The sequence below is a fragment of the Vulpes vulpes genome, chromosome 6, assembly GCF_048418805.1.
Source record: "Vulpes vulpes isolate BD-2025 chromosome 6, VulVul3, whole genome shotgun sequence".
Taxonomy (NCBI): domain Eukaryota; kingdom Metazoa; phylum Chordata; class Mammalia; order Carnivora; family Canidae; genus Vulpes; species Vulpes vulpes.
This window is the reverse complement of record NC_132785.1, coordinates 7,929,472-8,073,650: the sequence shown is the minus strand read 5'-3', so window position 1 is coordinate 8,073,650 and position 144,179 is coordinate 7,929,472. Positions and strand designations below refer to the sequence as shown.

The window sequence follows — 144,179 nt, the reverse complement described above, 5'->3', positions numbered from 1 at the left end:
GTGCCATTTGGTGATTTCACTTTTGACAGCAGATGTGTCTGGTAATCTACGAGACACATATGTCGTGAGCTGAGTTCTTACTCTGGTTAGATCAGAGGATGCGCAGAGGTAACCTATCTCACTTTCCCAATCTTATCTAGACACAATATGTGCCAGACTCTGTGGTGCCCAGATGCCTCTTCAAGGGAGGATTTGCTGCCCAGGTATGGGATGTCTACATGTCTACATGTCAGCTCCTTCGGGTCTGCTCAACTACAGAGTGGCCCCATCAAAGGTCATGTATCTTCCAGGACAGTCTACACCTGGTGACTGAGTAGGAAGTAGGTGTGAAAACCCATCTACTCGACCCACTGCAGGACACCTCTGATGAGCCACCATTGTTCCAGAACTCCCAGCCAGGTTAGCCAAGGCTTTGTCAAGCCTACATCACAGGTGACTATCTTTCTTTGCCCAATCCTGCTCTTCCCCCTTTCTTTCCTCTTGATTCCCCCCCCCCCCAAAAGAATCACAGATCCCAAGCTTCCTCTCAGCATATTCTTCTGGATAATTCAACCTGCAGCACAACATAACACCTCCCTTTCCAGGACAGCTTGTGAGGGGCTCACTTAACAAAGAAAGTACCAGAACACGAGCAGCTGAGAAGAGCTCTCATCCATCTGGGATAATGCTGAGAGAAGATTTGGTGCTGCTGCCTCTGCTGGCCTCTTGGTATACCAGTTGTGGGGTAACCCTTGTCTAAATTTGAGAGATGCCTGAAGTCGGCAGGCCACCATTCAGTGCAGTCAGTGGAAAACCAGGGAAATTTTAGTCTAGATGTACATGAAATATGCATAACAGACACGGAGCAGTCCCATCACTTAGAGGATGGAAACAAATCTAAATGCTCTTGCTGACCTGGTTTTTAACATTAATGGTATCCCATATGCATCTACAACTATTAAACTGTGTTATTATTGGTAACCCTTTAAAAAATGGAGACAAATATTTTGGCATTAATGTGCTCAAAAGATGAAAGGGACTGTTTGATGGAAAATAAAATACTCCATTCGTGAGAAAGTCGATGACAAACCTATAAATTCCAAAATATTGATCGATGCTGACCATCTACTCTGGGGGCCATATATCACTGATCCCACAAAAACCAGAAGATGCAAATCTGCTAAAACATCTGTATTAGCTCCCGAGACTGTGCCACAACACAATGACTTTATACCCTACAGCTGTAGGAAATACATAGGAAAGCAAGATTTTCATTTAGATCAAATAACTGCTGGTCTAAATTAACTTTATTCTATTAATTATTATCATCAATGTATTTATTTCTATTTAGTAATCAACTTAATGAATTAATTTCATTCTATTTTTCTTACGCACATACAAAAAGTGGAGACAGCTATTAAGGTTTTCTGCTCCACTAGCAGAAAAACGTTTCAAGTAATTAAATGATGCCACTTTTATATAAATGTAATCAGATGCTACAAACCGAATAACAGTTATTTTCAATAATGATTCCTTTTTTCAAAATTTTAATTCATGGCACCAAAGTAAAGCATTTGGGATTGCATTCTGTTAAGGGTGAACTAAAGTGAGATGCCATTATAAACTCAGTTAAATGAATTGCAGCTGCTGTAAATTCAGTTCTTAGTCCAAACTAATAAAGTTATCCTTGCATAATAATGTAGTACAAATTTTATTTTTAAGAGAAAGAGTGCATGCATGCATGTGTCAGAGCAGGAGTAGAAGGAGAGGGAGGGAGAGAATCCACCAGCAGACTCCCTGCCAAACACGGAGCCCATCAAGGGGCTTGATCGCACAGCCCATGAGATCATGACCTGAGCTGAAACCAAGAGCCAGATGCTTAAATGACTGAACCACCCAGATACTCCAAGTACAAATTTTGATGGAGCACAGTACCACCGTAAAACCACATTTTCTCAGGATACTTGGGTGGCTCAGTGGTTGAGCATCTGCCTTCAGCCCAGGACATGATCCTGGAGTCCCAGGATCAAGTCCCAAATCGGGCTCCCTGCATGGAGCCTGCTTCTCCCTCTGCCTGTGTCTCTGCCTCTCTGTGTGTGTCTCTCATGAATAAATAAAATAGATTAAAAAAAAAACTTTCTCTAAAAAAAACTTAAGGAATAGAAATCTGCCCAGGATTAGATGTGGTGTAACATAATTTACACTGGCACTCAAGTCAAAATAGTAGCAGTTGCTATAAGAATCTATAAATATTATATATATATATATATATATATATACACACACACACACATATATATATATTTAGAATAACTGAACTATAGTTTTTTTGTGAAAAGTCTGATTTTGAATACAAAGTGGTATGTATTTTCTCTTTTTGACCACCATAAGTAGGATTTTAGAAATATTTGAGTCTTTGAAAAAATAATTTGTAAATCAATCTAAGTGTCCAATGATGGTGTTGAACTCTTTATAAACTAGCCTTCTGATTTTGGGCCACATTTCTCCAAATCAGCTTTGGAAAATTCGTTATCAACATTTTCAGTGAGTGAAAGATCAAACCTCAGTTTCCCAAAATTTCAGCAAATTGGGATTATTGGTAACAAGATTTAAAAACAGCAACTGTGCTTCTCCCTCTGCCTGTGTCTCTGCCTCTCTCTCTCTCTCTGTGTGACTATCATAAATAAATAAAAATTTAAAAAAAAATTTAAAAAAAAGGGATCCCTGGGTGGCGCAGCGGTTTGGTGCCTGCCTTTGGCCCAGGGCGCGATCCTGGAGACCCGGATCCCACGTCGGGCTTCCGGTGCATGGAGCCTGCTTCTCCCTCTGCCTGTGTCTCTGCCTCTCTCTCTCTCTCTGTGTGACTATCATAAATAAATAAAAATTAAAAAAAAAATTAAAAACAGCAACTGAGGCCCCTGGGTGGCTCAATGGTTGAGTGTCTGCCTTTGGCTTAGGTCGTGATGCCAAGGTCCTAGGATCAAGTCCCACATCGGGCTCCCCCGGGGAGCCTGCTTCTCCCTCTACCTCTCTCTCTGTGTCTCTCATGAATAAATAAAGTAAAAAATAATAATAATAAATAAATAAAGTCTTTTTAAAAATAAATAAAATAATAAAATAAAAACAGCAAGACACTAAAATTTGTTCCCACAAAAGACTTGAACAAATAATGACAGTCCAAATGATGTGTAAGATTTAATTATTAAATTCTAGAATTGCATTTGGAATAAAGATCTCAATTTATAGGAAGAAATTTTTTTATAGAGTTCCTATTTTTCATTATACCAGACTAGGATACAACCAAGAATTAAATTTCTGCAAAATATAAACTTCGCCAAACAGAGATAGCTGACAAGTTTTGCCTTGTAAAAATACTTTTTGAAGCAAGGTACTCTGCTTCAAAAGTACCCTTGAAACTACATTAGAATTGAGAATATCACCCACTTAGAATTTATTCTGATCCTATTAAGTACGTTAGAGAAAGTATAGTCTCCAACATAATATGGTCTGCAGAAAGGTTAATTGAAGGTTCACCTCAAATTTGTTGGCCACAAAATGCAACTTTGAAGAAAAATTCAGGTAACTTTTTTTTCGTAGTTTAACATAACAAGATCATATGGGGGAAAAAAGCCCACATCTTCAGAAAACTACACTGCCATGGTGTGCGAGATCAATGTGTTTTAAGGAACTGATTAAAGGGGTGAATAATGATTCAGATATTTTTAATGTTTACTTTTCAATATAAAGTAGTTTTAAAGTTTATTCTAATATAAGAGATATCATTACACATTTTAGGAAAAATTATTTTTAAGTAGTTCTTGAATATAATTTTTATGGGTCCATCAACACAATGAAACTACTTTATCAGTCATTAAATAAACATTTCAATAATATATTTTTATTTTTAGTGCTTCCTTGCACTCTCAAAAGTGTTCTGGTTTGAATGGTAAGTTCTATGGTCACACTAATTACAGAGTCATCAGGCTCTTTGTACTTTAAAGAAGATGAGTGTTCTCTGGCTCCCCTTTCTAGGGTCTTCTTCTAGGGTCGAAGGCTTCCAAAATGCGAAGGGCTCTCAAGGAAAAGATGACTAACTCTCTTCCCTAATTTCCAGTGTACTTAGAGATTTCTTTGGGAAACTATTATAATGCAGATGTCTGGCCTCTGTTCACAAAGTCCAGGATGGGGCCCTGGAGTCAGTATTTTGCCCAAGACCTCCCCATCTCTCCATGATCCAAACCACACTTTGAGAAATGTACCTGGCTAGTCCTCAAATCAACTTCTAGAAGCTTTTCTTGGCATGGAAGTGAAATCTACATCCCTGAAGTCCCATCCACTAGTAAGAATAGTCACAAAGAAGGAAAATGGAGCTCTCTTCTCCGTGATGGACCTCCGAATATGGGGAGACAACTGTCATCCATTTCTGAAGTTTTCTCTTCTCCAGCCTAACTTTAGTTACTTCAACTCTTCTTTGAAACATAAAACCCACACAACATAAATCCACAGAAGGTTATTGAGAATACAAAATATTCCCACAAGTAGAGTAGGGTGGTATGGCTCAGAAATAACGTGAGTGGAAATCTTAATAATTTTAGCTAATCATAAACTCAATAGGAACAAACAGTAGCCATCATTACAAGAAGAAAGAGCAGGAGGATAAATAGGGAGGAGGAGGAAGGAGAAGGAAAAAAAAGGAAAAGGGAAAAAAAATCCCTACCTCTAGCTGTTGGTATCAAATGAAATGATGCTGATTACTCAGACATGACCTAACACATTCCACTATTTTCATTTACACTTCTTTGATCAAATATCTCTTACTTCTTGGAATACCAGCTGCACTCCTCCCTGGAAGCAACCAGCTATTTTCAAAACCATTCATCTTTTAAGATTCAGCTCATAGATCAGGTCTTCAAGTGTCTGAGGAGAATTTACTCCTTCCTCTGTGCACTCACTGTCCCCAAAGAGCCTTACACATCACCATACCCCTCTGTTGACGCATCTCTTATGGCATGTAAACCTTCGAGTATACTATACAATTTAGACGTTATGTTTATTGCTAGTCATCTATCTGTCCTCTAATAAAAGCTTCATGAGGGCAGGGCTTTGGTTTTATTTAAAACCCTATCTCCAGTACCTGACAAAGTGCTCAGCACACACTGGGCCACTTATTATTTGTTGAATAAACAAAATTCCTATTTTTTCCCCTCTAACTATAAAAACTATAGGGCAAGAACTATGTCATCTCTATCTCCCTAGACAATATGATACAGTGCGCACTCAACAAATGTTTGTGGAAAGAGAAAGAAAGGGAGAAAGGAATGAATTCTTATAATGCTAAGGAAGGGGATCACATACTAGACCGATAAGCTGGGCCTATCAAAGGTGTCCTTGAACATCCATAAAACACCTACTCGTACATGTAATAATGCATCAGATACAGATTAAACTAAACATCTAGGCCCTTTCCAAATCTGGATTCTATAGTTTCCAGGTTGTGGAATTTACCTATCTTCAGCCAGCCTGCTTTTCTCCCTTCCTCCACCCTCAAAGCTCCCCCTGCTTAGGTGGACAAACTCACTGGCACATTTTCTCAGAGCCCTGCACTCTAACTCATTCCGAGCCAGAACCTTGGGCTCATTTACAGCCAATGCATGCTTTCACAGAATCTCTTCCCCCATCTTGGGTTTCAATTCTTAACAATGTTCATTCTACCCTGTTTAGCCCAAAGACAGCTCTCCTTAGCAGAGAAGACAGGAGAAACGGGAGGAAACGAGTTCTGCTTTCTTCACATGATCCATCAACATCACACCATTGGCCTGAAGCCACAGGCCTCTTCCTTCTTGTTCTTGCTCTGAAGTTAAAAGCCCTCCATTATCGGCCCTTAACTGTTTTGTCCTCAAAAGCCTCAGCACACTCTGGCCTTTGCTCCTTCTATTCACTCTTACTGGCCCTTGTCTCTCTTTCACATAATCTTTGGAAACAAGCTCCTCTTTCCCCTTTCTGCACATGCTCTTTTTAAAAGTGAGTTTCTCAGAAAAGAGTCCTGCCATGTTGCTGTAGATGTCTTCTCTTTTCATCATCAACACGAACACCAAGCATAATTGCAAAGATAGACTACAATTTTGAAAGCTCTGCCCATCCCTTTGAATCCCCCCTTAAGTAGTAGAATTATAACCATCATTTCTTGAATTCATGGAAATCTGCCTTCTCTAAGAGTTGAGTACTCGTCTTGGCATTTCAGGCCTTCTTTCTGCTTGGCTAGCAGAGAACCTAAAACAACAGTTACTTTCTCATAAGATTCCCATCACTTCCATGAAATCATGGGAGTGGGGTGCAGGGGGCCAGAGAACCAGGTCCTTCTGTCCAACAATGGTCTCTTACAACATACCAAGGGACCAAATAAAATGGATGGCAATAGGGCAACCCGGGTGGCTCAGTGGTTTAGTGCCTGCCTTCAGCTCAGGACATGATCCTGGAGTTCCAGGATCGAGTCCCACATCAGGCTCCCTGCATGGAGCCTGCTTCTCCCTCTGCCTGTGTCTCTGCCTCTCTCTCTCTCTCTCTCTCTCCCCCTCTGTGTGTGTGTGTGTGTGTTTCTCATGAATAAATAGATAAAATCTTTTTTAAAAATGGATGGCAATAAATTGAAAGAAAGGGGACAATTGCTAAGACTGTGGAGGTTTGACAAGCCCTGCCAATAAGTCATGTATGGATGAGCAAAAGGAAGACTACTGAGTCCTGCAAGAGTTGATGGTGTTCTACACTCAGGGGTGTTCTATAAAATGGTGATAAAGCAGGAGAAGGAAGAGCCAACATTTCAAAGAAAGAAGAACAAGAGCATCACAACTGTTCCTCTTCAAAGAGGAAGAGCAAGAAAGCACCTCAACTGTTTTAGTGGATGGCAGAGCTATCCTCTCACATCTCCCAGCAACCCAGTGGTTCTCCCTTCTTTTCCAAGATGCAACAGCTGAAGGCATTGTTAGTGATCATCAGGCATTAAAGGTCAGGCATTGACAACATCCTTTCTGCCAGCCCTTTGGTTTGTGCCAGCAGCGAGTTCACCTGGTCTACCCTGACTGCTCTATTCCCTGGGGACAGAAACCGTACCACTTATCTTTGTGCCTCCACAGCCTGGAATATAAATACTGTATTTAAATCATTTTCTGATTTTTCCTAACTCATAACCTTCAAATTCAAATATTCCCCTCTTATCTGTTTCTGCTGTCTCAGGACTAACACCCAATGTCTGCTCCATGTTGGCACCATTATGGTTTCTAAACTATAAAAAATTGCAATGGCTAGTTAGTTCATTAAACAATGTGGGTCACTCGTGTAGTATTTTGTAGAGAATGAGACAACTTCCCTGTGATGACTAACTGAACAATTCCTACAGGTTGGCCATAACAGTGCTCTTCAGGGAACCAGAGAAGGGAGGCCCCAAGCACATGCAGCAGCTCTGAATGGCAAAGCAAAGGGGTTGTAGTAAGCAGCTTGTTAGGGATGTGAGTGTTGCAGCACCAGTCTCCCTGTATCCCCTGCTCCAGAAGATGGCACGATGGCAATAAGTGTAATGAAAATGTTCTTTTGTTTGCCCTTATAGGCCTTTAAAGACCCTCACTTTTGGGCAGCCCAGGTGGCTTAGCGGTTTAGCACCGCCTTCAGCCCAGGGCCTGATCCTGGAATCCTGGGATCGAGTCCCATGTCGGGATCCCTGCATGGAGCCTGCTTCTCCCTCTGCCTGTGTCTCTGCCTCTCTCCCTCTCTCTCTCTTTCTCATGAATAAATAAAATCTTAAAAAAAAATACAGCATCCTTTCATAAATAAATAAATAAATACACCCTCACTTTTGAGCAAATAGTTCTGTAAGGAAAAAAATATCTATGATCCCTTCTAAGCTCCACTGTTAAACAGCAGACTATTCAAAAAGAAAAGGATTCCAACACGTACACAGCTTCCTCCTGAAAGAAATGCCTACCATGTACTTATTCTCCCTGTAATCCTTGTGGTAACTCAAAAGCCATAATTTTTCTTCTTTGTACAACCCAATTTTATTTCATGCACGTGGCACAGAGGTAGCTATGATATGCACTAAACCACAGGGTTAAAAACAAGAAATCCACAGCCTCTTTATGATTTCCTTCTACCTGTAATGGTTCCGACACAATGCCTGCTACCTCCTCTGGCAGCCGCACCCCCAAACACCTCTTCTGTAGGTCCAGCTAGTCATCTGCTTAACTTCCCGGAAGTTAAAATTAAGCCTGTCGGTGCTGTCACTATGATTATGGGTTTAATAAAAGTCAATTACAAACTTTCAGTTATCAAAACTTTGAATTTTTAAAGTCTTCATTTTACAGACGCCAAGAATTTTATTTTGGAAGGATATATGTCCACATTTACTATACGTACAGTATAACTTCCAAAGATATTTTCTCCAGATCTGCAAGTTAAAAATAAGCTTACCGAATTTTTATAACATCTAACAAAATCAATCTGAAGAAAAAAAAATCTAAGTTTTTTTTTAACTTAAAGTGTTCAGGGAACACAGGAAATTTTTCTCTAGTGTAAAAATATGCAAACGAATGTGGGTGCTCAGCTCTATGCTAGGAAAGGAACGAGATCACCTGTCCCATATTGTCCATAACCATTCTCAACAGTTTTTCGTTTTCTTATGATGAGTCACTGGTTGGGTTGCTGCTTTGCACATTTTATTTAAAGATTTTATTTATTTGAGAGAGAGAGAGTATGAGCAGAGGGGGTTGGAGGTAGAGGGAAACGGAGAAGCAGGCTCCCTACCTACCTCCCCAGGACCCTGGAAGGTCATGACCTGAGCTGAAGGCAGGTGGCTTAACCAACTGAACCACCCAGGTGCCCCTGCTTTGCGTATTTTAAAATCTATCCACACAGAAGGTACTGGTAGGTTCTGGTCCAGAGGGCAGCTAGGAAGACTCTGAACCCACCTGCTCCATGGAACACACCAAATTACACCTATTAGCAGAACAGTTGGGCCTGAGGGCCGACTGCACAGCTATGAACAACCACGGAGAGAAGAGCAACAGAGATGGAGACACGGAAAGGAAGGGCACCCCATCCGCGCTGCCGCCAAGATCAGCAGGGCTGGGGACAGCCCTGAGGGATGGAGGACAGATCCCTCTGTCCTGGGGTGCAGCAAAAAAGCTGGGGTTTAAAAGAGAAGCTAGCAGAGAAAAGAGACAAAGCTAGATCTCTACGCTGCGGCAGAGGAGGCCGGGCAAAGCCCTCCAGGTGGGAAGGGCCGGAGGAGGACACGGTTTGCACTCCCACCCTACCTTACCATCCCAGACTGGAGCACGGTTGGGGACACCATCGCCACCGGCAGGCCTTCTCAGGGAGCTTGTGGCTTCCCCCAGCAGGAGTCAGGGTCAGAACCCTGGTCACACTGGGGCCCAGGACAAGAAGGTGGGGTTTGAAGGGGCTCGGATGGGGGCCTGGATGGCTCAGTTGGTTCATTGGTTAAGCCTGTGCCTTGGGCTCAGGTCTTGATCCTGGGGTCCTGGGATGGAGGCCCACCTCGGCCTCCCTGCTCAGTGAGGAGCCTGCTTCTCCCTCTGTCCCTCCCCATGTTCATGCTCTCTCTCTCTCTCTCTCTCTCATAAATAAATAAATAATATTTAAAATAAAATAAAGGGGCTGAGGAGCTTGTTGGAACACTCTGTCCCCCTCATCTTAAAAGCCCAGCATCTGGATGCCTTAAAGGGTGGGCTCTGATGCCATATTAAGTCCTGACACCATAATTGGTGGGTCAGATCTCACAAAAAGCTTGCAGCCTTCAGCAAGTTCAAGGTTTGCAGGCCCACTCTAGCCTGTGTTGCTCTGGGGCACAGAAAAAGGCCAATGTTTAAAAGGGCCAAGGAAGGGATCCCTGGGTGGCGCAGTGGTTTGGCGCCTGCCTTTGGCCCAGGGCGCGATCCTGGAGACCCGGGATCGAATCCCACATCAGGCTCCCGGTGCATGGAGCCTGCTTCTCCCTCCGCCTGTGTCTCTGCCTCTCTCTCTCTCTCTGTGACTATCATAAATAAAAATAAAAAAAAAAAATTTAAAAAAATAAAATAAAATAAAAGGGCCAAGGAAGCACAGCACTGCTTCCTGCCCCCCTTAAAAGCCCCTACTGGAGACGAGTGTGGAGACAGGTGTGGCCACCATAAGGGGCCGGTTCATACTCTGTCATTAGAAGGTCTAGTAATCACAGGGAACTTGGCAACCTCAGCAAGCATGGGGTCTTCCAGCCTATAGTAGTCCCACTTGCCCTGAAACTCAGGAAAAAAAAAAAAGCCACAGTTTAAAAGAGCTGAAGAACTGCGAGAATATTTTCTCCTCTCCTGCCTGAAAGGCCCAGACCAGAGCAGGGTCCCACTCATAGTGAGCTTGGGACCTCAGTGCACCCAGAGACACAAACCCACACCAGCCACCCTAGGATGCCAGGGCACAAAAAACAAGCAGCAATTTTGTGGGATTTTAATTTTTTATTTTACTTTTTAAAATTGTCTTTTATTGTTTGGGTGGGTTTTGTTGTTTTGTTCTTGTTCTCTTTTTTCTTCTGTTATTATTTTTTTTCTTTATTCTTTCAGTAAAAAGCTACCATTTAAAGGAGTAAGTAGCATATACAGCCACAGCTCCAGCTAGCCAGCAAAAGTCACAAAGCACACGCCGCCTGCACAGGGTACCTCATACACAACACCACTCCTTCACCCTTAGGAGAAGAAGTAGTTATTTTGCCTAAACCATAGAACCAAACACAGAAAGTGGAGCAAAGTGAGTAGGCAGGAGATTATACTCCAAAGGAAAGAATGAGGGGGGGAAAAACCTCAGAAAATGAACTAAGTGAAACAGAAATAAACAATTTATTTTTTTAAAGATTTTATTTATTTATTCATGAGAGACAGAGAGGGAGGGAGGGAGAGAGAGAGAGAGAGAGAGAGAGAGAGAGAGAGAGAGAGGCAGAGACACATGCAGGGAGCCTGACGTGGTGGTACTCGATCCTGGGTCTCCAGGATCAGGCCCTGGCCTGAAGGCGGCACTAAACCACTGAGCCACCCGGGCTGCCCTGGATAAATAATTTAAAGGAATAATCATAAAGACACTCACTGAACTGGAGAAAAGAGTGGAAGAACTCAGTGAGAACTTCAATAAAGAGATAGAAAGTATTTAAAAGAGCCAATCAGAATTGAATACAATAATGGAAATAAACACACTAGAAAGAACCAACAGTAAATTAGAGGATGCAGGATGTATCAGTGATCTGGAAGACAGGGAACTGGAAAGCACACCATCCGAACAGCAAAAAGAGTTAAGGGGAAAAAGAACACTAAAACTTGAGAACAGACTAAGAGATCTCTTGGACAACATCAAGTGAACTAACATTCACATTACAGAGGTCCCAGAAAAGGAAGAGAGAAAGGTGTAGGAAACTTATTTGAAGAAATGATAGCTAAAAACTTCCCCAACCTAGGAAAGGAAATAGACCTCCAAGTCCAAAAATCAGAGTTCCAAACAAGATGAAGCCAAGGAGGCCCACACCATGGCACATAATAATTAAGACGTGAAAGGTTAAAAATAAAAAGAGAATCTTGAAAGCACCAAGAGAGAAAGAAAAGGTTACCTACAAGAAAAACTATAATAAGACTATCCACTATTCTTTCAACAGAAACTTTGCAATCCAGAAAAAAGTGGTGTGATATATTCAAAGTGCTGAAAGGAAAAAACCTACAACCAAGAATACTTGGCAAGATTATCATCAGATTTGAAGGAGAGAAGAGTTTCCCAGACAAAAGACAGTGAGTTTGTCACCACTAAACCAACCTTACAAGAAATGTTAAAAGGAGTTCTTTAAGTGGAAAAGAAATGGCCATAATTATACATAAGAAAAATATGGAAAAAGGATGTAAAATCTGACAACATATACATAAAATGTGGAGAACGGGGTTAAAAGGGGAAAAAAGGAGGAAAAGAAAAAAATATTTTTTTATTTTTTGAATGTGTTTGGATTTATTTTTTAAAGATTTATTTATTCATAAGAGACACAGAGAAAGAGGCAGAGACACAAGCAGACTCTGCACAGGGAGCCTGATATGGAACTCAATCCTGGAACTCCAGGATCACACTCAGAGCTGAAGGCAGACTCTCAACGCTGAGCCACCCAGGCATCCCAAATGTGTTTGAATTTAAATGACCATTAAGTTAATATGGACAGCTGTTTACTTAGGATGTAATATATAAACATCATGGTAACCACAAACCCAATACCTGTGATAGATACACACACACACACACACACACACAAAACAAAGCCAAACAAAACACTATAGATACTCATCTATCACAAAGAAATACAGAAAGAGAATAAGAAAGGAACAAAGGATTATTAAAAAAAATCAGAAAACTCTTAAAATGGCAATAAGTACATACCTATCAATAGTTACTTTAAATTTTTTATGCAAAAGGAAGGAAATAAATTAAATATCTATAAGGAAAAAAAGAACTAGCACTTGATGATTTTCAAGATTTTCAGCCTATACAGATTGCAAAGGATGCTAAAATTAAGAAATTCACTATTGGGAAAGCATCCTCTGGAAAGCAGGCCAAGGATGCTGCTGGACAACCTTCTGCTAAAGAGAGTTTTTGTGTGACTCATAGATCCACTCAATCATCTCAGCAGAAGCCAAGAATAGGGATGGGATTGTGTAAGAAATACCTGTGGACCTTTTGTCTAAAGGTATAGACTCTTCTAAATGCTCCAATCAAAAGACTAGAATGGCAGAATGGATTTAAAAAAAAAGGGGGGGGGGATCCCTGGGTGGTGCAGCGGTTTGGCGCCTGCCTTTGGCCCAGGGCGCGATCCTGGAGACCCGGGATCGAATCCCACATCGGGCTCCCGGGGCATGGAGCCTGCTTCTCCCTCTGCCTATGTCTCTGCCTCTCTCTCTCTCTCTGTGACTATCATAAATAAAAAAATAATAATAATAATAAAAAATTAAAAAAAAATAAAAAAAAAGACCCATCCATATGGCATCTACAAGAGATGTACCTCACACCTAAAGATGCATATAGATGGAAAGTGAAGGGATAGAAAAACATTCACCATGCAACTGGATATGAGAAAAAAGCCAGGGTAGCAATACTTATATTACACAAAATAGACTTTAAAACAAAGACTGTAGTAAGAGTCAAAGAAAGGCATTACATAATGATAAAGAGACCAATCCAACAAGAAATTATAACAATTGTGAATATCTATGCACCCAACACTGGAGGACCTAAATACAAAACACACAAAAAAATATTAACAGACATAAGGAGAGAAATTGATGACAATACAATAATAGTAGGAAACTTTAACACTCCTTTTACATAATGGATAAGATCATCCAGACAGAAAATCAGTAAGGAAACAATGTCTTTGATTGACATAATGGCCCAGATGGACATAACAAATATACAGAACATTCCACCCAAAGACAAACAAATATAGATTCTTTTCAAATGCACATGAGATATTTTCCATGGGGCACCTGGGTGGCTCAGTTGGTTAAGCATCTGCCTTTAGCTCAGATCATGATCTCAGGGTCCTGGGATTGAGCCCCATGTGGGACTCTCTGCTCATTGAGGAGCCTGCTTCTTTCTCTCCCTCTGCCTGACACTCGCTCCCCTTGTGCGCGTTCTCTCTCTCGCTCTCTCTGTCAAATAAATAAATAAAATCTTTTTTAAAAAAGGAATATTTTCCAGAACAGATCACATATTATGCCATAAAATATACCTCAATAAATTTAAGAAGATTGAGATCATACCATGCATCTTTTCCAACCACAGCAGTATAAAACTAGAAATAAATTACGAGGAAAAAACTAGGAAAAACACAAACATGTGGAAACCAAACAACATGATACGAAAGAACCAGTGGGTCAATGAAACAATCAAAGAAGAAGAAAAAATACATGGAGACAAAGAGAATGAAAATGCAGTGGTTCAAAATCTCTGGGACTGAGCAAAAACTATTCTAAGAGGGAAGTATATAGCAATACAGGCCTACCTCAAGAAACAAGAAAAACTTAAATAATCTGACCTTACTCCTAAAGGAAATTGGAAAAGAAGAACAAATCTCAAGGTGAGTAGAAGAAAGGAAATAATAAAAATCAGAGCAGAAATAAAAGATGTAGAGACTAAAAACACAATAGAAAAAAATCAATGAAACCAAGAGCTGGTTCTTTGAAAAAATAAAATGGGCAAACTCTTAGCCAGACTAATCAGGAAAAAAAGAAAAAGGATCCAAATAAATCCAAAATGAGAGAGGAGAAGTAACAACTGATATCACAGAAATACAAAGATTATGAGAATACTATGAAAAATTATATGTCAACAAACTGGATAACCTAGAAGAAATGGATAAATTCCTAGAAACATACAATCTTCCAAAACTGAACCAGGAAGGGGCACCTGGGTGGCTCGGTTGGTTGAGCCCTCAGCTCGGGTCATGATCCCAGCATTGTAGGATTGAGCCCTGCATTGGGCACCCCGCTCAGCTCAGCTGGGAGTTTGCTTCTCCCTCTCCCTCTATCCTTCCTCCTGCTTGTGTTTGCTTGCTCTCTCTCTCTCTCTCTCTCTCTCAAATACATAAATATTTCCCAAAAAAACTGAACCAGAAAGAAATATAATATCTGAACAGACTGATTACAAGTAATGAAACTAAACTAGTAATAAAAAAATACCAAAAAATAAAAGTCCAGGACCAGATGGATTCGCAAGTGAATTCTATCAGTCATTTAAAGAAAAACTAATAACTATTCTTCTCAAACTATTCTAGAAAGTAGAAGAGGGAAAGTTTCCAAATACATTCTATGATACCAGCTTTGCCCTAATACCAAAACCAGACAAAGGTAACACACACACACACACACACACACACCACTACCTGCCAGTATCCCTGATGAACATTGATGCAGAAGTCACCAATAAAATATTAGCAAACCACATACAACAATATATTAAAAATATCATTCACCATGATCAGGTGAGATTTATTCCTAGGGTGCAAGGATGGTTCCATATTCTCATATCACATGACCAATGATTAAAATTATATGATCATCTCAATAGATGCAGAAAAAGCATTAGACAAGATTCAATATCCATTCATGATAAAAACTGACAGCAAAATGGGGTTAGAGGGAACATACATCAATGTAATGAGGGCCATATATGAAAAACTACAGCTAATACAATCCTCAATGATGAAAAACTGAGAGCTTTCCCTCTATGGTCAGCAACAAGGCAAAGATGTCCACTCTTGCCACTTTTATTCAACATAGTACTAGAAGTCTTAGCCACAGCAATCAGACAAGAAAAAGAAGAGGCACCCATATTGGTAAAAAAGTTCAAACTGTCCCTATTCGCAGACATGAAACTATTCATAGAAAATTCTAAAGATTCTACAAAAAAAAAAAAAACTACTAGAGTAATAAATTCAGTAGAATGGCAGGATATAAAATTAATACTCAGAATTTATAGCATGTCTATATATTAACAAGGTTGCAGAAAGAGAATCTCTTTAAAAAGCTATTTACAATTACACCAAAAAGAATAAAATACTTTTTTTTCTCAAAAAATTAAAAATAGAAATACCATAGGATCCAATAATTCCATTATTGGGTATTTACCCAGGGAAAATGAAAACACTAACTTGGAAAGATATATGTATCTCCGTGTTTATTGCAGCATTATTTATAATAGCCAAGATATGGGAGCAAACTAAGTGTCCATCAATAGGCAAGTGGATAAGGGACATGTGGTTTATGTGTATATCCCCCATATACTAGGGGATAGCCATACTATATATGTATACATACATATACATACTATGTGTATACACACACACACACACATATACTATGGGATATTACACAGCTTTAAAAAAGGATGAGATCATGCCATTTGAGATAACAAGGATGGACCTAGAGGGTATTATGCTAAGTGAAATAAGACTGAGAAAGACAAATACCATATGATTCTACTCATTAATGGAATCTTAAAAAAAAAAAAAAGTGAATATGGGTGCCTAGGTGGAATATTTGGTTGGGCATCCAATTCTTGATTTCAATCATGTCATGATCTCAGGGTCGTGGGATTAAACCCCATGTCTGGCTTCATGCTCAGTGGGAGTCTGCTTCTCTCCCTCTGCCCCTCTCCCCTGCTGCTTGCTTACTCTCTTTTGCTCATAAATAAATAAATTAATTAATTAATATGCTTTAAAAAGTGAATAAACAAAAAGCAGCATCATAACTATAAATATAGAGAACAAACTGATGGTTGCCAAAGGGTAGGGGTGTGGAGTTGGGCAAATAGGCAAAGGGGAGAAGGAGATATAAGCCTCCAGTTATAAAAGAGTAAGTCATAGGAATAAAAAGCAAAACAAAAGGAATATAGCCAATGAGACTGCAATAGCATTGTAATGAGACAGATGGTAGCTATACTTGTGGTGAACATAGCATAATATATAAACTTATCAAATCCCTAAGCTGTACACTTGAAACTAATTAACATTGTGTGTCAACTATACTTAAATTAAGTTACGTTTTTAAAAATAAATAACCTATCGACTTAATACCAAGAAGAAACCACAAAGGACAAAGACTGATAAATCCAGATACATGAATATTTAAAATGCAATACTAAGTTAAATAATACTGTATTAAAAACATATAAAAATTAGAATATTTACAATAAACTCCAAAAAATAAATACAAAAGAATATTTACAATATAATGGATTTACATGGATCTTTTACAAATCAACTGTGTCTCATAAAGAATGACCAGCAAATCTATGCTAAAAAGAAAAGTTAAGCTCTCAAATAACGTTTTTTTTTCCCCCTGGGTTCATTTTTAATTTATAAAGTAAGGAGAATCCTCATAGTGGGAATACTTCCAGGGCCCCTTTTTATTTTTTACACCCCAGGCTGCAGGTGGCGCCAAACCGCTGCGCCACCAGAGCTGCCCTCGAATAACGTTTTTCACTCCGTATATAAGCAATGATTTACAAACCACAAACATTATTAGGTATAGGGCATGCTTCTGGTGGTAATAAATATTTGTGTCACCTTTTGGGAAAGTAATTTGACGACATATTTGAAAACCTCTATAAATTCTAATTCAAGGTGTTTGTCCTTATCCAGTCATTAGACAAGTAACTATAAGGATTTTTATTGCAGGGATTTTGATATACATATAGATAGAAAAATGTCTGGAGGGGTGCATACCAAAATAACAACTGTAGTTGTCCGTAAATAACACCTTAAAAACCACTGGATTTTTTCCTTTTTATTACTTATCTGTATGTCTAAAGTTCTATAACATAAAACTATTTTGTAAGTTTGTCTCATTTTTATTCTCTTTTTTCAGAAGAAGAAAGCACTTCAAAAGCATAGAAATTGTGATGGAGGCTTTGAGATTCCAATCCAAAGTCATCCACAAGTCAAAATTCGATTCCAATTGATTCAACAGGGCAGATTATAAGTGAAAAGCAAACAGTGGGCTCCCTTATGCACCAATCCTTGCTTCTCTTCTGCTTCCTTCCACCTACATAGAGAATTGTCCAAGAAAGATGTCCACAGCCCCGCATATATTCTAGATCATTTTGGCCCTGAAGTCACAATTTTCCATACCTGCACATTGATTTTTTTCTTTTTTTTAATGAGACCAGATACCTGAACAAAATCTTTGTTTTGAGGATGCAGGATACAGCAGGTAGTGGAAAGGAAATTAATGACAACTGTCCTGAGATCCACTAATACAAAAAGGCATCTCTTTCCCCTATATATCAGTTCCTGATTATACACTGGGAAATAGCAGCAAGTGAGGAATGCTGAGCCCAGACACAGAAACCCGAACATCATTATGCACTCTGAGGTAGCCAGGCTGGCAGGTGTAAGGCTGAAATGGCTGGGTGCCACAGCAGTAAAATGTCTGCAACATTCCCACATTTACAATCATTTTGGTGATGTTTCCAATCCAGGCTAAGGGATTTAGTTTTCCCCATATTAGGCAACAACAAAGATTTCAAATGGACCAAACATTTTATATTAGCGTCAACAGCACTGACGCAGCTTCTGCTGGCAGAAGAGAAGAAAACCAAGCGTATCGGCATTGTTTACTCCGGAGAAGCCAGCTGAGTGCCATCTGTTCTCAGCCACCCACCTCCACCCAATGTGGCCCTATGTATATTATACCTTTGTCCTGCCTCTGTGAGCTCCCTCAGTCTTGCCCCAAGAACCTGAAGTCCCAGTGCTTCCCTGATTACATATTTGGAAAGTTCATTGCAACAGAATGGTAAAAATAGAAGATGCCTCGATGCTACAAAATATTATCAGTTTGGGGAGATTTCCACAAGATGATTGCATAGGAAGATCCTGAACTCACTTCTTCCCAAGGACACACCAAACCAACAGCTACATATGAATAGTTTTTCTCTGAAAAAGATCTGAGAACTAGATGAACTGCTTCTCCACAACCAGGGATTAAAAGGCCACTATTGAGAAAGGTGGGAGAAGTAGAGGCACCATCTCACCAAAAACCCCACCCCCAGCCTGGGACATACAACCAGGGATCTCACCAGTCTGGCACTTCTGCTGGAGAGAGGAGTTGGTGCCCCCTATCTCCAGAGTAATGAGCGCCACCACCCCCCAAACATCTGACTTAGAGAGTCAACATAGTTGACATCCAAGGGACCCGAAGTGCCTTCCTATAAGAAACTGAGATTCTCCTTTCAGAGGACTTGAGACAGTCTAATTTGTCCCAAGGCCCAGCGGAAAAGTAGCAGTTTGATAAGCATCTATACTTTATGTGAAGGAGATTCATTTACCAATCTAAAAGCATCTGCTAGTGGGGTAGGGGACAGCTAAAATTTCCACCAGAGATGGAGCTATGGGCATATGCCACTTTTGGACACTCTATCTATCCTGCTAGCATAGGTGGGTGAGCCTGGACACAGAGCCCTCCCACCACTTTGCTAAGACAGTCAGGAGCCAGCAGTAGCAGCACTATGTTGCTGTCTTGCTGAAGCCAGCAGCACAGGTGGCTGCAGCATTCCCCTAATTCCTGGCTGGGGCAGGCAAACGAACAGTAGTAGCATTCTCCTGCTCCCTAGCTAAAGTCCATGAAGTATGAAAGGCTACAACATTCCTGCACCATTCCCCAGCTGGGGCTAGCAAGTCTAGTGGCCATGGCATTCTCCTCCTCCCATCATAAAGCTGGTACACTCTGCCATTGGATTTCTGAAGCCCCTGGGTACATTCAGTCAAGACATTTTCCTGCTGGGTTTCTGAAGCCAGAGAGTGTGTCCCACTCCCTATACTTTCTGAGTAGCTAAAGCCAATGCGGGCACATGGGAATGCCCCTTAATTACCTAGCCCCGTGGCCAAGGGCATTAGCATTTGTGAGCTCCACAGGAATGTAACAATCAGAAAGACAGTTCTTGGAAGGCCACAAACCCCAGGGCACTGTATAGACAGAAGACTAAAACATATCTACAGTCTTCTTGTGAAAAGGCTTATTTACTTAACCTGGAGCTTCAGCTAGAGAGACAGGTTTCCAAAAACACTGGAGAGAATGCTTCCAAACTCATTTTATGAGGCCAATTATTACTCTGATACCCAAACCAGCCAAGGACACCATAAAAAAACAAAATTACAGGCCAACATCCCTAATTAACACTGATATAAAAAGTACCAACAAAATATTAGCAAATTGAATCCAACAATACATTAAAAGGATTATACACCACAATTAAGTGGGATTTATTACAGTGTGCAAGGATGGCTCAACACCCACAAATCAATTGCAATATTCCACATTAATAAAACATAAGGTAAAAAATATGATCATTGCAGTAGATGCAGAAAAAGCATTTGATGCAATTCAGCATCCATTCATGATAAAAACTCAATAAAGTGAGGACAGAGGGAACATACATAACCCACAGCTAGTATCATATTCAATAATGAAAAGCTTAAAGCTCTTTTCTTCTAGGATCCAGAACAAGAAAACGATGCTCACTCTCCCCACTTTTATTCAACATAGTATTTAAGTCCTAGCCAAAGCAACTAGGCAAGAAAAAAGAAATAAAAGGCATCCAAATTGCAAAGGAAAAAGTTAAACTGTTACTATTTGCAAATGATTTGATACTGTATGTGGAAAACCCTAAAGACTTCACCAAAAAAAACCTATTAGAATAAATGAATTTAGTAAGGTTGCAGGATACAAAATTAATATCTACAAATCTGCTGCATTTCTATACACTAATAATGAACTATAAGAAAGAGAAATCAAAAAAAAAAAAGCAATCCTGCTTACAATCACATGAAAAAGAATAAAATACCTAGGAATAAATTTAACCAAGGAGATGAAAGACCTGTACACTGAAAACTATAAGATACTGATGAAAGAAAGTGAAGGCAATACAAATAATTGAAAAGATATTCTGTGCTCATAGGTTAGAAGAATTAATAATGTTAAAATGTCACACTATCCAAAGCAATCTACAGATTCAATGCAATCCTTATAAAAATTCCAATGGCATTTTTCACAGAAAACAAATAATTATAAAATTTATATGGAACCACAAAATATTCCAAATAGTCAAAACAATCTTGAGAAAGAACAATCCAGGAGTATCATGCTCCCTGATTTAAAACTATATTACAAAGCTATAGTAATCAAAATGGTATGGTACCAGCATAAAAACAGACACATCAATCAATGGAACAGAATAGAGAGCCCAGACATAAACCCATGCATATGTGACCAATTAATTCATGATACAGGAAGCAAGAATGCACAAAGTGTAAAGGACTATTTCTTCAGTAAATGGTGCTGGGAAAACTGGAGACCTACATGCAAAAAAATGAAACTAGACCACTATCTTACACTATACACAAAAATTAACCCCAAATCAATTAAAGGCTTGAATATAAAACCTGAAACAAAACTCCTAGAGGAAACTTCTTTACAGTAATCTCCTTGACATCAGTCTTAGAGATTTTTTTTTTTATCTGACTCCAAAGGCAAGGGAAAAGAAAGCAAAAATAAACAGATGGGACTACATCACACTAAAAAGCTTCTGAACAATGAAGAAAACCAAGAGAATGAAAAGGCAACCTAATGAATAGAGGAAGAGATTTGCAAATCATGTATCCAATAAGGGGTGAATACCAAAATACATAAAGAACTACAACTGAATAACAAAACAAACAGTCAAGTTAAGAAATGGGCAAAAGATCTGAACACTTTTTTAAGATTTTATTTATTTATTCAGGAGAGACACAGAGAGAGAGAGAGAGGTGGAGACATAGGCAGAGGGAGAAGCAGGCTCCCTGCAGGGAGCCTGATGTGGGACTCGATCCCAGGACCCCAGGATCACAACCTGAGCCAAAGGCAGATGCTCAACCGCTGAGCCACCCAAGTGTCCTTGAAGAGATTTTTTTTTTTTTCAGTGAAGACATAGAGATAGCTGACAGGCACATTAAAAGATGCTCAACATCATTAATCATAACAGGAGATAGCACTTTACACCTGTCAAAATGGCTATTACCAAAAGACAAGACATTAGTGTTGGCAAGAATGTGAGAAAAAGGGAACCTTTGTGCATTGGTGGTGGTGATGTAAATTAGCTCATCCACTATGGAAAACAATATGGAGCTTCCTCAAAAATTTAAAAATGAAACCACCATATGAGAAAAAAAAAAAAAGGAAAGAAAGAAAACCACCTTATGATCCAGAAATTCCACTACGGGGTATCTACCTGAAGAAAAAAACCATTAATTTGAAAAGATATAGGTACCCTATGTTCATTACAGCATTATTCACAGTTGTCAAGATGTGAAAACAATGCCTAAATGCCCATCAATGAATGGATAAAGGCAATGTGGCAAATAAATATATATACATATATATTTGTATATATACATATATATTCCATATATGTATCCAATCATTATATATATATTATGTATATATATAATGTGTGTTACATACACACATACATTATATATATATGTAATGTGTGTGTGTGTGTGTGTGTGTGTATATATATACACACACACACACACACACACAGGGCAGCCCCAATGGCGCAGCGGTTTAGTGCCGCCTGCAGCCGGGGGTGTGATCCTAGAGAACCGGGATCGAATCCCAACATCGGGCTTCCTGCATGGAGCCTGCTTCTCCCTCTGCCTGTGTCTCTACCTCTCTCTCTGTGTGTCTCTCATGAATAAATAAATAATATCTTAAAAAATAAAAAATATTAAAAAAAAAATACACACACACACACAATGGAATACTACTCAACCGGTAAAAAGAATGAAATCTTGCCATTTGTGACATGAATGGACCTTGAGGGTAGTATTCTGAGTGAAATAAGTATGATAGAGAATGACAAATACTGCATGGTTTCACTGATATGTGCAATCTAAAAACAAAACAAACAAACAGCACTGAGGCGGACACTTGACGGGATGAGCACTGGGTGTTTCTCTGTATGTTGGTAAATTGAACACCAATAAAAATTAATTTAAAACAAACAAACAAACAAACAAAACTCAAATACACAGATAACAGACTAGTAGTTGCCAGAGAAGTTTTAGGAAAGTAGGGGAGTGGGTGAAGGGGATCAAGAAACACAAACTTCCAGATATAAAATAAGTAAGTTATGGGAATATAATGTACGGCATGGGGAATAATATACCAAGTAATATTGTGCCAACTTTGCAAGGTGGTAGATGGTAACCAGTGGTGATCAGTTTGCAATGTATACAAATGTTGAATCACTATATTATACACCTGAAACTAACATAACATTGTATGCCAATTACATATCATTAAAAAAAATTGTCTTACTTGCCCAGCTGTAAAAATTTGCTCTTCCAACCTTCATTCTAAGACTAAATGCAATGCTCTCCTCTATACCATAGAGTTCGGCCTAGAGCATAAAGCATGGAAAACCAATATTTTTGTACTCTAAGGTCTATAACTTGGTTAAAGGGCATAAAAGTAGAATAGGAAAGCCTACTGAATTATCTATAGGAAATAGGTTGCATAGAGAAAAGACAAGTTTCCAAACCATACATGGTAACTACATTTGTATCTAGTTGATTTTTAGGTAAACAATGGCCTTTCAGGGAATTAACTGCCTGCTCTGAAAAACCAGAGGCATAGTATTAGTAAGTAAATCAATATCAAAAGCAGATCCAATAGTGATTGCATTCCTACATTTGATGCATATGGACTATAAAGAAGAAAATAAAAATGAGACCCATCAAAAGAGAAAAACTCAAGAGCTTTTCATTAAAAATAAAAACAAAGCATTTATATAGAAGTATTTCAAAATTTATTTGTAAATGTAGTTAAAAGACTATATAAAAGATTTATCATTTTCTTTTGCCCAAGTTTGTACCCCGGATTATGTAGAGCTTAAAATCTAAAAAATGCCAAAGCTTCCCCAAACCTGATCTGAGAATTACATAAGAATTAGCTGCTTAAAGAGACAAGCATGTAGCATCCAAAGCTCTTGCAAGCGTGAGACTATCAAATGATTCCCTCCTTTTTCATCAGACTAACGTTGCTGTAATTATGCTTCCAATAACATGTGAAACCAATGAGGAAAATAGTGTAAAATTCCACTGGTAGTAGAAATTTAATATGAGCTTAGCAAGCAGCTCCTGCGAACACCCATAAATAATGACGGAAAAACTGGTCATCCTCAATTGTTCAGCTGAGTAGGTGGGCAATTTGAAGTCAAGGTAAAACAGCAAGGGTAAACAAAGTAGCATCAAGGAAAAGCATCAAGTGAGGTCCTTCAAGGTCAGTTGACAAAGGACAGATGTAAGTAAATATTTCTCACACATCCTGGAAGAAAAAGAAAACAAAAATTAGTATAAGCAGCAAAACAAAATTCAGAGCCTTTGTTAAGTACAAAATGAAGTTCCTTCAAAGAATGCTCTTTACTCTCTTGGGCTTAAATGCCCATTTTTTAATGATTTGTCCCAGTGACACGTTTTAATTTTCAAGTCCCATTGCATTGGATTCACAAAATAGTCTCTGTCAACAAAGTAATGGCTTGTTGAGTGACAGCTCATCAGCTGTGTTCTTGGAGATAGGTTAACATGGGTCAGGAATAAGAGTGTTCACAAATACTGTCACCCACCTCCATGGTTACAGCAAGGACAGGACAAACACTGTGAAGCAGAACAATTTAAATGGAAATGTATGGATTAGAATGGACTTGTATTATGCAGCAGAAAGGTGACTTCTAAGGGGTACCTCGAGGAAGGGAGATAGACCAGAGGGAGATAGACTAAATGAGTCCCCTCCACCCCTCACCCTGTGCAAAGGGTCAAGAAGCCTCCATCAAGCCTCCCAGAATGCTGGGCAATGTTACACTTGGGATTCAGACTATTGCTGTTCTAACATTCTGGGAAATTTAAATCTCAGGTTGCCTCACAGATTCATGGCAAATGCACAACCGCCCTTGAAAACACCAGATTTAGGGTTCCCACAGCATTTCAAAGGGTCTCACCTACTGGTATCAGAGAAAAGAGAAATTGAAGTGATTCTTTCAAAGTGTTACCCGAGTTACATCATGAAAAGTAGTAGAGGAGACTAGAAAACCAAAAGTTTTTTTTTTTTTTTAAGATTTTATTTATTTATTCATGAGAGATACAGAGAGAGAGAGAAGCAGAGACACAGGCAGAGGGAGAAGCAGGCTCCATGAAGGGAGCCTGATGTGGGACTCGATCCCGGGACTCCAGGATCACGCCCTGGGCCGAAGGCAGGCGCCACACCGATGAGCCACCCAAGGATCCTCACCAAAAGTTTTTTAATGTAAAGATAATTTTAAATTATCAAAGAATATATAAATGTATTTATATATTTATACATATTTTTATATATGCATTTATATATTTATATATGTATACACACACAGAGATTAAGGAATATGAGACAAATGTGATTTAAATTTTAAAAGACTGAAAGATAAATATCAATCTAATTTGTCTACCTAAAATACACTTATCAAAGGCCTACTCCTTAAGTGTTTATATGATGTCCCAAGAAACAAGTTTTTCTCTCTTTGGCTTTCATCATTGTTTTGTTGTATTTTCTGTCTTCCTCCTTTTCTTCTTCTTCAGCTTTGTACAGATTCCAGTAGTTCCTCCAAGCCCCATCTGTGAATTCTCGTTCATTCCTAGGGGAGCTCCGGTGTCATTTATCAACTTCCAAATAAATGACACAGCCTAAATATATTATGCATACTAAACTTTTGTCCACTTGTTATTTACAAAACATGTTCAGGATAAAATCTTCATATATGGCTTCTCTTCTTTGTTCTGGATGGTGTCCTTTGATGAACAGATGTTTCATTTTAATGTATATTTATTGTTTCTTTTTGGTTTATACTTTGGGTCTTACAAAATCCACCCTAGTTCACGGTTATAAATAGTCTATTTTCTTCTAAAATTTGAAAAGTCCTCTTTTCTATTTACAAGCCTTAATCCACCTCCTGTTGATTGGTTATGATTTCATGCAGGTACTCAGCTGTCCCAATAGCATTTGTTGAAGAGGACACTTTCCTCCAATGATGTGCTTTGCCTTCTGTCATATGTCAGAATTCCAGAAATGGTTGGCTGGGTCTGCCTATGCCTATTCCAGACTGTATTAAATGTTCAAGTCCCCACACTTACTTCTTTATTTTTAGTAGTGAATTGGTTATTCCCGGTTCTTTGCTTTGATTAGAATTTAATTAAATCTATAGATTATGACAGGTCATTCCGATCCTTATCCATTAACAAAGTATAACTTCATACATTTATTCCTTAAGGTATTTCTTTAAAAATTGAGGGGGATCCCTGGGTGGCTCAGCGGTTTAGCACCTGCCTTCGGCTCAGGGCATGATCGTGGAGTTCCGGGATCGAGTCCTGCATCGGGCTCCCTGCATGGAGCCTGCTTCTCCCTCTGTCTGTGTCTCTGCCTCTCTCTCTCCCTCTCTCTTTCTCTCTCTCTGCGTCTCTCATGAATAAATAAATAAAATCTTTTTAAAAATGTACAGATTTTTTAAAGGTTGCATTGCCTTCTTGGTTTTATCTTTTTATTAATTTTCTGTTTATTTGCAATGTATAGACATGACGTTTTTATATATTGATCCCATATCTACCAACATTGTTGTCCTCTTATTCTAATAACATAAAATCAATTCTTTTGGATTTTTCTGAGTAGATAATTGTATCATCTGTGATTTATAAATGTTTCTTTTCCTTTCAACCCTTGCATATGATTTAAAGGAAAAGCTTTTGATGTATTTCTATTACAGATTTTTTGCTCCCTTTATTAGCTAAAGAAATATCCTTTCCATTTCTCCTTTCCTAGCAGCTTTTACCACAAATGAGTATTGAAATTTATCAAATGTTTTCTCTGTATCTACTGAGATGATCATATGGTGTTTCTCCTATAATTTATGAGGTAAATCATCTCAGTTTGCTTTGTTTTGTTTACTCATTTGTGATAAATCAAGCTTGCATCAGGGATAAGTCCAATTTGATAAGGATATATTATGCTTTTTAAAGAAATTCATTATTGAATCTGTCAAAATTTTGTGATTTTTTTGAATCTGTTTATGAGTGAGCCTATATCCATATTTCTTCGTATAGTCTTTGTGTGAACTTGATTCAAGTTATATTCACTTGCTTAATCCTTTGGGAGAATATCTTCTTTTTTCATTTATCTGGAAAAATTTCTAGACATTTAGAATTATCTGGTTTTTTTTTAATATTTAGTAGAGCTTTTCTGCAATATGTCTCAGCCTAGTTTATATTTTAAGAAAAGACAGTGACAAATTAATTTAGATAGCGTTTGTATCATTTTGAATTCCCACCAACGACGTGTGAACAGCCCTCCCCACAGTCTTGCCAACAGAGCATATTGCCAATCTTTTGTTCTTTTGCCAAAATAATAGATGGAAATGGTATTTTGATTTAGTTCTTAATTTGTGTACCTTTTATTGTGATGAATTCATTGAGTGCTTTAATTCCAAAGATTATGTTTCTTTATTCCTTGAAGTTCTATTTTGTTCTTTTTCAAATCTTCTTGGTCGTCTTTGTCTCTTGTTTTTGCTCATTGTTTAAAATCCAATATTTATTCCATCAAATGTCTTATATATAGCTATTTTAAATTCAGTATATCAAATCATTTGGTTCTAAATCTTTGTTGTTTCACCAACCCTCAATCACAGCCACCTGTTTCCTTGTGCTTGTGCTAAGTTCCAATCACTGTCTTATGTTTGGGGTATATCAGTGAACAAAACAATCAAGGGCCCTAACTGATGCAACATGGAACACACATTACCACAGGAAGAGACTAAGAGTAAACAGTAAATAATAGATAAAAGCAAATAATGTTAGAAAGGTATGTTAGAAGTTGCATAGTGCCATAGGAAAAAGAAATAGAGCCCAGAAAAAGGATGACTAGACCCCAGGGATGAAGGCACAAATAGCAGCATTAAATATGGCAAAGGAAACTTCACTGAGGTGGAATCCAAGAAAATGCTTAGAGAATAAACCATATAGAGATGAGTATAGAGGGAGCAGCTGGGCAAGGGCTATAAGGTTAAAGTAGTCAGTTCTTTAAGTTTTCAAAAAGCAGCAAGAAAGCTAGTGTGGCTGGCAGGAATAAAGAAGAAGGGCAGTGCTAGGAGAGCTCCAGAAGGATAAAGTGGGCTCTAGGTCAGGAAACACGTGGTAGGCTACTGTACAGATTTCAGCTTTTAATCCATGTGATTTAGAGAGTGATGGGGGCCACTAGAAGATTTTAAGCAGGGAGGTAACAGGATCTGGCTTCTGTGTCAAAGCGATCACTCTCATATTGAGAATAGGTTGTAGGTGGTTAAGTGTAGAAGCAAGGAAACCATCTAGGAGACTATTTCAAGAATCTAGACGGGCACTAATAGAAGTTGGAAGCAGGATAGTAGTGGTGGAGGTAGTGAGAAGATGCTGCTTTGTACCTATTTGGAGAAGTCAAGAAGATTTGCTGACGGGTCAAATGTGAGAGATGTGAGATGGGTTATATCAATATATGAAAGGAAAAAGCACAGATGGAGCACTCCAGATAGAAGGGATCCAAGGTTAACTTTTAGACATGGTAAGGTTGAAATGTCCATTAGACATGCAAGTAGAGATACTGAGTGGATAAATGGATATGCAAGTCTGGAGTCAAAGAAGAGGTCAAGGCTGGAATTAGAAATGTGGGTGTTTTAAGCATATAAGTGGTATTTAAATTCATGAGAATGAATGAGGTCCCAAGGTGTTAAATGAACATAAAGTTCAGAAGGTGATCCTACGTGGATCTCTGAGGTGCTCCAATGTGGAGAAGACAGCAAGATGCAGGGGATTCAAAAGGAGAATGGAAAGGAGTAACCACTGAGATTGGTGGAAACCCAGGAGAGTATAATGCCCCAAAGCCAAGTAAACAGTTTCAGAGAGGAGGGAGTGAATCATTGTGACAAGTGATACTTTTGATAGGTCAAAAGATGAAGACTGAAAATAACCACTGGACTATGTAATATGGACATTATTGTTAGCGACCGTGACAAGCGCATTATGGTTAGACTGCTAAAGTCTAAATCAGGATTTAAATGAGCCTATGAGAAACAGAAGAAAGAAATTACAGACAGCTAAAGGACAGATATCTCTTGAAGTTTTGCTTGAAAGGGGAACAGAGAAACAGGACAATAGCAATAGGAAGAGGAATATCAATACAATTTATATTTTTACCATATGCTGATGGGAATTTTCTAGCTCAGATGAACATTTGACGGTTCACGACAGAGGGGAGTAGGGTTAGAACAAAGTCTGCAAAGACTTTGTTAGAACAAAGAGGTAAAGATGTCTGAAGGGAGGTGCAGGTGGGGGCCTGAGGAAGCTCTCACCTTTCTGTCACTGCTTCTTTCAGTAAGGGAAGAGCTGATAACCACTCTGGACTTGGACAAGACTGTCCTACTAAGGAAACTTTAATATCCCTCACTCATATCATGGGAAAATGATGTTCCTTTCTTTTTATCCATGAAGAATCTAAGCAGAGATTTACAGCCCATTTCCATAAGGCCTCTACATCTCACTTCCCTAAGACCTACCAATAGTCAGTGGTGAACCAGATTTCCAAATCCTCATTCCCTTAACAGCAGTCCATGTGATGTTCACTTACTCTCTCCCACATCTTCCCCTCAATCCCAGAAAATTTTCTAAGTACTTTCTAACTTTCAAGAGTTGGTAAGTAGAGGAGAAAATGTGCAGAGTTTCCAAGTCCCGTCCAAAATCCAAGTTTCAATCATGTCTCACAACTTATAAATTCCATGAACTTGAGTAATGTCTTCAAGTCACAATGCCCCATTTTCCACATGACTCCAAAACACATATTCTTATGAAGAAGTCAGTAATTTGTAAAATGTAACTCATGATGCAAAGATACTGTGTTTTGATTCTTTTCTCTCTCTTGCATGTTGTCCCTATTCTGAATGTATTCTGAATGCCATAGTGATACACATGAGTATATATCGTGGATACACATCCAGTATGATTCCTTGCAAATATGCCTACATTAATTATATATATATACATATTTTTGTGAAATCTATTCAATTTTAACTGCTAAACCCCTTTTAAGAAAACATGCATAAGACTTCCAACAGATTGTCTTCTCAAAAATTATCTTTTGTCCATCAAGTATTTATTAAAGGGTGATCTCTAGAATTTCCAGCAAGCACTTGGTTGTTTTGTTGTATTTTACCAGTTTAAAGACTTCTATCTGCTCCATTTTTTAGTAGGTACGTAGGCACTTGGGCTTCAATTAGATTATAAAACCCACTATAGTTAGTTTTGATTCTATACACATTGCAAAACCTGCAATCATATACATTCCAAAGATTCAGTGCTGGTTCAATGATATATTGTGCACGCAAAACACATTAAGCACATATTATAACACAAGTTGCAAGATTTTCTTCACAGAAATCCATAAGGACATTTCATTTCCAAAAAGGGCCTTTTGCTGTAGGGTTTTTTAAAAATCATTTTGTAGTGAAAAATTAAATACCGGTTTCTTTGATGTGCTAGTTTCACTGGAGGAATATATTGCTAGAGAATGCTTACTATTTTTATAACCATATTACACTTAAAATCTTCTTGAAAAAAAAATTTCATTTGTTTTTGTTGTAGGTCTGGGCAAGGGGTGATAAAAAAAAAAATCTTTATAGGCCAGGCAATCACACTGAGAACAAAGGGCAGGTGTCATTTTTTATTGTGATTGGCCAGCACTGAAACCAGGACTTTCTCCCTCTCTCTAGAAACTATTGTGGAATTTACAGTAATCACCCTGGCTGACCGCCCATCACACAGCTGAACAGCACACCAAAAAAATAATACCCTGGGAGAAGGCCACAGCATATTTTTTAAATTCTCATTGTTTTTACTCTTCAACTTTGAAAGATTTTTTTTTAAGAGAAAAGAAAAAACTCACCCAGCTGTTACCACTATTCATATTCCAGTGGCCTCCAAAGTGCTCCAAGCCACCTGGTTGACTTTTGCCTTGGAGCCGGTCCAGAAAAACATTATTTACCCTTTAAACAATGAAAAATGTGTATAAGTGGAAAGCTTGCTACAGGGCTGAGAGATTTTTTGAGAACCTAACATGCTGCATGAACTAACTCTGGGGATTGCTTTCCCCCCTCAGCTTAGAAGTAATCTATAGAAACTTCTTTTCACATTAACCAGATGACATGCTGTTCACAGCCCTTTGCTGGAACTGGTGCCAGTTGTGACTCCTACCAAAGGGGGCACAATTCTGAACTTCAGAGCTTCATTCCTTCATCTTCTACTAGTTTGGCAATAGCCTTGTTCCCCAGCAACCACCCCCCCACCCCTGCCCCAAGCCTTGCCATGTGTGAACTCCAGAGGCTGAGGAGAGGGAAGCTTCAGCAAGACCTAAAACATAAAGAGGAACCCAAAATAGCTCTGTGGCAAGTCATTACGATGGAGATGTCCCTCCCATGTGCCCTGTCCCCCACTGCCAGTCTTGCTAAAATCCCGTAAGTGAAAAGTAGAGGGAAATGGGAAGAGAGTATAAGAAATGGGAAACATCCAAAGAGGGAAACTCAAACTTTCAAAAGGAAGAATAATAAATAGATCTTTCCCTGATGTTTGGTCATACCTGCAGCAACCAATTTCAGAAATTAAGGTTAACACGTGTAAGGTAAAACCTTAAGGAGAGGCAAGAAAATGATTATAGTAAAGGTCAGAATAAGAGTTAACTGTAGGGTAGTGGTTATATTCTATTTCTGGAGCTGGCTACGTGGGTGTTCACTCTGTAATTAATCATTCTAAATATCTGTTTCGTGGACATTCCTGTGGGTTATATACTACAGCTTTTAAATTTTAAAAAGTAAATTAAAGGCAACACCATGCCCCAAGTTGCCTATGTGTGGTTAAATGGAGTCAGGGACGTGGAAGCTGGAGACTCAGCACTGTGATCTGTACCCTATGATGTCAACGGATTACTGAGGAACAGTGTCATTAAGACCATAAGCTTCTTGGCAGAAACACGGTGCCTCGTGCATAACAACAGCTCAGTATATGTTTATGGAAGGAAGGGGAGGCAGGACCCAGTCCCAGCCTCCTTTTTGATCGTGAAGATTGGCAGAAAGTGGCCGCAGTGGGTGGCTATAAGTCAGTGACTGAGAGATTTGGGAACTTTGAAGAAAAGGACTGCCGGGTGGCAAAGTCAGAGGCTGGGTTTGTTTTGTGCCTGTCTGTGCTTGTTCAGTGCCAGCTAAAATGCCAAGTGCATGTTGACCCAGATTGATCTCTGGCTTATTGGATTATTGTTTTCTCAATAACTTCTAGTCCCATAGACAGTAGTCACATCTGAGTGATTAGAAAGTTTCTTTCTCCCTTCATCATAAAATATACCTGAGTGCCATATTCTAGTCAGCCAGGTTTGCTGCAGAGTGTGATGTTTATGTCATCTTTTCTAGACCTCTCAGCATGCAGATAGAACAGTTTCTTACTCAGCCAGAGGCCTGAATATTAAGAAAAAAGCTGACCCTTAAAAACACAGTTACCCTACAATCCAGTAACTGCCCTCCTGGGTATTTACCCAAAGAATACAAAAAATGCTAATTCAAACATGCACCTCTATGTTTTTTTGTAGCATTTTTACAATAGTCAAACTATGGAAGCAGCCCAAGTATCCATCAATAGATAAATGGATAAATAAAAGGTGGAATGTGTGTGTGTATGTGTGTGCATGGAGTATCACCCAACCATAAAAAAGAATGAATCTTGCCATTTGCAGCAATGTGGATGGAGCCAAAGAGTAGAACACTAAGCGAAACAAGTCAGTCAGAGAAAGACAAATACCAGATGATTTCACTCATATGTAGAATTTAAGAAACAAAACAAATGAGCAGGGCGGGGGAAAGAGAGAGGTAAACTGAGAAACACAGTCTTACCTATAAAGAACAAACTGATGGTTGCCAGTGGGGAGGTAGGTGGAGGGATGGATGAAATAGGTGACGGGGATTAAAGACTACACTTATCATGAGGAAAAAGACAGAAAGCTGACCCGGATTCTCCTTAACCACACAACCAATGGTATTCTGGATTGCCCATAAACCTGGGATTGTTTTCATCCAGTCTTTTTGTCAGTTAGCAGAGATGGGCTTTCCTTCAACAGTGCTCATCCACCCCACATCCAAACCACTACAAGTCTAGAGTTGACTCTATCCACTAAGCACATCCTAAATTCTTTCCCCAATTCTTTTCATGGCCACCATTCTCGTCCAAATCACTATCTTCTCTCATCTTTTTACTTCCACATTAATATATAATTATAAAAGGGATCGTGCCTTGCTTCTACTTAAAACCCTATGATTTTCCATTAGTCTTTTAAATGCTTTATTTAAATTCAATTTAATTAACATATAATGTATTAATAATTTCAAAGGTAGAGTTCAGCCATTCATCAGTTTCATATAACACCAAGTGCTCATTACATCACATGTTCTCCTTAATGTCCATCACCCAGTTACCCCATCTCCCCCACTCCCCTCTAGCAACCCTCAGTTTTTTCCTAGAGTTAAGAGTCTCTTATGATTTCCCATTAGTCTTAGAATAAAATCACTGGCTTACAAAATCTTGTTATTTTCTGGCTCCCACTAACCTCATTTCATCTTACTCTCTTCCTTACCATCTATAATCCAATCACTTGAGACTCAGAAAATCCAACTCATTTCCACTTTAGGACCTTTGCATTTTTTCCTATAGTTTAATAATAAGGGACATCTAAGTTTATGTTTTGGACCTCAGTCTCTATGTGACTGTCTCTTGTCCTTTGATGTTACCTCTTCATGGAGAAACTATCACCTCCAATCTCTCCCCTCACAATACATATCATTGTCTGAAATACTCTTGTTGTTGACTTGTTGACTTCTGTTTTTTTCCAAATTGAAATTTCCATGGAGTCAGGGATATTCTCTGCCATTTTATGCCTATTCCCAGTGCCTAGAACAAAACCTTTATGGAGTGTGTCCTGATATGTAAAAAGTGAATAAATGATTCATCCAGGTGCATGGTCCCCACATCTGCCTGCTTCTGTGCCTGCAGCTACATCATGAAACCACCAATGGTGGTGAGTATAGGCTGGAAAACAGCCCAATGTCCACTGCTGTCAGTTTGTTCCCACGCTGTGAAGACAGATGGCTTGTCATGTACGCAGGTGGTATTATTCACTTTTGAGCGTCAGTTACTTAGAGGACAGCAGAGTGGGTTCAACCAGAGATCGTAGGTAGTAAAGAGTTTGAATTTTCAATAGGAATTGAGAAAAACAAAGAAAAGAGAAAGCACCAGCTCATGCTTTTGTTTACTAGTGTTAGAAAGTACATATATTTTATTACTGTCAAACCACTGCTCTGGATTTTCTTCTAAGGGTTAATATGGATAAAAACTATTATTTAAGAATAGGTCAAGTTTCTATAAATCAACTCAGTCAACTCGTTTTCAGCTCATAGTCCAGATCTTTTCAAACCCTTGACCTACATGCTTTGTCTTTTCTCTCTGAGGTTTCAACTTTCTTCTCTTACTCAGAAAGTTACCATGGGTCAGGTTCAGGTGCAGACAGGCTCAATCAGTACAGGATGCATTGAAAAGCTTGTGAGGAATTCCACAAGCTTTTATTATAAAAGTCAGAGCTGATTTTTCTGCTATGTCAACTTTTAAATAGTAGAAAGCATGCTGTCTTTTTAATTCTAATAAAATTATGTCCCTGATGATAATCTAATTTATGGCCCCTACACACACACACACACACACACACACACACACACAACTAGTGTTGCTGCCCTCAGCAGGAATGGTCACAGCTATTTTATTCATTAAAAGACTACTGAATATTTTCATATAACATGCAAAAACTCACTGTAAACGCTGAAGAACAATATAAACATACACTCTCCTCAAAAACTGAGAACATAAAATGTGTTTAAAAATTTGATCAGTTGTCTCAAAACTGGTTACTCAGGTTATTACCCAGAGAGATTTCCTCTTAGAATAAATTTGCATCTAAATTTAACTAGAGTCAATCAAAAGAAAAAATAAGGTGTAGAAAATAAATAGCCCCACCAATATTTAGGTATCCAAAATTATGAAAATAAACTTAAATAATGAGGCTCAAGTTTCCTACAACAAGAAATTAATCCTTTCCACCTCTAATCAAATAATTTGCATTTTCATTGGATGCCCATTGAAGATGAATTTCTTAGCAATAGGGCCTATTAATGTAACACACCGCACTATCTTTAAGATGCTTAAAGTTTTACAATCTAATCAATCCTCAGAAATCCAGAGAAATAACTGGCTACTACTAAAAACCAATGTTAAAGAAATGCATGATCAGGTTTTTTAGTAGGAAGAATTTTTAAAAAGAAAATGAGAAAAATCAATAAAAGAATAAACTATTTTATAACCTACTTTATTTTTTTAAAATAGGGAGCAGTAACTGTTATCAAAAAAAATAGCTTAACTAGTGTATCAGAGTTTTTGGTGTTTTCTTTTAATTGGAGAAAACCACATAAATTCACACTTGATATTTTAAAACTATTTTGGCTGGACTATGGAAGCAGAATAATCCAATCGAAAAAATATGAGTACCTATCTATAGTTCACAGCTCCAGCAGAATTTGGAGCTTCTTAGCACTCTGTAAAGTCTCAATTGCAAAATGAAATCACCACAACTAAAAAATACACATTAGCAACAGTAGGAAGGTTAAATGTATAAGCGAAGCCACTCAATTTCAAAAGAATTTGCTCTTTTAGATCATGAAAGCCTTTACATTAAACTCTTCTCCTGAGATCCTCACGATCACTGCAATAAACTCAGATAACCCTAGTGCCCCCAGGAAAATCCTGGAATAATAATACATATGGCAGGTTATTTGCACTGGCCCAACATCAATATATTTTATCAGGTCTCTTAATGTCTGTTATTTGGAATAAGAGAGTACCTATAATGTTAAAACTTGCTTAATGGTTCTATTTTAAGATATTTTTCCTAATACATTAATCAATATAAAATAGTTCTTGTCTGACCTTCCGTATTCAAGTATGAGTATCTCACCATCTATATGATTTCAATTATTCTAAAGTTGTCTACAAATAGTAAAAGATCATCTCAAAGTATTAAGATACTTTGTCCCATGGGGGGCAAATTAAGTATAACCTAAATAAACAAATAGTTTGACAGCAAGATTACATTTTCTAGTGTGAATTTATGCCACCTATCCAGAAAAACTGGATATTGTATGTGTATGTATGTAGCAGTTGGCATCCTCCCATCCGTACCATACCCCAATCACATAAAGATTAAAAAGGTAATATATATTCCAAAACCATACTTAATATATGACTATAGTGTTTTCTTAAAACATTCCAAAAACTTTATAGGTAATTGTTTTCATCAAGGATGCTTATTTTATTATTAGCTATTTATACCTCCTGTGTTCAGCTTGGTGGATTTTGGTTCTTGCTTCCTCCTGTTGCTGTTGGTTATATTCCAGTAATTCACTCTAAGAACAATAAGAGTTTTAAAATATGGCTTTCAATTAACATGGTTGTATAGAAGATACTCAAATCAATTACATATTTAACCTCAGCTGGTATAATATTTCATTTTTGAAACTTTTACTTAAGTACCATTTCCATGTGAAATTATTGCCTTACATAATTAGGTAGCAAAAATAATCGTGCCTTGGCCAAACAATAGCTCTGAGAGTATGAAATTGTAAGATTAAAAAGCCCATGTGCATACTCAAGATATTAGGCTTCATAGGTACAACATACACAGAGACAAAGACAATGTGAGTTAAACTCACCTGTGTCTTACAAAGGAAAATCAAATCAGTTCTTCAAGAAATGTCACATCATACTATTTCCTGGTATTTTCTTTAGCATTTCTTTCCCAACAAATTGATAGCAGCTTACAAATAAATGTTGGACTCGATTCTGCAGTGCAATTCCATTAGTAAAACATCCTCAATCCTGGGGAATAATCGACTTACCTATTATTGACTAGTTACTTCTAATACCAGCAGAACTTTGGACTCCCTAGAGGGGATACTTTGCTTCAGGTAGGAGATCATGTTACTACAGCCAAATCTCTGCTTCTGACATTTTGATTATTTTCCTAGAAGAGGCAACTTCCAAACTTAGTTACTCTGTTTATGGTATTAAGCCAAAGAACTAGGTGCCAGGATTGCTCTAGTATTCAACTGCCTTCCTTGAGGCAGGCTGATTTTCAACCTCTTTTCAAAGACAAAAAAAAAAAAAGGCAGAAAGAGAAGAATTATCATGACTGTGTCATAAGTTAGTGCCTGAGTCAGAGGATTTTCTGGTAGGGAAAATATTGAGACATCTTGATAAACACATGTCAACACTATAACTTTTTAACCACAAAATGTCCTTGATGAAAACTATAAAATGAATTCAAAATTCAGATTGACTTTTCTTAAGTTTTTTTTTAAAGATTTTTTTTATTTATTTATGAGAGACACAGAGAGAGAGGCAGAGACACAGGCAGAAGGAGAAGCAGGCCCTGCAGGGAGCCTGATACAGGACTGGATCCCAGGACCCCGGGATCATGACCTGAGCCAAAGGCAGACGCTCAACCACTGAGCCACCCACATGCCCTAGATTGACTTTCTTTCTTTTTTTTTTTTTTTTTTTTTAACTACAAGGGCCTTCCAACATTGCATAACCCCCATAACAAAGAGACTGGTTTCATATACTGTGACATTCAAAATATATTACTCCTCAGTCCCTAAAGCACGTTATTTAATTCCAATTGCTATCTGGTACCACCACTAAGGGAAGAAGTCAGTGTTTCCTAAATAATTGAATAATATTCACTCAACCATTCTACAGGCATTTATGCACTAGATGCCAAGCCTTATGCTAGAGGTTGACTTTCCTACAATGGCATAAAGTCATTTATTTCATTTTAGTCACTATAGTATACGAACATAGTTTTAAACGTCTAGCAAGTAATAGAGCTACTTATTAGTACTACCAAGGCCTATACTAAAAGAAAAGAAGCTCCTGTCCTCCCCATCAACCCTAGAATCACTTTCAATTTCTCTGTGTGGTTTCATCTGTCGATTACCTCCTTAAGAGTATGCATATCCTGCTATTTCTTAACTTTGAAAAAACATATTATCTTTTGCCTTCCTACCATGGAGGATTTAGGTCTCTATTACTATCCCCATCCCAATCCCAACCTCCCCTCTCACCATCCTCAGCCCTCATCCTTACAATGCTTTCCAAAGTTTAGTGTGGCAGGGGAGGGACTCTGGGTGTCCTACTCTCTTTAGACTTCCAAGTCATCCTCATCTTTCCAACGCCAGCCCTGGAGGTACCAGGTGCCTCCAGTTCCTGAACTGCATCAGGACTACAGGACTACTTCGACTTGCACCTTACTAGTTCTTGCAAAAGAGTTCTAGCTTTTCCCACTCTACATTTCAGCTTCCAAAATTCTGCTGATTCCTTTTCTTTACTGCAGTCTCCAATCTATTCTTTTGTTCTTACTGGCTTATGGCTTTAAATAAAAAATTTCTGTGGGGGACACCTGGGTGGTGCCATCTGCTAACTGTCCAACTCTTGATTTCAGCTCAGGTCATGAGATGGAGCCCCATGTGGGGCTCCACACTCAGTATAGAGTCTACTTGAGATTCTTTCCCCCTCTCCTGCTCGTGCTCCCTCTCTCCCTAAAATAAATAAATCTTTAAAACAATTTTCCGGGATCCCTGGGTGGCTCAGCGGTTTAGTGCCTGCCTTCAGCCCAGGGCCTGATCCTGGAGACCCAGGATTGTGTCCCACGTCTGGCTCCCTGCATGGAGCCTGCTTCTCCCTCTGCCTGTGTCTCTGCCTCTCTCTCCTTCTGTGTCTCTCATGAATAAGTAAATAAAATCTTTAAAAAATAAAAAATAAAATAAATAAATAAATTTTTCCTTCAATAGAGGGGAAGGGAGAAGAAATGGGCAGGAAATATCAGAAAGGGAGACAGAACATGGAAGACTCCTAACTCTGGGAAACGAACTAGGGGTGGTGGAAGGGGAGGAGGGCGGGGGGTGGGGGTGACTGTGTGGCGGGCACTGAGGTGGGCACTTGACAGGATGAGCACTGGGTGTTATTCTGTATGTTGGCAAATTGAACACCAATAAAAATAAATTTATTATTTAAAAAAATTTTCCTTCATCATCTTTTTGATAGACTTTAAGAAGAGAGGGACTGGAGATAAGTAAATGAAATATTTTGAAGGTTCAATGTTTAACCAGAACTTAACATTTTCCAACAAAAATTCTACCAGAATTCTGTTATTTGACCTTACAATAATTCCTAAAGATGGGCAGGTAAATAAAGATTATTATTTGATGAGTTAATGAATAAGTAGAGATTATGCTTATTTTATAGATGAGAGAACAAGATCAGAAACTCAGTTTAGATAACTTATCAAGAGCTAAATGGCTCATTATTAGCAAAATAAAGACTAAAGCTTAGACTTTGTATCTAATCTCCTTTAAGATGTATCCAAAATAGGCAGTTAAGATTAACTTGTCAGTAGTTCATCATACTCAAGTATAAATGCCAGAAATACAGCACCCATTTACACTCAAAAGTTCTAGCAGAACATATCTAGCCAAAATTAAACTCTTTTCTCAAAGGATGCTAATTCTTCTCACATGCATTACCCTACTTCTCCAAGGAGTAATTTATGATATCCAGTCTATCCTAAGCTTAATAACATGAACTCTGAACAAATTAAGTTCTCAGAAGACAAAGATAAAAACTATAAAAGGCATATATTCTGGGTATATATGACTATTATTACATATTTCTTTAAAATATTTTTTTCAGTCTTGGCAAAAAGGACCCCGTAATTCATCTGGAAAAAATTAATATGCAATCATAGCCATGAAAAAAAAAGAGAAGAAATTAGGGAGAATCAGCTTCTCCAAATATTAAAACCTATCATGAAATTTTAGCAATTGAAACAATTTAATTGCATTCAGGAATCCCTGGAAATGTAGTTTACCTCCAAGTTGTATGCCAAATGCATGCATAAGAGACAATTCAATGAATGAAGAACTAGCTAACTATTGTGAGAAAATTAAAACTGGATTTTTTTAAACATAAAAATAAATTTTATAGAGATCTAAGATTTAAGCTTAAAAGATGGAACCATAGGAGTTTTCAAAGGAGGCATGGGTACATTTATTTATAAATACAGAGCAAGGAAGGTTCAGAAATAATAAAGGAAAAGGACTGATAAATTTGGCTGCATAAAAATTCGAAGCTTCCATTGGGAAAAATATCATAAACAGAATAGAAAACAAACTTAATTTTTTTATAAACATATAGACTAATTCATTCATTCATTCATTCATTCATTCATTCATTCATTCAGCATCTGAGTGCTTATTATGAGCCAGGCTTGGATCTATGTGACAGGGATACAATAATGAATAATATAGAGGAGGTCCTTACTCCTTAAGAATTTCTACTTTCAAAAAAAGGAAACCCATAAACAAGTGACACAATCAAATAAAAATCAGAAGAATGAGATAAAAATTTTTCTATCATACTGGAAAAAAAGTAGAAAAGACAACAGAAAATCAAGTGCAGTCAAGCACTTTGGTGGCATATCTAAATTAGTGAAAACAGATTCCGTTTTTGGAGGATAATTCAGCAGAACCATCAACATATAAAATGTACACATCCTTTGCAGAACTGTTTACTTTTCTTAAAGATTTTATTTATTTATTCATGAGAGACACAGAGAGAGAGGCAGAGACACAGGCAGAGGGAGAAGCAGGCTCCTTGTAGGGAGCCTGCTGCAGGACTCAATCCCAGGAACTCAGGATCACGACTTGAGCCAAAGGCAGACGCTCAACCGCTGAGCCACCCCAGCGTCCTTGCCAAACTGTTTAAAGATATACATATAAGGGATGGTCACAGTTGTATTACTGAAAAGTAAAAGTTCCAGAGAAAGTCTTAGTGCCCATTAATAAGGACCTGGATGAAGAAGTTAAAGCATTTATACAATGGAATACTATGCAGGAGAAACAAAGAATAAGGTAGATGAGAGAGAAGGGGAGGCACCTATAGAGGGATCTCTAAGATACTTTAAGTAATAAAAGATAGGTTCAGAGAACAAACTGATGGTTTCCAGAGGGGAGAGGGGCGAAGGCTTGGGCAAAATGAGTGAAAGCTTCCAGGAATGGAACGAACAGGTCACAGGACTAGAAGACAGAGCTTAAGGAGTACAGTTAATGATGTTGTGATAGTAAGTGATGTATTGGGACAGATGGTAGCCACACTCGTGGTGAACCTAGCATAGGTATAAACTTGGTACTTCCCTAAGTTGTACACCTTAATGTAACATCGTGTGCCAAATACTCAAAAAAAAAAAAATTTCCCATGGGACAAATAAATTAAATAGAGGGAAAAAATAAAGGTAGGTCCAGAGCAGTTTTCTTGGGACTATCCCATGTGAAAAGATGGATGCACATACATCTCAACTTTAATGTACGGATGTGTATTATACTTAAAATAATTTTCTAAAAAAAACATACGCCAAAATGTTGACTGTAATTATCAGTGGGGAGAGAAGAAGCATGGAGGGAGAATAGGCAGGGGAAGAGGCACATCATACATGATTTTTGCTTTCTAACTTTTGACCCAGGTGCGTATTTCCCTCCCTCATGCCATCAGCTGAGGTTTACCTGCGTGGGAGACCACTTCTGGTGTTTTATATTCCCCTCTATTTGCACATCCTAATGAATACATGGTTTTGAATATGTAAAGACGTTACAAAGCAGAATGCTACATTATGAGGCCAAGAACCGCAGGGAGGAAGAGAAGAGGATGGGAAGAGAGGACCACGCATCATCCTATGACAGAGCAAGGACAGGGAGAGGAGGAAACACAGAGCAGGAGGGAAGAACCCGGGGCAGCGCTGATGAGGCATCGCCATGCAAGGACATCACTCCAGATGGCAGAGGGGAGGCCCTGGCATCGCTGCACTCAGGATGATTATTCTATATCTAGCAAAGCGTATTTACGAGGGAGAGGCTGGTTTTCCTTTGGTACCATGAAGGATAATTTCAACTAATTAATTTGTTCTGCTGAATTGACAGCCTTTGCAGATGCGCCCGCATGCCTTATGAGCACATCCTTGCTTCATTTACTGGTTTCTCATACAGAAGTGCAATATCCAGTTGGACAGATATGAGAAAGTTGTTCTTGTCCCAAGGACTGAGATTTGGACGTTAAGGAGATCAAAACACTTTAAGTGGGAGGAATAAGACCCACAGCACCTGAGAAACTATCGAGCCCGTCCCACTCAGCATGCATTTGGTAAGCACCGACTGTTTCCCGGACAGCTGGATGCATGCTGCAGGGACCGACGCAAATAGATACAGCTCCACCCTGAAGGAAACTGTAGTGTAACAAGGGGAAAAAGCACTGCAAGACAAAGCACAAAGAAATAGACTGATGAACACCAATTCAAGCAACAGGACACGGGCATACAAAGGAAGGGGTGCAGGCAAACAAGGAGCATGTGTTGCTGGGTGTTGTTCAACAATATACGTAGGCCAGGAAGTCTCCCAGAGGAAAGAGAGCTCGTCTTTCACTGCTTTCCATGTCTCCCTACATTCAGACAAAGCTCCACACAAAGAGGGCACTGAATAATAAGATAAATAAAATCTCACCTTGGAGATGCAAAGAGCAGAACCTGCAGTAAACATTGGCCAACGTGGGGTAGGTAAGTGTGGACAACTCAGCAAGCTGTGCCTCTGCCTTTGCTCACCCCTCCGGGAGGGTTGCTCTTGCCAGGGGACAGGCTGGGGAGCTGCAAGTAGTGCCAAAGATCCGTGCTGGGGGGATCCCTGGGTGGCGCAGCGGTTTGGCGCCTGCCTTTGGCCCAGGGCGCGATCCTGGAGACCCGGGATCGAATCCCACATCAGGCTCCCGGTGCATGGAGCCTGCTTCTCCCTCCGCCTGTGTCTCTGCCTCTCTCTCTCTCTCTGTGACTATCATAAATAAATAAAAAATTAAAAAAAAAAAAAAAAAAAAAAAAAGATCCGTGCTGGGGCCCAAGCTAACAGTGAGAAGTAGAGGACTCACCATTCCTGCTAGAAGCTGTAGAAGTTGCTTCTGTGTGGTCCAATGGGCCAAAGGGTCAACCACACAGCAGCCAGGTGTGTGCAAGAGCGACACTGGGGAAACCCGCTGTGGCCAGAATGAAAGGGATGCCCCAGAGCAAGGCTGTGTGCAGTAACTGAAGAGTAAAATAGGGTCATTTTGAAGTCATGTCTGAATCCCAGGGAGGCGTGTTCTGGACATGGTTCAGCTTGACCACTTTATGTCAACATTTAAGTGCTGTCACCTGGCCAGGACAAACTTCCCCCAGGAGAGGATGTTGTCTCCACTCAAGGGGAAAAAGACAGTGGAAGCTGGAGAGCTGATGCCACGGATGTTAAAGAACCGCTTCTATTGAATGTTTTTAAATACAAGAGAGGAGCTTTATGGGGAGGGGATGGTTGAGAGAAGTCTTGGTTTGGGGGCTCCTCACCACAATGCCTTTGTCCAGAAGGACAGAGATGGCCTTCAATAAGGAGAAAAGTGGAAACCACGTCAACAAATTAAGAGGAGACAACCAAATCAAATGAAGTAAATATTAATGGGTAAAGCAGGGGAGTCAAAAAATAGCATTAATCCTGTGTATTCTCCTTGTACTAATTAGTGTTTTAGTTGTACCATTTTAATATAAAGAGAAATGGACTTCCAGCTATAAAAAACCATGGAATCACATAGCTCTCTGTCTCCCAGCCCAGAAATATTTCCTAATCAACTTTCTTTTTTTGAAAAAATATTTCTCATAAAACGTACTTATTCATCATGGAAAGTGCAGAAAGTACAGAAACAATAAAGGAAGACACAGGAGTGCCTGGGGTGGCTCGGTCAGTTAAGCATCTGCCTTCCGCTCAGGTCATGATCTCAGGATCAAGCCCCACGTCTTCTCCCTGCTCAGCCCAGAGTCTGCTTCTCCCTCTCCCTCTGCTCCTCCCCCAACTCATGCTCGCTCGCTCTCTCCCTCTCTCTCAAATAAATAAAATATTTTCTTAAAAAAATAAAATAAAATAAAATAAAGGAGGACATAATGATCACCCATAAAATCTCTCTACCCAGGGATAACATGTCCGTATATTTTCCTTCATTTCTTGATTTATGCAAGATTATAACCTCTTATCAGCACCTCAGGTCACATTTGTAGGCTTACCAGGTGCCAGGCATTAAGATAAACTGTCCACAAGCTTTCTCCCATTTGATCCTAGAAACAGTATCACAAGGCAAACAACTACCATACATAGTAAAGCTTAGAGGGATGAAGTAATCTGCACAAAGTACAATGAGAAGAGGCAGGTTTCAAAACTTGCCCGGAGTCTATTTTACAAAATGTATTTATTTTTCATTTTTATATAGATGATCGTATCACCATCTCTTTAAAACACAGTAGCAACTGCTACATGGTATTCCAAACTTCAAACTTCTCAAATCCTCTATCACTAAACAAGTGATTTCAAACCTTCCAGTAATATTTAAAAAAAAAAAAAAAACAATGCTTAGGTATACACCCTGTGAACATCTCTCTGATCTCTGATGATTTCCGCAGAATAAACTTATACTTTTACATCTAATTCTTATACATTTAGGAAATTCTAATTTGAAGTCGTCAAAGAGCCCTTCTGTTCACCTCTTATGAGCAGCAGAACAAGGGAGTTTGAGGTATTTTTTAATAGCTAATTCTGTAGGCTCTCCTTGCCCCAGCAAACACACAAATTATTGTCTATATTTCTGTAAAGCTTCTTATTTAATCTTGTGATTATTCTCACGGTTGAAATGTAGAAATAGTTTTTCAAACCACCTCATTCCACTGAAAATTTTATTGGAATTGCACACACCTCACAAATTAATTTGGATAGAACTACAGTCATCACAATATTGAATTTTACCATCTCCACATTAATTCAAACTGACACGGATCATAGGAAAGTTTGGATGTTTTTTGGCTTATTTACTTTTTTTAATTGAGCAATGTCTTTACATAGCTGTTTTTTGATAAGGTCTTTTTATTCCATTATATTTTCTAATTGATGTTTGCTAATATTCGAGAAAGGTGTTGAGATTCCTGCATCTATTTTATAACCAATTCTTTTATTTAATTCCATTTGTTCTAATCTTTTTTCAGTTGATTCTCTTAGGTTGTACAGGCAAATTGCTCCCATCCAAAAATAATAACTTTACTTATTTTCAATAATTATAAAGCCTCCTTTTTTATTTTTGCTTCATCAAGTGGGCTAAAATAATTCCCAAACCTTGTTCCATGCTATATTAATAGTTTTCAATTAAAAAAGAAAGTTTTCCATCAAATAACTTTATGAAGCACTAGGTTAGAATTTCCAGGTCCAAATACTCGTTGGTAGTAGGGGTTGCAGATACCCCGATATTGTTCACTGCTCTAATATTTCACCTCTGAGTTAGTATTGGTTATTGGTTTGGTAGACTATATGTATGTTAAGACAATCTTTTAAATTTCTAGTTCACCTTAGTTGTTGTTATTGTTGCTTTTAAATTAGTAGTAGAGATTACAATTTATCAGTCCTTTTTATTGTAGCTAAAGAGGGGGGTCCAGTGGATTTTCTTTCATGACCTATCCTTCTGTAGGGAAAAGATATAAAAAGTTATAATATATATTCAGTTACCTTGCTCTTCCTAGAATAAACCTTACTTTGCCTTGGTAAATTAGTTAAGAGAAAATATACCATTAACTAGAATTTTCTTTCAAAGTTAGCCTCTACAAGCTTCTATGTGTGTGTATTTTCTTTATCAGGCTGTGCCATCATGAGGACTACAGTTCAGTATTAATTCTAAATTACTTTTTCTTTTTCCTTGCTCTGAAACAACTTGTAAAGTTCTTCGTAAAGCATAAGAGAAAAAATTTGTTCCTTGAAAATTCCAATGAACTTGCCTGTGAAATTTCCCAAGGTTAGCTTGCTAGGGGAGAATAATTCTTAGAAAACTTTAGAAATCACTTGCATTTTCATTTGTCTTTGTGTGTTTTAACTCTGAATCATTTTAGAGTTTTATATTTCCCTGTAAAATCATTCACTTAATCCACATATCAATTATTAGCATAGCATTATCTATAGTAATATAAGCTTAATCTTTTCCAAATCTATGGTTCTGACTCCTCATTTCTAATGTTGTGTATTTGCATTTTTACTAATCTCTTCTTGATTAGACTTGCCATAGATTTGTTCATTTTGTTGACCTTATCAAAAAACAAGCTGTTAGATTTTTATAACAGCTGCTTCTTCAAGTTGTTATTAATTTCCATTCTTATCTTAATTACTGCCTTCAGTATCCTTTATTGTTCTTGTTCTAAATTCTTAGACTGGATGCTTAATTCGTTTCTTTTTTAGTACTGATTGGATTTAAAAGTTATAATTTTTTCTTTTCTGAGCACAACATCTCAGAATACAACTTTGCATGCATTCCCTATAAAATGCTATCATAATTTTTTATATATTCTATAATCCTTTTCTCTGTCACCCAATTATTTCAGTATTCTCTCTCTCTCCCTCTCTCTCTCTCTCTCTCTCTCTCTCTCTCTCTCTTGGCTTGTTTTTACTTTCCACATGACTATAAATTAATAAACATGCAAAATTGGGATCCCTGGGTGGTGCAGCAGTTTAGCGCCTGCCTTTGGCCCAGGGCGTGATCCTGGAGACCCAGGATCGAATCCCACGTTGGGCTCCCGGTGCATGGAGCCTGCTTCTCCCTCTGCCTATGTCTCTGCCTCTCTCTCTCTCTCTCTCTCTGTGTGACTATCATAAATAAATAAAAATTTAAAAAAATAATAATAAATAAACATGCAAAATCAGTAAGTGCAACTAGCCTGTTGGAAATCTGTTCCCGAGTGGTAGAAAAGAGACCGGATAAGTTACACAGGGAAGCAAATGTGCAGGGTAAACTGAGCTGAGTTATCTGTGCTTCTGAAAGAGCTCCAAAAGGGGATACTGAGGTAGTCATTAAGAGGATGAGTTGAAGGAGTGCACTGAAAGCCCTTTCCCCTCCCAGACTTGACTACATGGCAGACAGCACTGATATGGGCCACTGTGTACCCAGCGGATGGAAGAGGGGTATCCAGCTCAGAGAAGCAAGACAAGGTCCCAGGTACTACTGACTATAGGAGAAAAAGAGGCTACTACTCCCCGAAGACAAGCTCCTAAATACTTCACTTGGCAGCATGCCCAAAGAAACAAAATGCCCAAGATGCCCAAGAATTATACACTTGAGAAAGAAAACAGTAGAGATTACAATTTATCAACCCCCCCCCCTTTTTTTTGTAGCTAAAGACATGGTCCAGTGGATTTTCTTTCATGACCTATCCCACTGTAGTGAAAAGACATAAAAAGTTATATAAAAACTTAAATGGAAAGGAAAAAATACAGTTAAAATAGTAGACAGAAAGCTTGAATGTCTGTATTATTCCCATCAACAAAGAGTTCAGAAAGAATATGGCGCTTACACAGCACAATGTTGGCAATCTTGGTAAATAAGTTCAATACGTGTGCCAGATAAGCAGAGTGGAAACTTATGAAATAAATCAGTGAGCAGGAAGATCTAATTAAAGATTTCTCCCAGAACGCAACGAAAAAGGCCAAACAAAAAGTATAAGGAAAACAATTAAGAAGTATAAGGAACAGATCTCAGATTCCCAAAATCCATTTGCTACATATCCCAGAAATAAAGAACAAAGACAACATAGGAGGAGAAACATAAAAGAATTAGAAATTTCCCTAAAGTCAAACATATGTTTTGAGATTCAACAGACCAAAGGTCATATAAGATTAAAAACAAAAACACTGAGGGTATCCCTGGGTGGCTCAGTGGTTTAATGTCTGCCTTTGGCCCAGGGCGTGATCCTGGAGTCCTGGGATCGACTCCTACATCAGGCTTCCTGCATGGAGCCTGCTCCTCCCTCTGCCTATGTATCTGCACCTCTCTCTCTCTGTCTCTCTCTCTCATGAATAAATAAATAAAATCTTAAAAAAAAAACCTGAAATTTCTGACCACCAGGGAGGGGAGGGGAGAGGGTAAGAGAGGAGAGGAGAGAAAAGAGGAAAGGCAAATACATGGAACAGAAAAAATTCAGAAAGTAAAAAAAATAGAGAAAATAAGAAAATATAGCTAAAAAAGCAAATCATATAACAAGAAGATGTGCAAATGCACTAGTAATCACAATAAATGAGAATATATTAAATCAAAACTGATCATGATACTGGGTTAAAGAAAAAACAGCCCCTTTTGTCACTAGAAATATAATTTAAAACCAAATGATACAGTGGAGTTAAAATTAAGTGATGGGGAGAAATTGCCATATAAATTCTAACAAAAAAGCCAAGAGAGAAAATACTAGAATCATACAAAATAAAAAGGCAAAAAAAAAAAAAATCAAGCTGAAAATCATTAAATGAGAAGACTAGAATATTTCATACTGATAAAACTCTGTACTAAAGACAGGGTTCCCTTAAGACTCACTGGTTGGAATGATTTCCATGTCCATAGCTGAACCAACCACAGCTGATGAGAATGGAACTCCCAAGAGCAGTTAGATCCTTTGGGATCAGATCCCTGGGACTTAGATGTGCCTGCCTTCTCTGAAACATGGGCTATGACAGGGAGAATGTATATCTGAAGAAAAAAATCAGGGTTTTAGAAGACAGGTAGGCAATGGACAGTATTCAATACACCACCCTGAAATTATCACCACACACAATTTCCTTTCTTTGCAGCATTAATTACTACAAAGTGATTGATCACCATAAATTAAAAATGCAGTGTTTTATTTCTTTGTCTCCTTTTAGTTGTCTATCTCCTCCATTAAGAAGCAAACTTTGGGAGGTCAGGAACCTTGTCTATCCCATTCTTAATTGAAGCTCTAACATCTTGCAAAAGGCTCCAAATATAATAGGAGCTCAATATATGTTTGTCGATAGGATGGATGGATGGATGGATGGATGGATGGATGGATGGATGGATACCAAGATAGATTACTTGGAGAGAGATCCACCAGGGGAGTAAAAGGGGCAGGGGGTGGCTAGAAAGGGAAAACTTCGAAGAGATATTACACACTGTTACAGGGAGACAGGGATTGCAAAATGACCACTGAATTGAATGGTCAGAAGGAATTTTACCTTTGGAGAGGTTTTGGTACAAGCATTTCTAAATCTAAATCAGAACATAAGGAACAAAGGGCAAAACAGATAATAAAGTTGTGATTACGTTATGATTACCTTTGTCTTTCCTCCCCCCTCCTCAATATAAGCAAAAAAGATGGTATCTCTAAGAATAGCAGAATTAAGGAAGGGGTTATTTTATAAAGGCAAGAATGTATTTGTTCATTAAAAAAAATGTAGTCAAATGAGAATATACTGAGCATATAGGAGAAAAAAGGGGATTATAAAGAAATTTCTGTGAGAGGAGGGAACTGAATTAAATGTAAAATATTGAAAGGTTAACATTAAGGAAGAACCTACTATGTCCAGAGACCAGAGTAATGAAAGAATGTGAAAGAGACACACAGAGCAAAATAAATGTGCAATCACCTTACCTTAACCTAGATTATCTGCTCATGAATCACTTCATAGTGAATTTTCACTAAATACTTGTTGAATGAATGAAATTAACAAACACATGAATAAATGTGATATTATATGTCTGGTTTCCTTTATCTTCTTGCCATAAACATGATCCGTATTTTCTTAAGCTAAATCATCCAAGTGATATGGAATGAGAGGCTCTACCAATGCCTTCGTGGTCATGTAAACAACAGATTGAACAAAAAAGAAGAAAAATAAAAATAAGGTAAATAGCCTTCTCTATTCTACTGTTATTGAAAAACTCTTAATGATGGGATTATGTATATGCCAAAGGTAATCATTTTACTCAAAACTACAGTAAGTAAAGGGAAATAATTTATGCAAAAGAAAAATATGCTCAATCAATAACCAGAAAATATGTATATATCAATATTTGTCTAACTCTAGAAGAAAAACAAGATTAAGAAATAAAAAGCTTAATTTTCACTGTTTAAAATAACTGCTCAACCCGAAAATTAAATCCCAGATCTGATTTTCTAATCTGTTGAGCATTCTCTTTGTGAAATGTTCTACTTTTAATGGTTTTCACGTTCAAATATTCCACCAAACTTTATAAAGTACTATTTAAAATTCACTAGAAGTTATTTTTTACATAAATCACATCTTACGCTGACTTCACAACATTCTCCTCAGTATATAAGCACCTCAGGACTTGATATTAAGTTAAAAGGTCACAGAAACAGACTGACATTTACATGTCAATTGATAGGCATTATTGAAAGTACAACATGAGAATATACCAGACCTCACTTCTACATGTTAATTACTACAGAATCTTACTATAATATTAATTATTTCATTGTGAATTTCAATATGAGGCCTTTGTCAAAAAAAAAATATTTGTTCAATAAAAAAACACCATGAAATAAAAATGTTTCTTAGGTTCTTCATTGTTTATATAGTGGCTTAATAACTAAATGTACAACTTATGTTATTTCTTTCAGTGATTTAATTATTTCCTTCTATGCACAAAGCAGTTCAATGACACAGTCATTTATACCATATGCTATTGGGAACGACAAAGGAGTAAGGATTTGACAATTGTTGGAAGGAGGATAGCACTCAAAAGGGTCAAATTATAGCAATGATGATTAGTACATACAGTCTATTTCATAAAGTGATTTTACACACAAGGGCTGTAATAAATTGTGTTGTACAGCAAAGATACAAGGAAATAATTTAAACCAAATCAAGGAAATCAAATAGGAGTTAGAATTCAAGTTAATTATATAATTGAAGATATGGATTGGAGAGAGATTCTGGAAGAAATGTCAGGATTTATCAACCACCAAAATGGCAAGGGGAGAAGTTGGAAAGTGAAAATGATGGGGAAGATAATGGTGTCCAACTAGCTAAATAATTTATCTTGCTTCTTCTCAAAGATCTGGAATGTAAAATCTTAAAAATAAAAAAAGGAGGGTGGGATGGGGGAGTGCCTGGGTGGCTTAGTCAGTTGAGCATCTGCCTTCAGCTCAGCTTATGATCTCAGGGGCCTGGGATCGAGCCCCATATTGGGCTCCCTGCTCAGTGGGGAGCCTGCTTCTCCCTCTGCCTCTGCCACTCCTCCTGCTTGTGATCTTTCTCTCTCTCTCAACCACATTCTCTCTTAAATAAACAAAATCTTTAAAACACACAACACACACACACACACACACACACAAAGATTTGGAATGAGGTGGCAGCTTGGAGCTAACCACTGGTCTTCATTCTCATCCCATGCTGAGGAGCTTCTGGCCCCATCTGAACATATGTATAAAACACAGGTATAACCATAAAGTTACAACATTGAACATTTTCAGTTATCATACCAGAAATTTTATATTCTAATGAGAATTACCCTTTAAGCGCTGTTCTTAGGAGGCTCTGCATTCATTTCATTGATTTGTATCTTCAAAACATTTGGAATACCTCACATATTTTAAAGATCTTTATTATATGTGTGTTTTAAGTGAATAAGCCAGTTTCATAAATTTTTATGGCTATTTGTTATGCATTATAGTATTCCCTGGACACTACGTATAATTTCAATTATCTTTAGTTTGAAAAATGGCAGTGACATGGATTTATTTTGTAGATCAGAAGTTCACAAGTGTTGTCATCTTCTCCATGAACTATTGGCCCACTGATAGCGATACACTATAGCCCTCCTATGAGCCGAAGTACCATGAAAGTTTTGACCAGGACTTTTGACCACACCCCACCATCCTCTTAACTCATTTTTTTTAATTTTTAATGTTTTCTCATGATTTTCATGTATGTAAATCCTTCTGTTCAGAAAATCTTCAAAATTATCTAGTACTACAAGGAAATAATTAGCGGCGACCAGCAAGGTCTTATGCGTACCTTCTGATGCTGTTCCTCCTTCATCTTTTGCAATTTTTTATTTTCTTCCTCCTTTAGAGAATCCTTATAAGCCCGGCTTCTGGCCTATAAATATATAGGGGGAAAAATCATAGGATAAAGCATCACCACAATATACTAGTCTGCCTACCATGGGACTGGTTCTAATAACTCAATCTCTGTACCAAGCATCCAGTAAGCTCTCCATACACACTTGCTTATTGAGTGATTAATGCATATGTCTGCAGATCTCCCTGGGGATATATAAAAACAAAGCTGGTATCAGCATAATCATCCAGCACATTTTAAAGGATGATCTAAACGTTTGTTTAATTAAGCTTAAAAAAATATCCCCTCAGAGATCATCAACATAGTTTATTTTTCTAGTGATAAGGATTTGAAAAACATATTTACTTTTCCTCTATTTCAAGTATATTCCCACTAACTAGCAGCAATTCTAACTAGACTCTGGTAAGGAAAGAGCATGGAGATGAAACTGGACTAAGAATGAGGCCAGCAGGGAGAAGGAAAATCTACAGTTTTTACCTCATTTACAAGAGTGCCAATACATTCAATTGCCAGGCATTTATTTCTACTACTTTATTAAACCCTTAAATTCCTTTTTTCATGTAAATTTATTTTTTTAACTTTTTTTTCTTTTTTTAGATTTTGTTTATTTATTCATGAGAGACACAGAGAGAGAAAGGCAGAGATATAGGCAGAGGGAGAAGCAGGCTTCATGCAGGGAGCCCGATGTGGGACTTGATCCTGGGACTCCAGGATCATGCCCTGGGCCAAAGGCAGATGCTCAACCGCTGAGCCACCCAGGCATCCCAAACCCTTGAATTCTATGAAGTAGATATCATCCTCCTTTTGTGAACAAGGAGATGGCCTTGGATATGTAAAATAACTTGAACTGGACCACGGGGCCAAAATGGATTTAAAAATTCAGGTTTAACAGATTCTGAAGCCCTGAGTCTGCCACTCTGCTCTCTGCCTGCAACGTGCCTCCCTTCAGCCCCTCCTAACTCCTTTGCTGCTCAGCTGAAATGCTATCATATTCAACATATAGGGAGCTCAACTAATGCCTTACACATGTAGATTCGGGAAAGCGGGCCTTGCCTAGGAAAGATATTGCTCTCAAACCAAGCTATATTTCTCTGTAAATTAATTAATTAGTTAATTAATTAATTAAAATAAAATAAATAAAATAAAATAAAAATAAAAATAAACCATATATACCCCAAGTCGCTGATCAGTTAATACCAGAGACAAGCAATGGAGACAGTGACTTTAGAAACATAGACATGCCTACTGCTCATTAATGGCATCCTATTAAATAACTTGTCAACTGGTGATGGATACCATAGAATTCCAGAGATGGATTTCTTTCTAAGTCTTTGCATCCCTAATCGGTACCTAAAGCTCATATTTATTTCTCAGAAGAAAAAGGCTGTTCAGGAGCTCAAGAGTCATTACCTCTGGCTGAATTAGAGCCTCAAGGGGCAGCCTTAGGAGAACCAGCACACACAGCAGGATGCCCTTCAGTCCCACTGACCCGCAGGGACTGCATTTCACACACCGGCATAGTGACCATGCATTCTGGAATTTATGAGATTCCACGTATTTGTCTGTTCATTTGTCATACACTTTCTCTGCTCACAGTGATTTGTGGCCCACCCTCTGTAAGGCAGAGAGGGCAACCTGATAAGCTAATACGTAGGAAATGCCATTGTTCTCATAAAACTACCAGCAGCATCATGGCAGCTCACTACATATTTCAGGCCTAGTTCTTTGGACTAATAACCCATAAAGCTTATGAAGGCTGGTTCCCCCACACACACACGCCTTTTTCCTTACTATAATTTTTCTCAAGCACTTCTTAATTCATTCCCCCATTTCTGTCACTATAAAAACCCACATTCCATCAAATAATAAGCACTTGCCAGGAAAGGAGAAAGGCTTTCGGAATGATATCATCTACAGCACCACTAATTAGAATAATGGAACTCCAGATGTGTTCAGAAAGCCCTCACATATTCAAACCCTGCTTCATTAAACAGGCAAAAATATCCTAGGATTTTTCTCTTATCTAAATCCTAAACACAAGAGGACTGTGACAAGACATCGAAGGTGGAGAGTGGTTCTCTAATGACCCCTTCTTTTTACATTAGAGAAGGCTAGTCCTTATCACAACTATCCCATATAAGACCTGAAAGATGGAAATGGACCAGGGGCACACATCTTCTACTCAGGAGGTTAAAAGGAGTAATAAAATATTTAGTTAAAGCAGATAAGATGATTGAGTGAGAAACCTAAATTCTATTTGTATAACTTCCTTTTAAACTTAACCACTTTATTGGTCTTTTATCAGAATATGGGTCCTAGTTTTTGACTCAGAAAAAAAAATACAGTGATTAGACTGTAACGTAAGTAGAATTTAAAAGGCTACAGAGACTGGGAAGTCGCGTGGCTCCTCAACTATGAAGAATTTGGAGTTGCTTGTCATCCTAATGCTTGCTTACCCAGCTGTGATTCCCAGGGAGCACAGGAAGTTTCTGTTCAAAAATAATAGGGGAAAAACTTTTGGTCACTATTTCTCTTAGTTCTAAACCCCAGCAATTTCTGTCGATTGTATTCACATGATTTTTCGATCACTAAATATTAATTTAATATAGCACTACTAAATTTTTGTTATTCAACTAAAATATATATTTTTACTCACCCTGCCCCAAAAGGTATGCTTATAATATATTTGTTCAATAAATAATATTTAAGCCTCTATGCGCAAGCACTCTATATGACATGATCTCAGACCTCAAGTGCCTCGTAGCCTAGTGTGGAAGTCAGACAAGAAGACTGATGACTACAGTATTATGGGCATTATGATGGGTATTATGACAGAAGAAGCTAAAAGAGGACACTTTATTAAACTGGATAAAAAACACCTGCTCAAAATGGGTTGACATTAAGTTGTGTTCTAAAGGTGAGTATGGGGATCCCTGGGTGGCGCAGCGGTTTGGCGCCTGCCTTTGGCCCAGGGCGCGATCCTGGAGACCCGAGATCAAATCCCACATCAGGTTCCCGGTGCATGGAGCCTGCTTCTCCCTCCGCCTGTGTCTCTGCCTCTCTCTCTCTCTGTGACTATCATAAATAAATAAAAATTTTAAAAAAATTAAAAAAAAATAAATAAATAAAGGTGAGTATGTGTCAGCCTTAGCAGGAGGAAGGGCACTGTGTGAACAATTAAAAAACAGCATTCATTAGTTAGGGCTGCCATAACAAAGTGTCACAGTCTGGGTGGCTTAAACACAGAAATGTATTGTCTCAGAGTGCTAGAGACTAGAAGTTCAAAAATCAAGGTATCTGTAATGTTGGTTCCTTCCGAGATCTGTGAGGGAAGGATCTAGGCCTCTCTCCTGAGCTTCTAGATGGCCATCTTCTCCCTGTCTCCTCACATCATCTTCTTTGTACACATGCCTGTCTCTGTGCCCAGATTTCCCCTTTTTATAAGGACACGTCTCCTGTTAGATTACAGCCATCTCTAATGCCCTCATTTTATCTTGATTATCTCTATAAAGACCTAATCACAAGTACAGTCACATTCTGAGGTACAGAGGGTTGGGACTCCAACAAATGAACTCTGGGGTGGGCGGGGAGACCACAGTTCATCCTTCTCTCAAAAATTACCCTAAACAGAAGAGAAAATGAATTGAAAAATGAATTGAACTCTACATTCAGAAACCAAGATACATCTGTATTCCCAGACAAAAATCTAGAAAGACGAAGTAGATGAAGAATCAGAGCCAAACAAAAGACATGCTGGCAGGGATGGAGGATACCCACAAGACGCCGATTTTCTGCAGAGAGCAACACCAGGACCCAAGAAATAGATGCAACAGCTGCTGAGGAAGACAGATGAAAGATAGGAAAGTGCCTATGCCTGTTCCCATCCTGTAAATTCAGGCACTAACTCTCCCAACCCTGACAGTAAGTCAGAAATGTATTCTCTGGATAAATGAAACCAGGCACACCTAGCACAGAAGGTTATGGTGGTCAAACCCTGGGTTGAGAATGAAAGGATTGTGTAAAATCCTGCATGCTGAGTAGGGAGCCTCTGGGCCCCCTTCTTTGAAGTTTTCCTCTGCTCCCTGCACCGGGTCCTCTGAGAGCTAGAAGGTGATATTTTATCCATGAAACAAGAATAGGCCGCTGTTTTTAAAAAGCAACAGAGAAGAAAGAAGCTCTGGGAAAATAAAAATATCTTCCCTCCCCTCACAAAAAGGCAGCCAGTAAAATATTTAGAAGATAGATAAGAAAATCTGTTGAGATAATAGAAAAAAAACCCATGTGTACACACACATACACACATACACACACACACACACACACACACACGTCTCTGCCCTGGTTCCTGGCATAGACCTCATAAAACTTTTGTGATTTCCTAAGTGATAAGAGCATTAGGAGCACCTCTTGGTTTGATATTTGCCTTGACCCCATCCCTTGCACACAAGGCTCCTAAAACCATATAAATTCCTAAGTGGTGAGAGCATTAGGAGCATCTTTTGTTCTAATGAGGCCTACTGGATGGGCTCCTGGATGGGAACTGGTCACCAGAAAGACCAAACTATAATTAGAATTTGGAATTTCCAGACCCAACCCTCCAATCCTCCAAAGAGGGGAGAGGAGCTGGATATGGAGTTAATTATTAGATAAGCCTATGTGAGGAAGGAATTCCAGGTGGGTGAACACATCCACACTGGGAGGGTGACCATAGCCCAACTCACAGGGACAGAAGCACCTGCACTCAGGACACTCCCAGACCTCACTCTATATATCTCTTCATCTGGCTGTTCATCTGTATCCTTTATCGTATCTTTTAATAAATTGGTAAACATAAGTACGTGTTTCCCTGAGTTCTGTGAACCATTCTAGCAAATTAAGGGAACCCAGGAAGGGGGTCATGGGAATACCCAATTTTTACCCATGTTGAGCAGAAGTTGTGGTAACCTAGGGGCCTACTTTTCGCAATTTGGCGTCTGAAGGGGAGGGCAGTTTGGGGGAACTGAGTCCTTAACCTGTGAGAACCTCCAGGTAGATGGTGTCCAAACCGAGTTAAACTATAGGAACCCCAGCTGATGTCACAGAAACACTTGATGTGAGGGAAGTGCCCACACATCTGTCGTCAGAAGTGTGCGTGTGGCAGTAACATGACAGCAAGGGAGACACTCAGGAGGGAGGGGAAGGACTGAGGATTTGTCTAACCCAATATGCCAAGAAGTAGGGAAAAAAAATGTCAAAGATAAATTAAAGGAGAAAAATATTTTTTTCAAAAAGAAGATAAATCCAGGAGGCCTAGGATTTCAATAATAAGAATTCCTTAGAGAAAATGAAGGGAAATAAATCAAAGAAATAACACAAGAAAATCACCTAGAACTAGAAACGAATTTCCAGACTGAAAATGAATATAAATGACCCGCCTACAAGGGCACATCATTATGAATTTAGAGAATACCAGAAAAAAAGGGGGGGGGAGATATTAAATTTCCCAGTGAAGCAGGGTAAAACCCTTATACATAAGGACTGAAATTCAAATGGCCTTGGCTTTCTCAGGAACTAATACTCAAAGTAGAATAGCACTGCCCTCAGAATTCTGAAGGAAAATTATTTCCAATTTGGACTACTTACCAGAAAATTACAAGCTAAGTGTGAGGGCCGAATAAGGATAGTTTCAGACATGCAATGACCTGAGCATGCATCTTCTCTTGGGAAGCCACCAAATAATATGCTCCATCAAAACAAGGAAATAAAACAAGAGAATAGAAGATATGAGACCCAGAAATCAGGGGACCCAACATAGGAAAGCAAATAAGAGCAATTCCCCCGATGACTTTAAAACACTGATTCTCATCCTAAGCTGCACATTAGAATTACTCGGGGAGCTTTAAAAGCCCTGAAGCCCAGGCAACAATACAGCAGGATCTCTGGGTGGGGGTGACCCAAGCCACCCTCTCCTACCCCCAACCCCCACCCCCACCCCCATAGATGAGGTTGAGAGCCGTTCTATGAAAGGAAGGTCCCACAACCAGCCCAGGTTAAGGCAGAAGGCTGATAGAGGGCTGTTGCCAGGAGGGAAAGAAACCCCAAATGGGGTTTCTATAAGTTATCTGACAGGCACAAAATGGAAAACTGTGTGGAAATTTGCATCAGAGGCACTTGGTAAACCAGTCACAAAATCTGAAGGAAGGCAGTGGAAGGTTCAGAAGAAACTACGCAAGTGTTCAAAACAAAATATTGGAGAAGTTGTAAGGGAAAGCCAATGTAAAGTATACTAACTGGCATGGCAGTGAGAAAAAGAAATTTGTGTCATCATAGGAAGAGAATGCCTGGAATACTGAATAGTTACATTAGGGGGATGGAAAGGAAGGAATAAATTAACAAAACTCTAAACTTGATTAGTCAAGCAGTAGCAATATACACATTAAGAGATAAGACGAATCCAAATAACAAAGAAACAGCTAGGGGAGTGCGGTGGGGTGAATAAAATGGCCCTCCAAAGACATCTAGGTCCCCAAGCCTGCAAACTGTGAAGGTCACCTTATATGGCAAGAGGGACTTTGCAGAAATTGAGGATTCTGAGATAGAAGAGGATCCTGGATGATCCGAGTAAGTGCAATGTAATCACAAGGATCCTTATGGGCAGAAGGCAAGAAAGTCAAAGGGAAATGATGTGGGGAAGAAAGCAGAGGTTGGAGGCAGCCACATGCTGAGGAGCCAGAGTGCTGACAGCTGAAGGGAAGCTAGAAGAGGCGAGGAAAGGATTCCCCCCAGGGCCTCCAGGAGAAGCCAGCCTTGCTGACGCCCTGATTGTAGCCCCTTCATACTCATTGCTGACTTCTGACCTCCAGATCTGTAAAGGAATGAACCCATGCTGTCTTCAGCCACTAAGTTTGCAGTGATTTGTTACAGCAGCAATGGAATTTTTTTTTTTTTTTTTTTTTTTTTACACATTGAGGCATAAGTGACAGAACATAATATTCCTTTCAGGTGTAGAGCATAATGGTTCAATGTTTGTACGTTGTACAAAATGATCACAATAAATCTGGTTAATATCTGTCACCATACCTAGCTGCAAAATATTTTCCTTGTGATGAGAACTTTTAAGACCTACTTTCTTAAAAAAAAAAATTTTTTTTTAATTTAAACAACAAAAAAAAGACCTACTTTCTTAGCAACTTTTAAATGCACAGTCCAGTGTTGTCAACTAGTCACATGCTGCGCATTACATCTCCAGGGCTTATTTTATAAACAATGGGAAATTAATACAAGGAATTTAAAATATTGGGAGTAGAAATGAGATTGAAAGGGTACAAAGGACACATGTCTCTAAGTGCTGGCTTTTTAAAAAACGTGTGTCACATGGATAGAAATTAAATCAAACTGTGCTAGGAGCCCTGAGCAGCGGAAGTGAGAAGAAATGGCTGGAAAGGTACGAGCTATAGAGCAGTGCCCTCCAAACATTAATATGTATACAAGTCACCACAGACTGTGTTAAAATGCAGCTTCCTGTTCAGGTCTGGAGCGGGGCCTGAGATTCGTCTACACCTCTACAGGCTCCCAGATGATGTCCATCCTACTGGTCCATGGACCATACTTGGAATAGCAAAGACCTAGATTCTCTGTAGAGAAACGTATTATGTCAAGAGGGAGGGAGGGAGGGAGGAAGGAAGGCAGAGGGCAGAAAGGGTTTGTGCTTAAGCTAAAGCATTTTGACTTTATCTTCGAAGATACCAGGAGCCACTGGGCAGTGGAACAACAGTGAGAGATTTTTTAAATTATTGAGATTTTTTAAATTATTATTCTCTCTGGAAGAGGAGGCAAGGGACAACAAAGTGGACTGGAAATCATTTAGTGTATAACCAGAAATATTCAATGATAATGACTAGGGAAGACATGAGGATGCTGGCACTTCTGATACACACACACACAAACACACACACACACACACACACAGTACAGAGAACTGTATCAACCCATGTGTAAGTAAACACTATCTTTTGTCCAAAGTTCTCTTGTGTATCACTTAAAGGAATTTTCTTGTAGTCTAGATGGAATTATTTAGCATTTATTAGATTCCCATCTGCCCATGGAAGATCCACATTTAGTAAGTGTGATAAGAGCAATTTTCTCAGAAAAGTTGTATTATGTTAAAATTGTTAAAAAAAAAACAACCTCGAAACCCTGCAGCTCATCATACCCCACATAAATGGGCACCACAAGGAGTTCACATTCTATACACTGACCATAGCTAAGGCAAACTGTAGGTGTCTTCTTCCTACATCACAAAAGTGCCCTGTGTATGTGGGACGTCCCTAGAGCATTAGAAATGGTTCTGCAGAGCATTCTCAGAGGAATTCTATGCATATATGGATTAGACGGAATGAGAAGAGTACAATATGGGTAAAAAAAAAAAAAAAAAAGTCACTTAAATATATCAAACACCAGGACGCCTGGGGGGCTCAGAGGTTGAGATCTGCTTTTGGCTCAGGGCATGATCCCGAAGTCCTGGGATCGAGTCCCACATCGGGCTCCCTGCACGGAGCCTGCTTCTCCCTCTGCCTGTGTCTCTGCCTCTCTCTCTGTGTCTCTCATGAATAAACAAATAAAATCTAAAATATATATATATTGAACACCAACAAATTATTAATAGTTTGGTGTTGAAAGGGGAGCAGCTAGTGAACACAGCTCATACAGAACCATCCCGGGTCCAGTGCTCCCCCATATTTTCTATGAATAGCTTGAGGGTCGTGTGACTAATGCACTAATCAATCCACGGAAAACACAGCTCTGGAAGAGATGACTCATGTTTTGGATCACAATATTAAAATTCAGGATGATCTTGTTAAATTGAAGAAATGAGCCAAAAATCAATTGAGCAAGCGCACACAGTCCTGCCATGTGTTTCAAACCACAGGCTTCAGGAAGCCCTCAAACGGAATCAAGACCATCCTGGCAGCCAAGCACACAGTTGATAAAGCTATCCGATTCCTATTTCCCCGCCCTGTCGCTCACAGCCACAGGTATCTGGACAGATGTCAATGACTGTCCATACTCAGGATTTAGCTCCACTACCTATGGCTTCTCAAATCTTTTCTCTAGTGTCCTGCAGTGAGGAAACAGACGGCAGATGTGACAGGACCTGTGGCTAACCTAGATTTCGGAACATCACATTAGCATTGGACAAAAAAATAAGGAACATTTAAGAGCATAATGACCTTTTTCCTAAGGAGTGTCAGGACGTCTCCCTACATTTTACAACACGGTCGCTGCTGGGTGATGGGCATTAAGGAGGGCACACGATGTGATGAGTACTGGGTGCTATGCTATGTTGACAAAGTGAATTTAAATATAAATAAATAAACAGAAAAATAATAAAAAATAAAACGTGATCGCTAAGGAGAAAGGGGGGAGGGGTGGAAGAGATAAAGGTCAGGTTTCTCTACCATCTTATTCACCTGCCCAAACCCTGGAAAAGTGAACCCTCTTGAAAACTTAAGTCCAGGACACCTAGATGCTCAGTGGTTGAGCATCTGCCTTTGGCTCAGGTCATGACCCTGGGCTACTGGATTCGAGTCCCGCATCGGGCTCCCTGCAGGGAGTCTGCTTCTCCCTCTGCCTGGGTCTCTGCCTCTCTGTGTGTGTGTCTCGTTAATAAATAAATTAAATCTTTAAAAAAAGAACCCAAAAACTTAGACCTATCTTTTCTCTCAACTACAACCCTCTCCCAGAGGCATCCTTAATTCCACTTGCTTTCTTGTCCCCAGTTGGCCAGCCAACCACCCGGGGCCTGCCCACTTCACCTTCTAAGTGCTTCTTTGACCTGTGCTCTCAGCTCCATCCTCCCACCCACTGCCCTATCTCCATCATTCCTCACCTAGGCTAATACAGAGCCTCTGAGAGGCCTCTCTGCATCTCTGTTCCTTTAGAGCCATCCTGCACCTGGTTACCAGTGTGATCCCACTAAAATGCAAATCTGACCTTGATCCTTCCCGGGACATTTTTAGTACCATTGGTATTGACAGAATGAGGTTCAAGTTCTCCAACACAGCATACAAATTTCTTCAGTGGTATTAGGCCAAGAGTACCACAAGCTTCCCGTATCTGCCTTTAGTTCCAGCCATCTAAGCTATAAGGTCACTCTACGCCCTTGGTCTTCATTCTCTAAATACCTCTTTATAAAATACCAGAAAGGAACCCTGCATGGAAGCCCACACTTACCCAAGTTGAAGACTGTGGGTCAGGAAAAGCAACTGGACGGGTACTCCGGTCTGGCAACTCTGTGTCCAGTCTGCTCAAGAACTCAGCAGTTTTGCTAGCAGGAACACAAATAGGTGTTAGTGCCTTCACGAAAATAGAAATATTATTTATTGTACTTTTGGATACTAGCCTAGACTTCCACTGGGTGATGACTGAAAGTCTCCCAAGTAGAACAAAAGGTTAGTTTGAGAACAAGGTAGTGTAGAAAACCAAAACAAAATGCCATTGCAAGCAAGACCACAACCTTGAAGAACATTAGTCGGAAAAAAATAAAATTAGGTTTGTAGAATGAGAACCTATGATTTCATATTTTCTATTTCGTGTACTGGGACATGGAGATAAATGCTCTCTCAAGTTCCATAGCGTGGGGTCCTATTTTCCCATCTGAGCATTTAAAGCTTGACACTTAGACTTGACAATAGAGCTGGGGAATACTGGGTCCCCTAGGACTCATTCCACACTGGTTTCACATGGCCCTTCACCACTTTCTCTTCTCCTTTCCCTCGCAGCTTTGACTGCTCTCATGATACACAGACCCTCCAACACAGTAACTCTTAACCATGTATGGATCATAGACCCTCCCCGCTTTGGGAATCTGAAAGCAGCAATGGACCTTTTCTCTCAACACAGACACACACACACACACACACACACACACACACACACATGCTTACACACCTTCACATTTGATTTGTACCTTCCATAGAAAGTAAGAAGTGCTGCTGGTTCTGGTTTGCATTTCTGCCATCTCTTTTTAGCCCAGAAAAACTGGCCTAGAAATATCTTCAGTTTTAATAAGAAGTTTTTTGATTTTCCCTTAAAAACCCAAAACACGTTGGAGGTGCCTAGGTCCTCAGTCAGTTAAGTGTCCAACTCTTGGTTTTGGCTCAGGTCATGATCTCAGGGTCATGAGACTGAGCCCCGAGTAGGGCTCTGTGCTCAGCAGGGAGCCTGCTTGAGATTCTCTCTCCCTCTGCTACTCCTTCTGTGCATGCTCAATCTCTCCTTCTTTCAAAAACATGTCTTTAAAAAAAAAAGAAAGAAAGAAAAAGAGAAAGAGAAAGAAAGAAAGAACCCAAACCATCACCCTAATTTCTCCTCTCACCTATGTCAAGCACAGCACAGTAGAATTGTTTCCTAAACCTTAATCCAGTGGCTTTCCCATGCTGGCTACCATTGACCTCTATTCCTTTGTCCTTTCCCCATGTAATCTGTAGGATTTTTATCACCTTATTTCACATTCACAACCAAATTCCTCATGGAAAAAAAAAATTCCTCATGGAGGCCTAATTCATGCTGCACCAGCCCCCTTGCAGCCTGCTCTCTGCTTGCCTCCTTCCTCTTCTTCCCCCTAATATTTTAGTCCTGCTAAGCTCCAATTCATCAATACTTAAGATACAGGCATCAAAGGAAGCACAACTGGTCAGGTGAAAATAATTGGTATCCAGAGGAGGGGAAAAATCAAAACAAGGAGTTCAAAATTAAACAGAGATGCCAACATCCCTTCAAATAATTACTTAGACAGAACATGGCATTTGAACAAGGTCAGAAGCTTAAGCTAGGAAAGGAAGAGCAAAAAGTTAAGTGACGTACATAACCCTGAGTAGCGTAAGGCTTCGACAGTTGAGACAAACAGCCTCTCCATTTGTCTGGGATTGCTTATCTTGCCCAGAATAGACAAGGAGACTAATGAAGTCGCGGAGTCTGGAAGCTGCCCCACTGTCTGGGGCTTTATGAAGTCATCAGTCAAAAGTGTTAAGAGAGTTGCCAGAAGTTTGGATGAAATTTCTGAATATCCTTAACTGAGTTCAGACATAGGAAAAGCAGTGACAAAGGAACACCGTGACCAACAAGGAAGGAACTTCAGACCAGGTTGATTGGCAGCCCTGCATTGTGTATGGACAGTTGCTTCTCAGCTGCTAGTACCAAGCACAAAGCTAGCTGCCTGCCTAGCCAGCCACTAGTCATGGCCTGTCTGCCAATTATCACTGCCCCACTTATGCCACAGGATTAAATCATAATGACAGGGCCACAGGGCTGTCACAGGAATACAAGTAGGGGTATGTGCAGAATGCAGATCACTCCCAAAGATTAACTATGCAAACAAGCCAAGTCCCAAGTTACTAAACTAACTGGTATTTGTCTACTATGACTACACTACCTAGGTATATAGTCTCATTTCCATACATTGGCTAAACTGAATGAGGATCCTTGTAAGCGGTCATGGTCATATTTAATAAAAATAAAATACACAACCTCTTTGAGGGCAAAAGTCGAGAATCTCCTGGCAGGAAGTCCAATAAGACAATGAACCTCAGATTGCAGCACTGAGTCACCTTCTCCTTGGAGTTTCTTGCCGTTTGTCATCCCTGTGACTCTGTCATCTATTGAGGGGATCATCCTCTTTTGCTTTATCACTCTAACCCATGCATAGATACAGGATTCCTTCCTGTATTCTCCACAGAACTGATGAAAGGATTACCAATAACTCAGACTTGGTTTAGAAGATTTAGTTCACTCATGTCTGACTTCAAATCTTCAAGGGTCCTTCCTGCTTGTTTTTAGGGTGATTCCTATAGGTTCTCCTAAAAGGTGTCTCTAGGATAACCTCACTTCTGCACAACCCAGTTGCAGCAGAGATTGCTAAATGTCCATCAGATTCATGGTCTCCTACTGAAGTCACACAACTTGACTACATTCTCTGGCCTCCCTTGCAGTTAAGGTTGGCCACGGGGTTGAGTCTTAAGCAATAGAATGTGAAAGAAAGTGATGCATACCCCTTCCAGAACAAATTATAAACATTCCACACATGCCCCCCACACACACATTTTTCTCCTCTGGCTGGCTGGAGTAAAGATAACCAAAACTTGAAAGTTGTAGGAGACCCCATATTGGCTTGGTGCCTAAATATATGAGTAGAGGGGACCTCCACTCGACCTTGTTCACCCATGCCTTAAATGAATACAAAAAAAAAAAAAAAGTACTCAATCTATTACATATTTTAAAGTCTATTACAATATTTAGCACACTCTAATAACACAACATAAAGAAATATATACAAGAAAAGAAAAAAAGAAATATATACAAAAAGATCATTTCTCATTTTAGGTGATCAATTCCAAAAGTATAAGAGATGACCAAGAAGATTTGAGGAAGAAAAAGAAAAAAAGTTCTCAAGGATTTAGCTAGACAGCTTAGGTATTTCAGAACCTTGGTTGAGAGAGGGGAAGGTGGAAAAGGGGAAGAGCCTGTTCATCCTTGAGCTGTCTTCCTGTCAGGTCTATGAACTACTTAGGCCCAGAGCATAAAAAATATAATAACCTTCCAGATGCCAGGGAGTGTCTTGCAAAACTGGTCCCCTTAGAAATTTCTAATGGAGGAAAAAATTGATGGTACTACTTCAGAGAGTAATTTGACAATCCTTAGTAGAGTTGAGTATGTACGTTACTTCTAGGTGCCTACTCTAGAGAAAGTCTTGCATAGGTATTTAAAGGCGTATTTAAAGGTGTATTTAAAGACACCTGAACAGGGTTATTTAATCTAGTATCATTTGTAAGAGTCTCAGAGAAAGATAAAGGGAGCTGGGGGCTGAGGGGTTGGGGAGAAGGGAGATAAGAATGGAAAGGTAGAAGGGAATGAATTAGATCTCCATCAAGAATCAGTATGGTTCAATCTCAAAAAAAAAGGTATCTGATGAAGAAAAAAAATGTAAAAGTATGATGCAGGGATCAAATTATCCAAGGGACATCATAAAAAAAACAGTCTGTACCTTGTGTGGATTCATGTATACGTAATAAAATTGGAGAAGTGTACATGATGAGAAAAAGAACAGCCCAAGACATCTGGGAACTGGTCTGACATAGCTACACCTCATGATGTTATTACAAACTAACTCGAAACTCACAGCTAAACCATGTTACTCTACTGATAACATAAATGGTCCCACAGGAGCACCCACCTCACACAAGTGCACCTCACAAATGACCATATATCCTCCATCTTGCTAAATGAATGGCGACTTCCTTACCAATTACATCTTCGTATTCATCTAGGCTGCCCTCCCGAGAGGTAAGATTTACCGAGACACCCAATCATAGAATTATCGCCATATGCTGAAAACACAATCCCCTGCTTCTTTAGAACCTTCCCAAAACTACCCAACCAAAATCTAAATCCTAATCAATTCTTCCTAGCAGTCTCACTGAGATATCCCACCACTTCTTGTGATGTGAGTTTGCCTTTTCTGCAACAAGTAACAAACCCAGCATGTTCAACTACAAGGTGTATCCCTGGTGGTCTTTGGCTGAAAGGCACTGACAAATGCTACGTACCAGAACAGCTGTTACTGCTAGAAAAAATATGGAGGGATGGGGGGGGGGGGAACAGTGAAAGGGGTTCATCCATCACTTCGCCATTTAAATTTCTTTTTAAAAATGAACCTAAGCTCAATCTCAGGTATGACCTTCATGGTTGATACATACTTTCTATGATTTTTGACATGTTTCTCAAAAAGAGAAAAAGCATACACAGTGTCGTAGTGCTTATCAGGGACAAGCTTTACGCATGCCATTCTAGGTTCCTTAGAACAGTAATGTCCAAAATGCCAACTGGAACACCTGTGTGAGGGTGGCTGGCCCCGTGAGCATCATCTATGGTGCTTCTTGGAAATTACTGGACTCAAGACTTGGACTTTGTAATTCAGCATGTCTGGAGTAGGAACTGAGAATCTGTGTTTCTCAAAAGCCCCCCCACCCCCGGTGATCCCAAGAACTATTATAGTCGTACAGATGGATACTTAATATGCATAATTCTCTTAGATCCACATGATTCTGACCTATGATTAAATCATGCTATGGCATCCATTTGAAAACAAAACCTCAGTGTGGGGCAGCCCTGGTGGCTCAGCGGTTTACCGCTGCCTTCAGCCCAGGGTGTGATCCTGGAGACCCCTGGACTCCCTGCATGGAGCCTGCTTCTCCCTCTGCCTGTGTCTCTGCCTCTCTCTCTCTCTCTCTCTCTCTCTCTGTGTCTCTCATGAATAAATAAATAAAATCTTTAAAAAAAAAAAAAAAACCTCAGTGTGTCTTGGGAACCCTTCTATAGGAGGACTACCTAACAACACATTCTTCCTTGTCTTTCACAATAGCTTCACAAACCTGAACTTCCCCACCATGAGGTTTAGGTGAGCAAGTATTCACCTACATTCACATATGCATTTGTGCAGGCAGCAAATAAATATTTCTTTAGTCTCTGCTTTGTGCTTAGCAGTTTGGGTTATCGGATAAACAGATACTGTTTATCCTGTTATCTAAACAGACACTGTTTTGCCTGAGTCAGTTTCAATGTAAGTGGATGTGAACAAAAACCACTGATACACTTATAAGGACTCAGAGCTAAATCAGTGGGGTGGGGGGGAGTTAAGGATTACAGGATATTAGAATAGTCCTCAAGTATCTCCCCCAATTACAAAGAGAAAAAACAAGAACTGTACAGCAGAGACTAATGTAACCAGAGACTGAGAGTTAACATCACCAATAATGAAGGCATCAGCATAATGTACCATCTGATTCGATGCTCTGAGGACCAGCAGCCCTTCTTAGTATTCTGAAAATTAAAACCTCCACCTGCCCATAAGAAAACATCAGATAAACCCAAAATTCTACAAAGTAACTAACCAGTACTGCTTGAAAGTATCAAACATAAAGCAAGAAACATAAAGCAAAAGTGAAGCATTGTCACAGACTGGAGGAAACTAAATAGTCATGAGCACTAATTATAATTATTTTTTTAACTTTTTTTTAAAGATTTATTTATGATATACACAGAGAGAGAGAGAGGCAGAGACACAGGAGGAGAGAGAAGCAGGCTCCATGCCGGGAGCCCGACACGGGACTCGATCCCGGGATTCAAGGATCACACCCTGGGCCAAAGGCAGGCGCCAAACCGCTGAGCCACCCTGGGATCCCCATGAGCTCTAATTATATTATGGGATCCTGAGTCAGATCCTAAAATAGAAAAAGAACATTGGAGAGAAATTGGTGAAATTCTGATAAAGCCTTTAGTTTAGAGTGTTGTGTATCAATGTTAATTCCCTAGTTTGATCACTTTACCATGGTTATTCAAGGTATTAACATTAGGGGGAGCTAGGAGAAGATCTTACTGCAAGACGCTGTAGTATTTTTGTAAGCTTTCTCTAAGCTGAAAATTATTTCAAAAGAAAAAAGAAAAATCTTCCTCAGCTCTCTTCCTTACCTGAAACCAAGACTGTATCTTAAAGCCAGTGCTTTCTGCCAAATTCCCTAAATGGAGATATTTTATTTCTCATACTACATTTTCCTCAGTTCCTAGCAGTGACACAGGCATCTTCTTTGCTCCCCCTGCTACTTCCAGACCATTGCAAAAAATTCCTGTAGTGCTCCTGACATCAGTAAACCCTTCGTTCTTCCCGTTTGCTGCTGCCACTCTCCAAACCTGGTCAACCATCTCTCTCGCGCTACGACCAGCCTTCCTATCTCAACTACTGTCAGCAACGTGGAAGTCCCTGCCTTCCAGCCCCCAAGCTCTGTTTTTTTTTTATTTTCTCCTTTCCACTAGCTCTTCATTCTGCCTCAGCCACACTCCTAGAGTCCTACCCTAGACTGTATCATCATCAACAAATAGCCTCCTTCCAACATATGAAATGACAGATCTCACTCTTGGACAGAGCTTTCTATCGTTCCGTGTTCTTTGCACAAACACTCTTACTACAATAGTTTTCTAGCCTCTTTGAGCTTTCCAAAGCCTTGTTCCTCTCCCTTTCTATCAGTTTCCACCCATCTTTACTTACTGGGCAGCTTAGACCCCCCTAGTCCATATTTATGATTTTTCCTTTACAAATTCCTTTAACTCTCCCCTTCCTTTCTCAGATAAAGTCAACCATCTGCTTTTTCTGCATGTGCACCAGAGCAAGGGAATCAAACTTGGGGAAAATAATATATTAGGTGTTTGGGGATGGTAGGCATGGAGGAGGATGGAAGAGTGGCGGGGTAGGTTGGCTTGACATGAAATATACAAACACTAACATCACTCTGAACTGAGCCAACACCAACTCCTACCTGGACTCCCCCAGTGATGTCTCTAGCTTCTCCATGTCCATTCTTGCCTCCTCAAATCTATTCTTGACACAACAAAAGGTAATAATCACTTCTTAAAAAGCATTTATAAAGTTTCTGAAGATTTTCCCTCTAGAGCTTAAATAAAGCGCAGACTCTGTGCCATGCCCTGTATGATCCGCCTGGCTCCTGCCTATCTTGGCAACTGCAGGACTCTGTGCCATGCCCTGTATGATCGGCCTGGCTCCTGCCTATCTTGGCAACTGCAGGATCTCTCTTTCCCCACTTCAACCCAAATATACCAGCTTCCTTTCAGGTTATTGAATACACTATGTGCTGTTCCCTCAGCCTAGGACCTTCTTCCCTGGTTCTCAGCAGAGCTCATTGCTTCTCATCCTTCCATCTTCAGTCCAGATGTCATTTTCTCAGATTCAGGTCTTCCCAGTCATGCTAAGGAAATTCCCCGCTCCCAGTCCCAGTATTCCTGATCACTGGTTAAGATGGCTATCTTCACATTATGTTCTCTCATAGGAATCATTGTCTATTATTCTATATATTTCCAGGTTAGCTTGCTTATATTTATCTGAATTTCTGCTTTTTGGTGATGGGGCTATATTTGTTTTATTTATAATACATACCTAGAACCTAGTAACAAGGAATAGTGCTTGACACATACCAGGTGCTCATTGTTGAATAAACGACAACGCACTGCCTAATGCTAGGTGTTATCAATACCTTTATATTTTGGCCGGTGTAAAAACAAAATTTTTGTGTTTCTCTGATCATTAGGGAGGGCACAATATTTTTATTGATTCTATATTCCTTCTCTTTTAACTGCTAGTTCAAGCCATTTGCCAATTTTCCTAGAGTTGTCTTTTTCTTACTAATCTGTAGAGTTCTTTGTGAAATTAAGCCTTCTTCCATTACTCTTGAGGCAAATACTTTCTCCTAGACTCACTTGTAATGTTGCTAACTGTCTCCTATCATAAATAGTTTCTGCAGTTAAATCTGTACTTTTCCTTATGGCTTCTGAGTTATATGTGTGACTTATAATTTGAGGAGTAGAATCTTCTCCTTTCTAAAAACATTCTTCATTATATTCTAATTTTGTAGGTTCAATACATTTTGTCAAATTATCTCTTTGACACTGATTTGAAAGAATACTTTTATCAATAACTGAAGCTCTAAATACTAAATTCCCATATATTCATGGGCCTACTTGTAGATTTTCTCTTTCACTGAATAGATTTATTTATTACAATGTCAATGACACTTTATTACTACTATAGTTTTATATATATGATACCTAGTACAGTAAGTCTCTCCCAAGTCCCTTTAATTTTTCATTTTAAAATTTCTTTACCTTTTCTGTATTTTCTCTTTAAACTTGGCTTATCAAATTCCACAAAATTTCCTGTTCAGGAGAACTATTATCTTTATAATATTGATTTTTTTTTCCTTTTATACTAAATGGTCTATATTTATTTTCATCTTCTTTTAGGTATTTTATTTATGTAGGCAAATAAATAACATGTAGGTATTTATTAGACTTACACCCACTTGTTTTACAGTGCAGATGAGTATTTTAAATGGGATCTTTCTTTCAATTATATTTTGCAATGAGCTTTTGATGGTGTATAAGAAAGACAAATATTTGCATATTGGCTTTAGATCCATTCACGTTAGTTGGCCTATTTGTACCAGCTCTCTTAATTTTTTAGTTGATCCCTTTGGGATGTTTTAGAAAGACAATCAGAGACACTTATCTCTTTCTAAAGAGCCAATATTTAGGTTCTTTATTTGTTAGAATTAGAAACAGTCTCTAGGTACAGGTCAGTAATAACAAGCACTCTCATTATCCTGTTCCAGACTTCGCTGGGGAAACTGGCTTCCTTTCTAGGATTTCAAAAGAAATCTAACACTTTCTTTGAAAGTTTAGTAGAACTCACTGGAAAAAACCCAACTGGGCCTCCCATCTTTTATACGTAAAATCAAGCTACATTTTTCCTTCCATTTATAGTTTTTATTCTATTCACACTTTAAGTCTAGTGTACATTTTCCCCAGGAAATAATTTTTTTTCACTCAGATGTCCTCATTTAACAACAAGAAGTAGGACATAGTATTTTGTGCTTCCAGGAATTTGGTTATACTTCCTTTCTTGTCCTTGTAGGTTTTTCTTTTAAAATCAAACAAGTTCAAAATCTGTCTGAAATTTTATCAGAATTTTTTTTAAAAACTAGTTTTGGGGTTAATTTACAGATGATAAATTCCTTTTCTACCGAAAACATTTTTTTCCTGTATTATCCTTCCATCTCTTTTTATTTATTTTATGGTTAAAATACTATCTTAATAAAATGCTTTCCTTTTTTATTTCCATTTTTACTGAATGGTTTTAAAACTCTATGTTTGCTAAATAATTTTGTAGCCACATTCTATAGATTTTAACATGGGATACTTTAAAATTTGTATTCTTTTATCCCCAAGTAATTTGCAATTTCAGTTTTGGTTTCAATTTATATCCTAAAAAGTCATTTAGAAAAGTGATTAGAAAAATTTAAGTGAATGGATGTTAAACCTCCTTCTTGTTTAATTTCTAATTTTATAGATTTTTCTTAGGAATGGTAGCTTTTTAGGATTTGGGGAATATTTGAGGGATTTTCTGAGAAACTGAAACCTCAGCCATGGCCAATTGTAGTTACATTAATATTTGTACAGAATATGTTTTCTTTTGTTTTTAAGTAGGCTCCGTGCCCAGTGTAGAGCCCAGTGTGGGGCTTGAACTCATGACCTGAGATCAAGACCTGAGCTGAAATCAAGGATCGGATACTTAACTAACTGAGCCACTCAGGCACCCCAAGAGGCTTTTTTTTTTTTTTTTTCATAAACTAGGTATAGGGCAGCCCGGGTGGCTCAGCGGTTTAGCACCTGCCTTCAGCCCAGGGCGTGATCCTGGAGCTGCGATTGAGTCCCACGTCGGGCTGCCTGCATGGAGCCTGCTTCTCCCTCTGCCTGTGTCTCTGCCTCTCTCTCTCTCTCTTTCTCTCTCATGAATAAATAAAATCTTTTTAAAAATCAAATTAAATTTAAAAAATAATAAACGGTATAACACCTTATAACTGTCTTTACAATCATACTGAGTCATTGTTATTCAAATCTTCTATTCCTTATATTTGTTTCTTGGTTCACTTAATGTGTTCATTTCAATGGAAAATTAGCTAAATAAAAAGGAAAATTTGACAAACCCACTATCTATATTACAGACTTTAGCAGTTTGCTTTATAGGTCTCAAATTGATAAAGATTTATAATTCACATTACCTTTTGGGTTATATATTTTATCTCTATAAAAGACCCTTCATTCTGTTGAATGGTTTTCACCTTGACTTCAATTTTGTCTCCTATTAATAGTGATATTAATTAATCTGCCTACCTTTGTTAGCATTTATGGTTATATTTTCCATGACTTTATTTTCAGCTCCTTTGTTTTATGGTATCTCTTATAGTAGCATATAGCTAGAGTTTCATCTTTTTATGCAATCAAAGAACATTTCTTTTCATAAGGAGATTTGGCCTATATACCTTTTCTGTGATTGCTGACTCATTTATAGAACTTCCACCCTCTTTTCGGCCTTCTGTTGTAATGATTACATTTTCATTCATTGTATTTCACTATTGTATTGTCTGTCTCCTAATGTTTTTATGTTATAGAGCCTATATATCCCGTTATATATCCAATAATCCGTTATATGTCCTGTGTTATATCCTATATCCTATTCCATTTGTACATATAACTAAATACACATCAGTCCTCTATCAATATGTAGAATTTTCCTTTCTCAAGGAAAATTTCCTTTCGTCTCCAAGCCTTTCCTCATGCAAAGAAAAAAATACTTATGTTACTTCCTATCTCCCTCTCTTCTGTGTGCCTTTTCTAGCACTGAAATCCTCTTTGTTATTAATTTGATCATGCTGATTCTTAATTTTAAAAAAAGATAAAAATCCATCATATACTTGACAACAAATGTCACTATCTTCTTTGTTCACAATTATTCTGATATCTTCTCTCTTCTGTCTTCTTGGATTCATTACTTGTTTGACCAGAGTTCATTTTGTGGTCATTTTTTTCAGTAAGTCTCTTGGTGCTCACACAGAAGTGATAAAGTTGGCTCAGCAGGTAGCTTGTCTCCAGGATGGGGGAGGGGGCACATATTCCCCTAGGGACAGTATATTTATGAGAAGTACTTTCTGGGCCCCGCAGCCTTAGTAAAACTCACATGTCGGAAAGAAATTCTTAGGCTCTATTCTTGGGAACAAAGTCCAGAATCATCTGGTCCCTCTCTTACTTCTTCCTGTGCTTTCCTTATTTGCAGTGACTTCAGACTTTGTTTAGTTTCTCCCTCCAAGCACAATACTAGATGTCTTACATGGATTATATTGATTAATCTTTTCCATTAGCAACTTTTAGAAGTCCCACCCCATGAGAAAACAGAGGCTCAAAGAGTTAAATAATGTTCAACTCATGAACAGACAGATTATAGTTTGAGCCCAAGTTATCTGACCCCAGATCTGCCCTTGCAAGAAGGGAACACTGATAGTACCAGGTTCCAATGATAAGATAATTAAGTGAAACTAGTTTATAAATAAGACACTAGTCGACTTTCATCTTTTACTAATTATTAGTTACATATTGAGAAGGCTAGAAGCTGTCCCTGACTTCCAGGAGCTGCCCTGACACTCAGCAAGGCCTTGGTGTTCTCCTTTTGGAAGCATTTCACATAGTATCAACATCAAAAGAGGTCACTCCGTGACTATGATGAATCCTAACAAAAATAAGACCACTCATTAACATGTCTGAGCAAAGAAAGATATAAGAAACTTGTCTAAACCAAAGTGACCAATGGGACGCCTGGGTGGCTGAGTGGTTGAGCATCTGCCTTCGGCTTAGGGTGCGATCCCAGAATACTGGGATCAAGTCCCACATCGGGCTCCCTGCATGGGGCCTGCTTCTCCTCCCTCTGCCTGTGTCTCTGTCTCTCTCTGGGTCTCTAATAAATAAATAAATAAATAATCCTAAAAAATAAATAAATAATCCTAAAAAATAAAATAAACCAAAATGACCAAATACCCCAAATTCCTAGCTAATTTGTGTGACTGTCACTTCTTTATTAATTACATTACCATTACAATTAATCACTCAGGTATTTCTTCCTTTTAGGTAAGATTAAGATACCTAGTCACAATCACCCCTGCCTCTTGATAACATTCAACCCAGAACAAAACCCTGCTTCCTCAAAGCCTCCTCCAACCACCTGACACAGACTCAAATCCTAGCATGTTCTGATACCTTCTTACCAGTTCCCCTACAGTATGGCTAAGGGGTTTGGAATTCATTTAATAAGAAATGGGAAATAACTGTGGCTTTTAGAAGAGAGTAGAGACATGACTACAGTTGTGCTGCAGAAAATGAAATCTGACAAAACATGTAAGACAACGAAATAAAAAGACAGTTGGCAAAGATGGTGATGAAGCCATTCCAGCAGTCCAGGGGATGACAAGGAGACGGAAGCCATAATGCAGGTGGCATGTGATAAATACCTATATGAAGGTGGTAGCAGTGGGAATGAGAATGAGTTAACGTGCACCAGAACATATGCAGGAAGAATCAATAGTGGGTAGAAATTCTGATACAGTCTTAACCATCAGCACGATTTAACATTCAGTAGGCAGGGATTCTCTCTCACATCAGATTTCCCATAAAATATTCAGTCTTCTTCCGAACAAAATAGACAGGGGATTTTTGTATCTGTAAGTTCACTTCATTAGCATAAGATAGAAAGTTATGAATAGGATGACTTTGGATTCACCTTACTTGGATTATAAAATGAGAAGTTGGATTTAAGCCTACCATATGGATGAGGGATCGATTTAGCCCTTAAGTGTCTTTTGGAAGCTCCCATGAAGGGCATTAGAAGTTTTGTGAGCATATTAGAAGGCAAACTTGGGGCGTAAGTGTGCATATTCAGCAGACCTGCCTGGATCCTCCACTCTAGGAAACTAAAATAGATGAAGATGTGCCTCCTAGGAACTAATCATACTATTATTCAAATGGAAATAAAAGAGATACATGGTTCTGATGGTAGAAATGAAGTAAACTTCCCAACATTACAACCGACAGGCTGAGCTCAAGGTGGTGCTTGGCAGTTTAGGGACAGAAAGGTCCCGTTTTGGAATGAACTTGGTTCCAAGAGCTTTTTCAACTGGGGTTTTAAGAATTGAACCCCTTCTCCCCTAGAAACATTATAAACAATTATCTAGGAGCATCATAGAGCCCAAAGAGGTCACGAAAGCCCACAGAGCCTACAGTGAGTTTAACTGTGGTACTAACCCAGGGTTAGACCTGGAAGAGGATGGCATCACAGATGATGAAAATCAGAAGAAGGAGACATACTTCCTCAGTTTTTCTTTCACCTACTCTAGGCAAAATGTAGATCGTGTTAAGAAGAAACAGAAGTCAACCCTGCCCAACTTTTCCTCTTGGAACCAATCTACCCCATAGTCTTCTCCACAGGTCCTCTATGTCACTCCAATGCTTATCACTCCCATCTCAACCAGCAGTTCCTGACCTTTAAACTACATGCCTCTCAATTACCTATTTTCTCTAGCTCCCCCAAATCTCAAGACCAAGATTTAGCTGCATCACTTACTGTCTCTATGACTCTGGGTATTTAAATTACTTATCCCTCCATCTGTAAAAATGAGGAGGCTATATCCCTAATAGGGCTCAACTAAAAATTAAATGACAAAATGCATATAATATACCTAATGCTCCTGATACTCCATAGGTTCTCAGTAATATAGCAGCTTATTGTTTTGCTTCTTTTTTAATTATTTATTTTGCTTATCTCAAAGAGTCAAGTGCTTTATATTTTTTAAAACTATATAACTGTATAATCTATTACACTAAATGGTTATTACATATGAATTAACACTTTAAATGTTTAGAAGATACCCAATTGTTACATCTCCAGCAAATCCTTAAGTGAACCTTGTTTTTCCTAGCACTCACACATGAAATGCATCCGGCTACTCCCATCCTACATGGGCCTCCACCACCGATTAAATAGGCTCAAAATTCAGACCTATCTCTACATCTGTCCAAAAGGCATTATTAGAAAGATGACTACAACCCTCAAAATAAGCTACCATTCAAAATTTTAAATGCTGAGATTTTACTCAAGAGTTTTAAATCCCCGAAATCCCAACATCCTCCCTTTGATTTTTTTTTTAAAAAAGCACAGCCAAAGGCTTATTAACTATTACTTCAAATGCTCAAACCAACCAGAAATACTGATTAATAGAAAAGGACACCCTGAAAAGTGCCACATTTGACTTTTTATAAATAAGCAACTACAGAGAGTAAAAATAATGGTGAAAACTACACCAAGGTTAGATGCCTATTTCTACCCTCTGCTTTCATGCTCAAGAATCCTAGAACTAATTCTAAATTGTGAAATGAATCTGTCCCCAGCCAGAGTAGCAGACTTAATGCACCATTAATCTGGTCTGCTCTCAGCTGCCAATTGAAATAGTCACAGTCATTCGATTTTTAAGGAAAAGACAGTACTGCAGAAGTACATTCCAGAGGTCTTTTCATAAAAGCCATCCTGTGTGCTCCATCTGCACACGCAATCTGCTTGTGTATTTCCAGCCAGCTTGCATGGGCAGATTAATGCGTACAATTAGAAAGCAACCTCACAGGCATTCAATAAACTGCCTTCATTATTACACTCAGGAGAGTCCCTTTGGATGTCAATAAAAGCCTAGTTTTCTGCCTGTTAGCTAAATAATTGACAACACTAAAAATAATCAGAAGCAAATGAACGAAGTCAGGAATAAGGTGTTAAGAAAGAGCACATTAAGATTCTCATGGTGGTGCCCCGGGATACTATCATGAGCTTTTTCTCCAGCAGCTTGGATCTACAGTCTGCTCAAGTCCATGGACGCACTTCTGCACGTGCGCGCGCACACACACACACACACACACCATCACTACCACCACCACCACAACCACCACCACCACCACCACCACCATTTCTGGTCTGCTATTTGAACCACATATCCTAGCATGCTGAAACTAGCAAGGACATGAGGTACTGACTAATTTGAAAGAATTTCTTACTTGTGTCTCTATTTTGTGTTCCTTGGTTTAACAGCTTCAGGGGAATCTAACTTTTTTGGTGGGAGGAAAAGGACATTGGTGAATGGGGAATAGCGTGGTTGGTCTGGTGAAATCTTTGTGCTACTAGAATTCTAACAGCTCTCCTAGACAATTTTTGTACCATAAACCAATTATAAAGAGGTATGACAGGCTTGTTATACATAGGATCCATGTTTGCCAAGAAGTCCCTTTCATATCTCTAGCTATATAATGATCATTCATTTCATGAGCTATTAGCCTTTTAATTTCAAAAGTAGTGCAAAACAAAATACTCTTTAAAAAAAACTCACATATATTTTTCTGTTTCTCAATAGGCTTTAAAAATCAATTTGAGACACTTCTCATTTTTAGTCAACTCCTTTTTCCTGGTTAACTGGGACTTTCATGATAAGCAGAAGAAAGAGCAAGAGTGAAATATGCGTGTAATTGAATTCAGCTCCAATGATGGTATAGGAGGTGGTTGAGGGTAAAACTCTTTTTATTTTCTTTAGAGAGAAAAAGGTGATTGATCTGTAGTATTTAGTAAAGCATGACTCAAGAAGCTGGAGACTACGAAAGAAAGGCGATTGGGTGACATAACCTCCATGTCATTTTTTTTTTAAATTTTTATTTATTTATGACAGTCACAGAGAGAGAGAGAGAGAGGCAGAGACACATAGGCAGAGGGAGAAGCAGGCTCCATGCACCGGGAGCCCGACGTGGGATTCGATCCCGGGTCTCCAGGATCGCGCCCTGGGCCAAAGGCAGGCGCTAAACCGCTGCGCCACCCAGGGATCCCCCACCTCCATGTCCTTTAGATGCTGAGAATCTCTCATCCTTCACCTTACTATGTTTAAAACTCTCCAGAGAATGGGCTTGCAAATTCCTAGTCCTGTACCTAAGACCCCTCATTGGTAAACAGGTCTTCCCTTTTCCAGTGAAATTAGGATGACACAGGATAAATACATTTGTCTTTATTTTGTCTCTAGCATACAACTGCCCCAAGGCATTCCATTATCTCCTTCAACTCCTCTGGTTGGCCTAGAAATATGCTCATACATCCTTTACCAATGAATGGAAAGGCAATAATATATTGACACCCTTGATCTACTATCTCCCTCTTGCCATCTCCCTCTAAGACAATTTCTCTTGGTGTTTAGATTCCCACCAGCTCCCTCACCTGCATGCCAGTCTTTAGAAGAACAGCAGGGAAAGACAGGCTAGGGATTCAATGACTTAAATGAGGGCAATGCCTATTTAAACTTAAAAAAGACAACATCACTCACTGGCACTTCTATCCAACCCATTCCATCTCCCAATTTTCTGGCCTTGGTAGTAGAGGCCAAGTACCTCATTTACTAAGAGGCAAAGTAAAACATTGAGAAACTTCTTCCCCCTCCTCCCTTGGAGACTTAAAGCAAAAAGGAACTGCTTGGGATAGAGACAAGGTAAGTGCAGTGGAATGAGAAAACCAGAGGATGCTATAAGTTAGAGGAGCAACATACTCTAGATAGGGTGTCACATATGCTCATTCCAACACTAGAATGATCTTAAATTCTGAAAATGAGATACAACAATGGGAGGAGAGAACAGGAGGCAGTCAAATAACAATCCATCTGAAAGTATAGGCCAATTGCCCATTCTGGGTGGACCAGAATAGTCTCTATATAACAATCACTACAAAATAGAAGTTGTCTGATCCACACAACAAGGACCTCTGTAAGAAGTTTCATTTCTGTTTCCATATAATTCAGGTACTTTTATGCCATTTATGTAAGATATTTTATTTAATCCTTACAAATGGCCTATGGGAAAGATACAGTCATCCCTATTTAAAAAAAAAAAAAAATGAGGCTTAGTACTTTGTCCAAGGTCACAGCTAGGGAATGGAGCTGGGATTTTGAATTCATATCTGCTTGGTTTTAATTCTTTTGTAATTACCCTAGGCTAATTTCTAGGTTATATATAATATATATTCCTAAATTATAATAAAAAATATGGTTTTTGGGTTTTTCTATTCTTTGAAGCTGCTTGCAGGTACTCTAGCTACTTAGAGTTAGGACACAAGCTTATCTTTAAACCTCTATAACAGAGTAGATTACCTACATTACATAGCACATAGTAGTCACCCTATACATATTAGCTACTGATATTCACAAGTCATACTGGAAAAAGTCCCTAGGTGTATGACCGCCAATTGGGAATTTTGCCAATAATTGCTAAATTATTTCTCAATTTTTGTCTACAAAAATACAAGTGTGACTAGTCCTCAGTCTATTAGATAAACCCCTAATTAGTTTAGATTCTGCTTGGGTACTTTTCAAATATCATCTTCCTTTTATCAGTGTTTTGAAAGTGAACATTATTATTTTTTTAATATTTTATTTATTTATTCATGAGAGACACAGAGAGAGAGAGGCAGAGACACAGGCAAAGAGAGAAGCGGGCCCCATGCAGGGAGCCCGATGCGGGACCCACATCTCCAAGATCACACCCCGGGTGTGAAGGCAGGCACTAAACTGCTGAGCCACCCAGGGATCCCCCAAAAGTCAACATTATTAGAAGTACCTTGGGTCACCAAAGAATCAGCTCCAGTTATTTAGAATGGGGAATTTCTCAAATTTAGTAGTAGTATTTCAAGTCAATTGACTATTAAAGAATACTCTGGGGATGCCTGGGTGGCTCAGCAGTTGAGCATCTGCCTTCGGCTCAGGGTGTGGTCCCTGAGTCCCAGGATGGAGTCCCACCTCCAGCTGCCTCGAGGACCCTGCTTCTTCTTCTGCCTATGTTTCTGCCTGTGTCTCTCATGAATAAATACATAAAATCTTAAAAAAAAAAAAAAAAAGTACTCTGTGAACCTCAGAACCTCACTTACATAATGACAGAGTTTAATCACATAATTAATATAACAGCCAATAATCCAATACCAAAGGTCTTAAACAGTTACCATCATTTAGAATTTAAAAGCAGAATGAACAATATGCCTATAAAGGTACAAAGTTCTGAAGATACAAACTTACTATTGGTGGTGCTCTCTAAATGCTTCTCTTCTGAGGTTTTCTTGAAATCTTTTTTTCTCCTCTAGTTTATTGCTCTGAAATTGCAAATATCAAAATGCCACCTATTAGGGAAGCTTTAAGCAGAATCATGGTGTTAAAGTTACCCAAAATCCTTAGATTCAAGTGGCCCCAATAGTCCAAGACTGATACCTACCAGGGCTTCCAAGATGTGCCGTCTCAACCCATGGGAACGGTTTACTGAAAGCCAGGAGCCCCAAATTCCTTCCATGGCTCCCCTCTCCCAACTTGATTGGTATAATCACAGAATCAGCATTCATATTTTTATTCTCTAGTTCACATGATGGCAACATTTATATTTCAAGAAGTGTTTTCAAGATGGTTTACAGAAAACATGAAAGTTCCACACCAAGTACGTTAAATGAAAATTATAAGAAATGGTTAAGTAGTTCATAAAATGTATATATATATGTGTGTGTGTATATATATATATATTCACATTCCAGTAAAACATTCAGAAAAAGATTTTCAATAAACCAACTCAACTCCCTCCTGACTTAGAATCAGATACTGAAAGCTGTTGAGAGACTGAATAGCAAATGTCATAAAAAATGGAATGGAAAGAGTTCTTTTTTTAATTAGTTTTTTGGAGAATCTAGAAACAAAGGACTTCATATTTGATATTACTGTCACCAAGGCTCTGGCATATTTTAATCCAACTTAAATAACCCTCGAGCTTTTTGTTCACTATGACATGACTGTCATTTTTTTTTTTTGACTTGCCTATGAAAAACAAGTAAAGTTCCTAGAAAACAAGTTTAATGGGGAGTTGAAACAAGTTCCACAACACAGGGGAGACTTGAAGCTTTAAATGAATCCAAGGGAGACAGCAAGCAGCTGGGTTTGCTTTAATAAAAAGAATTGGATTTGCCTAGCAGGAAGACCTGTGAAAAGGAAATAATGGAAATCATCATTTCTAAATCCTGACATAAGTTTGGCTCCATCTTTCAAGGAGGAAGAAAAACTTCATGTTTTTCATGAAACTCTTCATACCCACAGAACCACTTACCACTCCCATTTTGAAAAATAAAATGGAGGACTTCAGTTTCAGAAAAAAAACAAAGGAAATTTCCTACAAATGGAGTCAATTATAATGCAAAGCAATTGGGTTACTAATGAAACAAGTTCTGGAAAGCCAACAAACAGAGAATTATGAAACCAAATCAACAAGCTCTCAACCTAGAAAAAAAAATCCTGATTCAGGAGACCAAAAGATCAATTGTGATGAGCCCCTACATCTCTGGAAAAAAGCGAGGGGCAGTAAAAGACAGCAAGCAAGAAGTAGGGATTCATTAAACCACTTTTAGGAATGCTACTTTGAAAAATAGTGAGAAAACCACACAAGCATGGGCTGGTTTTAATCTCTTCACTAATTATCATTGAATTTAACTCATGGAAACAGTTTTTCGGTAGCTAAATTCTGTCCAACAATGGTCTGTTTATCCCTCAGAAATTGATGGAGAAGTATTTGGCAAAATACCAGAGCATCTGAGAAATTATTTTCAATATTTATCAATGTAGGAGCTGTTTATTTATTTCTTTTAAGATTTTATTTATTTATTCATGAGAGACAGAGAGAGAGAGAGAGAGAGAGAGAGAGAGAGGCAGAGACACAGGCAGAGGGAGAAGCAGGCTCCATGCAGGGCGCCTGACACGGGACTCAATCCTGGGTCTCCAGGATCATGCCCTGGGCTGAAGGCGGTGCTAAACCGCTGAGCCACCTGGGCTGCCCTGGGAGCTGTTTATTATACTAATCCAAATACTTAAATTTAGTTATACTATTTATTTCTTTCCTTTTAACAGAGAGTTAAGGAGTCCTCCAACCATACTTACACATATATATGCAAATGCAAAATGTAAAATGTCTAGGGGCACTTGGATGGCTCAGTGAGTTAAGTATTCAACTCTTAGTTTTAGCTCAGGTCATGATTTCAAGGTCATGGGATTGAGCCCCGTGTGGGGCTCCTTGCTGGATGTGGGGTCTGCTTATGATTCCCTCTCTCCCTCTGCCCTTCCCCACCCCACTCACATGCATGCTCTCTCAAATTCTCTCAAGTTAACTAATAATTGATTAATTAAATAAAATGTCTAAGAACATGGGGTCTAAAAGAAAAAATGATGTATCCTGCTCCAGATCCACTATCACTAAGTAACCTTATGCAAATCATTTAATATTACTGAATCTCATTTGCTCAGACGTTTATCAAATGCCTTATACACTTAGTACTATGTTAAATGCTGAGAATACAGATATGAACAGAGCAGTGCCTCCTCTGGAAAATTTCAGAGGCTCGCTGGGAACACAAACAAGAACCCAGTGATGGCAGTATATAAAACATGCTGGGGGATAGAGGTTTGCAAATAATATGAACAGAAAAAAGCACAGAAGTAGGTAGTTGGGAAATGCTTTCAACATTTCCACAAACATTAATTTAGTGTTTTCCAAGTGGCAGATAGGGTCCTGGGCCCAGGAGCCACGCTAAGTAACATTCAGAATGTGGTTTCTAACCTCAGATTCATGAGTGAACTCTATGTCATAAATATGCCCATTTTTAGGGAGAGTGGGTTCATCCATAGCTCTCTTCAGATTCACTAAGGGGCTGATGGACCAATTCAAAAACCACAGTCTAATGAGAAGTAGAAATTCTAGACAGAGATCAATCTTAGCAAGTTTTCCAGGAGGAGATGATGGGAGCAGAGCCACTTCACTCCATTATACAGGTTGCTCACTACCCAGGGAAGGCCTGCAAAGGGGTTGGGGAGGCTAAAGAGGCTGGCATTCAGCTCTCCATGCCCTATATCCCAGCACAGGATACTTCAGCACACCTGTCTTTTTCTACGTCTCAGAAAAGTACTACCAGTCCCCCACCTGAGCACCCACAGAACTGACCTCCTGGATGAAGAATCTGCCTCTAATTTGCCCTAAGGCAATGATGGGCTGGTTGGGACCCCGGATAGGAAAAGGGACATTCTTATACCTTACAATATCCTCAGTAAATGAAGGCATGAGAGTATAAGCCAGTTTAAGGAGCCCCAAGAACTTCATGGATAAATTGAAAGGCGTTTGTAGAAACATAGGAGAAAATAAGGTTGAAACAAATGAGAAAGGGTGGTTATAAAGGAATTTATATGCCAAGTAGAGGAGTTTGGACTTCATTAAAGGCAATGCTGAGCCACCATGTTATTTTAAGCAGGACAGTAAGCAGCTCACTCTGAAATCAAAGTGGAGAATAAGCTGCACGAAGGACCACAGATATAAAAACCAATGGAGTGGTTCTCACAGTAATCCAGGCCATAAATTATGAGCCCCAAATTAAGGTAACAGGATCAGAGACGGATGGGCAAACTCTAGAAAAATGCAGGGAACAGAAATAATAGGAGAGGGGGAAAATGAAATAATAGGAGGAAGACTATTTCAACAGAGGATGAGTAAGGCAAGGGGGGATATAACAGGAGGCTGGCCATTAAGAGCAATAGAATGAACAAAAGTTTAGTTTCGAACCTACGGGCACTTGAGATCTACTTGAGGCACATCTGGAGAGAAGTATCAAGCATACAGAGGAACACACCCATCTAGGATTCAGGAATGTGGGCTAGAGATACAGATTTCAGAAATCATCAGCACAAGCAATAACTAACGCTTAAATGCTTAATGAAATATGAGGACTTTCACCTAAGACTATGGTGGCATAGGTACAGGGATGAGAGAAGACCAACAGATGGGACCTGGATAGAACATCAATAGTAAAAAAACATGTGTGTGTTGGGGGAAGGATCCAGAAATCCAGAGGGGTGGAATTTGAAGGACAGAGTACTTAAAAGTTACAATATAACAAAGAGTTTAAATGAGTTAGGAATTAAAGAGTCTCTGTTAGGTTTTTGGGTGTTTTTTTTTTTTTTTTCTACTAAGAATGCCTTTGATGCTCTTAGCCAGATCAGTACCACTGGAGCACTAGAGACAGAAGTCAAACTCTGCCCACCAAAGGAACAAGTAGAGGTGAGAACTCAAAGGCAGGTTCCTAAGCCAGCTGCACTCAGCATCACCCAAGGGACACTTTTTAAAACAAGAGATTCTTCGGTTCAGGTGATTGCTAGAAGTTGGGCCACAGACTGGCATTTGGGAATCAAATATGGTAGAGAGGCCTTCATGCCGTTGAGCCATGATGCTTGCTCGGTAGAGGGAAGTTGAAAGCAAACCAGAACAGAGAGAGACACATTGTTTTTAAGATAAGAGATTTGAATCGGATGATAGCCCAAGAGACAGGGGGTGGGGGACAGGAAAGTGACAAGAAAAAGGGGGGCTTAACTGATGGAGCAGCAAGGTTCCCAAAGAGATGGGAAGAAACATAAGACTATAAACACAGGTAGAAGAATCCATCATAGCAACGAAGAAAAGCACTTTCTTATTCATCCAGAGATGGGGTAGGGATAGAAACAGCAGAGGAACAGTGCAGAAACAGAAAAATAAGGGTCCTTATGGCCTGATGGACTTTATTTTCCAGAAGGTAAGAGAGGAGATGATGAGCTGAAAACAAAAGAGGAGGATAAGAAGGATGCGAGGGGAGGAAGATCTTGGTAATTAGAGATGTGCCAGGACTGCAAAGTGAAGTGCATTGTTAGAGACCCAGCTGAGAGGGAAGCCCACAGATTTGGTGGAGCAAAAAAAAAGAAAACCCACAAAAACATGTGTTTGCTTTCTCCAGCAACCTCGTTCATGTGGGTTTAGTAAAAATGAAATAATTGAAGCAATTCATGTGTAAAATAATTATTTGCCTTCCACGCAACAGCTTGATACAACAAAGTCAAATGAGATAGTCTTAAAGCACTTCTCTGCATCTATAATTAATTAGGTTAGGGCACCCCAGTCAGTGATTGCTGCACACTAGGCATTGTATTAAGGGCTCTGCACATATTGTATCCTTTAAGCCTTCATTCCATTATATTAATATTATGCCCATTTTACAGATAAAGAAAGTAAGGCATAGAGAAGCTAATAGCTTACTTTTCTAGTACTATCTCTATATTTCAAAGACATACATCCCAGCACTATGGGATTAATTAAGGGATCCTACTGGATTTCAACAACAGAGGCTAACTGCTTACACCAGTTCATCCACAAAGAAATGTGTAATGTGGGAACCATATTTCTGGGGAAATACTGGTGTTCCTTGAAATGTTTCAGAAATGGACACTTTTGCTACTTTATAAAAATATTGAAATAAGTACCTTAACATTTTACCCTGTAATGTCTTAAACTTAGCCCTTGCTACTTCTTGCTTCCTAGAAATAAGTAAATATGATTCCTTAAAAAACATGTGTACGTATGCATCTCCGCATCTAACACGCATACCTTATTTTCTACCGGTTAGTTCCTACTTCACTTTATAGCATTAAAAATAACTAACAATGCTTCTCGGTGTCTGTTTTAAACACAGTGACCTCCAGTGCTCCAAATAACTATCAGCTTTATGACTTCATAGTTTACTAGAAATCACAAGGAAAGTCATCAGATGCCACCCAGATCTCTGGCTGGTTTCCTGCCCATTTTTAGGTTATGAGACCCCAAGAGGTTCTGAATATTAAATGAAAGTATTTATGAACTATATACCACATGTATAATATTATTTCAAGCACAAGAAGATCAAAGGCAGAATAATACGAGGATTCCAGGAGGTAGGAAGGATCTTTAACACGGAATTGGAAGATTTTCATGTTTTAAGTGTGTGGGTTATTATGAAAGCCTGTGGGGGGGAAAATCAAATTATTACCTCATTCACCAATGTGATTTTGAGGAAAAATCCATGAGGTTGATTCTCATGGCACAAAATTCAGGCAAAAGTCTTGCTTATGAGGATTTATGAGAACCTGTCTACTTAACCTGAAAGACCCAGTGGCAAAGAAAGTACCTGTACCTAGTATGCTGCCTCTGTTTAACGACTTTCTTTCACTCTGATGTTCTCATATTTTAGAGATGTTTTCTCTGTTTTATAGATTTCCAGAAAGAGAATTTAATCCATTGTCATAAAACCACATGAGTTGCATTAGTTTCCCATTGTTGCTGTAACAAATTGCCAAAACTTTGTAGCTCCAAACAATGAAAGTTTACTCAAAAAAATCTTAGAGCTCTAGAGGTCAGAAGTCCAAGATGGTCCAAGATGGCCTCACTGGGTTAAAAATCAAGGTGTCAGCAGGACTGCTTTTCTTCTGAAGGCTGCAGGGGAGAATCTTTTTCCTTGCCTTTTCTAGCCTCTAGGGGCTGCCTACATCCCTTGGCTGATGGCCCCCTCCTCCATCTTAAAGCAGCAGAGGCAGGCCACATCTTTCTCCTGCTATCATCTCCTCAGTTCTCAATCTCCTGCCTCCCTCTCCCAATTTGATTACACTGCCACTTGGATAGTGTAGAGTTCTCCATTTGAGGGTCAATTGATTAGCAGCCTTAATTCCACCTGCAAATGTAATACCCCCCCCCCCCTTTGCCATGTAATACAACACATTCCTAGGTTCCAGGGATTTGAACGTGGAGGGGCAATGTTTATAGCAACAATGTCCATAACAGCCAAACTGTGGAAGGAGCCTCGGTGTCCATCGAAAGATGAATGGATAAAGAAGATGTGCTCTATGTATACAAGGGAATATTGCTCAGCCATTAGAAAGAACGAATACCCACCATTTGCTTTGATGTGGGTGGTGGGAGGAAGTGAGGGAGGCCCTCTTCCGCCCTGGGCTAAAGCAGCGGTGTGCTGATAAACTGAGCAACCAGCCCCAGCAAAGAGGAAGAGAGGAAGGTTGATTTGTAGCATTTACTGGTCTCTGTGGTGAAGATACTCCTGCGTGGTCGGGTTCAAGTTACCAAGAGGAAGTTCAGGAGGCTCTAGTACACCAGGGGAAGAATACAGAACATCAACATGTTCTAGTACAGGAAATAAAAGTTAGACTGGAGTATCCAAGTAAGTGCCATTTTCAAACTTCCCCTTCACCTATAGGACTAACTCTTCCTGAACCCATTGACATGACCACATGCTGGCTGCCTTTCACACCCTTGTGCTTCTTAAAAATCAAAGAACACTCACAAGTGTTGGCAGGGAATACAGTTTACTCTCCCCTCACTCACACACAGGTGGTAACCAACTAGAGACCCAGTGATCCATAGGGACCTCTCCTGGGGAAGGGAAAACTGAAGGGCAAGGGGGGTTATGATCAGAGGCTAAGCTAGGGACTCTTGGGTGGCAACAGGCTGCTTGGTTTCTCCTTGACTCAGAATTCCTGGACAGTAGCCATTTGCCTGAGGAGGAGGGTGTCGTTTTGCAGTGTGATATCCATATTGTGTTGGCCGTGCATTTTAAAGAATAAGTGCTCCATAAGCACGGCCCATTATTGCTTCCCTTGGCCATTTCCACACTGGCAATGTGAAGTATGCCATTTCTAGATGGCTAATGTCCATTTTTCTTTTATCTGACAGAAGCTACTAAATAGGCTCACATTTAGTATGAAAAGCCACAGATTTATGTAGAATAGGAAGAGCTAGGTCCTGGTGGCAGCACAGGGCAATTAACCGGAGAAATCAAGTCTGTGGAAGGACCAGTGTAACTTGCTCCTGATCGTGTTAGGTAGTTTCTGTGAATGTTCCTCACCTTTTATATGCACAAGAATCAACTGGGGAGCTTATTAAAACGCAGGCTCTGGTTCAAAAGGTGTTAGATGGGGTCTCAAGATTCTGCATTTCTAACAAGTGATGCCAATGTTGCTGGTTCAAGGAACACATTTGGAGTGGGAAGCATCAACATATCAACTTTCTCTCCCCATCTTTTACTTTTGGACAAAATGATACCAATAATCATTATACTTATCACAATTAAGATTTCTATAGTTAATGATTGTGATCCATCTAGTGTTATGGTACAACTTGGAAAGAGGAAAATGATGCTTTTCCTCAATGTGAAAGCCACTTCAGTCACTGACATTTCTGAATAGTGTACACTATCTGCCCTGGGAATAAATGAGCTATAAATAACCCACAAGCCAGCCAATTATGGGCATTAAATGACCACTAATTCATGACTTTTAGAAGAAAAAGTTACAACACAATAATTCTTCAGGATCTGCAAGCCTCTTAATTCCTAGTGATGACTGGATGATTTTCTTGGTTCCACCTGAAATGCAGACACACTATGTAAAGGGGACACCTCTCTCTACAATCACAAGACCAAAATGTGAACTTTCCTTTGAAAACAAAAAATGAGAGGAGGGAGCTGGATGAAAAGAATGGGGAGTAGAGGAGTAGAAAGACCAAAACAATATTTTAAAGGTTAAAAACAAAAACGGAAAACAGTCTGCTCACCAGCCAGGTGGACAGTACAAAGGACTCATATACTCTCATATGTTTTATAAGCCATCACCTTTTGGCTTCATTAACCTTGTAAAAATATCTATTGCTTGGTAATAGGTTTAAATTTTGACCAACACTCCATCTTTAAAAGAAAAAAAGAAAGAGAAGGAAGGAGAGAGAAAGAGATAGGCAGACAGGTAGGCAGACAGCAAGAATAGGAACTGTGTTTCCATGACTTATACTTGCAGCAGGTGCCATGCTTGGTGGTATCATGAGCCAACGTTCCCACGCCTCTAATACTTAAAAACTACCACAGCTTAGGACTTTATGGGGAATGTGAGGAGAAAGAAGAGATGGGGGTAGAACAATTCTACATTCTTCCTTCTTCTGTAGCAGAAAAGCAAAATTTTTAAGAGATTTCTTTTCACCAAGCCCCAGAAAGAGTATCAAAACCAAAAACATCATCTTCACTTTGAGGTTTAGAATAGATAATACCAGTAACACTAAAATGCAAATGCACGCTTTTTCTTTTATCGACAAGAGGTGTATGTTCACTTATCTCTCACCCCCAAAAATTCAATATTTGGATATAAACATGACAGCTCACTGACTGCTCTTATTACTAACTGCTTTGGCTTCCGGCCCGATACAGAGCCCCTACATGGATCACTTGCCTGGGAGGTAAAACAGCATGGTCACTAAGAACTCTAGCTCTGATGCCAGTCTGCCCGGATTTGAATCCCACTTCTTCTATTTACTGGCCATGAGCCCTTGGGCAAGTTATGTATCCTCTCTGCCAGTTTCCTAACTTATCAATTTAGGTAATAAGAATAATATATACTGGGATGCCTGGGTGGCTCAGTGGTTGAGCATCTGCCTTTGGCCCAGGGCGTGACCCTAGAGTCCCAGGATCAAGTCCCATATCGGGCTCCCTGCATGGAGCCTGCTTCTCCCTCTGCCTGTGTCTCTGCCTCTGTGTGTGTGTGTGTGTGTGTGTGTGTGTTTCTCATGAATAAATAAATAAAATCTTAAAAAAAAAGAATAATATATACTCGTAAGGTTATTTTGAGAATTAAATGAATTTGTATTTGGACAGAGTGGGGAAGAGAACCTGGCATACAGTAAGCCTTCTGCAAACGGTAGCTCATCATCCTTTCCACTGTCTTACCTTCTCTCTCTGAATCGCCTTCATCTTTTGGATTTGGGCTTCTTCTGCTTCCTTCTTGATTCTCACAGATTCTTCTCTTTTTAGCTAAATTGTATTGAAATTACAGGGGACAAAAAAAACAGTTACTATTTTTCAGTCTGAACCTCTGGAACACAAAATTATGATGAAAGGCAAATTACAGTATTGTTTGTGCTATACCTCACCATGATTATAGGTTGGTGCTTCCAGCTACTTAGATCACAGAGAATGGTCAGACTGCATCTCCTACCCATGAAATTAATCTCTTGTGTTTCTTCCTTGGTCTCTCTGTCTTCCCACCTCCCACCCGGGTTGGGGAGGAGAAAGAGAAGATAACATTTCCTTACTATAAAACTCATAAATTCATTGTTTTAAAAAAAAAAAAAGTCACTGACACCTTAAATCTTTTTGTACTACCTTCATGACTGATATTGGGTAAACAGATTCATGTTCTTGGAACAAAACATTTAAAACATGATAGAGAGTTGAGCTATAAAAAAAAATAATAATAAATCCCTTCATCAAGGGTCCTGCTGACCGATACACAGCATGGATAGAATTCTAGATTTTTGTCTCTTTGCTTCTCACTTCTTTCTTTGATTTTGAGAGTTTCCTTTTGCAATCAGTTTAAAGGTTTTATGCTTTTGGTAAAGCTACTGTATTATTCCATGGCTACTGAAAGTGCTGGTACTCAAATTCTTTGCCAAAATTAAAAGAGATGGATTCTGACCTTTTGCTGGTATTTAGATTGCATCAGTTGGAGTTGTTGTTTCTGCCTGACTTCAGCCTCTGATTGGCTTCCACCTACAGAAAAAAAAGTCACAAAGGTGAAACATGAATATTAAGCTGAAATGTCAGCCATCAAAGACTAATTAATACATGATAAGTCTACACTGTGAATTTCTTTAACATTTTCCTATCTCTGGAAATAAGGATACAACCAGTTTTCTTACTAAGACATTAGAGAATGGTAATTTCTTAAAAGAGAAACAGAGCTGGACAGAACATGGTGCCATTTCCTGAAAGAAAAGGACAATCCTACTAAGTCATGTAGGTATTCAGGTTTTCACTTAGACTGAGATTATACCTAAAGGTTCATGCTAAATAATAAGAAATAGTGCCTATCTTAGAAATTCTAGAACACCCCTCCTGCTTCAGTATAACCACTCCTTAACCTACTAAGGATGATGATCAGTGATGCTGTTTTTCTTCTTCTGACTCTACTGCCCCACATGCTAGTAGCAAAGTGCAGGAAATCCTCAGGGGTCTTGGCCTGACAAATATATAGTCTTTATAACCTAGTTTTTAAAACTACAATGGGAATATTTTAGTTAGCAATTGATTGTCAATCCATACTATTTATTATTCTTTCTTAGGTATTCAATTGAAAAATATGGATGTTAGATTATCTGCCTCTCTTAAACCTCAAATAATTTGGAGACAGAAATCCTTGCAGCTTGACAATCATCTAAAAATTGCTGTTTAGGGATTTCTCAGTGTTTATGCAAGCTGGGTTTGTGCATTATAAAGATCCCTTTGAAATAATTCTCCGGTGCTTTGGTCACTAAAAGTGTCAGTTCTCTGAAAGATTCATTCACACAGAAGAAGCATTAAAACAATTTGCATTCACTGTAGTTTTTGTAATTGAACTGATAAAAACACCACAGAGACATTTCTTCTGAGTCCCAAAAGATGTATAAGGCCTATTTTGCTTTGGCCCTTCAGTCTCTGTTGTGGGGGATTGGGGAATGGGAAAGAAACAGTGAGGGCTATTGGAGCTTTTATCTAATGTTACAGCCACTGTCAGCATCTCCCAGGACTATTCCAATATTCTAAGGGGTAGAAGAATAGGGCAGGAAGTGAAAATTAATAGAAATAAAGAAAGTCAGATTCCTAATAATTTGAAGGTTTTGTTCAAAACTTATCTCAAGGTTTAACACAGTCTAAATTTTTCTCTTTACCCCCAGCCTCTTCCCATACTTATAACCTTGACCATTTTAGGTATATTATTAACAGAAAACTGCAATGAGACTCCTGCTCACATTGGCTAAGGCCCTGGGATACTAGGCACCAACTGCTCCAGGTTCTAAAGTGAGGGGCCTGGCTCCCTCAGCAGGATCTGCAAAGGGGTAACTGAAAAACAGTTAGGGGAACCTTAACTAGCAACTGCCTTCAGCCCATAAAAGAGGCTGGATAGGTCACAGGAGGTTGAATCAGAGGAAAGAGGTCTTTGTGAATTCCATTTTGTCTGTGTGTATATTTGGGGAAGAAGGGATGTTACGTCAAAATGGGCAAGAGATCATGAAAATCACTTGGAGAACTCAATTTGCATCTCCAATGACTGAAGCATCTAGTGTACCTATTCCTAGAGAAGTCAGGGATGCTGGCTGCTGTTAGATGGCTACCCAGGTCATCAAGAAGAGGTGGCTGCATGGCAAATGGTCTGTACTCCCAGAGTATGGGGGAAGAAAGGATACACAAGTGTTTCCTGTGCTCCCCATTTGGGATGCATGAAAGAGAATGGCAATGTAAAGCCATCTTACAGGGGCTTGCCCATGTGGGCCACCCTACAAAGATGGTCTACCTGCTTAAGAGCCAGTGGTGAAGCCAAGTACGCCAGCAAGAAAGTATATGTAGTGTCTATGGGAGAAATCCAGGAGAGAGATAGATGGCAGGCAAGGGGGCTCTGAAGAACTCCAGGAGCGAGAATGCACAGCAGGGACTTTCAGAAACCAGGATCTGCGCAGTACAGGTCCTACCTCTCTTATCTCTCCTCTCTTCTACCCAGGAGAGGTCAGAATTTGGGAACAGAACAGTCAATAGAGAAAAATTCAGCCATGTCCCATTTCCTTTGCTGGCTTTCTACTCAGAGTAGGCCTGGCCTGGAGCAGAGAGAGCGCCTGAATCTCCATCAGTAACAGAGTTTTGACTAGTACCTAAGACTGAACATTAATGACTAAATGATACTATTTAACGCCTAGAATTAGCTGGACAACTTTTATTTGAGAAAGACCAAAAAGATCTAATTTCATCCAAAGAGCATGGGGAAAAACCAGTCCCACACAGCCAGTGGGGTGGGGGGGGGGCATTAGGAAGGACAAAGCTGTTCCTTGGTTCTGCCCCTCAAATGTGGCTTATTCAGCATAAAGGTGACACTTGAGGTTAACCGCTTTCCCCGAAATACAGTGGAATGATGGTGATAATACCATCACTTTCACCCATCAAATGATTTCCAAATTAGGTTATTTTATTTTCACCAGCCCTTTCAGTTCTCAGATGCTGCTGGAAGAGAAAAGAAAGGACGTGAATGATTCCCATTAGGTGGCATCCCTGTTGAATGATTCAAACACCAGGCAAGGGCAGCCCGCACAATTCATCACACTGGCGTGCACTCCAGAGGCCCAAAGGTCTATCTGTAGAATGAAAACACAGGTGGTGTTCTCTTTATACCCACCACCAGGTCCCCAGCTCATTCTCATTCTTAGTTTTAGAATTGAATCTCCATTCATTTATTTTCCCATTAGCATTAATCCTGGCAGGATTAATATGCTCGTGCTAGCTTTTACTCCCATCCTGACTAGTGCTACGACAAGGCATATGCAGCACCCCAGGTAAGCTTTCTTCAGAGTTGATCATCTAAGAGGATCTAAATTATTCAGCAATTAAGCCATCACTTTATTCCCACACAACTGTGGCATCATACATTTGCTTCTTGCAGAAAATCAGAAACAACAACATCCCTACACACCTAAGAGTTTCCATTTTAAATGCATTCCATTCCAAGCAGCACAGTGACCCAAAAACCTGTAACCTGTGTCCAAAGACAGGTGTAGGCAAGGTGCTAACAGGATCCCTGGGTGGCCCTGTCCTCCCGATTCAGGCACCTGGTTTGCTGGCTTACCTAACCGCCTTGGCACCAGGTTAACAGGCTTCGCTCTATGTTGCTCCTTCCACTTCTCAAGATTCTTCAGCTCTTGCTCAGCAACTAAGCCAAGTGAGAAATGTCATCAATTATTAGAATGTAAAAAGGAAACAGGTCCCTTGAAAGGAACAAACGTCAGAGGGCGATTAACTGTATGCAAGCATCCGTGGACAGAATATCCAGGAAAGGAAGAAACCCCCTCCCCCCAACCCCACCCTACCCTACCCGGCCCCACCCCACCCCCTGTAGTCACCCTGCACCCACCCCTGAGGCACTTTCTCTCCAAGAGTATGAACTGAAGGTTCAAATTTGATTTAAAAAAAAAAAAAAAAAAAAAAACCTGAACTACTAAAATAAGGGAGTTTAGTTTTTTTCTCTCATTCTGTCATTTTTAAAATCCTATATCAAATTCATTTTTTTAATTCCCTATAGACGATATGTGCAAAATGAGACTATCCATATGTCGATAAGAACTCTTCACACACAGTAAACATATCCCCAGAGAATTCTTTTTTTTTTTTAGACTTTACTTATTTATTCATGAGAGACAGAGAGAGAGAGGCAGAGACACAGGCAGAGGGAGAAGCAGGCTCCATGCAGGGAGCCCGACGTGGGACTCGATCCGGGATCTCCAGGATCAGGCCATGGGCTGAAGGCGGTGCTATACCGCTGAGCCACCCGGGCTGCCCTCCCCATAGAATTCTGATGCCCATAGTAACTGTACTTTAAATGTCCCCCAAGCTTACTGCAGCTGGGAGGAGTGAGGGCTCTTGGGTTCCTGGCGCTGGATACCACCAGGCCAAAGGCCTCATCGTGCTGGAGCGTTACTATTTCCCCAAATATGCACCCTGTGTGACAGCAGGGGGCTCCAGAGATCCTGATCCTGTCTTTCCCAAGGCACGTCTGAAATCTCCCCAGACCTGATTGTTTCAAAGGTCCCTATATGGTAGTTTTTAATTATCAGCAGAAAAAAGGGGAAAAAAATGAAACATCCCAAAATTCCAGACCACACCAAGGCTTAAATTCCTGGAAAGTATTGAAATCAAAAGCTTGTAAAATGCCAGAACCTTTAGGATTCGGGTGGTCGCCCACCGGTAGCACCCACAATCGCTCTGCATAGTTGACTGTTGTATCCGGCAGGTGTTCTGATGCAGGTGTACCACCCAGGGTGCCACCTGTGTGGTGGAGACCAAAGTCTCTAATGTAGAGGCCTGTTGTGCCTGTATGTCCATTCTTAGCCACAGTATTAAATTTCCTACCAAGATCTCATAAAGGAGAGCACAGAACATCAGGGCTAGCCCAGAGCTTGACTTGAACAAGCCTCATAACTTCTTTGTGAACTAGTTGAACTTTAGTTCTCCATCCACCTCTAAGATATAATGCTTTAACTTTAAATGACAGCATTTATTTTACTGTACAACTTCAGGCAAAAATGTTACATACCCACTAGGTACAAGGAGCACAAAAATAAGTAAGGTGTCCTTGCCCTCAAAGAGATGGTAATGCACACAAGCCAAGTACACAAATAAAAATAGCTGAGGGTAGACTCAGATACTTACACAATTATGGGAACACAGAGGCTAAAGAAAGATTCTATTAAGAAGGGATGGGACAGGACAGATCAAGAAAGGGACAAATTGGGCTCCTGGGTGGTGGCTCAGTCAGTTGGGCATCTGCCTTCAGCTCAGGTCATGATCCCAGGGTCTTGGGATCCAGTCCTGTGTCTGGCTCCCTGTTCAGGGGGGAGTCTGCTTCTCCTTCTCCCTCTTCCCTCCCTCCTGCATGTGCTCTCTCTCTCTCTCTCACACATTCACTCTTGCTCTCTCTCTCTCTCAAGTAAATAAATAAAATATTTTTTTTAAGATTTTATTTATTTATTCATGAGAGACGGGGGGGAAGGGGAGGAAGAGACACAGGCAGACAGAGAAGCAGACTCCATGCAGGGAGCCCGACATGGGACTCGATCCTGGGGCTCCAGGATCATGCCCTGGGCTGAAGGCAGATGTTCAACCACTGAGCCATCCAGGGATCCCAATAAAATCTAAAAAAAAAAAGAAAAGAAAAGAAAAGAAAAGAAAAGAAAAGAAAAGAAAAGAAAAGACAAATTATGTCATAATATATTTCATATATAATTCATCTGCCCCACAGGTGTTCATAGTTCTGTAAAAGTATCTGCGGCCAGCCCAACTTCCTGGGAACTAGATAGATTTACTGGCAATAGATGGTGAAATTGTTTGAGGGCAATGGAAATCGGAGATTTACAACCACATTACATGAGTTTCTGCTATTAACATAGAGAAACAAATTTAGAAGCATTAACAATAGAATAATTTCAGAAGGTATAATTAAAGCAGCTGAAGTTTAAAAAAGAAAAAAAAATTGGTGTAAGATCTGGTGAGTCTATACAAACGAGAAAATAAAAATACTACAACTTAAGTAAACCAATCCTCCTCTATAAGAAGAGGAGAAGCATTCTGAATGTTGAATGGATACAAATACGTACTCCTTTGTATCTGACTTCTTCGGTTTTCTTTGGGTGCTATCATGGTATATGCGCCTGGGCTAGAATGAAGATGAGAAAAACTGATTACCATGAGGAACTACTCATGCATATAAACCTCCAGTCTTTCTGCTCATATACTTATGCTCATCACCCACAAACAGATATCATGTAAGAGACCCTTCTTCTTAAGACCCAGCTCTGTACTCTAGGAGCTTCCAATCTAGTTGCCAAGATAAAACAAACGCACAGGGCCAAACGTGAAAATATAAAGCAGTTGGTGAACACTGACAAGTGACTACTTCCTTTTGGCTCTTGGTAAACTGTCTTTGTAGGGATCCATTGTTCCTCCAGGTGGCACTCGTGGGCAACTCCCTTGGAAAGGGCTCTAGATGGGCATTCTCTGCCGTGATGACCCACGTTGGGGGTACAGAAAACACTTGTGCATTCTTGTTCCCACAAACTGGAAATACAGGCCATTTGCAATGCAGCCACCTTCTCTTCATGACACATCTGAGTAACCCTCTGACCACAGTCTTGTGCTTTGGGACTTTGACTCTTCCAGGCCTGGATCTACTAGGTCCCCCATCCTCCTGGGGACACAAGTAGAACATAATCAGAGAAGGATTTTAATTCATGGGATGGGGATCTGGGAAGACTTGATTTCAGCAAAAATACACAACACTGGGCAGCCCGGGTGGCTCAGCGGTTTAGCACTGCCTTCAGCCCAGGGCCTGACCCTGGAGACCCGGGATCAAGTCCCACATCAGGCTCCCTGCATGGAGCCTGCTTCTCCCTCTGCCTGTGTCTCTGCCCCTCTCTCTCTCTCTCTCTCTCTCTCTCTCTCTGTGTCTCTCATAAATAAATAAAATCTTAAAAAAAAAAATACACAACACTGAGATACCAGGAAGTTGTTAAAATATTGTGAGCTTTTGAGGACAGAAACTTGACTGATCTATACACACCCAGCCTCTGGCACAATGCCTGGCACAAAGTAGCTGCTTGATGCATGTGGGCTGAACTAAAACGAAATGATGCCACAGAGCTAGTCTGTATATTGAAGGGGGGGGGGGGGGGGATTGAGATGATGCACGTGGTCCCACAAGAGTACAAATACTGCATAGAGCAGAAATCTAGTGCAACAGACTGCAGCATATGTGTGGGGACAGTTTTAGAGGAAATACTATGGATAAACACAGCTTATAAATGTAGGGTTTAAAAAAAAAAACCAGATACTCTTAGAATTCTTTCTCTTCAATACAGAATGTACAATTTCAAAGGACAAATTAGCAAAGATTGAACAGTAGAGGCCAAAGTGCTGATTAACAGAAGTCATTTCTTCCTTATCTCATTATTTTCCTAGCAGCAAGACTTCAGCCTGCTTCAAACTGGGCTTTAATTTTAGACTTGTAAATGGGAAGTGTACAACCACCTTTGCATGCAAATGGGGCTGCAAGATGCCCAATTACCTAATGTGTATCAGCAGACGTTGCATGTGTAGCCTCACATGCATACGACGCTATGAATATAAAATCAGGAGGCTGCTACTGGAAATTAATCCCTTGTCCATTGCATATTCTTTGTTCACCCTAAGAAAGATTTTTCAGTCCTCAATTGCCAGCACTTCATAGGAGCTTGGGAGCTGCAATTCTGGATAATAGCTGCACACTTGAATATGATGCAGTGGTGAGCCACTGTACAGAGCCTTAAAGATGAAACACAAGGTACTGGATTTAAGTACCAGCCGTGACATGACTGCACAATCCTCAATGTCCACTAACTTTAAGGTATAAAGCTTCTCACCCTACCAGGGATTTGACTCTATACAAACCAGTAGTTCTCAAACGTTAGTGTGTCTCAGAATCACCTGGAGGGCCTATTAGAGTGCAGCGTTCCTAATTCAGGAGGTTTGGGGTGGGGGTTGAGAAGCTGCATTTTTTAACAATTCCCAGGTAATGTCTATGTTCTTGATCTAGGGACCACGTTGTGAGAACCATCCCCGTAGATAATTCAAGCTAGATAGATAATTCAACATTTAAACTTAAGGGGATTTAGGGATTAAATCACTGATAAACACGTAGACTTTAAATCATCTGCCAAAGGTCATGAGGTTCATTAAGCGGTGATGCTTAGACTCGAACCCAGGACTTCTGTCTTAGACCAGCTGGGCATCTGCAGCTAACTCTTCAGCTCAATACAGAAAGCATACAGTAGGACTGTCATTTATCTCCAGCCTCTTGAGAGGCTTCCAAAGGAATCTACTTAACTGAGCACCTATTTATGGACTTGTGCTAAGGGGCTATTGAAGAGTGAGGAAAATATGAAAAAACAGGCACCAACCAGTTTAACGGAGAGTAGACTTTAGTTTGGAACAATTTACAGAACCGCAGGAGCACACCACGAGAATACCCAAACAAGTGTCAAAATAGGATAAGGAGAGATCCAAGGTGGGGGAGAGTTACAGAGACCCCGGGGGGGGGGGGGGAATCTTCAGAGAAGTTTAGCAAGCTCAAGTTTAAAAGGTAGGTTCTAAAATGGCAAAAGAAGTACTAGGACTTTACTAACAGCAAACTCATGGAGAATTTTGCAAGTTCCTTGGGTCTCCCCTACGCAAATTTTGTGAAAGATTGGGAAAGAAAACAAAATCAATCTGTTTCTAAAAAGATCTTACTCTACAATTTCTTTTCTTTCTTTTTTTTTTTTTTTTACTCTACAATTTCTAATCTGGATAAGGTTAAGTCTGATGACATCATACTAGAATCTTTTGTTTTAGGAACTGAACTGTAGTCGATCTATTGCAATCCGTGTAGCCTACGAGTACCCAGACACAGTGCAGGACCATGAAAAGAGGGAATTATCCAACCCTAAATTCAGAGCCTTTTAACTTAAAGCATTTGAACATAACCCCAGGGTCAAGGACAGAGGTCCCAGTAATAAATGTTTCATGTTAGAGAATTCCTTAGCAACCTTTTTAGTAACATTTTCTTGCCTGAACATGCCAGATCTGAAACATAATATTCAGAAGAAAGAATGGCAAGTAATTGAGCCTCTATTCTTCTTACCTGCTAGGGGAAGAGGAGCCTAGGTCTAAGGATCTGCTTTTTATCTTTTATTTTTTTATCGTGTGGCAGAGTGTAACGCCTTGTTAGATACAAATATTCATCCCTTCTCTCCTCGCTTTTTCTTGACACGAATAACAAGTATAATTTATTCATGTTTTCAGCCAATTAGTTTCCACCCACAGCAAGGGCCTCTGCTGTTTTAACCTGCATGTCTTCCCTTTCAACATTCTGACTCTCAAAGATGCTGATCTAGACAAGCCCAACGTACCTATATTTAGTATTCTGGGCATTTCCTGATTAAGCAACATTCAAGCCACTGAAATAAATGTATATCTTTGAAAATGAGTTTCCTTAATTACCTCATTGAAATTTAATGAAATATCACAATTTGTAAGATTATTTTCACTTTCAACAGCGCACATCCGTGAAACATACTAGGGTAGATCATACAAAGAACAGCACAAGACAAAGAGGAAAATGTGTTCCTGCACCGTAAAAAAAAAAAAAAAAAAAAAAAAGAAAGAAAGAAAGAAAAGAAAAGAAAAAGAAAAAGAAAAAAGAAAGAAAGAAAAAACACAAAAAAGAAAAATATATTTAAGGAATGTTTTTCTTGTGAGGTCTCTCCTGAGCTACACAACTGCTTCTCTGGTGCTCATTCTTGCACAATTTTTATAATGTCTCATCAATAAGCACTCTATGAAAAAACGTTATGCTGAAGTTATGAAAAATACCTTGGCTGACTAAAAGTATTACATAAATATATCCCCTGGTGTGTACAAACTGCAGTAGATGTAATTTAAATTTCTAATTAGGAACAACACTGGTTTGACTGAAAAAGAAACGTAGTCAGGAGCAAAAATTCAGAAAGAGGTAGACGATTAAGTAACAAACAGATCTTTCTAAGCAGAATAGTAGACATGTAGTCTACTGTCCTGTAAGAAATTAATTTGAAATTTTCATTGTTCGAGAAAATCCTAACCTGTATGAATTTGAAAAAAAAAAAAAGGATTTTTGGTTAATCAAAAGCACTGGATAGAGATTTATTTTTTAGCTACAGCTTTCCATATTGGTTTTTCTTTTATGGCCTTCTAAAGCGGCCTCTGAAGCTTACTGTTTTAGGCCAACATGAGTCAAAACTTTTGGGTATTCAGGTTTCCAAAAGTTCTTTTATAAACAGACCATATTCCCAAGAAAAAAACAAAAACAAAAAAAAGACAAGGACAGGCTGAGAGATTCATCCTTAACCACTCCACCTGTTACACCAACTCTGATCCAGCACTCCACAACCCCAGTGTAGAAGGGCTCATGAATTCTCTTTGGTCTCAGAACCTGCAGAACCCAAAACACTGTCTACACATTCAAGAGACTGATGTGAATGAAGTGGGTCAGTTCTTTAATTCACAGCCTCTGCTGGACAGTTGAATAGACACCCAGAGGGCTTGAACAGACAGACACCCAGGGAGGAAAAGATAAACAAGAGATCACAGATCATCAGCACCTTTGTTCATAGGATAACTTTACAGAAAGTCGAAAGAAGTATATACATGCACACATCCATTCATCCATCCATCCCAGCACCCCTATGTGTAGGCTCATGACTTAGTGAGGTGGGGTTAATTTATGCAAATTAGAAAAATGTGCCCCTTCTTTCAGGTGGAAGTAACCCTACACCAGGGCACATGGTTTGGTACGTATTTCAGCTCCAAATTATCACCTGAGCCAGGTAAGTTTGTGCAGTTTACCAACCTGCACAACCATAACAGGGTAGACCTGAAAGATGTCACATTTTGTCCCTTAAAACACATATACACATATAAATGATAAAAGCTATGAGAAAAACAAGAGGGATTCACTTTAAAGATACAAAGAATATATATGAAACATAATGTTATAGAGACTTACCTTTAAGAGGCCAAAAACCAATGACAGGAGTAGAGATGGGAACCAATTTTTAGGAACACTTGCAAAATGTATAAAATTCCTTCCTCAGTACAAACCATGAGAGACTCCTAACTCTGGGAAATAAGCAACGGGCTGCAGAAGAGGAGAAGGGTGGGGGGATGGAGTGACTGGGTGACAGGCATTGAGGAGGGCACTTGATGGGATGAGCACTGGATGTTATACGATATGTTGGCAAATTGAATTGAAATAAAATATAAAAAAGAAAAAATATTTCCTTCCTCAGTAAAAATAACTACAAGGAATTCCTGTTTTCAGAACATAGAGATATCAGGTCTGGGAATTGATTTGAGCCTGCTTGCAAACTAACCTTAACCTAACAAGCTAACCTTAGCCTAACGGTAAGCCTGTTACTGTTCCATAGATGCTGGCAAAAGCCATGAGACTCAAAAAAAAAAAAAAAAAAAAAAAAAAAAAAGCCATGAGACTCCTGGGTCAGAGACTAAGACTTTATTACTCATGCATTACAACACACTGCATGAGCATTAGCATATTTATGTCTGTTCTCTCCAACGCCAAGTCTGATGGGGGCAACATGACAGACACTGCACACACAGTGTGTTGGCATGACAGGTGAGGGACATGGTTGAGGAAACTACCATTTTTACAGCAGGTAGTAAGCAAGCTTGGTCTTGGTTGTAGGGAAAGCTAACCTCATCTTTCAAGGTTCCCAGCTACCTAAAGAGAGGAATAGTCTAGAGGAAAGAATGGTCTGGTGTGCGGTCTTGGCACACCCAGCAAGACACCTAAGAGTGGAAGAGGCCCACGCAGGACTGTCTTGTCCAACAAGAGAATATTCAGGATAAACATTCTCTTTAAGAATGGCTTAGTGATAAGGAAATGGGCATTTGCATTAAAGCCACTTATTTACCAAATGGTTGTACATTTTCTGTTATTATTATTATTATTATTATTATTAGACTAAGATCTGATTATGTCTACATGTCTTAAGCATTGCTCCTGAAGAATATCAAGGAGAAAACCAGAAATGCAAGCCATGAGGGACTTACATCTAAATCTCTGCATAGAACATTTATTTTTTTTTTAAGATTTTATTTATTTATTCATGAGGGACACAGAGAGAGAGGCAGAGACACAGGCAGAGAGAGAAGCTGGCTCTATGCAGGGAGTCCGATGTGGGACTTGATCCTGGGACTCCAGGATCATGCCCTGAGCTGAAGGTGCTCAACCGCTGAGCCACCTAGGCGTCCCATGCATAGAACATTTAAAAGCAAATTTTGCCTTTTATTTCTGATTTTGGAAGAAACATATGCTTATAGGAGAAAATTCACAAAGATATATGTTTTAAATATGGAAAAGTCACTCATAATCCCACCCTTCAGAGATCACAAATACTTTTCTTGGAGTAAATTTCAGTCCAATCTATATTCTGCATCTATTATTACACAGTTGCAATCATATCTGAAGTCAAATTGTATGTCTTACTTTCACTTATAAGTAGTTTTCCCAACTATTCACGTAACAAGCTTAATATTACATGGCTGATACTACTTCACAACATGGATATAGCATAATATAACCACTCACTTAACTATTTCAGTTGTTTCAATTGTTCTCTATTATAAACAATCCTGCAGGGTGTACAAAGCATAAAAATAAAGCTTTGCACAGAATATTATCCAGAAGAAGACTCTAATAGTCCTCTAAAATCAATACTCAGAACAAGAATGTGGACTACATATAAATTTTTTCTTCCTTTAGATGTCCCATTTGCATTTCCAAAAATCCCAGGAAGTTTGATTGGGTGATTACTTTCTGCCCTCAGGCTTCACTCTCCCCAGTTCTCAAACTAGGAAGATACTGGCCCTAACCAACCATTCCTTTTCACCTCCTCCTTCTAACGGTACCTTTATACTATTCAGGTTGACAACTGTACCCGGTTAAAAGATTAGAGTCCACAACCTTTTTTATAGCTATGTATGACCATCTTACCAAGTTTGGGAAATCGAAATATAAATGGAAGCCACTCAGAAGAATTTCCAGGAAAACTCCTTTAAATGGGGACAGACAGGAAAAGATTTTCAATTGCTTTCCCCTTCCTGGAAGACTGAAGTGGTAGCTGGTGCTCAAGCAGCTATCTTGGTCAATGAGGCTACTTGACTATGAAAGACACACATCAGAAATAGCAAAGCACGGGCAGCCCAGGTTGCTCAGCAGTTTAGCTCCACCTTTTAGCCCAGGGTGTGAACCTGGAGACCCTGGATGGAGTCGCACGTTGGGCTTCCTGCATGGGGCCTGCTTCTACCTCTCCCTGTGTCTCTGCCTCTCTCTCTCTCTCTCTGTGTGTGTGTGTCTCTCATGAATAAACAAATAAAAACTTTAAAAAAAAAAAGAAGAAAAAAGAAATAGCAGAGCAGAAAGACAAAAGCTATGCTGTGCCCTGTGACTATAAAACCACCTCATGAGCAGTAATCTATTGCTATGCTGCCTGACTTTAAACCTTAATTCTGTTACTTTCTAACTATAATTTTGAGCAAATTACTAAGTTTTTCTATTTTTTTCGCCCATGAAATGGGGCTAACAGCTATGTCCTTAGACCAATGCTAGAAAATAAATGTTCTATTATACTTGCTTGCTATTTGTACTACATCACCCCTAGACTAACTGCCTTCACACTTATTTCATAGGTGAGAAACAAATAAACAAAGCCATCTATGCTTAAGACACCTATTTGGAGATATCTATTATATGTAATTGTAATGTAAGAATTATGTGTGTATATATATATATATACACACACATATATATATGATACCTCTTTTATCAAATGTAATAAAACCTAGCCCTGAATCACAGTACATCTCCTTTTTCATGCTGTGACTGAATTTCTTTGCTCCAACTTCTTCCACAACGTATACGATTTAGCTTTTCTAATTGTCTTTTTACAATCTTGGTTCTGGCATTTGTCTCTAACATCTATATCCTAGTTCCTGATTCTTTCCTTTGATCTGTGTCTTAGGAGTAATAAGAACCACCGCATGAGACAAAGTGGTGTTGATAAATAGCTCATTAAAGATTAGCAAATAGTCTTCTGTAAAAGATAGCATGTTTCTGAGCCCAGGTTTTTTCCCTAAATTATTTATTGAGCTATAATATACTTAGGACAAACTGTACAAATCTTAAACATACAGCTCCATGACAAACTTCCTTTGAATTTCTCCAGATTCCAAAAGAATAAAGGAAAAAAAGAAAGAAGCACAATGAACTTTAGAATATGATCTGAAATTACTTATTCCCCATTTTTTTGTCTTAAATTTTAAGCCTACAAGCAAAGTAAAATATTGATAAAATGAAAACCTGTATACTATTTATCTATACTTACCAATTGTTCATGTTTGGCCACATTTCTTTCACTCTCATCTTTACTCTTTCTGGACTATATGAAAGTAAGCTACAGAGTCAGTAAGATAACCCCAAATACTTTAGCATGTATCTCCTAAAAACAAAGACATTCTCCTAGTTACATGTTAAAAACTTTTGCACCCAAAGGAATTAATATTAATATAGCATTTACTCTATATTCAAATTTCTAAATTGTTCCAACTTTTAAAATATTCTTCTCTATCCCCACTGCATCCTGGATCCAATCACAGATTACAGATGCCTGTTGTTTGACATGTCTCTATAGACTTCTAGGATGCAGGACCATTTCCTTGACTTTTTCCTGCTTTCATGACTAACATTTCTGAAGAGTCCAGGTGTGATGGTTAATTGTATATGTCAACTTGACATGGCAACAGGATACCCCTATACCTGGCTAAACACTATTTCTGTATATGTCTGTGAGGGTGTTTCTGAAACAGGTAAGCATTTGAATCCATGGTCTGAGTGAAAGCAAGCAGCCTTTACTATTGTGGGTGGGCATCACCAAACCCACTGAGGGCCTCAACAGAACAAGGAAAGCAGAGGAAGGTTGAAGGTTGAAATCAGTCTTGACCTGATTAGCTGAGCTGAGACATGGATCTTATGCTCTTGATGCTCCTGGTTCTCAGGCCTTCACACTTAGAGGGGAATGTACACCACGGGCTCTATTGCTTTTAGGACTTTAAACTACACACTGGCTTTCCTGAGTCTCCAGCTTGCAGATGACAGATCATGGGATTTCTCAGCCCTCATAATTATGTGAGCCAATACTTTATAGCCTTATAACAAATCTCTTTATAAATATATATATATATATATAAAATAATAATCTCTTCACATATAAATATATATAACATATAAGCATATTGTATATTTATATAATTATAAAATATTATATATTATTATAATTATACTCTATTTTATAATTTGCATATTTTATATATAATAAAATTTATATATTTATATATTAAAATTCATTTATACATTTTATATATGTGTATATATATACTATATAAAATCTATTAGTTCTGTTTGTCTGGAGAACCCTGACCAATATACCAGGTAAACTGTCTTATAGAATTTATAGAACACTTCACACTCTGGATTTGAGAAAATGATGATTAGATGTTCAAGTCAGACATTTTGGGGAAGAGTACTACATAAAAGATAATATCCAAGATTCCAGTGTGAGAACAAGGGTTGTTTCCTTGCACAACTAAATAATAACCCAATGTGAAAACAGTACCTGCCTATAGGATAGCAAGCAATCTCACTTTAAAATAAAGATTAGAAAGAGAACATATCTTCTCCTGCCTGCTGCCTTCCATTAGCAATAGAAATCAAAAGGCATAATGGCTCTGAGACTTTCTACTTGGCATAAAGAGTCAAAGAGCATAACCTCCACTTTAAAAATAAAGATGTCTTCCTATCAAACTAGTTAAAGTGTTTATCTTTAAGGATTAGAATTGCAGGGGACCAAAAAAAAAAAAAAAAAAAGAATTGCAGGGACTTTTACTTTCTATCTTATTTTTGTAATGTTTGAACTTTTATAACAAGCAGATATGACTTTACTTTTAAAATCAGGGGAAGATATTCCAAAGATTTTTTTTAGTGAGGAAATATTTAAAACAAAGACTTCAAGCAGAGGCTCAGATTTTCCTACAAGGTTAGGTAGCACAGGATTTCCACTCTCTCTGGTGCCATAGCAAAACAAACAAGGGGCCATATGAGCCCTTGAGTTTTAATGATGATAAATGTCTTTCATTTTTCTATAGGACTTTAATGGACTCCCTTTTAAGTGTTCATATTTGGGGGGGAAAATTCAAACATTACAGAACAAAAGAAGATCATCATTAGCTGATTCTCTGATATAGAACAGACCTTTCAAATGCAGTCTTCTCCCTTTGATGATTTTTTTCCTGTTAAGCTTTTGTTTCAGATTCAAATAGATTCTGAATAGATGCAATTAACCTTAACAATATGTATAACCTTACAGCACTCTACTGACTTTGAATTAAATAACCTTACTATGTAATTGAACTAAGTTTCTTTTTTCTCATTTCTGCTCTGCTTCTACTGAATATTATAGGTATTATGTGTTTTCATGCTTTCATCATCCTGTTGATTGATTGTTTCACTGTATCAGCTGTCAAAGACTTTCTGAGAAAAGCCCACTCATTTTTGATATTGTATTTGAGCAAAAATGATTGCTCCCTAAGACTTGGCAGACTGCAAATGCATTCATACTGAGGAGTGAAATCTGGTGCAGAAAAGTTAGAAATTCGTCTAAACAGAACCATAATTTCTACCCTCCTGTATAAACAGGAAGATAAATTGGATCTAAGCAAACCAAAATGGCTTTTCTTTCCATCCACTCCAGCAATCTCTTCTGCCATGCACAGAACTACATTTTTCACAGTACACAGGTAACCCACTAATGGGTCATGAAACCAATTTAATGGGTTTATTTTTAACGAATGAGTCTAGAAAGCCTCAGAGTGCATCACATACAGTAAGGGTGAGAGCTAAATTCTTTTTTCAGTTATATATAAACTCATATATGCCCATACACGTCCTTGATCATGAATGTCAAATGACATTCATGCTTGCTTACTCTAGTCTATGGTCAGAAATCTGAAAGATCACCAGGAAGCAGATGTTGTTTAGGTTGTTCATAAACAAGGATGGTGAAAGAACTGTTCTAATGCAAGCCCACCAAACTGTCATTTAAGAAAAGCAGCAGAGACCAGAGAATCCCCACAGAAACTGCATTCATGTAAACCATTTCTCCATCCAGAGAATTTTAAAGCTGTAAATGTCACATTACTGTTTCTATAGTGTCACTCCCTTTAGTCTATAGAATTCTTATTTTCTTGATGTGAAAATATGACGATTGATGGGAACTTAGGTAGCTGTACTACCCCTTCCTCCTCCAGCTGCATATCATGGTCAGGATCTAGACTTTGGTAGATAGAACCAGCAGCACTCAAACCTGAGTCTATCACTAAAAAAAAAAAAAAACAAAAACAAAACAAAACATGAGACCTTGGGAAATCACTTAATCCCTCAAGACTCGGTTCTTCAACTGTGGAGTGGCAAAGAATTTATGATGATGAGAAAAAGGAATTCTATGACGCGTAGTTCATGGTCTAGCACTTGGTTAAGAGTCCCAAGACATAAGAGTTCAAGCTATTGATTGTTATTTTAGTTTTATTCTCTTGGGGTACCCAGTTTGACTATTCATAAGGCATTTACTTTAAGCTACTACAGTATTGGAATGCTTTGCCACATTTTTCATTTCAAAAATAAGTCAAATAGAGTTCTACTGATCAGTTTGCTAGAATATAGTAATCACTGAGACACCTAACAAGCTCATTGAGCCGTATAATTATCATTAAGAGTTAAACACTATCTGTTGTTTTACAAACTTTCTGAATGCTTATGAGCCTCATCTGAAGATTGAGTTATAGCCCTCTAATGAACAGCCATCTATAGTGAGCCGTCAGGAAGATTACTCATCAAAATCAATCATAGATTTTCTCTTTCCATGTAGTATTATTTCAGAGCGCTAAAAGGAACTTCGTCATTATTCAGCTCTCCATCCCCAGGGAGGAGTAATAGCCTGATGCTTTCATGCCATTTAACATCTATAGGCAAAAGCTTATTTTCTCACACTCATGTGAGGATTCAAAAGAGAAATCTGGGGCATTGCAGTGAAGAGGAAATAGTGAAAGCAGTTCTTACAGGCTCTCATAAGTTTGTAAAAACTTGTACTTAATTTAAGACTATTTTATGTGGCTAGTTTGGATTGAAATGAGCTAAGTCAAGAATGACATAAGAAGTTTTTGATGATCTGTCTTGAACATAAAACATTATACTTCAGGATTCAGAATATATTCAACAATTATTAGATAGTGATGTTCATAAAAACTGAACATTATAACAATAATTAGTTTATCATACATTCCACTTTATATCCCACCTTCTAGTTATAAAATGTTTCATACTAATGTAGTACAGTGCTCTTTAAAGGGAAAAGAGAAAATCAGGAATTGGCCATTAATAAGAAGTCTTGCCAAGCTATCCTTTATTCACCCTTCACTGTCCCTTGAGACTTTGAGGATGAAGGGAAAGAAAACTATCAGTTACCAGAATTCTTTCTTTCCCTGGAGCACAGCAAACTAGGGGAAGTTTTGAAGTTTGAGTAAGGAAATAAATAAACCAGGGCCCCAAAGAGAGGAAGTTAGAAAAAGGAGTGGATTTCCCCAGTACAATTATATAGCACTTCAACAGACATAGTGTCTAAGCTGTTGTAACTGGGAGTATGATTTATCTAAGAGGCTGTGTCAGTTTGGGTCCTCCAAAAAGAAGACATCATGACAGGATTAGACATGGAAGAGGTTTACTGGGAAGAAGGCTTAGGAAGGATAAAAGGGGAATGAGCAGGGGTAGGCCGTGAAACCCTCAAGAACATGAGCAGATCTGAAACCTAGGAAAGCAGAGACGGGAGGGGGGATTGAGTTGGGAAAAGCCTCAGACTGATGTACAGTTCTGAGAAAATCTTGGATAGTTCAGTTGAGGAGTCTTCTGGCAAAAGCTGCCCAATTGCCCAATAGAGGAGTCCCACCTGGGCCAGGAACAGGCTGACACTAGTACCTTGGAATGTTCAGACACTGGCTGGAAGAACACAGAATAAGGTGCTCTCAGAACAGAGGGTAATGGACAAAGGGGTTGCAGCTGGGCCCTCAGTGGACTATGCTTCCCACAATAAGTTCTTTTGAACATCTGAATAGCAAGTTTCCCTGACTGCCACAGAGGCTGTATAAACTTCTAGGGTATAACAAACTATAAAAACTTACTTTGTCCCTGGTTCCTGACACAGAGCTCCAAAAAATCCTTGGGATTCCAAGTGATAAGAGTGTTGATTGTATGTTAATGAGGTGACCCCAGAATGCTTCAGGATGGGAGCTATTTGCCAGAAAATCTAACCACATGATTAGAGGGTTAGAACTTTCAGGTCTGCCCCTTGAACACCTCTGGGGAGGGGAGAGGAGCTAGAGATTGAGTTCAATGATCAACTCAGTGGCCAATGATGGAATCAGTTATGCCTGTGTAATGGAGCTGGAATAAATATTCTTGAACGAGGATTGAGGACCTTCCAGATTGGTGAGCACATCAAAGTGCCAAGAAGGTAGTCCACCGAGACAGGGTATAGAATTCTGTGCAACACTCCACCTCCATATCTTGACCTATGCATCTTTTCTATTTGGCTGGTCCTGAGCTGTACCCTTTATAATAAAACTATAATCGTAAGTACAGCAATTTCCATGATTTCTGTGAGTCGTTCTAGTGAATTATCAAACTGGGGGAAGAGGCATCATGGAAACTCCCACATTTGTAGTCAGGTAGAAGTATGGGATAGTTTGGGGACCCCATTTGTGGCTGGTGTCTGAAACAGGGGCAGTCTTGTGGCATCGGGCCCTAACCTGGGGGGTCCATGCAAACTTTCGGTAGTGTTAGAACTGAATGAAAGTTGGTTGGCGTTGGAATAATGCATTTGATGTCAGAAAAAAACCCACACAGCTCCTAACTATCCTGTAGATTGTAGCTCAACACTTGGGAACACTTCTACTCCCAAGACTGCCTCAGACCTTGGCTTATGAAGTCATTCCTGTAATTATCTAATAACTGTTCGCCCCAACAATTAGACTATAAGCTATATAGGGGGCTTATCTTCTACTAAGTAGTTATTTCCTCCTAAAATTTTAATTAAATATACAGAGCTAGAGATCCTGTTATTCTAGGGTTGTTATGAGGCCTGAAAGAGTTAATATACATAACGCACTTTGACATACTAAGCATTACATGTGTTTGCTATTATTATTGCTCTTATGGCTCTTCAGTTCTTGGTATAAAGTAGGCCGCAAATATTAATTTATATACAAATTCAGCTCACCTGATGCAAACTGTACGGCAAAATTCCACATTATAGGTTCATTTTCAGAATATCTTTTTATTTCCTTGAAATGGCATCAAGCTAAAGGACCACTTCCAAGTATGATTATAGGCTAGTATTTCAATGAAGTGAACGCTGTGTTGCTATCACAGACAAGAACCTATTGCCCAGAATTGGGTAAAGTCAGGTGAAAACCCCCCTCCAGAAAAACCCATGCTTTAATCTTGTATTTATCTAGATATTACATAAGTGAGTGTGAGATATTTGCAAAAGAGCAAAATATTGAAAGGGAAAGTGAAGGTAAAGTGTTACTTTGGATTTGAAGTAAGCTTTGGATAAGCTTTTTTTCTCTTTCAATCTGTGTAGATGGCTTATGATATTTAAGGACAAGAGAAAAACACCAACTAAAAATAATTGGGAAAGCTGATACGAATTAGCACTTATAATTACTTAAATCCAAATATAATCAAGAACACAGACTTGCCTTAGAGTCTATTAGAGGTTCTCAGAAGTAATTTAAAATTTTAAAACATTGCCTTTAAAATATCTATTTATATGTAAGAAGGTGTTTTAAATCAGTGTATTTTTACAAGTACAAACACTCCACTTCAGGGTGACAGCATACTTGATCAATAAACATTTGCTAAATGAATTCAAGGCTATCAGGACCCAATACTTACTGGATATTTCCTTTCTGCCAGGCATGATGTTTTATGCATACACACACACACACACACACAAAAATAAAGAGCCTCTCAGAGATTAGTATTATTTCATTTTAAGTAACGAGGAAACTGAGGCATAAAGTATTAAGCACCATGTTGATGTTCAGAGAGCAAGTCATGGCAGAATCAGAAGGTGGGCCCAAGTATGGCCTCAAAGCCCATGCTCCTATGCCTACACTGGTGCTTCCCTAAGGAATTAATGGAAGGATGCATACAATACAAGGTTAAATCTCAATCCTTTCTCATATAAATAAGCTCATATTGAGGGTGAACAAATGAAGCTTCTTAAGCACTTTATCCTTCCTTTTTATTTCCCAGAAAATACTGTAATTCCTCTCCAAAAATTAAAAACTGAATAAATTAAACCCCCTTCTTAGTAGCTTTTAATGTGTGTATGTGAATTTTACGAAGATGTTATTTACCAGGCAACCATTTTCCTTGGTTTTCCAGTTCCCCTAAAGGAGACAAGTGGGAATAAACAATAGATAGAAGTTAGTGAGGGAGATGTAGGAATTCAGAGTGGTGCAAACAGGATCTTAGATTTGAAACACCTAAAAGGGAATGTCTCCTATAATGCTCTACTTATTGCAACTGGTTCACAGTTTTAAAAATAAATACATAGGGGTAAACTGGGTGGCTCAGTCGGTGAATCCTCCAACTTTTGGTTTCAGCTCAGGTCAGGATCTCAGGGTTCTGGAATCAAGCCCCACGTGGGGGTCCTTGCTCCATGTGGAGTCTGCTTGAGACATTCCCTCTCCAGCCCTTTTCACCCTCTACCCCTTGCCCCCGTGTCTTAAATAAATAAATAAATAAATCTTTAATAAATGAATGAATCAGTTCTGGGAAAGCTGCTGAACTCTCCTACATACTCTCTATTGGTAAAAAATCACAAAATAGTATGCAGTGAGGTCTTCAGGTATTGAGACCAGGACAATTAATTAGAAAACATCCCATTTCTGAACAATTTGGACTGGCAAGATTCTGAGATAACTTAAAATCAAATAAAAACAGATTCAACCACTAGTATTTAGGAATTGATGTGAGCTTGCATCTAAATGATTATATCTAAGTAGCCACTCTTTAATAAACAGACACATAAAAGGTACTCATAATCAACATGAGACTGTATGCCCATGACCTCTACTACATTAAATGCTACAGCTGAGCTACAGATGACTTGAATTAATAAATGTCTATTGTAGCAAGACATCTCCCATTCTGCCAAGGAGAGAAATGAAGTAATCTCTAACTGAAATCACCCAGGTTACCCACTCCATCTAAGGGTAACCCCAAGCCAAATAATATTAAAAGCCCGAATAATATTAAAAATATTTATGAATTCTTTCAAAATTAAGGGATGAAAGAAAATCTACTGTTTATTGGCCATAAGGTTATACGCTATTCCTTAGCAACCGGCATGTCTTTCATGTGACTAGAAGTTGATGGAAAAAGGGGAACTGAAAAAGAAACCACTTGCAACAACTCCAATTCACAGAGGCAGCTCTTCAAAGGCACTGTGTACCCCATACTATTGTGTTAAAGAAGCTTCTTCCACTGAGAGGAAAGAGAGGATCACTGACAAGGCATAAGAAAATGTTTCCAAGGTACCAAATGTAGACCCTGAACCGAAGACCAAGATAAAAATTACCTATAACAGTTCTTGTGTAGAACACCTACCCACCAACGCCAGGTCGGGAAATCCTGCAGCGGCTCTGGACCTCACCAAGTCCTACTTCCTCTGGTCCTAAGAGGTGGTTTATCCAGGAACTTTGTTGAGATGCAAGCTTGCTCCCAGACACAGCATATGAATCTCCTACACCCTAACACATTCCCTCTCCGCCCCTACCCTGGCAGCGGATATGAAGATACCATTTAGGGCACTGATCTTCTAAAACAGGAAGGAAAACATTTTTTTTTTCATACCAGTTAAGAGTGTGAATTCTGGAAATACCTGGAAAGCTAGTAAGCAGCTCAGGCCCTTTCTACACAGGTCTTTTCCACCGTGTAGCTAGTCACAAGAATCAGGAAAACCATGTTCTTGAAAGGAACAGGAGCTCAGATTTGTAGTAAAGAACCGCAGACAGGGCCCACTCAATTTACAAGGTAATAATTCCTGATTGCTTTTGCGTAGGCAAATAAGCCTGCATGCTCCCAGTCAATGAAATAAAATAAAAAACTAAAAAAAATAAAAGAACATAAAACAAAATAATAAAATAATAAAATAAAACAAAATAATAAAATAAAATAATAAAATAAAATAAAATAATAAATAATAATGATAATGATAATAAATAAATAAAACAAAATCATAAAATAAAATTATAAAATAAAATCATAAAATAAAATAATTAATAAAATAATAAATAATAGATAATAAATAGTAATAAATAAATAAAACAAAATCATAAAATAAAATCATAAAATAAAACAAAATAATGAAATAAAATAAATAAAATAAAATGTAAAATAATAAAATAAAATAAAATTATAAAATCATAAAATCTGGGATCCCTGGGTGGCGCAGCGGTTTAGCGCCTGCCTTTGGCCCAGGGCGCGATCCTGGAGACCTGGGATCGAGTCCCACGTCGGGCTCCCGGGGCATGGAGCCTGCTTCTCCCTCTGCCTGTCTCTCTCTCTCTGTCTCTCTCTCTCTGTGAGTATCATAAATAAATAAATAAATAAATAAATAAATAAATAAATAAATAAATAAAATTTTTAAATCATAAAATCATAAAATAAAATAATAAAATTAAAAAATTATAAATTATAAGTTATAGGGATCCCTGGGTGGCGCAGCGGTTTGGCGCCTGCCTTTGGCCCAGGGCGCGATCCTGGAGACCCGGGATCAAATCCCACATCGGGTTCCCGGTGCATGGAGCCTGCTTCTCCCTCTGCCTGTGTTTCTGCCTCTCTCTCTCTCTCTTTGACTATCATAAATAAATAAAAAAAAATAAAAAATAAAAAAAAATAAATTATAAGTTATAAATCATAAAATAAAATAAAATTGTAAAATAGAATTATAAAATTATAAGATAAAATAATAAAACCATAAAATAAAATAAAACAAAACAAAATTATAAAATAAAATTATAAAATGAAATAAAATTATAAAATAGAATCATAAAATAAAATAATAAAATAATAAAATAATAAAACAAAATAATAAAACAAAATAAAATAAAATCATTTTTAAAATTTATAAAATTATAAAATAAAATCATAAATAAAATCATAAAATAATAAAATAAACAAAAAATAAAATAAAAAATAAATAAAATAAATAAGATAAAATAAAATAATAAAATAATAAAATAAAATAAATAAAATAAAAAATAAAATAAAATAATAAAAATTAAAAATAAAAATAAAATAAAATAAATAAATCAAATTAAATTAAATTAAAATAAATTAAATTAAATTAAATTCAAAAAAATAAGATATAACCAAAACCCTGCGTTTTTGGTCTCCAGCTCCCAGCGGCCGAGAGGCGCCTGCGCGGGCTCCAGTACTTACGGGCGGCGGGCGGCGGGCCCGGGGCTGTCCTCCGCGGGGCTCCGGGGCGCCCCCTCCACGCCGGGGCGGGGACCCTGCGGCGGGCCGGGCTCCGGGCGCGGCCCGCGGACGTGGGTGCGGGTGAACATGGCTCAGGTCGGCGGTCCCGGGCGGCCACGGCGGGAGGGACGCGGGCGGGGACGCCTGGGGAGTCTCGAGGGCGATCCCCAAGGGCTTTAACAGCTCGAGTTTCGATTTCCCGGGGCCGCGCCGCGCCGCTGGCCCGCCCCCCGCCGGCCTCCCCCCGCCGGCCTCCCCCGCCCCCCGCCGGCCTCCCCCGGCCTCCCCCGGCCTCCCGGGCCTCCCCGGCCTCCCCCGGCGGCGCCCTCTGCCCTTCGGGCGGGCGCGGGCTGGGGCCACGCGGCCTGGGGGGCTGCGGAGGGCGGGGGCGGCTCCCGGCCTCACCCACCGCCACCTGGGAGCGTGGAGGGACACCTGTCCGCCGCCGCCCACACCTTGGCGGCGAGCAGCACCAGGGGACCAGAGCCCCGGAAGATGCTTTCGGGGCGGCTTAGCAGGCCGCCCTGATCTGGGGTTACTGCTGGATATTTGAGACCGTGAGCGGTGTGTATGAACCTTCGGACGCCAGAGCTGGGATGAATAAATAAATAAAACCTTTTTTTTTTTTTTTTTTTTTTTTGAGATTTTTATTTACTCATTCATGAAAGCCAGGCTGAGAGAAGCAGACTCCTTGCAGGGACTCGATCCCGGGACTCCAGAATCACGCCCTGGGTTGAAGGCAGACGCTCCACCGCGGAGCCCCCCAGGCGTCCCAATAAAATTGCCTCTAAACAAAAGTTTTTTTTTTTTTTCTTAAAGATCTTATTTTATTTACTCATGAGAGATACAGAGTGAGAGAGAGAGGCAGAGACACAGGCAGAGGGAGAAGCAGGCTCCACGCAGGGAAACCGATGTGGGACTCGATCCCGGGTCTCCAGCATCACGCCCCGGGCTGCAGGCGGCGCTAAACTGCTGAGCCACCTGAGCTGCCCCAAAAGTTTCCCTTTTATCGATAAGGACTGCTGTTTGGCTGTTGCGCAAATACTTTCAAGGTAAAGGAAATGCAAAGTGAATTCAAACCCCTCTTCCCCCCCCCCCCAAAAAAAAGCCCAACAGTGAAGCAAACTCTTATTTCACCTGCACCTTGGTGGCATTAGCGTTTGTTTATATGTCTCCTACCATGCTGGTTGTGGGAGGCAAGACACAGCTCTCATTTTTTGTACAGCCGACATTATGACAGTCGTGATCACCCCCAAGACATCAGGATCACCAGGGAGCTTCTTAAGGGACGCCTGGGGGGCTCAGGGGTTGAGCCTGCCTTAGGCCCAGGTCGTGACCCCATCGAGTCCCACCCATATCAGGCTCCTTGCAGGGAGCCTGCTTCTCCCTCTGCCTGTGTCTCTGCCTCTCTCTGTGTGTCTTGAATGAATGAATGAATGAATGAATGAATGAATTTCTAAAAAAGAAGAATCACCAGGGAGCTTTTTAAAAATATGGATGCTGGGCAGCCCCAGTGGCTCAGCGGTTTAGCGCTGCCTGCAGCCCAGGGTGTGATCCTGGAGACTCAGGATCGAGTCCCACAACAGGCTCCCTGCATGGAGCCTGCTTCTCCCTCTGCCTGTTTCTCTGCTTCTCTCTCTCCTCTCTGTGTGTTCTCATAAATAAATAAAATCTTAAAAAAATAAAAATATGGATGCTGAGACTCACCCCCAGATCTACAGATACAGTCTTGCAAATCCATATTTGAAAAAGTCCCCGTACCATAGTTGGATGTCTTGCACAGACCAGGTGTGTAAACAATATTTCTTGAATGTCTGATGCCTTTCAGCTTGTCCAAGGATTTGCATTTCTAACAGGTGTCCCGGAGATACCAGTCTTGGGACCACCCTTTGAGAGGGCTGCTGTGGGTTCATATGGAAGGCGCAGAAGGCTTTTCAATAGGGCAGTTATGTAATAACATATTTGAGAAAGCTCTGCCAGCAATTGTGAAGGCGAAACTGAAAAATGAAGAGACTGAAATATGTGAGATAAATTAGGAGCCTGCTTGCTATAATCTAGCCAGGAAATACAGGCTTCAACGGAGGCAATACTACGTGAAATAGGAAGCAGGGAGCAGAGTCCAGACATCCCAAATGAAAGGCTAACATGGTGAGATTAAAAAACTAGATGCAGAGGTGCCTGGCTGGCTCAGTGGGAAGGGCATGCAACTCTTAATCTTGGGGTTGTGAGTTCAAGCCTCAGGTTAGGTGTAGAGATTACTTTAAGAAAATAAAATCTTTAAAAAAATACTTAAAAATAACTAGATGCAGAAGGGAACTGAGCTCCAGAGGTAGTAAAGACAGATGGGGAGACAGGTTTAACAGTACTCTGAAACCCCGTTCTGCCACACACCAGCCTCATGACCAAGGACAAGTCACTGATTTTCCCAGAGGCCCAGTTTCCTGGTCTGCACTACATGGAATGAAGTTATGATACTTAACTTGTGGGGAACTGCACGGAATAAAGAGATCATCTACGCTGGTGCTTCTCAAATGGAGTTGGGGTTGATTTTTGCCTCCAGCAGACATTTGGCAATGCCTGGAGACACTTTTTTTTTTTAAGATTTTATTTATTTATTCATGAGAGACACACAGAGAGAGAGAGAGAGAGAGAGAGACAGAGACACAAGCAGGCTCCATGCAGGGAGCCCGACGTGGGACTCGATCCGGGTCTCCAGGATCAGGCCCTGGGCTGAAGGCGGTGCTAAACCACTGGGCCACCGGGGGCTTCCCCTGGAGACACTTCTTATTCTGAAGCCTAGCAGGGGGTCAGGGTGTGTCTCCTGGCATCTAGAGGGTTCAGGCCAGGGATGCTGCTAAATATCCTGTAATGGACAGGACAGCCTCCCAGAACAGAGAATCATCCTGCCCAAAAAGTCAGTAACACTGAGGTTGAAAAATCCCAATCTACACAATTTGCCTAGTTTAGAGTCCCAGTAATTTAATGGTAACTATAAGGTTTTCACTTTGCGTGTGGGTAGAAGGCAGAACCATTCATCATTAACCAGGAAGAGGGACAGGTTTTTGGCACAGGTGAAAGACCTTGATTTGGAAACTGTTGGGTTGCAGGTGCCTGCAGGGTGAGAAAGGCAGTTCTAGAACCCACCAAAAAGTGGAATCTGGGTGGTCTTTCTGGAGGCAATCTTCAAAATGTCACCTGCTGGGAAAATACCAGCAAAGGAGAAAGCAGTTGTTGTTTGGTGATTGGATTCAATTCAAAGTTTGAATAAGGGAAAAATGGTTCCTCTGATGGAGCTAGTAATAACACGGACTTCAGCAAAAAAAACAAAAAAAAAAAAACAAAAAAAACAAAAAAACAAAAAAAAAAATCAAAACAAACAAACAAAAAAAAATAACACGGACTTCAGGAATACACTTATTTATTTTATAACCCAACCATGTAGCATACCAAGGTTTTAAATATGAGATAGAAATTGAGGTAACAGGCAAAACCTGAATTGCTTAATCTGTTCACTTCTCATTTTGCTATATTCTCAGTGTTAAAAAAAAAAGTGACTATGATTTATTGCAACAGACTCCTTTAGGATACTTGCGAGTGGTTACCTGCTTGTGCATCACATATGCTCTTACTGAATGTGTGTGTATTTGTATGAGAATATGGGCTGGCCTTTTACCAGAGTTGCTCAGAGTCGTGGGCTTCTGCAGCAATGGCTGGTGGAGAGAAGCACAGTGAGTGGAGAAAGTTCTGGATCCCCACCACTGTCTCAACCAGAGTATGTTAGCTCTTATCTCTTCCATGTACTGGATTGCTGCCTGATTCCGTTTGCACAAGAGTGGCTTTAAAAGTTCAATGAACCAGGGCAGCCCGGGTGGTTCAGTGGTTTACTGCTGCCTTCAGCCCAGGGCTTGACCCTGGAGACCTGGGATCGAGTCCTGTGTCGGGCTCCTTGCATGGAGCCTGCTTCTCCCTCTGCCTGTGCCTGTCTCTCTCTCTGTCTCTCATGAATAAATAAATAAAATCTTTGGGAAAAAAAACAAAAGCCTGACGAACTAGATAATTCTAATAAGCCTGTAACTGGATAATTGCCTGTATGTTTTAAGGGAAATGAAGGAATCCCTAAAATCTGGTGAGATTGTTAAATTGCCTGAAATTTGGCCAATTAGAGATTCCTTTAGGAAATGGTTTTCTTTCAATATGTAACAGCCTCTGGGAAATAATCATTTATTCATTCCTTTAGGTAAAGGAGTTTAAGCAAAAGATATTTTGGGGTGGGGAAGAGGGAACCTGAGAGAAAGAAAAGGAGGATTCAAAGGGATGTACGCAGGAATATGTTGTAAAACGAGATATTGATAGGGAATGGCAATTCAGGATTACAATGAGTTTTAATCTAAGATAAGATTAAAAATAAGATGAAATCAAAAAGAAACTTCACCAATTTGGGCTAATGCTAACATGTCCAAGTATGTCCTTTATCTTCCAAGGAAATAAATGAAAACATATATCTGATTTTTAAATTAGCTGCCTTCCATCACTGTTTCATTACTGTGAGTAAATACAGAGACATAGATTCTTTGCTGTTGTTTGTCATTAAGTATCTCAATGTGAATCTCAGTTTCTGAAAATTCTAAAAGTCATGCTTCCTTAAATTTGATTCTGCAGTGAAAAGTTAAATTAAGCCAACAGATTGAGGAAGCAGTTATTTTAAAGAATTTATTTCTCTCTTCCAACAAAGGAACAATGTAAAACTCACCTACTACTAGGCATCTCCTCATTTTAAGTGTGTGTGTGTGTATGTGTGTGTATTTGTATATAAGCCTATTTATGTTGTGGCAATTTTATATTCTTTAGGAATTCTTTACATTTATGCCATAAAATCATGGAATGCTACAATTATAAGTCACCTTAAGTTCATAGAATAGATGTTTATTGAATGATAAGCACAGACTCCTAATCTGTCCGACCCAGGAACTACAGGGGGGAGCAGATAGACCTTATTTTGCTAACTCCACATTTCAGGCCGTCTAGCCACCTCATTTTAGATAGTAGGAAACAGAAACTTAGAGAAGTCACGTGGCTTGTCAGTATTGTGTAATAGCTTAGTGGCGGAACCAGAACTTGAATTTAGGTCTCCTGAGCCCACGTCTAGCTTTCCACATTTTGGAAGATGATTGTGACAATATATATCTTTTGACAAAATCCAGAATTTGGAATGCTTTTCATTTCTTATAATTTTCCCCATGAGCAACTATGTATTTTTTTTTCCAAAAACAGTTATGTCAAAGTCTCTAAACCTATTAGAATCAACAGTAATAAAAACCATCGTGCTCCAGCACTCATCCCTATAATTCCATGGTCAAATAATCTTTATAGTGACAGTGCTTTATACAACTTGTCAAATTTTCATGAATAGCAAACATGCTAAATTTGGGTTAGAATTCCTTTTTCTTTAACAGCATTAAAATACTGAGCTGTATAGTGAGCATAAAGAATTCTACTGGGGAATGGAAAGACGTACATTTGTTCTCTCTGTTTTTCTGATGATGAGTACTGTTGCTTGGGGAAATGAGGAGAAATGTGCTTTCACTAATATTTGCTATCTTCTGGAAGGTGGCTTGCATTATTTTATTGGTAAACTCAGATCTGAGGCAAGGGTAGTGGCTTCCATCTGTGGGTTCTAACATTACAGAGTAGCTGTCACAGACCTCTGCTGGCTGCAGGGATGAAAGAAATCTCCTTTAACTGGGGAAAGTTCTGAAGACTCTTGTCAGTGGCATGGGAGAGAAATTCCCCTGAAAGCTTCCTTTAGCTGTGACAAATGAATCAAACAGAAACTTTCCACAGCACTGGCCATTTTGAACCCCACCACTATGCCTTTTCCAAAAACGCTCTCTCTTAGGGAACTCCTCATTGTCCTGATGTTTTAACTCTAAGCCAGCTCCTGCGAGTATTCACATCCTTTGTAAATATGGCCAGGTATGTAAGAGAAAGCGTAGTGTGGGGGCAAGGGGCAGAAGACCTAAATTTGAGACCTGGCAGAGACATTTAAGAATTTTGTGACCTCGAGCAAACACTGAAACTCTCTCAGGTTTGGTGGCTTCATTTGTAAAATGGAAATATTAATCATAATAAGACCAGCTGTCCAATCTACCTTCAGGGGTTTGTGATGGCCAAATGAGATAACATGTATGAAGGTGGTTCGCAAATTGCACCTTGATGCCAAATAAATGGAAAGCTGTGTTGTAGTTTTGGTTTTTTTTTTTTTTTTTGAGCTGTCAATGCAAGCACTTTATATATGTTTTCTAATAATAATTAAATTTGTCGTCAAAGAGTTCTTAACTTTAGTTCCAGCAGCTCTTGGCTTTCAGTTGCTAAAACATTACAGAGCTACACCCTCAGTGTGTTTTATCTTGAAATCTCTTTCAGAATAGAAATAAAGCTGTTTATAGTTTTACCCAGCAATATATAAATACCTGGCACAAGAGTACAGTCCGCAGTGAAACTGGAACTTGGTTGGCATAACTGGAAGGCACTGAGCACAACATAGACATTTCATGACATTGCTCCATCTCTAATGTCTTCTGGAAGCCAACAAGAGTTCCATTTCTGTGGATAAAACCTAGCATTCTCCTATTTGACTTGACTCCTAAAAAGGAGCCATGGCCTTGTATGCTTCCAGGATTGTGATTGGGGTTGAGTGTCCCCGAAGGTACTCCACAGAGGTTAGTGTTCAAGACCCTCCTGAATAGTCCTCAGAGGCCAGCCAACCAATATAGCTCTTATTCCTGGGATTCCAGTAAAACAATCTCTGACAGAGGGAGAGTCATAAAAATGATTACAGTAATGAGGATAAATTCAGTCTGAAGAGAGGGAATGATTCCCATGTTACCCATCCTGGATTTGTCATGCAAGTTTCAGGCTTTGTCAGATCGACCTGTGTTTAGATCTTGGCTCTACTACTTATAACTGACAGACGTTGAGTGAACTTCTGAACATCTCAGGGCTTTGATTTCTTCAACTATGAAACGAAAATGAGTTACAGAGCTACCGAACGTGGTTGTACACATAAGGTAAGCATAAAGTGTTTAGTATCACATATCCAACATAGTATACTGAATAAATACAGTGATTAATACTATTTAAATTCTCAAAAAATAAAGTGAACTGGGCAAAATACTTGAACAAGTACTTTACATTAAAAAGATATCCAAGGGCAGCCCTGGTGGCTCAGGGGTTTAGCGTCGCCTTCAGCCCAGGGTGTTATCCTGGAGACCCAGGATCGAGTCCCATGTCGGGCTCCCTGCATGGAACCTGCTTCTCCCTCTGCCTGTGTCTCTGCCTCTATCTCTCTCGTGAATGAATAAATTAAATCTTAATATATATATATATATATATATATATATATATATATATATCCAAGTGGCTAGTAAATATATGGAAAGGAGCTCCACTTTATCTATCATGGGGGAAATGCATATTAAAATTATAGTGAGATACCTCCATACACTCAACAGAGTTACTAAAATGAAAGAAAAAAGCTACTGTGAGAATGTGAAACTAAAATTCTCATGCCCTGACTTGACTTGGGCTAGTGGGCTTGTAAATTAGTACTTTTTTGAAAAATTGACAGAATTTTCTAAGGTTGAATATTTTCCTATCTAGCCATTCCACTGTATGTGGATTTACCAAGTCCTGCACCAAAATTTCATATAAGCATGATTCATAGAGTATAAAACTAGAAATGATTTACATACCTATCAGTAATGGGTGGATTGTAAATCAAACTATCATGCTGTACACTTTAAACTTATACAGTGATGTATATCAATTCTATCTTAGAACTAGGGAAAAAAACCCAAAATGACAAAAAGAAATAATAATAGATGGATAAATGGTGGTATATTCCTACGATGTAAGACTACATATGAGGAGTTCTGTATTTGTCATTCTCTAAGTGCTAGATGGCCATTTATCTTACTTTCTCAGGCTATTTTCAGGCATGATTATATTTCTCTCTAGCCCCCCTCACTCATGTAACATATTAGTTAAACTACAGGTTTAGCTGTAATAGTAGAGACTCAAAATAACTATGGTTTAAACAGCTTGGAAATTTGCTCTCACGTACTAATCCTAGCATATGCCGGCCAGGGCTAGTACAGTGATGGTGTTACTGTATTAGGGTGTCAAGGGTCCAGGCTTCTACTGTGCTGCTCTGGCTTCTCTAGGGTATTTCCCATTTCTATGTCTAATACATAAATAATCCAGCTGGTGAGGAGGGAGTAAAAGAAATTGCGGGACAACTTTATCTTTACGTGCACAACCTAGAGATGGCACTCAGTACTTTTGCTCACATTTCACTGGTCAAATTTAGTTGCATAGCCACATCTAGCCACAAGAGAGGCCAAGAAACAAGGTCTAACTTCAGTCATTTAACACATATTTATTGAGTATCTAATATAAACCAGGCACTGGGGATATAGTAGTGAATAAACCCATCAAAAATCCCTCTGCCACATGCTTTCATGCTAGATGGACAACTGACAAAGCAAATAAGTAAGATATAGTGCGTTAGATATTGTTAAATACTAAGGTATTTTTATTTCAAGATGGCCTCCAGTGATTCTTGCTTCCTACCCCAAATCTGGGATAAATTGTAAGTTCCCAACCTCTCCAATGGCAAACTATGCTGCCATTAAGAAATGGCTCTGGGAAGAGATCAAATCAGAGCACCATCATGAGAGCCTGATCTAAAGTGGAACACGAGAGAGTGGCTATTGATTCCTTCATTAAGAAATCAGAATGATAAAAAAAAAAAAAGAAAGAAAAAAGAAAAAAGAAAAGAAAAGAACTCAGAATGATCTAAGGAAATAAATATCTCTAGGAACCATTCAGTCAAAGAATACAACTTTTAGAAGATTAAAAATGTCATCCTTTAACACTCTGGCAGAAGCCCCAAGTAGACAGAAGCCAAGGTGTGGTTTTTGTCCAATGGGATAAACCCAAATAACATTTATTTAAAAAAAAAAAAAAAAAAAAACACACACACACACACACACAACACAACTCAGGCTGATTTATTTATTTTTATTTTTTTATTTTTATTTTTTATTTATTTATTTTTAAGTAATCTCTCTGCTCAATGTGGGGCTTGAACTTACAACCCCAAGATCAAGAGTCACCTACTCTACTGACTGAGCCAGTCAGGCACCCCACCGAAGACTTTTGAAGAGAATTGTATTTTCAGAAATGTCATCAGTTTGGACTGAAATTGACAAATACATGATGAAATGGAGTCTCACACTGACAGGGATCAGGCTGGGAAAACTAGCCCTGCACACATGGGCTACCTCTCATGGAAAACAGAAGATAACTCAAAGGGCAGAACTGAAAGCCCACAGTGTGTAACCAAATGCCACAAAAAGTTATTCCCAGGCCTCAAGTCCTAATCAAGGAAGTGCCAACTTGTACCCTGTTGAATTTCAGAATCACTATAACCCTGTGATACCTATGTTCCTCCCATTTCCCCCTTTGAGCAAAGCACCTATATTGGTTATCCTTTGCACATTCCACCATTTTATGTGGGATATGTTGGGGGCAGATAACTGGACCCCTTACTTCATAGGCCTTCAGGTCAAGAGAAACCATACTGGAGGAGCTATACCTAAGTAACAGCCTGTGTGGAGTCTCACCTGCACCAGACTTGAGGTAGATAACAAGATTTTAGATTTTTGAGCTGATGCTCAAATGAGATGAGGCTTGGGAGGAGACGAGTATAGTTTGCATGTGAACATGTGGGGACCCATGGGCATACTGTTGGTAGCTGGCCTCCATGGTGGCCTCCAGTGATTCTTGTGTTCTGCTATTCTTGCCCTTTTGTTTCCTCCAACTAAGGACTGTGTGGTGTAATCCTCAGCCCCTACCAAGATGACTATAACTCTAGCTGACATCTTGATGCAGCCTGAGCAAGAACCATGCAGCTAAGCTGCTCCTGAATTTCTGCCTCACAGAACTGCTTGAGAAAATATTCAATATTATTTTAAGCCACTATATGTTGGGGGGGAATATGTGATGCAGCAGTGGATAACTAATACAAATACGAGGAGAAAAATTAAAAAGAGAATGGGAAGTAAAATTTGTATGTAATGTTAGATAGGGTAGCCAGGAAATGTCTTCCTGTGACCTCTGAGTAGGGATCTCGGGGATGTGAGGGCACCAGAAGAGCATTTCAGGTTAGAAAGCATGTTGATACTCAAAATATTCAATGACCAGTATGACACAGGCACTGCCCAGTCACAGCATATGCCCAAACCAATAAAAACTAATGCAAGTCATAAACATCCCCTAGGGCCTCATGTTGAAACCCAGCTGAATTTCAGCCTTGAGCAATTGGAATAGAGTCAAATGCCCTGAGGTAAGAAAATGTCTGTGTTGGATAAACAACAAAAAGGTGGATGTGAGCAGAAGGAGAGAGTAGTAGGAAATAAGGACAGAAGCATAACTCGGAGCCAGACCATATAGGGTCCTTTAAGTCATAGTAAAGCTTTTGGCTTTTACTCCTGTGAAATGGGAAGCATTTGGAGGATTTGGTGCAGGGGAGTAATGTGATGTAACATGTTTTGACAAGATCGCTGTGGCTGATGTTTTGAGAATAGACTAAAAGAAAGCAAGAGTAGAAGCAGGGAGGCAAGTTGAGAGGCAGTTGCAATGATCCAGATGAGAAATGACGATGCCTTGAACCACATACAGACACTTGCACATGCACGCACACGCACACACACACAGTAGAGGTGGTGAGAAATGCCCAGATTCTTGATATATTTTTAAAGTATAATGAACAGGAATTTTAGTGTAGGATGAACAGAAACAGATTGGATGTGACTTGTAGAGAGTCAGGGATGATCTGAAGGTTTTCAGCTCCAGTTGCTGGAAGATGGAGTTGCCATCAAGGCTGTGAGGGCGGTGTTTCTGGTATTGGTGGTTTGGAAGGGTATTGTCATGAGCTCACTTTTGGACATGTTGAGTTTTAAGAGCTACTAGACATCCAAGTAGAGTAAGTTGTTAAAGAAGAAGTGTGGGGGGTTCCCTGGGTGGCGCAGCGGTTTGGCGCCTGCCTTTGGCCCAGGGTGTGATCCTGGAGACCCGGGATCGAATCCCACGTCGGGCTCCCGGTGCATGGAGCCTACTTCTCCCTCTGCCTGTGTCTCTGCCTCTCTCTCTCTCTCTCTCTCTCTCTCTCTCTATGACTATCATAAGTAAAAAAAAAAAAAAAAAAAAAGAAGTGTGGGTTCAAGGAAGATGCCCAAACTGAAGACATAAATTTGAAACTCATTGGCTAATAGAGTGTATAAAAACCCAGGTGGTTGGATGAGATGACCTAGGAAGGGAGTTTAATTTTTTTTTTTTTTTTTTTTTTTTTTTATGATAGTCACACACACAGAGAGAGAGAGAGGCAGAGACATAGGCAGAGGGAGAAGCAGGCTCCATGCACCGGGAGCCCGACGTGGGATTCGATCCCGGCTCTCCAGGATCGCGCCCTGGGCCAAAGGCAGGTGCTAAACCCCTGCACCACCCAGGGATCCCTAGGAAGGGAGTTTAAACAGAAAAGAGAACTTGGGTGTCCTTTTCCCTATCTTTAAATTATAGAAGCAATTTTATCACTACAGAAGAAGGGAAGCAACAATATTGAAGGAGAACTAGAATTCTCTCCCTGCTTATTCCAGGTCCACGCTGGTCAGTTAGTAAGAATGCAGAGGTATGTTATTCTATATGTTGGCAAATTGAACACGAATAAAAAATAAATTTATTTAAAAAAAAAAAAAAGAATGCAGAGGTATTCAGGGTGGACATTGGTCAGCCAGGCCAATGTTCTGGTTGGTCCGGGGTCAGCACTGAGAGTATAAGAACAGAGGTTCAGACACATCTGAACTTCCAAAAACTCAAGTCCAATTGAGAACCTCCAAAAACTCAAGTCCAATTGGGAACAGTCATAGACAAGGTGGAAAAGCTATTGATTGACTAGCTCAGCGGTGCTCAATGTTAGCTACCTTTGGAATCACTTGGGCAGCGTTAGAATTACAGAGGTTCCACCCCCAGAATTCTGATTTCATTGGTTTGGGGTACAGTGTGGACACTGGGAATTTTACAGGCTTGCCAGGGATTCCAATGTACAGCCAAGGTTGAGAATCAGCACCGTAGAAGAAGAACTACAGTTAATAAGTCACCATTATCAGCTCTTTTAGGAGCAGCTGTTTGCTTCCTTTTTGTCCAGACAAACATTAGAGAGAAGTTACTAAACCATAACAAAATGACAGCTTAGAAGGCTGAAAAATAGACAAAGTGTAGGGAGAAATCTTGAACTTATATTTTGCATCGCTTCTCGTAGGTCATTTCTCAGAACATTAGGCCTAGACCAAATGCTGGCTGCCAGCAGAACAACAATTTGGGCTTTTTTGTAGTTTGTGATGGAGTAGATATTGTATAGTATAGAGCAGCAGCAGTAGCTGGATAGGATAACGAAATATGTACACAGAATGTACTAAAACATAGGCTGTGGCAAGGAATGTAATACCTGACACTTTTTAGGAGAATGAGGAAAAAGTAAGGATATAAAAATTGGTTATTGTTGTAAGAAATTTCTTAACGGTTAGACAGTGCTTTCAAAACTCCTTCTGAACTCGTATCTGGTAAGTCTGTTGTCAGAGTATGGTTCTACGTGGACCCCATGCAGCCAACCCTGAAAAGGTCACACTGTTCTCAGGGCCGGAGTCGGGGAACATCACCTCAATGAGACTGAGTTTTGTTTTTTCACAGGGTTGGGAAAAATAAAAGTATTTGGAAGGGCAAGCCCACATCACCTCCAGTCCGTTTTGCGTTCAATACATTTTCACAGCCATAAAGTAGGAAGAACAAGTAAAATGGGAAGAGAGTAGCACAGTTTGTATTGTCAGTATTAGAGATTCTTTGCTATTCAGTGTGGGTTCAAACAATCCAATAGACTTTCGTCTCAAAACCTCACATATTAAAAAAAAAAAAAAACCCTCACATATTCACATAGAATCTGCCACAAAAACAAAGATGAGACCCAAACAAACAAACAAAAAAACCCACAATGTTTTATATTTCCTAGTTGTGTTTGTCCACATGCTTTTTCTGTTGCAAACGGCCTTGGATCATCATACCGTTATTTCCTTGTAGGGTGTATTTAATTTAAGAAAAAAAAAACACATGAAAACATGCTTCTGGGCTATGGAATGCCAAGATGAATTTTCCACCCACTGGGAAAATAAATGAAGCAATCAAATGTATTCTGTTATAAATAGTAATAGGTGGATTAGTTTCTCAGGTACCATCAACACTCTGTGCTTCAAAGCAGATGTTTACTTCTGGCTAAGCTGTGTTCTAAAGAGATGACTGACAGCAGCATTTTAGGAATTTTAAATAAGAAAGTTACCCATGTTGTCTCTTCTTCTTAAAGCCATGACCTTGAGGGAATTACATGATCCTCTGAACCTGTTTCCCTCTCCGTAAAACCTCTCCTACTCATTTGCTTTTATATGATTTCAGGCCCAAATGTGATCATTCCACACTGGAAATTATCAAGGTTGTTTTTTTTTTTTTCCAGGTTATTATTTAACCACTTAACCATGGCAAACCCAATAATCTGGAACTGCAAATAGTATTGTGAGCATGCATTAGTGTGATGGTAACATTTTTACAGATGATGTAAATGTTCTCTGCAGGAGGGTTTAGAGGTTAAAAAGAAATTTTACATTTATTGTCTCATTATTTATCCTGACATAACCTGTGAAGAATGTCAGTTCCTCCACCTTAAATTTAAAGCAAGCTCCTCAGAATTATTGCATAGCAATTCTCTCTCTCTCTCTCTCTCTCTCTCTCTCTCTCTCACACACACACACACACACACACTTACATATATATTTACTGGATGTATACTACCGTGTGTCAGACATCGTTAGGCATTTTTACCTGTGTGGTGTCAGTTCCAAAAGCAGGCTTCAGATCTAATTCATCTAATTCTCTGCTACTCTCTCCACTACCTCAGTCTGCCTTATCGTATTGGCCATCTTAAAGGGGACACTATCCAGGAAGGAAATGAAAATTAAAAGATAGTGTCATAGTCCATTTGCGCTGCTGTAACAAAACACCATAGACAGGGTGGCTTGTAAACAGAAATTTATTGCTCACAGTTCTAGAAGCTGGAAGTCCAAGATCAGGGTACCAGCATGGTCAAGTGACAGCCCTCTTCTGGGTAATAGAATTCTTGTTTTGTATCCTCACATGGCAAATGGAGCTAAGGAAGCTCTGCCTATCTCTTTTATAAAAGCACTAATCCCATTCATGACAGTTCCACCTGCATGACCTAACTGCCTTATCAGGCCCTACCTGATAATATCATCACCTTTGGGGGTTAGGATTTCAACCCTAACACACATATTCTGATCACAGCAGACACAGTGACATCATATTTAAGAGTCCCATAGGTATGTGGATGAAAGATGTGTGCGTAGAAAAATAACAAATTTTTTTTATGTGTACATAGAAATACATTACTGTATTGTTCTCTCAGCTGCTCTTTTAAAATACTCAAGTTCAGAAAATCATACGCCTAAGATGCTGGTGTTAATAGCGAGCAAGTGATTTGATTTGTCTTAGTTTCCTAGGGCTGTCCTAGCAAAGTACCACAAACTGGGTGACTTGAAGCAACAGAAAGTTATTCACTTAGAGTTCTGGAGGCTGGAAGCTCGAAATCAAGGTGTCAACAGAGTTGGTTCCTTCTGGAGGCCCTGAGGGAGAATCTCTTCCATGCTCATCTCCTAGCTTCCGTTGTTTATTGGAAATCCTTGACTCATAGCTGCATCACTCCATCATTTGTCTCTGCCATCACATGGCCTTCTTCTTTGTGTCCCCATGCCTCCAAATATCTCTCTCCTTATGAGGTCAACAGTCGCTGTATTTAGTGTCTACCCTAGTCCAGTATGCCCTCATCTTAGAGTGATTCCATCTACAAAAATCCCATTTCCAAATGAGGACACATTCACAGGGATAGGGTTAGATCTTCAAACTTTATCTCTTTGGGGGACACAATTCAACCTTCTTTTCTTTTCTTTTCTTTTCTTTTCTTTTCTTTTCTTTTCTTTTCTTTTCTTTCTTTCAAAAAGATTTTATTTATTTATTCATGAGAGACACAGAGAGAGAGAGGCAGAGATACAGACAGAGGGAGAAGCAGGCTACAGGCAGGAAGCCGGACGTGGGACTTGATCCCTGGACTCCAGGATCACGCCCTGGGCTTAAGGCAGATGCTCAACTGCTGAGCCACCCAGGCATCCCAATACAGGATTTTCTAAACTTTGTTTGCTGAAACATTTGAGTGTAAGTTATAGATACACAGCCCTATAACTCCTAAATACTATGGTGTGCATGTCCCAAAAATGGAGACGCTCTTCTACATAACCATAGTATACACATAAAAATCAAGAAATTAGCATCAATACATACTGCCATCTAGGCCACAGATTCCATTCAAATTTTGCCACTTGTTTCAAAAAATCCTTGATAACAAAACAAAGAGGAAACTTCTTCCCTTTTCCCCCTTTATTCTTTTTTTTTTTTTAATATTTTATTTATTTACTCATGAGAGACACACAGAGAGGCAGAGACACAGGCAGAGGCAGAAGCAGGCCCCCTTAGGGAGCCCGCTATGGGACTTGATCCCAGGACCCCAGGATCACTCCCCGAGCCAAACCGCTGAACCACCCAGGCGTCCCTCCCCCTTTATTCTTGATCCAGGATCCAGTCTAGAACCATTTAGTTGTCATGCCTCTGATCTCTTTCAAGCTGGAACTGTTCCCAATTTTTCCTTGTCTCTAGGTGACCTTGGCATTTTTTGAGGAGTGTAGCCTAGTAATTCTGCAGTATTCTTTGCAAAGGTTTGTCTGGTGTTTCCTCAAGATTTAAATAAAGCTATGCATTTCAGCAGAAATAACACCACAGAGATAGTCTGTTTTTCTCAGCACATCGTATTGGGAAACATTCAATGGCAGTTTGTCCCATTACTGGTCATACTATTATCACTTGGTGAAGATAGTACATACTAGATTTCACTGTATAGTTAATGAATAATCAATAAGCATTTGGTATGTGATTTGTGGGAAGATACTCAGGCTTTGTAAATAACCCATTCCTTATCAGACTTTTACACACTGATTTTAGCATCCACTGATATTTTTGCCTGAATCATTTGTGATTGCAAGACAGTAATTTTTTTTTAAATAAATATTTTATTTATTTATTCATAGAGAAATAGAGAGGCAGAGACACAGGCAGAAGGAGAAGCAGGGGGATCCCTGGGTGGCGCAGCGGTTTGGCGCCTGCCTTTGGCCCAGGGCGCGATCCTGGAGACCCGGGATCGAGTCCCACGTCGGGCTCCCGCTGCATGGAGCCTGCTTCTCCCTCTGCCTGTGTCTCTGCCTCTCTCTTTCTCTCTGTATGACTATCATAAATAAATAATATTAAAAAAAAAAAAAAAAGAAAAAAAAAGAAGGAGAAGCAGGCTCCATGCAGGGAGCCCGACGTGGGACTCGATCCCGGGACTTCAGGATCACGGCCCGGGACGAAGGCAGGCGCTAAACCACTGAGCCACCCGGGGATCCCAAGACAGTTATTTCTAACTCCATCATCTCTTCAACATTATTAGATGACATTCAGCTTTCCCTTTTTCCTTGTGTATCCATTTAGACAAATAAGGACTTTTGGAAATCTATTTTACTCAGTAGGTTAAAATCCTTTAGTATCATTATTTAGATGGTCACATTTGGCCAATGAGAATTCCTTCAGGCTGGCCCCTGATCCTTTGCACATGGCCTATCATTTTTGAGCACTCCTTACTTTCTGTTACAACAAAGCCTTTTGTACTTTCCCTGCTTCAACCATAGAATTATCCAAGAAACCCTATTTCCATTTAGTGGGGAATGGTATTTAGAAACCATTTGAGTACAAGGTGTACTCATTTTTGCTGGGGTATCATTATTTCTAGGCTCTTTCCAAAGATATGTATTCAATATACACACCCACACATGCAAATATTTCCAAAGCTTTCCATATAAGTATGTACTAATCCATTGATAGTATGAGAAAAAGAATTCTAAAGATTGTTTCTCTAAGAATCTTGTCTCTCATTTATTCACTCAAACACTAACATGAGTACAGCTGTGAAGAGATTTTGCAGATTATAATTAAAGTCCCGAATCATTTGACCTTGAAATAAGATGGTTCAGGTAGGTAAGCTTTGCCTATTCAGGTGAGTCCTTTAAAAGCAGAGACTTTTCTCCATCTAGAAGCAGAAGGGAAGTCAGAGATGACAAGCACAATAAGGTTTGACATGCTGTTGCTGGCTTGAAGATAAAGGGACACTATGTTGAAGGATGCAGGTAACCTCAAGTTGCTGAGGATGGCCCTGTCTGACAGCCAGAAGGAAACTGGGACGTCAGTCCTACAACCGCAAGAAACAGAACTCTGTCAACAACCCGACTAAAACAGATTCTTTCCCAGAGCCTCCAGGTAAAAGCCTTGCCTGACCAACACCTTGATTTTGGTTTTGTGAGACGTTGAACATAGAATCCAACTGAGTCCCCTTGGATTTCTGACTTACAGAATGTGGGCTAATAAATGAGTACTGTTTTAAGCCACTAAACTTGTGGTAATTTTATAGCAGCACTGGAAAACATATATAGATGAACTAGGATATAAATAAAAAACTGAATTTACACTGATTCTAACTGAATACCACAGATTTTTCTAATCTTCCCTTTTTTATATCTGAACCTTCAAAAGTTAATAACCAATTCCTCTTCAAGACATTTATTTATTCGCTTAATCACCTTATATATAACCGACTGCTTTACCTGCGAGCCTACCACTTGACTTGTGGGTCATCACCTCAGCCTTGACCCCATAGCATATAGGAGTTGTGCCAGTTGAATTCCCACCACCTGTGACCGCATTTTACACTAAATCCAGAACATACCATCCATGGGACCATGCCAGCCAAGTTATGCCTGGCCTATGCTCTGCTCCACTCTAAAGGATTTATGTTTAAGTGTATTTTACTTTTTTAGCATCATTTTAGAGAAAGCTCTTCTCTCTTAAAAAATGGTGGTTATGGGGACACCTGGGTGGCTCAGTCAGTTAAGCATGTGATTTTGGCGAAGATCATGATGTCAGAGTCCTAGGATTGAGCCCCAAGTAAAGCTCCCCATTCAGCAAAAAGTCTTCCTGTCCCTCTGCCCTTCCCTCTGCTTGTGTGTGCACACTCTCTTTCTCTCTCTCCGATAGATAAAATCTTTTAAAAATGGTGGTTTGGGGATGGATCCCAGGGTGGCTCAGCGGTTTAGCACTTGCCTTCGGCCCAGGGCATGATCCTGGAGTCCCAAGATCGAGTCCTGGAGTCCCAAGATCGAGTCCCACCTCGGACTCCCTGCATGGAGCCTGCTTCTCCCTCTGCCTGTGTCTCTGCCTCTCTCTCTCTCTCTGTGTGTGTCTTTCATGAATAAATAAGGAAAAATCTTTTTAAAAAATGGTGGTTATATACCACTTCCTATTCTAACAACTTTATTGCTGCCATCAACATGAAACAGCATTTGACTGAGTACCACAGTACTCACTGCTGTGTTAGATGTTCTGAAGCACTTCTAAATGAGGAATATGATGCTGGGTTTCAGACTACCATTTTATAATATAATAAGTATGAAAGAATTACAACCCTAAATTGATAGCTGATCTTTTACTTTGCCTAACATTCTTTTTCAAAAAGATAGACTCATCCAATTTTGAGGGTTTTTTTTTTTTTTTTTTTTTACAAACAATCCATGTGTTTATGAGTATAAAGGAAAAAAAAAAACATACCTGTGTTCCTCCTTTACTACTTACACTAAACACTTCAGATACTCCTGGTCACCAAATGTGGGCTGGGGGCCAGGGCGGGGGGTGGGGGCATTCCCCACACGAGGCCATTCTGCAATACTAGTGGGTGTCCTATAATTCAGTTCTGACACTACCTGGAGATAGCATTAGATCTCAGAGGCTAAGGGCTCAGACCCACAGGACTGCCTCAGTCTCACACTCCAGGTGCTGATTGCAAGTCCAGGTTGCTACCCATGCTTCTGACTGACTGGCTAGAAATTGGGGGTTTCCAGGGCTGCCTCTGGGTTTGATTAATTTACTAGAACAACTCACAGAACTCAGAGAAACATTGATTTACTTTAGTTTGCCAGTTTGCTATAAAGGATATTATAGAGGATACAGATGAACAGCCAGATAAAAAGGTTCATAGGATGGAATCCAAAAGAGTGCCAAGAGCAGGAGTTCCTATCCCCTTAGACCCGGGGTGCACTCTTCCAAGTTCACCAGCCCAGAAGCTCATCAAATCTCCTAGTTCAAGAGTTTTTATAGAGTTTACTATGTATCCCCCCAGCCTCTTTCTCCTTCCCAGAGATGGTGGGTGGGGTTGAAAGTGAGGACTTTCTAATTACTTGGTTTTTGTGACTGGCCCCATCCTGAAGCTATCTAGGGACTCCACCTTAAACCACTCATTAGCATAAACAAACTCAGGCTGCTCTAAAGAAGTTCCTTGTGAATAATAAGGCACTCCTATTACTCAAGAAATTCAGAGGTTTTTAGGAGATTAGTGCCAGTCACCAGGGACGAAGACCAACTATATTTCTTATTATGCCACAATTAGGAACACATCTTCCACCCACTTCTTTTCTTTGGAACGGAGAGAGAAAAGGGAAGGGCTAGATTTGGGAAAATGTAAAACATAATACATTTTAATTATAATAGGCAGGTAATACAAAGAACTTGTTTTGCTATCCGGGAGAAAAGACCTCCTCTCTCAACTATAAATCTGGCTGAGAGACAAGGACAAAATAATTATATATTCACCTCAGTCTTTCAATAAAGGCAGAAAGAGCTTTCCATTTCAAATTTGTTTTGTTTTGTACCACATGTGGGTTAATTAGATAAAACCATGTCATGTGCCAGATTCAATCAGCCTGAAAATAATCAGAAAACCGGGTTTGGCATTGTTTATGCTGTTCTGGCTCAGATAGACAAAAGCACAAAATGTAAATTGGCTCCAGAAAATAACATATGTGTACTGGTGCCAGCTTTGCTTTCATGGGATTATCTCTAGCTGGCACCTGAACAGCAGATGCTGCTCTGGGTGACCATTAGACAAACCTACACGATGTAGATACCCATTTTCCATGAGTGGACACCTCCATGAAGGGCACTTATTTTACTGCCTTTGACATAGGCCGAAACTAGCTTTCCAGCTATTGGCAGTCAGTCAACTGAAAATGCATGTTGAAGTTAAAAAATGAAAATGCATTTTTGTTTGGCTTATCCCCTAGTGAATTCCTTTAGGTTTATTTCTTTGTCTTTAAAAATCTCCTGTAGGATTAGAAATATAGTTCTGAAACTACTCCTTAGCTGTATGTCTTTGCTGTAGGTAGTTCAGTGAATATTATTACGAAGGGGAAGAATGCAGAATGTTTCACTATCTTCCTACTTAAGTTCTAAGGGATGAACATTTTAGCAATTATCCAAGCAATCATGGAATGACAAACATTCATTTAAAAAAAACGAATCACCTGATGGATGGTAAAATCCAAATGAGCTAATTTTTCCTTCTCTTTGTTCTATGTAAACTACCTGATATCAATGCACAAGGGAACAGGATTCCAGGTTGTTCCCCTGATACTTTTTTAAAAGAATATTTTTTTTAGAATATTATAGAATGTGTGTTTGGGTGGTGACCACTTCTCTCAGTATGGATGAAACTACCTGAGTTAGAGAAACTAAAAAGACTCCGTGAAGAATTGCTTTTTTGCTCCATTTCCTGCTTCTGTTTTTGCTACGACCTGCATCCCTGCCCTACACATACTTTATAATATGTTCTCTTTGTAAGAGTTAGGGAGTTAATGACTTCTTTGGAATCTTCCAGCACAGTAGATAACGTCTAAGGAGTGACCTGTGGGATCATCATATATGTTTTTCAGACCACTGACTCCAGACACCTTGACACCAAGACAGACCCCCTCTCTCGAGGGTATAAATGACTTATGGAGGGTACCTGGACACCTGTCTTTGTTTAAACCAGTTTCTGGGGGGATCCCTGGGTGGCGCAGCAGTTTGGCGCCTGCCTTTGGCCCAGAGCACGATCCTGGAGACCCGGGATCGAATCCCACGTTGGGCTCCCAATGCATGGAGCCTGCTTCTCCCTCTACCTATGTCTCTGCCTCTCTCTCTCTCTCTGTGTGACTATCATAAATTTAAAAAATAAATAAATAAATAAATAAATAAATAAATAAATAAATAAAAATTAAACCAGTTCCTGGGTGCCAGAGAGGACATCTACACCAGACCACAAGCAAAGGAGAGACTCACTCTCCTTTCAGAGTCTTTCAGACACTCTGCCTCAATCTGCACTTTCTCTGTATCTTCAGTAAACTCCGCTCTCACTTCCCTCTGGTTCATTTTGATTTTTATCCTGCAAGAAGCCGAGAACCCTCTTGGCTGGTCCTGCAGGACCCCTTTGGGGTCCTCGGACCTGGCTTACCTATGTCATACTTACTTGTCAAATTCAACGGGCACATTTTATCCTCATTTTACTTGGTTTATCTGCAGGTATCTGGCATTTTTCACTATTTCATCCTTTTTGAAATTTCCTTGTTTTCCATGACCCACTATCTCGACTTCTACCTCTTTTACTTTTCCGGCTTCTTATTTGTAGCTCCTTTCACCCACCCCACCCCATCCTCCTACCCCCCGTCCTTTTTCCCATCCACTTCTTGGGTCTGGGTGATGAGGGAACAGAGGTCTTGCTGAGAACAGAGCACAAGCTGACGCCCCACAAATGACTCCCCCTCCCAGGTGGGATATGGGTGACATTCCTCAGGCACTCCCAACTGCCCTAAAGCTAAGGGAAAGGAAAAGCTAATAGTTAATTTTTAGAGATCATTGTCTTATAGACCTAAGTCTCCCTCGGTTTACAAAATGCCTTAGTGATTTACAGGAATAAAGCATTCTTATCAATAACCTAATTTCCGGAAGGAAACTCCCTATTATCTTAATGTTAATGCTTTACTAGAGGGAAAAACAACCTTAATTTGACAACGGCGAGGCCTCAAATATCTTGTAGGTCCTGTTTAGCATACATAAATCATTTTGAACACCTGCCTTTTCCTACCTCCCCCAACTCCCAAGTACATAATCAGCCACTCCTCACAAGCCCAGGGCAGCAGCTCTTCCTGCCCATGGGTCCTCTCCCTATGTTTTAATAAAACCACCATTTTGCACTAAAAATGTCTCAAGAATCCTTTCTTGGTTGTCGGCTCCAGGCTTCTCCCCACCAAACCTCACCTAGATTCCAAAATTACATCTTTGGTGTGCACAGAGTCTAATCTCTCTCTCTCCCTCTCCCCCTCTCTTTTGTTCTTTGTATTTTTTCCTAGTTCTATAGTTGCCAGTGGCAGAAACCTAAAAATCACCTTGGATTCTTACCTTTTCCTCATCCCTTCTGTCTGCTCAATCCCTTGTCTTCTCGACACTATCTCTTCACCCTGTAGATTTCTCCTCGGACTAGTAAAACCACTTTGGTTGCAAATACAGAAAATCCTACTAGAACCTGGTTTAAAAGCAGAATGACAGTCTCTTCAACAAGTCAATGGCATGAAAAAATGTAGGGAAAGGGATTTTTGTGATTAAATGAGACTAATAAGACTTAAACATCAGCTCCTACATGTGTGTGTGTGGACCTTGTTTGGATTCCAACGTGAACAAACCAACTATTTAAAAAGTTTTTTGTAAACAAAACCAGATCAGAGAGGGAAACAAACCATAAGAGATTCTTTTTTTTTTTTTTTTTTAACCATAAGAGATTCTTAATCATAGGAAACAAACTGAGGGTCACTGGAGGGGAGGGGGGCAGAGATGGGGTAACTGGGTGATGGGCATTAATGAGGGCACGTGATGTAATGAGCACTGGGTGTTATATAAGACTGATGAATCACTGAACTCTTCCTCTGAAATTAACACATTATATGTTAACTAATTAAATTTAAATTTTAAAAAGCAAGAAAAAGGTTTTTTGTAACCATCAGGGGAATTTGGATAAGAACTAGATATTAGGTGACATTGACACTGTAGGGGACAAGCGCAGGGTACCCCAAGACAGGCCACTTTGACATATACATTATTTTGAGTTAAAAGTAATCAAGTAATCAAAACCCAGCAAATGCAGGATAAGTCCTCTCCCTGGTCCTCAATTGCTTAAATTTACATTGGAAAGGAGAGCCTGTAACTGGAAGAGAGCTATTAACCTGAGACTCCCCTTTGCCTAAGAACCTTACCTGAATAATGGGGTAACCTTTGTGCTTCAAAACATCTCCTTTCAACTTGATAATAATGGCTTTCTTCCCCTTTGTATCCTCAGACTCTACTTCTCTCATTAGCTCCTATAAGCTTCCTCACTTCTTTGGAATTTTATGTCTGTGTGGACTTCCCCTATGCACACCTATTAAATTTGATTTTCTCCTGTTAATCTGTCTCATATGAATTTGATTCTAAGTCCAGCTAGAAGGACCTTGAAAGGCAGAGGATAATCTTCTTCCCTGACAACACAAAGGTTATCAATAATTTTTGTTGGGTTCACAATGGTGTGATTTTAGAAAATGCCCATACTGAAATACATGCTAAAATAATCAGAGTGAAATGACATGATATCTTGATTGCTTTAAAAATATTTCATCAAAAAAGGAAAATAGATGAAGAATTGTGGCAGAATGTTGACAATTGTTGAATCCGCATTTTTGGAATATGAGGGTTCATTATACCATCTTTATGCTTTTTAAATACTTAAAGAGAAACCAAAACAAACAATTTTTACTTCATAACTAAGAAGTTCAGAGATAAGTTTGACTTTAAGTGAAGGTTGATATAGGAGTTAATATTACTGGGATGCCTCGATGGCTCAGTGGTTGAGCGGCTGTCTCTGCCTTTGGTTCAGGGTGTGATCCCGTGGTCCTGGGACCAGTCCCACATCGGGGTTGCTGCGGGAAGCCTGCTTCTCCCTCTGACTATGTCTCAGCCTCTCTCTGTGTCTCTCATGAATAAATAAATAAAATCTTTAAAAATAATAATAACATTATTATCATTATTATAAAAACTCAGTTTCTTTTTAATCTCCTTGTGGCTTTCAATGGTGTTTGCTTCATCCTAAAGTTAACATAAATTATTTATAACACTGAACTGCATTCAACTGTGATCTAGGTTCAGATAAGTTAACTGTTCCCCTAGCTCAAGGCTGTCAAATGATTGCCAACCACAATGAGGGCTTCATGCTTCTCTGTTCATGTCCAACTGAGTAGAGAAAAAGCTCCTTCCCCAGCAAACATTTTCTATAACCCCGATGTCCAAGAAGGGCTATGTGCCCTTCCGTGAAACAAACACCGCAGTTAGAATAATGGGATACCTTGGTTGGCTTAGGTTAATCAGGACTCTTCCTTAGAGTAGGAGGCAGAGTCAATTCTTGGGTCCTTGTTGGGTGGGGGCCAAGAAGGATTGACTGTGGGAAGGAAACCAACAAAGGTCACTATAACCCTCCTTGCCATGTCCCTGCCACCGTCCTAGTCTGGCACCCAAGGTTTTGTACTCAGACTATTGAAATAACTTTCTTGCTGATTTTCCTTCTTTAGTTTTGGCCCATCAATTCCACAGTACTACCAGAATGATCTTCTTAGCATGTAGATTTGATCATGTCACTGCCACCTTCAACATTTTTTTGATGTCTTGGCTTTACCTATAAGATCAATTCCAAATGCCTTTTCTTATTAAGTAAAGCTGTTTAATATCCGGCCCTTGTCTGGTTATCTGTCCACTCTCATCTATCTATATTCTCTTCTCTATACTTTTAAGCTTTAGCAAAACAGAATTACTTGTAATACTCTTCATATGCAATGCTTTCTCATACCTTGTTCCCCCAAGCCTGCCTCAATCTTATCAACCCAGCAAATCTGTGTTCATCCTTCCACAGTCAGCTTGAATGCTATCTTCTTGGACTCCTTTTCAGATTCATCCTTTTATGCCCACTGCACTTGCCACCCACGAGAGTCCTGTTTTCTGATCAGACCAGAATAGTGACTTGTGGGTTAACTGAAAACCTAATTAAATGGAGGATAAACAGTATTTTTTATTTTATTTTATTTTTAAACATTATTTTTAAAAGATTTTTATTTATGTATGTATTTGAGAGAGAGAGAGAGAGCGTTGCAATGGACAAAGGGGAAGGGAGAAAGTATCTGAAGCAGACTCCAACACTGAGTCATGGAGGGGATGTCACTTCCATGACTGATCTCAAGGCCTGAGCTGAAACTGAAGTGGGAGAGTGAGGTTCTTGTCTCATTGAGTCAAAGAATGAATGTCGCAGACAAAGGAGACTGAGTAAAGTGGTTAAGCAAGGATACAGAAAAAGCTCTCAGGAGCTAGAGGGGTCCAGACAGGGGTGCCAGCGTGGGCCTCCATTGACAAGTCTTTTCTTTAGAACTGACCAGGGAGCCTTATCATTCTTAGGATGTCTTGGTTTGAGTAAGGACTGGTGATAACCTCTTTAATGGCTTACTTCTGTTTAGGGTCTGGTTATTCTTTGTTGATCACAGGTGACTGTATGAAAAAGACAGCCTCCCCACCCACCCCTAGGGCAGGGTGGTCTGGTTGGTTCCCTTATCTCTGGTTTCCTTACATCTCAGCATTTTGGGGATTTCCATGAGCCTCATCACAATGCCCCCTATCTATCTCTCCCTACCTAGCCCCACCTGTCCTTTACTCATTCCTACCCCTAGAATAGTAACCCTAACTGCTGTCAGGGAATGGGAGATGATCACTCTGGCGGCTTCCTGCTGAAATGGGTCGGCAGGCTGTGCAGCAGTTAGAATCTATCCACAGGCTGGTCCAGAGGCCTATGGTATGGCTCCAGGGGTCATGATGGAGAGCAAATGGTACATGCAGAAGGATAAACATAAAACAAGCATTAGATCCATAATTATGATCACATCCCTTAGATAAGATCTCCAATTACCAGTTCTGTCAAATAGATCGGTGGATATCTTGATCTTATTTAATTGATCATAATTATGGCTTCATGTTTCATAAAGTCAACCTTAGTTCCTTAAAGCGGTTTGGTCATATCTGAGTCTATGCATGTCTCTCAAATCTGCCATTCCAGAAGCCTTGGTAAAATAACCAATATTTCCAGTGGTGTCCTGTTACAAGGAGAATGGATTTTTAATGAATTTATGCAAATGATTATGATTGCCATGGAAGAAAGAATACTTATTGGGAACTTTCAAATTTCAGAGAGTTTGGGTAGAGAGAAAAGTTAAATGCTACAATTTGTTCACAAATGAATACTTTATCACATTTCCAAAAGTCATAGATACCTTAAGAGAAAGTTTCCTTAATCTGGGAGAGCAAAAAAAGAGAACCCATGTTTCAAACAAGAGTCACAAAAAAAACTATAATCATTTTTCCCAATTCACTTAGTCCCATATTACCAATTCTTATTTAGTTTGAAAGCAGCTTTCATTAGTTCGGGAAATTCTTACCCATTTCAGTTTTGATCTTAAAGATATTGAATACCTGTATTTGTCCTAAAAATCCTTTATATGAACCTCCTTGAAGATGAAACTTCTTTTGCAAATAATAAGAACCATAAGAAATGACAAAAACTTCGAAATGGACATTGCTAATGATCTGATATGAGAGTTCATTAATGATGCAACTGACAAGGAAACTCAGTTATTTCTGTGACACATAATACTTCAATAATCAGGGCAGCCCAGGTGGCTCAGCATAGTTTAGCACTGCCTTCGGCCCAGGGAGTGATCCTGGAGACCGGGGATCCGGATCAAGTCCCACATTGGGCTCCCTGCATGGAGCCTGCTTCTCCCTGTGCCTGTGTCTCTGCCTCTCTCTGTGTCTCTCATGAATAAATAAATAAATAAAATCTTAAAAAAAAATATTTCAATAATCAAAATATCAAGTGATGACCTTTCATTAAAACATATTAAAACTTTATGAATTGCATATCATCTCTAGAATAGTTATAGCATTTACCCAAATGTAACCTAAGCCCTATCCATTGTTTAATAGAGCTTCCAGAGTAACTTAACATACTAAATAAAAAGGCCTAACGAGTCAAAGAGACTTCATTTACACCTTATTTTTGGGGAAGTTTGTTAAAACCTTAGAAAGGTTTCAAGCACATGCCTAACTAGAATTAGGGATGTTAAAGACCTGATAAAAGCAAAACATAGAAACGGGGTTTTTCTGGGCAGGCAAAAAAGAAAACAACCATTTACATCTTCCTATAAAGAGCAGACCAAACATTCAAGAAAACCTGCTGAGGGATCCCGGGGTGGCGCAGTGGTTTGGCGCCTGCCTTTGGCCCAGGGCGCGATCCTGGAGACCCAGAATCGAATCCCACGTCGGGCTCCCGGTGCATGGAGCCTGCTTCTCCCTCTGCCTGTGTCTCTGCCTCTCTCTCTCTCTGTGACTATCGTAGATAAATTAAAAAAAAAAGAAAAAGAAAACCTGCTGAATAGAGAGAACACAGACTTTCATTCTTATCCCCCTGTACTTTAAAATCCATTCATTTAATCTTAGTCCATCTTGACCACACCTAAAATTTCTTTCCAAAGATTTCCCTTCACAAACCTTCTACAACTTTCCTTTGCTCTCAGATTTTGTCCCAAGCCATTTCTTTCCAAACAAGCAATCTCATTTGGGACAAAATTACCTTCTTTTACTTTCAACTAAAATGCACTCCTATTCCTTATATCTTTCTTACATATCTCCAACCTCTCTACATACAGAGTTGCTTCCCTTATTCCCATCAGTCTTAACTACATTTAGCAGGATTTTGGTCTCTTAGAAACCTTAGTCTCCAGTGAAAACTAAGTAGTAACCAATTGTGAACTGTTAGACCAGAACTCTTTAGACAGCAATTTTATGAACCCGTTTAAGAACAAAGCATGTTTACCAATACACCCAAATATTGTTAGTTTCTTTGCAATAAGAAGTCAAAAGCACAAACCTATGTCCAGTAATCAATGATTTAGCACTTTACCCTACTTGGAAAAGACCTAGATGTCCAATGACTTCAATCCCAATTACCATCCAAGCAAAATGTAAAGCTTCTAAGTCTTTCCAAAGACTTAGAAAGCTATCTTAACAATTACCCATGAAAACTTTGAGACAGACAATATTGAAAATTTTTTTTAAATTTTTATTTATTTATGATAGTCACACACAGAGAGAGAGAGAGAGAGAGGCAGAGACATAGGCAGAGGGAGAAGCAGGCTCCATGCACCAGGAGCCCGATGTGGGATTTGATCCCGGGTCTCCAGGATCGCGCCCTGGGCCAAAGGCAGGCGCTAAACCGCTGCGCCACCCAGGGTTCCCAAGACAGACAATATTAAACATCATTTTAAGTCATCTTTTTTGCTAACAAATTGCAACAGAGATAACATGAGCTTATTTGACCTTCAGTAGACCTTGGTAGAATAGGTTTCACATTTAATGCTGGTAACTTGAAAGGAATGTCTACCTTAAACCAACGAACTCTAAATACTGAATTATAGTCCATCTGGATCCACTCTTGAAAGTTCATCAGTTTTTTCTCCATTGTCAATTTTTACCTGAGACACTGGTGGGGAAATCCGAAGTGAGTAGTGAACACAGGCGGCACCCACGGTGGTGTGGAAGCAGGGACAGGGGGAGCAGGAGACAGAAGAAGCAAAGTGCAGCCAGAAGGCAGAGAAAAGGGGTCCCTTGTTCATCCACTCGGACAGATGAGCAAACCTCATGTTCTTCCACCAACAAGTGGAATTAAGCAGTCCATGTCAGGCCAGAGAAGACAGGGAACCTCCCTGAAACAAAGGGAGTTTCAGCAGCTGCTTGGGAATATTCCTTAAAGTCCCCATCCTGAGGCAGACTAACCACAATTGGCTCCAATTATAGCCATTAACCTGAGAAATGAATGAGGGAGAAGCCCCCATGTGCAGCTACAGTAACCTGAATCTATTGGGAGGAACAGTGAGAGAGAGTGAGAGTCAGTATCCCCCATGCTAGGGA

The 144,179-nt window shown here is 39.4% G+C and overlaps 1 protein-coding gene across 7 annotated transcripts; it reads right to left on the bottom strand.

The window, feature by feature from the left end:
• Positions 1–23,362: 23,362 nt before the first annotated feature.
• On the bottom strand, positions 23,363–115,464 carry EPSTI1 (epithelial stromal interaction 1). 7 transcript variants are annotated; one of them, XM_072760599.1, is made up of 12 exons: positions 114,936–115,206; positions 96,340–96,398; positions 93,816–93,899; positions 90,645–90,718; positions 89,897–89,980; positions 80,346–80,419; positions 61,999–62,092; positions 54,243–54,275; positions 51,721–51,804; positions 36,086–36,159; positions 30,561–30,660; positions 23,363–23,903 (listed from the first exon to the last, which is right to left on the bottom strand). In XM_072760599.1, the coding sequence occupies exons 1-12, from the start codon at positions 115,061–115,063 to the stop codon at positions 23,895–23,897; spliced, it is 897 nt and encodes a 298-aa protein (XP_072616700.1). In that variant the 5' UTR covers positions 115,064–115,206; the 3' UTR covers positions 23,363–23,894. The 7 variants fall into 7 exon arrangements, with proteins under 7 accessions (XP_072616700.1, XP_072616703.1, XP_072616705.1 ...); XM_072760602.1 differs by lacking the exon at positions 114,936–115,206 and adding an exon at positions 113,100–113,194; XM_072760604.1 differs by lacking the exon at positions 96,340–96,398 and having other exon boundaries at positions 114,936–115,464.
• Positions 115,465–144,179: the final 28,715 nt, after the last annotated feature.

Coding starts and splice junctions, on each gene's coding strand:
- EPSTI1 (XM_072760599.1), bottom strand. CDS start 115,063: ATGTTCACCCGCACCCACGTCCGCGGGCCGCGCCCGGAGCCCGGCCCG. Junction 89,981..90,644: donor AATCTAAATACCAGCAAAAG/GTCAGAATCCAT, acceptor AATACAATTTAG/CTAAAAAGAGAAGAATCTGT. Junction 51,805..54,242: donor TCCCTGGGAATCACAGCTGG/GTAAGCAAGCAT, acceptor ATATATTTATAG/GCCAGAAGCCGGGCTTATAA.